The following is a 144,179-nucleotide window of genomic DNA, read 5'->3' as shown; positions in this document are numbered from 1 at the left end:
CCTGGATTTTTATTATGGGACCAGTTCAGTATCACTGTAGGATAAATGAGGTATGTTATATTCACTTAGAATCACATGTCCTTTATCATTCCATTCTGCAAAACATGTTACTACCCGAAGACTGTATCTAATGTCTTACATTGTAGAAACTATTGCTTTCTTGAAGATATTTTTTTTGTTTTTGAAAACAAGTCTGCAGATTAGAATTTTTCAGAAATTAATTTATATCATTTACATAATTTATTTTTAAAATTTTCATCTAAGTAAACATAGTATATAATGTATCCATGACTTTGCAGATTATCACAGTAATCTAGAATGATTTAATAGGAGCATCTTTTTCTTGATTTTGAGACCTAAATTATCCACATCAAATCCAATGAAAATTAATATCTCATTAGATTCTAATTGGCAAATTAATATCTCTTTTCAGTGCTTTATTTTGGAGCAGATGGGAGTGCCAAAGCAAAGGCTGAGGAAATCCTTTAAAACAAAAAATATGGTATGAAAACTTTGATACAGCCATTTAAGAATAAATAGAGAAAACTTCTCATCAGAAGGTCAGTGATATTTTCAATAAAGAAATTACTTTTCCTTTAAAAGTACAAATGGACAGGAATAAAGAAAAACCATACCTCTAATGCCATCCTTTTGAATGGCTGCAAGAGCTGCTTTTACTGAAACAGGCTACAGTGCCCTATGTATTCATTTCAAAGCTGTCATTTTTATTTTAAATATGATTATTTCCCTTTGTGGCCATAAATTAAGGGCAGCTACTATTAAATTTAATTACTTTCTGTAGCAGCATGCAGCTGGGGAATATTTTGCTCTCAGAAAGTATGATTACAAAGAGAGAACACTTCTAAACGTAGATCACGCTCTCTTGTTCATCTTCATTCATAGACTCAGGATTGCAAAGTGGAGCCATACAATACAAAGAGAAATCTGGTTAAAGAAAATAAAGGCCAAATTATACACAATACCTTGACAGAACTGCTGTTAGTAAATCTGAGTATTTTCTTTGTGCAAATAGACTTTGTGCAACAAGCAACAGTGACTATCATTCCCTGTCTACTGAATTGGAAAACAAATAACAGGATCTGTCTCAGTAATAACTATCATCTAAAAAATGATTATGACTTTTGGCATATTATTTTTTCAGCATATAGTTTATAGAAGTCTCACAAGAATTAATCAAAATGACCATGAACAATATTCATAGTACTCCTGAAGCAATGAGGTCATTTTTGTATCTATATTATAAAAATGAGAAACCATGTTTATGATGCTTTGGAATGTATATTCATAGTGATACAGCTATATACAAAAATATAAACCAAACTGAGTGATTTTCTCAACAAATGAAACCATCATTCCTGATCTTGTTCATAAAGTTGTGCTGAGAGTGATAAAAGTTTATTAAGAATTTACTAACTTCACTTCTATTTGAAATTACCTATTTTTTTTTCTACCTCAGACCACATCAAAGAAAGATTCTTTCATATCAAGACAGTATATAGAAAGGTAAAGACAGAAATTATGGTTACAGTATTAAAATATATCTAAGCATGTTGTGTTATATATGTAAACATAAAATAGCATTTAAGTTATTTATTTTAGCATTTAATAGAAAATACTAAGTTGAACCTTTTAAGATATAGTCCAGATCGAACTGAGCAAAAGAATCTTGATGGACAGAGAGAGAATGAGTTTCAAAATAATGATAATAATAACAGTAACAATAATAATAATAGATTAAAAGACAAAACTATAGAGACAGAAGGAAATGACTACACACTCCAGGATTCTTGCTTGAAGAATTCCATAGACAGAGAAACCTGGCAGGCTACAGCGCATGGGGTCACAAAGAGTCAGATGACAGCTACTACAACTTTCACTTTCATAGAGACAGATCTTTTCTTTCTTTTTTTTTTAAATTTTATTTTATTTTTAAACTTTACAATATTGTATTAGTTTTGCCAAATATCGAAATGAATCCGCCACAGGTATACCCGCGTTCCCCATCCTGAACCCTCCTCCCTCCTCCCTCCCCTACCCTCCCTCTGGGTCGTCCCAGTGCACCAGCCCCAAACATCCAGTACCGTGCATCAAACCTGGACTGGCGACTCGTTTCATACATGATATTATACATGTTTCAATACTATTCTCCCAAATCTCCCCACCCTCTCCCTCTCCCACAGAGTCCATAAGACTGATCTATACATCGGTGTCTCTTTTGCAGTCTCGTACACAGGGTTATTGTTACCATCTTTCTAAATTCCATATAGATGCGTTAGTATACTGTATTGGTGTTTTTCTTTCTGGCTTACTTCACTCTGTATAATAGGTTCCAGTTTCATCCATCTCATTAGAACTGATTCAAATGTATTCTTTTTAATGGCTGAGTAATACTCCATTGTGTATATGTACCACTGCTTTCTTATCCATTCATCTGCTGATGGGCATCTAGGTTGCTTCCATGTCCTGGCTATTATAAACAGTGCTGCAATGAACATTGGGGTACACATGTCTCTTTCCCTTCTGGTTTCCTCAGTGTGTATGCCCAGCAGTGGGATTGCTGGATCATAAGGCAGTTCTATTTCCAGTTTTTTAAGGAATCTCCACACTGTTCTCCATAGTGGCTGTACTAGTTTGCATTCCCACCAACAGTGTAAGAGAGTTCCCTTTTCTCCACACCCTCTCCAGCATTTATTGCTTGTAGACTTTTGGATCACAGCCATTCTGACTGGCGTGAAATGGTACCTCATAGTGGTTTTGATTTGCATTTCTCTGATAATGAGTGATGTTGAGCATCTTTTCATGTGTTTGTTAGCCATCTGTATGTCTTCTTTGGAGAAATGTCTATTTAGTTCTTTGGCCCATTTTTTGATTGGGTCATTTATTTTTCTGGAGTTGAGCTGTAGGAGTTGCTTGTATATTTTTGAGATTAGTTGTTTGTCTGTTGCTTCATTTGCTATTATTTTCTCCCATTCTGAAGGCTGCCTTTCCACCTTGCTGATAGTTTCCTTTGTTGTGCAGAAGCTTTTATGTTTAATTAGGTCCCATTTGTTTATTTTTGCTTTTATTTCCAATATTCTGGGAGGTGGGTCATAGAGGATCCTGCTGTGATGTATGTTGGAGAGTGTTTTGCCTATGTTCTCCTCTAGGAGTTTTATAGTTTCTGGTCTTACGTTTAGATCTTTAATCCATTTTGAGTTTATTTTTGTGTATGGTGTTAGAAAGTGTTCTAGTCTCATTCTTTTACAAATGGTTGACCAGTTTTCCCAGCACCACTTGTTAAAGAGATTGTCTTTAAACCATTGTATATTCTTGCCTCCTTTGTCAAAGATAAGGTGTCCATAGGTGCGTGGATTTATCTCTGGGCTTTCTATTTTGTTCCATTGATCAATATTTCTGTCTTTGTGCCAGTACCATACTGTCTTGATAACTGTGGCTTTGTAATAGAGCCTGAAGTCAGGTAGGTTGATTCCTCCAGTTCCATTCTTCTTTCTCAAGATAGCTTTGGCTATTCGAGGTTTTTTGTATTTCCATACAAATTGTGAAATTATTTGTTCTAGCTCTGTGAAGAATACCATTGGTAGCTTGATAAGGATTGCATTGAATCTATAAATTGCTTTGGGTAGTATACTCATTTTCACTATATTTATTCTTCCAATCCATGAACATGGTATATTTCTCCATCTATTAGTGTCCTCTTTGATTTCTTTCACCAGTGTTTTATAGTTTTCTATATATAGGTCTTTAGTTTCTTTAGGTAGATATATTCCTAAGTATTTTATTCTTTCTGTTGCAATGGTGAATGGAATTGTTTCCTTAATTTCTCTTTCAGTTTTCTCATTATTAGTGTATAGGAATGCAAGGGATTTCTGTGTGTTGATTTTATATCCTGCAACTTTACTATAGTCATTGATTAGTTCTAATAATTTTCTGGTGGAGTCTTTAGGGTTTTCTATGTAGAGGATCATGTCATCTGCAAACAGTGAGAGTTTTACTTCTTCTTTTCCGATTTGGATTCCTTTTATTTCTTTTTCTGCTCTGATTGCTGTGGCCAAAACTTCCAAAACTATGTTGAATAGTAATGGTGAAAGTGGGCACCCTTGTCTTGTTCCTGACTTTAGAGGAAATGCTTTAAATTTTTCACCATTGAGGATAATGTTTGCTGTGGGTTTGTCATATATAGCTTTTATTATGTTGAGGTATGTTCCTTCTATTCCTGCTTTCTGGAGAGTTCTTATCATAAATGGATGTTGTATTTTGTCAAAGGCTTTCTCTGCATTTATTGAGATAATCATATGGTTTTTGTTTTTCAATTTGTTAATGTGGTGTATAACATTGATTGATTTGCGGATATTGAAGAATCCTTGCATCCCTGGGATAAAGCCCACTTGGTCATGGTGTATGATCTTTTTAATGTGTTGTTGGATTCTGATTGCTAGAATTTTGTTAAGGATTTTTGCATCTATGTTCATCAGTGATATTGGCCTGTAGTTTTCTTTTTTTGTGGGATCTTTGTCAGGTTTTGGTATTAGGGTGATGGTGGCCTCATAGAATGAGTTTGGAAGTTTACCTTCCTCTGCAATTTTCTGGAAGAGTTTGAGCAGGATAGGTGTTAGATCTTCTCTAAATTTTTGGTAGAATTCAGCTGTGAAGCCGTCTGGACCTGGGCTTTTGTTTGCTGGAAGATTTTTGATTACAGTTTCAATTTCCGTGCTTGTGATGGGTCTGTTAAGATTTTCTATTTCTTCCTGGTCCAGTTTTGGAAAGTTGTACTTTTCTAAGAATTTGTCCATTTCTTCCACGTTGTCCATTTTATTGGCATATAATTGTTGATAGTAGTCTCTTATGATCCTTTGTATTTCTCTGTTGTCTGTTGTGATCTCTTTTTTTTTTAATAGTAAAAGTAAAGAAAATAGAGAAGATATTGAGAGGAAGGAACAAAGTTTTGTGCTTCTCTTCTAAGAAAGTAATGGACACCTCTGCATATGGATCAGTTTCCAAGTAATCCAGAAAGTGAACCATGGCTGAGAGCAAAGAGGCTCTGGAAAGCCTCACATCAGTCAGCAGACAAGCTGAGGAGACTATAGAACCTATGGAAAACCTCCAGAATCAGCACAAAAATGCTCTCATCAAAGCCCCTCGCTGCCTAGATGAGCCTGGAGTCTCCTCACTCTCACACTATAGTGGAGATGAAATATTTTTGAATAACTGATACCGGCTAACCCAATGGACCAGTTCCTTGTAATACTATTTTTAATTTGTTTTTAAAATTTAGTTAGGTAGCTCAATTAGAAATCAAGATACACAAGTGTTGCCTTCAAAACTGTCACACTGGTAGGTTATGTAGAGTGTTTAAAACTTCGCTGTCACTTATGAAAACAGTTGGAGAGCTGTTTGCTAATTTTCAAGAGAAAATAATTTCTTTTGAAATTATTTTCCAGGTCACTTTGAAGCTGCATTCTCACTGCCTTACTTCCAAAACAAATTGGAAGAGATAGATTTGTAGCACACTTCCTAGTAAAGGCAGAAATATCTTCAAAATTCATTTAAGCTACCTCTTGGAAGGAGCTTCTGTTCAAATGCTTTCACAATCAAAGTTTTGTCCATCTCCAAAAAACGTCCATTCAATTTTATGTGTAAGAGTTTTAACAGTCTAATCACATCCCCCACACTTTAGATACCAAGGACTTTGGGATATTTCCAGAACTCAAATTCATCTTAAAAGGATGGCTCTTTGCCACTACTTAGTAATGTCTGGTGAATTCACTTCTCCCCCACAAAAGTAGATAATAGTTTTTCAATATACTCACAAGATCATATAGGGAAAATATCTCTTATTGATAAACCCAAAATATTTTTACACCTCTGTTTAATTATACAGTTCTCAACACAAATATGGATATTCAAATTGTGAGTTACCAGAAAGAAAATTAATATTGCTATTTTACATACAAATAGTTTCAAATATTATTAGATGTTAGAAGTTAATAAATTGTCATAAAGTACAGTACAGTGTAAAGATATTTCTGAGTATTTCACCTACTTTAATGAAAACAATTCTAGTAACAACATAATTTTGAGGTAAAAATAGAAAAAATATTTTCATATCAATCTGATACATCATTGTTGAATTTTTTATATTCCCTACTAGTGCTTGTCTATATACATAAATAATTTTTATAGTGGCCTTTATCATTTAGATGTAACATAAATTATATTTTAACAAATACATTATTAACATTTTAAATCTAAGAACATGTGCAAGACACTTTAAAACAATACCTGTAATTAAGTGTGAATGAATCTAAGGTATCTCAAAGGCTTTAATTTCTGTAACATTAGCACCAACACCTTAAAGTAATTTAGAATTATCATCATAGCTAAACAAATTAACAAGAACAAGAGCTTTTGAGAGGTGTAACAATTATTCATAGCATTTTCTCTTTACTGATTCAATTACCTAATACCTGTATTTTTCTGTACAACTGCATTCTAACCAATATTTCTCACTAACAGTTCTTTGGAATTTTTTTTTCCAGATTGTTAATGACTATGTGTTCTAGTTTTCCTGCCCGCTTCCCCCCGCCCCCGCCCCACTCACTGGATTTTTATAGTCCTTTAAATACTTCTTTTATTTTTATAGTCAAATAGCAAATTAGTAGATATCTTTCTAATTTTTTTGTTTTATCTTTTCTTTGTCTGTCTCTGCTTTGATCATCAAAGAACAAAGCAACAACAACAACAAAAAGCACCACAACACAACAAAATCACCCATCTATTTGGCAGGGCAGAGAGAAGAGCGGGAACGTGGTGAATTATGATCTAGTGATGCACAGGTGCTGTTTATCCTGGATCAGTAATCTCATGGTTCAGTGGTAATTCCACAGGGATCAATGAACAAGGATGAAAGAAAACAAAACCACAGTATTCTTGTCATGAGACCATTTTATAAGCAACGTTTGAGAAACCTTGCTACTTTTAACTGCTCTTTGCTGTTCATAAACTGTAAAAGGATCCGTGTAATTTAATTATATTTATTATTATAAATTATTTAATATTATTATAAATTATTTAATTTATATTATTATAAAATTGTCTCCAGCATTACAGGGAGATTTTTATCAAATTTTTATCAAATCAATAAAGATTTCCAAACAAGTGTCTATAAAATATGTTACAGAGAAGTAGCTGAAACAAGGTCACTTTGTATGCATATATGTATACACGTAGAGATCAGGAGACCACGGTTCAATTCCTGGATTGGGAATATCCCCTGGAGAAGGGATGGGCTACCCACTCCAGTATTGTTTGGCTTCCCTAGTGGCTCAAATGGTAAAGTATCCACCTGCAGCATGGGAGATGTGGGTTCAATCCCTGGGTCGAGAAGATCCCTTGGAGGAGGGCATGGCAACCCACTCCAGTATTCCTGCCTGGAGAATTCCCATGGACAGAGGAGCCTAGCAGGCTACAATCTGTAGGATGAAAAAGAGACAGACATGACTGAACAATTAAGCATAGCACGGCACAGAGATGCATATCTCATTCCAGAAAGACTTAAGAGGGTTCATAAAATTACATGAAATGAAGCTGGATAAAGATGGATTCAAAGTACAAAAATGCATGAAAACATTTAAACAGAAAATAAAAATAAAAAAGGAAATTAGAGTTAAGGACTGAGGATGGTATAAAAGTCATATTTATAAATATATACATGACAGAGAAGTATTTTTCACTTCACCAAAGCTGATTTTAACCCCTTTTGTGTATTGCTATTCTTTTAGCTAATTTACAGTGGTGTAAAAAGTGAAGAACTAAAGAACCTCTTGATGAAAGTCAAAGAGAAGAGTGAAAAAGCTGGCTTAAAACTCAACATTCAAAAAACTAAGATCATAGCATACAGTCCCATCACTTCATGGCAAATAGATGGGGAAATGATGAAAACAGCAAGAGACTTTATTTTGGGGGGCTCCAAAATCACTGAAGATGGTGAATGCAGCCATGAAATTAAAAGATGCTTGCTCCTTGGAAGAAAAGCTATGACCAACCTCAATTCAGTTCAGTCACTAAGTCATGTCTGACTTTTTGTGACCTCATGGATGGCAGCACACTAGGCTTCCCGATCCATCACCAACTCCCGGACTTTACCCAAACTCATGTCCATTGAATTGGTGATCCCATCCAACCATCTCATCCTCTGTTGTCCCCTTCTCCTGCCTTCAATCTTTCCCAGTATCAGGGTCTTTTCAAATGAGTCAGCACTTTGCATCAGGTGGCCAAACTATTGGAGTTTCAAGCATCAGTCCTTCCAAAGAACACTCAAGACTGATCTCCTTTAGGATGGACTGACTGGATCTCCTTGCAGTCAAAGAGACTCTCAAGAGTCTTCTCCAACACCATAATTCAACAGCATCAATTCTTTGGTGCTCAGCTTTCTTCATAGTCCAACTCTCACATCCATACATGACTACTGGAAAACCCATAGCCTTGGCTATATGGACTTTTGTTGGCAAAGTAATATCTCTGCTGTCTAGGTTGGTCATAACTTTCCAAGGAGTAAGCATCTTTTAATCATCTGCAGTGATTTTGGAGCCCCCAAAAATGAAGTCTGACACTGTTTTCACCGTTTCCCCATCTGTTTGCCATGAAATGATGGGACTGGATGTCATGATCTTAGTTTTCTGAATGTTGAGCTTTAAGCCAACTTTTTGACTCTCTTTCACTTTCATCAAGAGGTTCTTTAGTTCTTCTTCGCTTTCTGCCATAAGGGTGGTGTCATCTGCATATCTGAGGTTATTGATAACTCTCCCAGCAATCTTAATTCCAGCTTGTGCTTCCTCCAGTCCAGCGTTTCTCATGATGTACTCTGCATAGAAGTTAAATAAGCACAGTGACAATATACAGCCTTTATGTACTCCTTTTCCTATTTGGAACCAGTCTATTGTTCCATGTCCAGTTCTAACTGTTGCTTCCTGCCCTGCACACAGATTTCTCAAGAGGCAGGTCAGGTCTGGTATTCCCATTTCTTTCAGAATTTTCCACAGTTGACTGTGATCCACACAGTCAAAGGCTTTGGCATAGTCAATAAAGCAGAAATAGATGTTTTTTTCGAACTCTCTTGCTTCTTCAGTGACCCAACAGATGTTGGCAATTTGATCTCTGGTTCCTTTGCCTTTTCTAAAATCAGCTTGAACATCTGGAAGTTCATGATTCATGTATTGTTCAAGCCTGGCTTGGAGAATTTTGAGCATTACTTTACTAGCGTGTGAGATGAGTGCAATTGTGCAGTAGTTGGAGCGTTCTTTGGCATTGCCTTTCTTAGGGATTGGAATGAAAACTGACCAATATGATAGCATATTAAAAAGCACAGACATTACTTTGCCAACAATGGTCCATCTAGTCAAAGCTGTGGTTTCTCCAGTAGTCATGTATGGATTGAGAGTTGGGCCTTAAAGAAAGCTGAATGCCAAAGAATTGATGCTTTTGAACTGTGGTGCTGGAGAAGACTCTTGAGAGTCTCTTGGACTGCAAGGAGATTCAACCAGTTCATCCTAAAGGAAATCAGTCCTGAATTGGAAGGACTGATGTTGAAGCTGAAACCCCAACACTTTGGCCACCTGATGCAAAGAACTGACTCATTGGAAAAGACCCTGGTGCTGGGAAAGATTGAAGGTGGGAGGAAAAGGAGATTATAGAGGATGAGATGGTTGGATGGCATCACCGACTCAATGGGCATGAGTTTGAGTAAGCTTTGTGAGTTGGTGATGGACAGGTAAGCCTAGTGTGTTGCAGTCAATGGGGTCACAAAGAGTCCAATATGACTGAACGACTGAACTGAACTGATCATAAAGAATGTTTACTTTCCAGTAAATGTGTAACAAGTTTATATTATTCTCTGACAAAAATCTTCCTTCATTGCTTTATGGCTTTTTAATATGAAATGAGAAAGTAATATTCAGAGCCCTTGCAGTCATTTTGTGGCCAAGAACAGCAGAGTTCAGTCTCATGCTTTGAAATCATAAAACTGTCAGAAAAATATCAATAATAATGTACCACAGCCCTGTTATGGGAGAAAAGCCATCTCTGCTTTTGAAAGTCATAACTGATCTAGTTTTTTGTTTCTTGTTGCTGATCACTTATTAATTTAAATAAAGTCTATTATGACTTGAGTGTGGCTGCATATTTGTCTTTAAGTATTTAACATTCAACATGACCAGCTATAATATACATTGTTTTAAAAACATTAATATTTTTCAGAGTTCTCATTAATGAACAAAATGAGCAAAATCTTTTTAAGCACAACGGCACTAAGGAGAAATCCAAGTACATTTTTGAGAATTTTGATTCTTGATAGAATCAGGTGAAAGGAATGGGTTTACAAGATTAATAGTTAGAGACTGTAAAGGAAAGCATAACTTACTACTTTCTCCACCATCACCTAAGAGAGTCATCATTCTTGCATGAAAGCCTTTAAAACACAAGAGTCATCAATCCATGACTCATGACTCATGGTGGCAGAGTTAATTGTTGTATCACAGTTGGAAGGGGAGACCCAATTTTGGCATAAATATCAAACACTGGCTCTACACAAAAACTCATACCATACAAGAAAGCAAAGAATTCATTTTCTTTTCTCTTTATTTTCACTGTCTGTGCTCTAGAAATTCAGAGAAGTGTATCTGAAAGAGGAACCTCTCATACATCATTTCTGTACCGTGACTGCAGACAGAGCAGACAACGAGATTAACCATTTTGTTTACAAGTATGCAGTCTGCATAAATTGTAGTAATCAAAAAGAAGTGATTCGTCAAAAAAACAAAAGTGTGTTTATGTAAATGATACTTTTTTAAATTAATATCTGAATGCCAATGGGAGATAAGTGGAAGTTCCATTCCTAGAAGGTTTGATATGGTACTGATACGGAAAAAAAATGAAGATACAGAACGTATTTGTAGATCTTTCCTTAGATCATCAATTCCCTCTTGAGGAACAAATAGTTGTAATATTGGCTGAAGAATTAGCCTGTGTGGATCACAATAAACTGTGGAAAATTCTGAAAGAGATGAGAATACCAGACCACTTGACCTGCCTCTTGAGAAACCTATACGCAGGTCAGGAAGCAACAGTTAGAACTGGACATGGAAAAACAGACTGGTCCCAAATAGGAAAAGGAGTACCTGAAGGCTGTATATTGTCACCCTGCTTATTTAACTTATATGCAGAGTACATCATGAGAAAGGCTGGGCTGGAAGAAGCATAAGCTGGAATCAAGATTGCTGGGAGAAATCTCAATAACCTCAGATATGCAGATGACACCACCCTTATGGCAGAAAGTGAAGAGGAACTAAAAAGCCTCTTGATGAAAATGAAAGTGGAGAGTGAAAAATTTGGCTTAAAACTCAACATTCATAAGATGAAGATCATGACATCTGGTCCCATCACTTCATGGGAAATAGATGGGGAAACAGTGGAAACAGTGTCAGACTTTATTTTTTTGGGCTCCAAAATCACTGCAGATGGTGACTGCAGCCATGAAATTAAAAGATGCTTACTCATTGGAAGGAAAGTTATGACCAACCTAGATAGCATATTCAAAAGCAGAGACATTACTTTGCCAACAAAGGTCCATCTAGTCAAGGCTATGGTTTTTCCAGTGGTCATGGAAGGATGTGAGAGTTGGACTGTGAAGAAAACTGAGCGCCGAAGAATTGATGCTTTTGAACTGTGGTGTTGGAGAAGACTCTTGAGAGTCCCTTGGACTGCAAGGAGATCCAACCAGTCCATTCTGAAGGAGATCAGCCCTGGGATTTCTTTGGAAGAACTGATGCTAAAGCTGAAACTCCAGTACTTTGGCCACCTCATGCGAAGAGTTGACTCATTGGAAAAGACTCTGATGCTGGGAGGATTGGGGGCAGGAGGAGAAGGGGACGACAGAGGATGAGATGGCTGGATGGCATCACTGACTTGATGGATGTGAGTCTGAGTGAACTCCGTGAGTTGGGGATGGACAGGGAGGCCTGGCGTGCTGTGATTCATGGCGTGGCAAAGAGTTGGACACGACTGAGCAACTGAACTGAACTGAACTGAAGGAAATCTTGTGAAAGAAGTAGTGCATAAAATATAATTGTCTTTTAAGTTATTCCTTTAATTAACAATTGGAAAAAACAAGAGACCATTGAAGATTCTGGGGTGTTAAAACTAGAGGGGATCAAATAAACCATCTAGTGCACCTTCAATGTATTTTAGACAATGAAGGATATGCTCACATAAAACTTATATAGCTGACGTTAGAAAATAAATTATGGTGGTTTAAATTAACTATCTTCATATACAGGCATATGTACACCTTCAAGACTAGAAAGGATGTTTTTATCAGTCAACAAAGTTGAATGTTTTCTAAAACACAGTATAATTGTATTTATATAATTTAATTTGAATTAGCTTGTTAACATCAACAAAAAATTAATCAACATTTTTAATTTTGTCAACAGTTGGGAAAAGCCAAAGCTAACTGATACTATTTTGAGACTGCTGTTGCTTTCTTCCTTTTAAGGAACTCTCCTTGACAAAATTTACTTGATATTGAATGCACTATTTCTAAGGCAATTAACTTCTTACATCTGTGATGCTTTAAATAAAAATTAAAAGATCACTAGATGGACTGTTACTTGTAAAAAGGAACTAACTCTAAACAAAGATATGAGCTGCCAGACAAGAATTAAGAGTCAATGATATATACAGCATTAAGAGAAGTGTGGGATAAGTTTGAATAGTTTCTTTACAAGTATAAAATTACTTAAGAATTTGATATTCCTCCTTTACTCCAAGATGCTTTCTTTGAAGAGCAGAGATTTAGAGTTTATTTTCCTTTGTTGTTGCTTGTTTGTTTCTGTACTACTCTTTCCACTGTTTACTTATTGATTTGTGAACTCAGTTAAGTACAAATAACTAGACTTTCTTCCCTCACATTTTCCTTATAAACTCAGTGTAAAAGTTCTTCCCACACCTCTAAGCATATTATAACTGGCTCTTGAATCAGTTCCAAACACTAATTCTGTACCTATTATATATCTTTAGTGTCTAGGACTCTGTTTTCCCCCCATTTTCTAATAAATATCTTGGCTGTATAAGTACATATAAGAATGTATTTATACATTTTATACCAACAAGAAAAAGTCACAATCTCTCAATCTAATTCCTCTCTCTGTTTTACATCTTTATACTTTTCCCACTTCACTCTTACTCAATTGATTCAGGTCTTGCCTATTTAGCCAAACAAACCTTTTATTAAATTTGTTTCCTACCTAAATATATACATATATATATATAGTTTCCTTTAACTTTCATGCCAACTTGTTTTAGTCTTCAACAAGAAAAAAAATGTTTTTAAAGAAAGAGCCACCCTTTTAGTTCCCCATTTCCTATTCTTTGTTTCAAAGAACTAAATAAAATGTCTCTGCTTGAAATTAACACAGTTTTGGCTTTGTCTGTCTTGTCTGTGACTTCTTGAAATGTTAATTACATCCCCTTTATCACTCAATGGTTTTCTATCATTTATTTTATTGTTTTCCAACTTCTCTAACTCTTATCTATCTCTTCAACATCTTATTGAATACTTATTCAGTTCCTTCTCATTCTAGACATAGAACTTATAACCTTAACAACTTTCTCATTCTGCCATTCAGTGTAGATTTCCCCCACATCCTATTCTTAGCTCTTTTCCTTTTCTTCTTTACCATGCTGTTTTTAAATTTCCTATTTCCTTCTATGCCTTCAAAATAGCATCTCCATGAGAATTATTTCTGCATTCTTACAGAGAACCTCAGCTAGATACCATACGTTTTCCTTAGGCATTTTATGGTGCACTTTAAATTCACCTGTCTGGAATTGAACCTCTAATCAATGATTCTGCTCTATCACATAGCATACAGCAGCTCCAGAGATAAAGCTGAGCTCTGCACCCAAGCATACCTGGGCATACCACCTTTGCCACTAGTGAGTGGTAGAATGTTGGGCAAGATTCTTATGTATGGGATATTGGATGTTTTTACCTTTCCTAAGACTTATTTTCCCCAGTAATATGATGGGTGTAAGAGCAGTACTAGTTCAAGTTTGTCTTAAAGACTAAAAGAAGGAGAGTTCAGAAAGGTAGAAAATGAATCAGGAAGTGCAGAGGAATAAAAGCAAATTGAGCAGAATGTCTCAAGATACGGGTGGTTCACAAAGACGAAAGTGAGATGAGGACCTTGGAAAAGCAATTACATCTGACAAATGAGTTGGCAACCTTTAAAAGTTAGTTCTTCTTTTATCTGTATTTGGTAGGAGTGTGTCTGCCATTTGCAAGAAGTCTTTATTTTGGCTCATATCCCAGCCACGTATTTTATTCATCTTTCTTAATACAGTAATTCAAAGATGAAAACAAAAGAGGAAAGTAGTTCACTCTCATAATGTCCCCAGGTTTGCATGTATATACCAAAGTCATTATTTCATGTAGAAAAGCAAGGCAATACTTCAGATTCAGAGATGTATTTGTGCTACATATATATATATATTTGTAATATACAGTATTCTGTGATTGTATATTTTAACCCAGTTTGTTTGTATTTCTTATTCCTCTGAAACTGGAAATTATTTTGACTAAAAGTTTAGAAAATGAAAACAAATTAATTTAGTGAATTGATATGCTCTAAAGACCAGCATTTTCTTGGGAAATATTCTTAGACTATTATAATTGAATGAGAACAAAAAGAGTCACATTCGTTCTATACAGATATGAATTATTTATGAAGTTAAAAATTCTATCAGATACATAAAGTTCTGATGGAAATCATTCTGTAATTCAACTCTTTCTCTGTAAATCTTTGATATCTATAAGTGCACATACCATATATATACAGTATAAAATGATATACAGTATATGGCATACATCAGTTGTGTCTGACTGTTTGCAACCCCATGGACTATACACTCCATGGAATTCTCCAGGCAAGAATACAGAAGTGAGCAGCTGTTCCCTTCTCCAGGGGATCTTCTAAGCACAGGGATTGAAACCAGGTCTCCCACATAGAAGGGGGATTCTTACCAGCTGAGCCAACAGGGAAGCTCAATATATTTAGACAATTCCATTAAACATAAACATAATATATATAAAGTTGCTTTCAACTTCTAGCAACATATCAGATCAGATCAGTCGCTCAGTCGTGTCCGACTCTTTGCGACCCCATGAAACGCAGCACGCCAGGCCTCTCTGTCCATCACCAACTCAAGGACTTCACTCAGACTCACGTCCATCGAGTCAGTGATGCCATCCAGCCATCTCATCCTCTGTCATCCCCTTCTCCTCCTGCCCCCAATCCCTCCCAGCATCAGAGTCTTTTCCAATGAGTCAACTCTTCGCATGAGGTGGCCAAAGTACTGGAGTTTCAGCTTTAGCATCATTCCTTCCAAAGAAATCCCAGGGCTGATCTCCTTCAAAATGGACTGATTGGATCTCCTTGCAGTCCAACAGACTCTCAAGAGTCTTCTCCAACACCGCAGTTCAAAAGCATCAATTCTTCGGTGCTCAGCCTTCTTCACAGTCCAACTCTCACATCCATACATGACCACTGGGAAAACCATAGCCTTGAGTAGATGGACCTTTGTTGGCAAAGTAATGTCTCTGCTTTTGAATATGCTATCTAGGTTGGTCATAACTTTCCTTCCAATGAGTAAGCGTCTTTTAATTTCATGGCTGCAGTCACCATCTGCAGTGATTAAAGAGGAGAGTGAAAAAGTTGGCTTAAAGCTCAACATTTAGAAAACTAAGATCATGGTATCCAGTCTCATCACGTCATGGCAAATAGATGGGGAAACAATGGAAACAGTGAGAGACTTTATTTTGGGGGGGCTTCAAAATCACTGCAGATGGTGACTGCAGCCATGAAATTAAAAGATGCTTGCTCCTTGGAAGAAAAGCTATGACCAAACTAGACAGTACATTAAAAAGCAGAGACATTACTTTGCCACCGATGGTCCATCTAGTAAAAGCCATGGTTTTTCCAGTAATCTTGTATGGATGTGAGAGCTGGACTGTAAAGAAAGCTGAGAGCCAAAGAATTGATGCTTTTGAACTGTGGTGTTGGAAAAGACTCTTGAGAGACCTTTGGACTGCAAGGAAATCAACCAATCTATCCTAAAGGAAATCAGTCCTGAATATTCATTGGAAGGACTGATGCTGAAGCTGAAACTCCAATACTTTGGCCACCTGATTGGAAGAGCTGACTCATTGGAAAAGACCCTGATACTGGGAAAGATTGGAGGCAGGAGGAGAAAGGGAAAACAGAGGATGAGATGGCATCACTGTCTCAATGGATATGAGTTTGAGTAAACTCCGGGAGTTGGTGATGGACATGGAAGCCTGGTGTGCTGCAGTCCACAGGGTCACAAATAGTCAGACAGGACTGAGTGACTGAACTGAACTGAACTGAACTGAATGTAGAATGGCTTAGTACCCAAAGGGTATCTATTGTACTGACTCATAAATTTAGCAACTTAGCGTTGTTATTAAGGATCTGGTTTTTAGACTTTGTCTTTAGGATAAAAACTTTAACCTCTTTTGGGGGTCCTTCATGGCTGCACAATGCCTCAAAGATGGATAACCATGGCCAAATTCTTCCTCAATGATATCCAAAGACAGGGTGCAGGGAGAGAAATTTCTGGTAGTTCTCTTGAAGACAAAACGAGCTACTTTCTAAACATATTATCACTTCAATGGAAACATTTGCCTCTTCCTTGATTGAATTAATTACTGTGGGAGAAGGATGGACTTTGTGAATGACTTAAATCAATCTGTGTCCACCTTTCATGTTGAAGTGAGGTCATGCACTGTACACATTGAGAATGGGAATATTGGCAATATTTGGCAAAAAAAGGAAACACTTTGGAGTGAGATAGGCGCCCGGTGGGCTTCCTCAGTGTCTCAGTGGTATAGAATCTGCCTACCAAGTAGGAGACTCAGGTTCAGTCCTTGGGTCAGTAAGATCCCCTGAAGGAGGAAATGGAAATCGACTACAGTATTCTTGCCTGGAAAATCCCCATGGACAGAGGAGCCCAGAGGGCTACAGTGCATAGAGTCACAAAGAATTGGACATGACAGTGACTGAGCAGAGCACAGCATGCAGGAGGTATCTAACAAGCATAGAAGAAATGAATAGGTTTGAGTGAAAATTTTCCCCAAAGATGTACTTCTGTTAAATCCTTAGTCTACCCTTTACTGTGCTTGCTTCTCTTCTGTAGAATGGCTATATAGCTTAGCGGTTAAAAGCTGATCTGAAACCCTGGTGTGAGTTCAAAGCCTGGATCCATTGCTTACTAGCCACTTGACCTTGGGCAAATTATTTCACTGTGCTTTAGCTTCTTCAACTTATATTGTATATAATAATAGTAGCTACCCACTATCATTACTATGCAGCCTTTATGAGTTAATTTGTATAAATTATTTAAAGTAGTGCTGACTGTATAATTATTATTAAATTAAACCTAGTTGCCTTAGGAGCTGGATTTTGACATGTGGTGTATATATATATATATATATATATATATATATATATATATATATATGTGTGTGTGTGTGTGTGTGTGTGTGTGTGTGTGTGTGTGTATTTATCTTCCCTGGTAGCTTAGCTGGTAAAGAATCTGCCTGTGATTCAGGAGACCCCGTTTCAATTCCTCAGTTGGGAAGATCCTCTGGAGAAGGGATAAGCTACTTGCTCTAGTATTCTTGGGCTTCCCTGGTGGCTCAGATGATAAAGAATTCAGCTGCAATGCAGGAGACCTGGGTTTGATCCCTAAGTTGGGAAAATCCCCTGGAGAAAGGACTAGCTACCCACTCCAGTATTCTGTCTTGGAGAATTCCCTAGACAGGGGAACCTGGCAGGCTATACAGTCCATGAGGTCACAAAGAGTTGGACACAACTGAGTGACTTTCACATATATGCATGCATATATATGTATGCATATATAATACAGATTATGGAATATAAACTAACCTTCAAAGCATCTTTCAAGTAAAAATCTTGCTTTTTTCCTATCATCATTTTGTTTAAGTTTTTGTCTTTGTTTTAGTACCTTGACCCATCTAAACTATATTATATTGATATAAGATTATGAGTTCTTGATCACCCATCTTCCATTTCCAGCATCACTCAGGAATTAAACTCTGTTGACCTTTGTATGACTGCTAGCATAACTGACATAATCTTGGTCTGTTCAGTTCCTCCTGTCCCTCCACTGACCCTACCTAGTGCTGTGGTGTTGGTGGTGGTTTAGTCACTAAGTCATGTCCGACTCTTTGCAACCCCATGGACTGTAGTCTGCCAGGCTCCTCTGTCCATGGGATTCTCCAGGCAAGAATACTGGAGTGGGCAGCCATTTCCTTCTCCACCTAGGGCTACTGTGTGGTAAATCTCTTCTCTGTCATCATGGGCTTTGTTGTTTTGTTTAATGATCGTTAGGTCCAGTTAGTTGGCCTCTATGCTCTGTTAGTCTCCAAACAATGATGAAGGCCTTCCCTGACGTATTCCCAGCGCCTGTGGAACAAGTTACCCATTCATAAATCTTGACTTAGGAATGCACTTCCTGTTTCCAAGCACATACCTTAGGTTAACCGTAAAATTGTCCCAATGGCTCCTCAATGGTGAGGAGTAGAGCTGTGAATGCTTCCAAATTGCTGTCCACTGGACCTTGCCTTCTGATAAGTTACCCTATAATAAACAGATTCATTGACTATATGGACCTGCCTGCCTCATCAGTTGGTCTCAAGATTTCTTCTCAGTTGGGCGGACACTTTTCTTTTCCTCTGTCCTCCAATAAGCCAGTATTCAAGGTCTTTTGGAAAACCTCCATCTTCATATGTTCAAGTTAGACTAGCTGTCGGTCCCCAGAGTCACACATTTTCTGGACTCTAGGTCATTCTTATATTTTTTTCCTGTTTTTTGTATGTCTCTTTTCCCATCTTTATCCTTTTTCTAGATCTACCTTAAATAACACCTGCTCTGTAAAAGATTTCCAATTTCTGACAACCAGATGTATATTAGAAGTTATTTTAACAGATCTTCAGTGACAGAACTTAATTACTAATACTCTCCATGTGTGTATGTGTGCTAAGTAGCTTCAGTTGTGTCTGATTCTTTGCAACCCTGTGGACTGTACTCTGCCAGGCTTCTCGGTCCATGGGATTCTCTAGACAAGAATAATGGAGTGGGTTGACATTTCTGTCTCCAGGGGATCTTCCTGACCCAGGGACTGAACCATTATTTCTTATTTCTCCTGTACTGACAGGTGGGTTCTTTACCACTAGTGCCACCTGGGAAGCCCACTAATACACTCCATTCTCTCTCAAACATTCAACTACAGCCCATACAGCATCCAAGCCGGAAGTTTGCAGAGCTAGAGTATGTGTTTACTGAGTTCATTGTCTTTGTGCCCCAAAATACAGCAACTCCATTTGTCACAGTAATTATGACATTTAAATTTCTTTTTAGTTGATTAAATTTACAGGTAAAAATAAAGAACATTATATCTGAAAAAGCTAAATTGAGTTTTTGAAATACTAAAGTAAATAACTGAAAACACTACTATTGAGTTTGATGTTGAGGATGGAAGGAATTTAAAAACCCTGGAAAACAGAACAAAATCGAGAGGTGTTTTGCACTCATTATTTCACTGGTATTTTAAAAATTATTATAGGAAATAGTGATAAAAATTCTAGCTAGTGGCTTATGACTACTGTTTATACAAGGAAGACCTTATTAAAGAGAAATAGGACAGTTCTTCTCAGCGAAAGGCCTGAACTCTATGTTAAGATGTAGGCAAATTAGTTTTCCTTTCCATGTGTAAAACTGAATTTAAATATGTAAGGCGAATGTATATTTTAAATAACTGTTTGCTTTAAAAATATTAGTCAACTCCCTCTGCTAATCACCTCAGATGAATCACCAGAAATTACATTATTACATATATGCTATTTCAGCATACATTATTTCGTAAGTGTTCAGTTCAGTTCAGTTTAGTTGCTCAGTCGTGTCTGACTCTTTGCAACCTCATGAACTGCAGCAAGCCAGACCTCCCTGTCCATCACCAACCCCTGGAATTCACTCACACTCGTGTCCATCGAGTTGGTGATGCCATCCATCCATCTCATCCTCTGTCAGCCCCTTCTCCTCCTTCCCCCAATCCCTCCCAGCATCAGAGTCTTTTCCAATGAGTCAACTCTTCGCATCAGGTGGCCAAAGTATTGGAGTTTCAGCTTTAGCATCAGTCCTTCCAATGAACACTCAGGACTGATCTTTAGAATGGACTGGTTGGATCTCCTTGCAGTCCAAGGGACTTTCAAGTCTTCTCCAACACCACAGTTCAAAACAATCAATTCTTCAGCGCTCAGCTTTCTTCACAGTCCAACATTCACAGCCATACATGACCACTGGAAAAACTATAGCCTTGACTAGACAGACCTTTGTTGGCAAAGCGATGTCTCTGCTTTTCAATATGCTATCTAGGTTGTTCATAACTTTCCTTCCAAGGAGTAAGTGTCTTTTAATTTCATTGCTGCAATCACCATCTGCAGTGATTTTGGAGCCCCAAAAAAATAAAGTCTGACACTGTTTCCCCATCTATTCCCCATAAAGTGATGGGACCAGATGCCATGATCTTTGTTTTCTGAATGTTGAGCCAACTTTCTCACTCTCCTCTTTCACTTTCATCAAGAGGCTTTTTAGTTCCTCTTCACTTTCTGCCATAAGGGTGGTGTCATCTGCATATCTGAGGTTATTGATACTCATCTCACACCCTAGTAAAGTAATGCTCAAAATTCTCCAAGCCAGGCTTCAGCAATACATGAACCGTGAAATTCTAGATGTTCAAGCTGGTTTTAGAAAAGGCAGAGGAACCAGAGATCAAATTGCCAACATCCACTGGATCATCGAAAAAGCAAGAGAGTTCCAGGAAAACATCTGTTTCTGCTTTATTGACTATGTCACAGTCAAAGTCAAAGGCCAAAGCCTTTGACTGTGTGGATCACAATAAACTGTGGAAAATTCTGAAAGAGATGGGAATGCCAGACCACTTGATCTGCCTCTTGAGAAACCTGTATGCAGGTCAGGAAGCAACAGTTAAAACTGGACATCAAACAACAGACTGGTTCCAAATAGGAAAAGGAGTACATCAAGCCTGTATATTGTCACCCTGCTTATTTAACTTATATGCAGAGTGCATCATGAGAAATGCTGGGCTGGAAGAAATACAAGCTGGAATCAAGATTGCATAGCTGGGAATATCAAAACAGTAAAAAAAAAAACAAAAAAAAAAAACCTTTTTTAAATGAAATCAGATTCTACTGAAGAGGTAAGTATAAACATAGTTAAAAAATATTGGGGTAAATGCTAATGGAGACTATCATAAACTACTATTGCTCTATAAATATTAAACTCTCCTCTAAGGTTGAATTTACTGAAGACCAGCATGATTTTTACTTCATATTCTGTGAAATAAAAGTTGTTGAATGGATGAATTGAATCAATTTGGGATGAGTTAACTAAGTTGACAAAAGTTTATAATATCTAGAGTTTCAAAATGTGAAAATCATTTTGTACTGTGCATAGATAAAGAACATATTACCTTACTTAGCAAAACTTCATGCAGAAAATATGATTTAACAGTTCCTTGTGTTTCTTATATTGAATAATAATAATAGACATTGATTGAGTTCTCAAGATCCAAGCACTAGTCTAAATGCTTTACAAGTAGTAACTCAATTAACAATAAAACTCTATGAATTTAATTTTATTATTATCCTCACAAAAAGGCTGATTTGCCAAGGTATTAAAATCAGAGTGGCACCCCACTCCAGTACTCTTGCTTGGAAAATCCCATGGATGGAGGAGCCTGTTAGGCTGCAGTCCATGGGGTCGCTAAGAGTCGGACACGACTGAGCAACTTCACTTTCACTTTTCACTTTCAGGCATTGGAGAAGGAAATGGCAACCCACTCCAGTGTTCTTGCCTGGAGAATCCCAGGGACGGGGGAGCCTGGTGGGCTGCCGTCTATGGGGTCGCAGAGTTGGATGCGACTGAAGTGACTTAGCATAATATCAGAGTGAGTGCAAAATCAGGATTCAAATCCACACACTGAGGCTCCAGAGACCCTGCTCCCAATTTCCACTGAGTGTTTATTTGACCATTCAATGGGCAATCACAGAGGATATGTTTCTTGTCAATTACTGTGCTGGGTTTGGGGACAAAAGAATGAATAAAACATAATTTCTCTTTTCAGATAATTTGTTGTCTAATGAAGGGAGACAAAAAAAACCAAAAAACGTGATGTAAATTTTATTTCAGATATATTCACAAAAAGTGTAAAGCAAGGAATGCTAATCTATTGGGGAGTGTGACATCTAAATGGGGTTTCATATAAACTATTATGATTTTATTACATTCTTAGCTTCAAAGAAATGTTAGGAAATTCATCCATGATCATTGATTAAGATGAATAAAAATTTGGTGGAGAATATAGTTATAAATCTATATATGCATTTTCATTTCTTAATGTGGTAATATTGAACTCCTCTAATATATGGCTTTTAGAGATATGTAAAAATATTGATAGCTGCTTTATTATATGGACTAGTGCCACTAAAGAGAACACACTTCTGTGATGTGTAGTAAACAGATACTAATTTCCCTTATGCTGATTTATGGTGAATCAATTATAAATTTTGATCAGGGATTAGAAGGACCCATCTTCCTCTCTTAAAAGCATGCCAAAGCTAATACAAATTGCCAGAATTGGAGGGAAAAAGACTAACTTTAAAATTTGTTTATATTTCTAGTATTTTATTTCACAATAAAAGATGAATTTTATGGGGACTGCTATCAGGAAAGCAAAATACCAAAACATATGTGTTTTAAGTACTGCCAAAGGAAGTTTAAAAAAAAAAAAATGTGCTGTCATTAAGCTTAAAACTTTATTTAAAAACTATAGAGCTTATCATGCTGCTAGTGATTAATAATTATACAGGAAATAAAATAACAATCATAGCTTTCATCAGTTCAGTTCAGTCGCTCAGTCATGTCTGACTCTTTGCAACCCCATGAATTGCAGCACGCCAGGCTTCCCTGTCCATCACCAACTCCCGGAGTTTACCCAAACTCATGTCCATCGAGTCGGTGATGCCATCCAGCCATCTCATCCTCTGTCATTCCCTTCTCCTCCTGCCCCCAATCCCTCCCAGCATCAGAGTCTTTTCCAATGAGTCAACTCTTCACATGAGGTGGCCAAAGTACTGGAGTTTCAGCTTCAACATCAGTCCTTCCAATGAACACCCAGGACTGATCTCCTTTAGAATGGACTGGTTAGATCTCCTTGCAGTCAGGGGACTCTCAAGAGTCTTCTCCAACACCACAGTCAAAAGTATCAATTCTTCGGTGCTCAGCCTTCTTCACAGTCCAACTCTCACATCCATACATGACCACTGGAAAAACCATAGCCTTGACTAGCTGGACCTTTGTTGGCAAAGAAATGTCTCTGCTTTTTAATATGCTATCTAGGTTGTATCAGTTCAGTTCAGTTCAGTTGCTCAGTTGGGTCTGACTTTTGGTGACCCCATGAACTGCAGCACACCAGGCCTCCCTGTCCATCATCAACTCCTGAAGCGTACCCAAACTCATGTCCAATGCATCTGTGATGCCATCCTACCATATCATCCTCTGTCATCCCCTTCTCCTCCTGCCTTCCATCTTTCCCAGCATCAGGGTCTATTCAAGTGAGTCAGCTCTTCACATCAGGTGGCCAAAGTATTGGAGTTTCAGCTTCAACATCAGTCCTTCCAATGAACACCCAGGACTGATCTCCTTTGGGGATGGACTCAGTGGATCTCTTTGCAGTCCAAAGGACTCTCAAGAGTCTTCTCCAACACAACAGTTCAAAAGCATCAATTCTTCAGTGCTCAGCTTTCTTTATAGTCCAACTCTTACATACATACATGACTATTGGTAAAACCATAGCCTTGACTAGATGGACCTTTGTTGGCAAATAATGTCTCTGCTTTTTAATATGCTGTCTAGGTTGGACATAAGTAAGTGTCTTAATTTCATGGCTGCAGTCACCATCTGCAGTGATTTTGGAACCCCCCCAAAATAAAGTCAGCCACTGTTTCCACTGTTTACCCATCTATTTGTCATGAAGTGATGGGACCAGATGCCATGATCTTAGTTGTCTGAATATTGAGCTTTAAGCCAAGTTTTTCACTCTCCTCTTCAGTTCTTCTTCACTTTCTGCCATCAGGGTGTTGTCATCTGCATATCTGAGGTTATTGATATTTCTCCCAGCAATCTTGATTCCAGCTTGTGCTTCATCCAGCCCAGCATTTCTCTTGATGTACTCTGTATATAAGTTAAATAAGCAGGGTTGACAATATACAGCCTTTATGTACTCCTTTTCCTATTTGGAACCAGTCTGCTGTTCCATGTCTGGTTTAACTGTTGCTTCCTGACCTGCATATAGATTTCTCAAGTCGCAATTCAGGTGGTCTGATAGTCTCATTTCTTTCAGAATTTTATTGTGATCCACACAGTCAAAGGCTTTGGCATAGTCAATAATGCAGAAATAGATGTTTTTTCTGGAACTCTCTTGCTATTTCGATGATCCAGCATATGTTGGCAATTTGATCTCTGGTTCCTCTGCCTTTTCTAAAACCAGCTTGAACATCTGGAAGTCACAGTTCACATATTTCTGAGGCCTGGCTTGGAGAATTTTGAGCATTACTTTACTAGTGTGTGAGATGAGTGCATCTCCTGGTATCACTGACACAATGGACATGAGTCTGAGTAAACTCCAGGAGTTGGTGATGGACAGGGAGGCCTGATGTGCTGCAGTCCATGTGGTCTCAAAGAGTCGGAAATGACTGAGCAACTGAACTGAACTGAACTGAGATGAGTGCAGTTGTGTGGTAGTTTGAGCATTCTTTGGCATTGCCTTTCTTTGGAATTGGAATGAAAACTGACCTTTTCCAGTCCTGTGGCCACTGCTGAGTTTTCCAAATTTGCTGGCATATTGAATACAGCACTTTCACTGCATCATCTTTCAGGACTGAAATATCTCAACTGGAATTCCATCACCTCCACTAGCTTTATTCCCAGTGATGCTTCCTAAGGCCCACTTGACTTCACATTCCAGGATTTCTGACTCTAGGTGAATGACCACATCATAGTGATTATCTGGGTCATGAAGATCTTTTTTGTACAGTTCTTTTGTGTATTCTTGCCACCTCTTCTTAATATCTTCTGCTTCTGTTAGGTCCATACCATTTCTATGCTTTATTGAGCCCATTTTGCATGAAATGTTCCCTTGGTATCTCTAATTTTCTTGAAGAGATCTCTAGTCTTTCCCATTCTGTTGTTTTCCTCTATTTTTTTGCACTGATCACTGAGGAAGGCTTTCTTATCTCTCCATGCTATCCTTTGGAACTCTGCATTCAAATGGGTATATCTTTCCTTTTATCCTTTGCTTTTCACTTCTCTTTTTGCACCTATTTGTAAGGCTTCCTCAGACATCCATTTTGCTTTTTTGCATTTCTTTTTCTTGGGGATGGTCTTGATCCCTTCTTCTGTAGAATGTCGCGAACCTCTGTCCATAGTTCATCAGGCACTGTGTCTATCAGATCTAGTCCCTTAAATCTATTTATCACTTTCACTGTATAATCATAAGGGATTTGATATAGGTCATACCTAAATGGTGGAGAAGGCAATGGCACTCCATCCAGTACTCTTGCCTGGAAAATCCCATGGACGGAGGAGCCTGGTAGGCTGCAGTCCATGAGGTCGCTAAGAGTCAGACACGACTGAACGACTTCACTTTCATTTTTATGCATTGGAGAAAGAAATGGTAACTCCCTCCAGTGTTCTTGCCTGGAGAATCCCAGGGACGGGGGAGCTTGGTGGGCTTCCATCTATGGGGTCACAGAGTTGGACAGGACTGAAGAGACTTAGCAGCAGCAGCAGCAGCAGCAGCAGCATACCTAAACTGTCTAGTGGATTTCCCTAATTTCTTCAATTTAAGTCTGAATTTGACAGTAAGGAGTTCATGACCTGAGCTACAGTCAGCTCCTAATCTTGTTTTTGCTGACTGTATAAAGCTCCTCCATCTTTGGCTGCAAATAATATAATCAGTATGATTTCGGTGTTGGCCATCTGATGATGTCCATGTGTAGAGTCTTCTATTGTGTTGTTGGAAGAGGGGGTTTGCTATGACCAGTGCACTCTCTTGACAAAACTCTATTAGCCTTTGCCCTGCTTCATTCTGTACTCCAAGGCCTAATTTGCCTGTTACTTCAGGTGTTTCTTGAATTTCTACTTTTGCATTCCAGTCCCCTATAATAAAAAGGACATCTTTTTTGGGTGTTAATTCTAAAAGGTCTTGTAGGTCTTCATAGAACCATTCAACTTCAGCTTCTTCAGTGTTACTGGTCAGGACATAGACTTGGATTACCATGATATTGAATGGTTTGCCTTATAAATGAACAGAGATTATTCCGTCATTTTTGAGATTGCATCCAAGTACTGCATTTTGGACTCTTTTGTTGGCTACTCCATTTCTTCTAAGGGATTCTTGCCTATAGTCCAAGACACCCAGTAAATATCTGAAACTATGGAGTACTGAATCTTCTATAAATAGTATGTTTTTTCCTATGCACACATACCTATGACAGAGTTAAATTTACAAATTGGGCACAATAAGAAATTTGCAAAAAATAATGAGATATAACAATCGTAATAACCATATACTATAATAAAAGTTATGTGAATGTGGTCTCTGTCTTTCTCAAACTATCTTGCTGTACAACCCCAAAGCTTTTTCCATCTGACTAAGCACTTATCACTCAACTTTTGTAGTTTGAAGTGGCCTTGACATTTGCAGTCTGAAGTGGTGCAACAAAACTAGTATGAATTTTTTTCTCCTTCTTCACAGTTTCATGACTAGAAGATTCATTCTGACCACAGACTTTAGTAATTTCAGCATATGCCTTTTTTCTTTCCTTTCCTTGAGGACTTTTACTTTTTCAGTTTAAGGCTTCTCCTGAGCATATATGAATTGCCAGAATCACTATTTTGCGCTTTGGGTCATTATTAAGTAAAGCAAGTGTTACTTGAACACAAGCACTTCAGTACCATAATATTCCATCTCATAACTGAGACGGCTACTTAGTGAGTAAGTAGGATGGCGGGACACTCCAGACAAAGGGATGATTCATGACCCAGGTGGGACAGTGCTCAAGATTGAGAGTACTACTCAGAACAGCACACATTTTAAAACTTATGAATTGTTTATGTCTGGAATTTTCCACTTAATATTTCAGACCATGAAATCTTAGAAATGAAACATGGAAAAAGAGGGACTAATGTACAACTTATTGTCAAAGCAAGCCTACTATCCCCCAGGCTTCACAGAAGAATGTAATCCTCAGATATATTGTGTGTTTATTAGGGAGTGTAGTAGAATAATGGTCATGTATTTTCATTATTAGCAGAAACTGAGTTAGAATAAGGGTCATATAGATTAGGCATTGGTATTAATATAATACTTCTTGTATTAATCTTCTGTGGCTGCCATGGCAAAAATACCATATTTTGTGTGAGTTCAACAACAAAAATTTGCTTTCTGACAGTTCCAGAGGCAGAAAGTCGGTGATCAGGGTGCCAGCATGGTCCACTCCTGGTGAGAGGTCTCTTTGTGGCTTGCAGATTACTGCCTTTTCACTGTTTTTGCATAGGACAAAAGAGAAATATTCCTCTTTTATTTCTTACTAGACCACCAATCCTATTGGATTAGGCAAAAAATGGCCCAAGTGCTCTTTGCAACCCCATAGACTGTAGCCCATTAGGCTCCTCCATTCATATGATTTTTCAGGCAAGATTGTAGCCCATCAAGCTCCTCTGTCCATCTGATTCTTCAGGCCAGAATACTGGAGTAGGTAGCCATTTCCTCCTCCAGGGGATTTTCCCAACTCAGGGATCGAACCCACATCTCCTGTGTCTCCTACATTGGCAGGCCAACTCTTTACTGCTGAGCCATCTGGGTTAGGACCCTACCCTGATGGCCCCATTTAACCTTAATTGCCTCCTAAAAGCCCTATCAAGCCAGTACATTTATATTGGGGTTTAGAGCTTCAGCATGGGCTTCCCTGGTGGCTCAGTGGTAAAGAATTTGCCTGCAATTCAGGAGACACAGGTTTGACCTCTGGTCACAGAGTCAGGCGTGACTGAGAAGACTGAAGAGTGGGAGGAAGGGCACTGTTCAGTCCCTAACACCTTCCTTTTCCTATGTACCAACATTTGTATCCATTTTCATCTCTCCAAACAAAACCCATAGTGGACTGGAGGGTGAGATCATCAGACATTTCTCTGTTAAAGGAACTGATTGATCTCAAATGCGTGGTAATATAAACACATATAAGTTCATCTCAATTTCAAGCTTAAGAAAAAAAGGATTCCTATCTAGAGCAGGTCTGGACAGAATTTTTCAGTTCAAACACTGCAGGCTTTATCCCTTTGCCAAGGAAGGCTCTTCTTTTCTCAGAATCAGGCTGACAGGGATCAGAATCAATCAGTCTGATTTCTCAGAATCAACCTGTCAGGCTCACTGACAGGGAGCTAACAGAGGACGCCAGTCCTCTGAATGGGGGTGATGGTTAGTGCCCAGATTCCAGGTCAGTTACCTGACCAATGAAAGCTATGGCCTTACTAGTTACCCAAGAAGGAAGCCCATCTTACATGAGCAGGTCTCAGATGAAGAAACAATTTCTGTAAGTATGACTTTGATCATGCACTTTAAGAAAAATTGATTTCTAGAAGCATTTGACTTTTTCTTGGCCATGATTGCTGTACATAATCTCAGCTCTAATTATGTCTTCCTCATTTCAGTTAACTCCCCTGATAAGAAGGGTAATTACAGTCTAGTTTATTTTATCCCACTGGTGGCTAAGATTGACTTTCCTGTCTTTTCTTCTACCAGTATCCTTCTGAAATGTGCTTTCTGTTTTTATGCTCTGTTTTCTATTACATTTTGGTGATAGTTAAGATATCTATTCTGCACCATTTGCCAAAGAGAAAATTTCCTACTGGGGTGTGAGAAAATAATGAATTTCCCCATTATATATCAAAGTGACATTATTGTGTAATACAATTCAGCATTAACCTAGATGAGGCTACTTAGGAGACACTCTGATTTAACTATCCCTTGTCCCTGTCAAATAAACTACACCATCATCTGATTTCAAGGCATTATAAACTTTTGATGAGATTGTTTTAATTCCTTATTAAGACATTCCTGGCTTCTTTCCCATCATTTGTATATTGCTGTTCATTATCTTTTTAAAAGATAGCTTGATTGTGATCCTTGCCTACTCAAAAACATTCCATGAATCTCATCATCCTCATACGTAAATCTCTACTTTCAGTTTGAGATTCTGTATTTTCCACCAGCTAGCCCTTGAGTTTCCTAGCTTTAATTTTTATTGTGATGTAAGACCAAAGTTCCATTCTTTCCTAATATGAGCTGCTCATTCTTTCTAAATAGAGTTTCCATCATGATCCACCTTGTCTCCTTCCCTTCTTTTTCTCTACTTGGTCTTCCTCTTCTTTATCATCTTCTTTCTCTTCTTAGACAATGAAACATACATCCTGTTTCAATATATAGAAGCCTGTTGGTCTATGCAAGATTTTACTGTTACTTGATTTTATTTTTTCCTCATATCACACGCTTTCTCCCAGTATTCTTTCTTCTTATTCGAGATATGTCACCTTTATAAGTTCTTTACTCACCCTTACTGCCCCAGTCTCATAGCATCCTTTTGAACTTATTACTTTTCTTGATGTAGTGTGTCTTTGAAAACTCTTATCAAAGGGGATTTGTTAATGATAAACTTTCTCAGACATTTAGTGTGTTCCTGATAAAACATTTGCAGTGTTTCCAGGTTGATGTGTTGATTTAGCTTGCTATAAAATTGTGAATTTGAAGTTCTTTTTCTTCAACAGATGGAAAATATAATTTTATGTCTTCTTTCATCCAATAATGATGGTGAGAATATGATTTTGTTATTCCTTTGTAAGCTACCTTTAACATATAATAACTTTATGTGTTCAAAGATTTGAATTCACTATAATGTGTGATTCAAAGACGGATTTATCTTATTGGTCTATTCAGTCTTTCAGTCTGAAAAGTTAGATCTTTCTCTAATTCTAGAAAGCTATTGGTCATTTTTCAGATTTCCTTTTCATTTATTTATAATTTTTTCTCACCTTATAGGACATACATAAGATACATCTTGATAAATTTATTTTTATATCCCATATCTATTGTCTTCTCTTTTGAAAAAGGTGCCATGGAATCTTTTTCAGGTTTTGTTTTGTTTTATTTGTCAGCTGCATCACTGCAATTTATTCCACCTACTTTTTATTTTAACTTCTATACTTTGAAAATTATTCTTCATAATTTGCTGTTATGCTTCACATTTTAAATTTTCCATCCTTAATTTTTTGAGGATTTAAATATACTTATAATATCCTTTATTTCTGTCTGATTCATTAATTTTGTCATGCTGAGCCAGGTAGTATCTCCATGACAGAAATACAGCCATGAAACTAAAAGATGCTTGCTCCTTGGAAGGAAAGTTATGACCAACCTAGATAGCATATTCAAAAGCAGAGACATTACTTTGCCAACAAAGGTTCGTCTAGTCAAGGCTATGGTTTTTCCTGTGGTCATGTATGGATGTGAGAGATGGACCATAAAGAAGGTTGAGAGCCAAAGAATTGATGCTTTTGAACTGTGGTGTTGGAGAAGACTCTTGAGAAATCTTTGGACTGCAAGAAGATCAAACCAGTCAATCCTGAAGGAAATCAGTCCTGAATATTCATTGGAAGGACTGATGCTGGAGCCAAAGCTTCAATACTTTGGCCACCTGATGTGAAGAACTGACTCATTAGAAAAGACCCTGGTGCTGGTAAAGATTGAAGGCAGGAGGAGAAGGGGACAACAGAAGATGAGATGGTTAGATGGCATCACTGACTCAATGGACACGAGTTTGAGGAAACTCTGGGAGACCATGAAGCAAAGGGAAGCCTGGTGTTCTGCAGTCTATGGGGTTGCAGAGTCAGACATGACTGAGTGACTGAAAAACAATAACCATTACAGAATCCATAGACCTATTAGGTTGTCATTTTCCCTGTGAACTCAGAGACCCCTGGAGGCTTTAGTACCTCAACTGTTAATGTATGCTCAGGTGAGGGTTATAAAGCCTCTATTCTACCCCTGTGATAAATTTAGGATATCTATAAGAAGAAACAAATATGCCTCAGTGCAGAAATCTCATGTCTTTTAATATGTATACTTCAGCTGAGATTCATTTTCCCCCCAGGAACGTCTCCTTGAACTGTAATCATTTACTCCACTGGATGTGAAAAGGCATGCTGAAAGGAACACGTTGGTCAGGGTTGACTGGTCTACCTACACCTATTTTAGAATATTTCTGTCCCAGGCTATGAAATTTTCTCACTAAACAAGACAGCTTGCAGCGTTCCTATATGAAGGGCCTTCAAGGTGGCAAAGATGCAACCAGAGAAATGTGAGCAAGAGAAAGGTTACACTTAATTTTGCACCCAATAGTGCATTCAGGAACCCAGTGACTTCAGCAGTTCTACCTTCCATTTTCTGCTGCCCCAGAGATTTCTCCCCTGGGCCTATGTTAGTTTTATATATCCATTCAACTCTGGCTTTTGTGACGTCTCTAGCCTGGGTGAGTCCATCATCTTACCAAAACCCTGCTCATTGCTCAAGCCCTAGCTCAAGAATCATTCCCTAAAAGCCATAGTCAACCACTCTGAGCTATAGTGAATCTATAAATTAAACCAGATATTTAATTAATCATAATATTTAAAAATATGTATATCTTGGCTGAAGTTGTAATATATTAAGCAGTGTCCACGATCTCAGAAGTGACTAAAATGTTTATTCTTGCTGGATATCCCACTGTTATGTAAGGAAAGTGGTCTAGAGAGTATGTTTGGGCTTAGCCACATAATGAACCTCAAAATGAGAATTTGGGGATCAAGATACTTAGCAGACCTAAGGAGAAAGCCACTTTCCTGAAACATATATTAGTCCACTATCTGTCCTGGATACTGTAACAGAGATCATTATCACCTTTGAAATAGCTTGGTGAGATTCATTTCTCCAATTAATAGATGATTAAATTGATGGATGGAGAAATCAGTTAACCCAGAAAAACTCACAGAACCAGTAAATCACAGGGAAAGTATTTATATCTAGCTGCCTTGTCCCCTTTGCCGAGAAGTGTGAACATCCCTTACCAAATACTAGCTTTCTTAGAACTGATGTGGATCCCTGAGAGCCCAGGCTTGAGAAATTAACTCTTCTGGCCACTTAAAATGACCTTTCTTTCGTTACGGACTGTTTCAGGTCTGTAACAACTATGGTTAAAAGTGCACAGTCAGGACAATGGGGAAAACTTAGTTTCCTTACAGGCTCAGTTTTAGCTTCTAAGGCGGAAGCAGAGTTTTGCTTATTTGTCTGAGTCATGTGCATCTATTTAAGGAGGTTTGAATTTAGCTGAAGAGTAAAGCAGGATGCATGAGGAAGACAGAAACATCCATCCCTTTGTCTCCCTTTCAAAGAACATCAGTCTGCCTAGATCTGGTCTCTGAAGTTAGAAGGCTAGACAAAGAGAACAGCTAATCCAATTTTCAGCATTAGTTCATGTAACATAAACAATTTAGGGGCTTACCTGCTTGAAATTGAGATACACCATAGTAATGTGTATTTTGAGAATGAGTGGGGAAATTTTACATTACTTCCATTTCTGACTTTAAATATTTACTGTTAAAATTTTACTTTATCACAAAAGTCAATACTGTCTTGAATTCAATCTTCTATTGCCACTAAAATGAGTTTCTTTAATGAAGCTTCTGAATTCTATTACCTATAATAAAAACACGTTTGAAACAATTGTTTTAAAGATACCATAAATTAGGAACTATTTTGCATTTTAACTTTAAACATGAAATTTTTCACTACTTTTAAGAAACCCTCAACACATAGGCCCATATAATCAAGTTGTTAGGTAGTTAGAAAAGGGAAAAGAGTCCATAATGGCAGTGGCTAAAAGACAAAGAAGGAAAAAGCCCACGAAAATAGAACAAAGGAAGGTTCGAGGACCAGAATGAGAGCCTTGGGTAAAACAAACAGCCTTCCTGGCTAGCCCAATTTGCGTAGAGCAGGATCAGGGGGAGGAGAAAAAAACATATAAAAAGAGGAGCCAAAATTGAGCCATGGGCCTCTCTGCCCTGTTTTGGGTCGGAGCCTCTGTCTTCTCTTTGGGTCTTTTGGGTTGGCCTGTCCTCACACCTCAAGGATGCATTTTCCTTTGCTTGCCAACTAAAACTGAGCTGTAACACTGGTCTGTCCATTGCTTCAAATTCTTGCTGTGGTGAGACAGAATCAAGGAAATTACAAACTCCCCTGACAAACTGATGCCTACTCTTCCTCTGTAATCTCATTATAGAAGCTCATTGTTGTAAAATATATTGGTAGATATAAACTACAAACTCGGACGTTTTTGATAAATTAAAAATAACTTTATGTAATGTACAAATATATGTTGTGACTAACAGGCAGGATCTGGGTGTTGCTCTGTAATGAACGCATTTACTTTATCTCTTTATCTCTGATGTTGAGTGCTTCCATTAAGAAAAGAGACTTGATGGCGATCAAGTTCATAGGATCCTGATTCTCAATTGAGAAACTAGAATCTGTCGGGGTAATCAGAATTTACCTGGATTTCAAGTTCTAAATCGTAACTGATATATGTATCAAAATGCCAATAAAATGTGTACTTCAATACCTTGACAAGGATTTAATGCTCATGTACAATATTCATGCCATTCTCTTCTCGATGTCAGGATATCTGAAAAGAAATCCAGTAATCAAAACATAGCTTGGGTGCTCACAGTGAGAAGAGAGTTAAACTGCTCAGCATAGGAAATAAACAGAAATGTAAAAGGCATAAGTGTGGCAGAGCTAGGATGTTTAAGGAAGTTCAAGGTATTATGGTAATCGGTGGTGCTAATTGTATAAATTCTGTTATATTATTGATTACACAGATTTCCCAGACTACTATAAATATCTCTAACTTGCCTTCTTTTGTCTTACACATGAGGAAATGTGTTTGAATCTAACTAAGCAAAGAATCGGAGAAGGCAATGGCACCCCACTCCAATACTCTTGCCTGGAAAATCCCATGGACGGAGGAGCCTGGTGGGCTGCAGTCCATGGGGTCGCTAAGAGTCGGACACGACTGAGCGACTTCACTTTCACTTTTCATTTTCATGCATTGGAGAAGGAAATAGCAACCCACTCCAGTGTTCTCGCCTGGAGAATCCCAGGGACAGGGGAGCCTGGTAGGCTGCCATCTATGGGGTCGCACAGAGTCGGACACGACTGAAGTGACTTAGCAGCAGCAGCAGTAGCAGCAGCAAGCAAAGAATACAACAAATTTATACACTGTGGACTGTGTTTTTTGAGAGCTTCTGTTTTCCTTTGTTGACTTGGAATCCTGTGTCTTGTTTATTTTAATAATGAAACAAAATCACCCATATTTAAAATAAACTAAAAAAGAAATTGTTCTACTGGTTTTCATTTTTTTTTAAAGGGATCATCTTCCTTAATTCAGACCACATTACTGATCAGATTCTCTTCATTGCTCTTACCCTTCTTGCTTCCTATGGTTGTACAGATTTTCCCTTTTGTTTCTAACATAATTTGATTTAATCATGAATATTGCTAAAACACCTTTATTATGTAAAATTGATGCTAATTTCACTCATTTGGTCTAGAAATAGATCTAACTTAAAACCAAGCATGTGTGGTTTCCATGCCCAAACTGCCTTATTAGAGATAACTTATTTTCAGACTGACAGGATGCTGTACCAAATATGTTGTTTTCTCTATTGCTTAGCTTCAGTAAGCAGTAAAGAGCATCATCTCAGGCAGCTGGTGATATGAATGCAATGTTAACCACTCTCATGGCTATAAAAAAAGACAGATTAAGTTCATAGCTGTGGCCATAACCTTGGTCTAATAAAATAAAACAAAATAAGGCCCATTACGGTGTGTTTATTGCCATCTGTTACCAAATACTTCATTTAGATGATTCTGGAACAGCTTCATAGCCTTCACACTGGGCCAACTGCCTATGAAATGCAAAACTCAGAGGAATTAGAAAAACATTAAATGAAATCATGTAACAAATGCAAATACTCTATGTTCAGACATGCTACATTCTCAATTTATGAGCTCTAAATTTTCCCTGAATGTGATTTCTATCCTGGTGAGAAGCCAGCAAGAGTTTGTGGATGATTATTTGTTATATTCTACTTTTATATTGAGCCTGTGACCTTTACACAAACAATTTAAGCATAGCTGTTGTTCATCACTCATCTTCAGAGAAGCTCCCCTCCTCTAGTTTATGGAGGATAAAATTAAAACACAGGCAGTGTGCAATGGATTATAGCATTGATTTAGAAGAGACCAAAACAATGTATCTTTTGCGGTCCCAGGATTAATGGTTCACCAACGGGGCAAGAGTAGACTCAGCTACACTCCATTCACAGGCGAGCCTATAGACATTGCTGGGTAAGACACAAGACTGCTGAATTTTGTCCAGTCATTTGAAGAGTGGTATAAATGGAAAGAAGAAATGAGACTATAGAGAAAGATAGGAAAAAAAAAAAGATTAGAATGTAGATATATGTATAACTAAATCACTTGACTGTATACCTGAAACTAACACAGTATTGTAAATCAACTATACTTCAATTAAAAAAAAGAGACCAAATTCTTCCCACAGTGAATCTGAGTACTCTCTCCCCCTTGACATGGGCTCTTTGCAATAGACCTTGTCCATACTTCCCACACTGTATAATATGCAGGTAAAGTGAGCATATAATTTAATATCCAAGACAGGACACTTTCAAGAGTTAAAAGATAGGCACTATTGATAATTACAATGGGGTGACAAAACAGTGGGTGCCATAAATATGATATATGACATTCTATTTTAAATCACTTTAGATTCAATCTTCTTTATTTTAAGCATAATATTTATCCATTTTACCTCCTAGTCAGCTTCCATTTATCTTTCCTTTCTAAAAAGAAGCTTTGCTAATATACAGAATTTACTACTTTTGTTTTAAAGGATATTGCCTATTAAATGCTCAAGTATTGAAGAATAATGATAAAAGTGGGCATCATACTTTACTTAAATTTTCTGATTACAATAAATATGCATAATATGTGTATGTCTATGCATGTATGTATATATTGATAAGTACATAGATATGAGTACCCACACAATTTTTATCTCTTGTATAGATGTCATTGCTAACAAAATATATGTTTTCATTTGATAAATGGGTTCTACACTCAGTAGTAACCTTTTAAAAAATAATGCTCTCAAATGAAATAATTTACTTGAACTTAAGGAGTCAAGCTGGGATATCTTCACAGAAGGAAATATGAAATACTTGTTTGTTTTTTAATTAGAAGATATGATTTGACATGGGACAGAAAATATCCAATTACTAGCACTGGAATACTGAGAGGGAAAATAAGAAAAATAAAAACAGAAATCCTGCTAGAACTAGAAATACGGCAGAGAAAGAATAAGATAAAATTTAATTCAATTCTGAGTAGTCTGACTTTAAAAATTAATAATTCTTTAATTTCTTCTGATTAAGAGCATAGTCATTCCCCAAACCTAAGGTAGATCCATTTTCAAGTGTGAGTCAAGTGACTATAGCTTTGGGAGAGGGGATGCTATAGGGCCTGGTGATAACAAGGTTAGACTAATCATCTATTCTGCATTGTCAAATTTAAATATGCTTGCCAATTTTACATTATTTACATTTTTTGAAATTTATTTGTTATATTTAAGGTAATATAACTCTCTATATGAAATCCTTAGTATCAATTTATGTGTATATGCGTGTGTATATATATACATATATATATATAAACTACCATCTTTCAGTTCAGTTCAGTTCAATTTAGTCACTCAGTCCTGTCCAGCTCTTTGTGACCCCATGAATCCAGCACGCCAGGCCTCCCTGTCCATCACCAACTCCTGGAGTTCAATCAAACTCATGTACATCGAGTTGGTGAAGCCATCCAGCCATCTCATCCTCTGTTGTCCCCTTCTCCTCCTTCCCCCAATCCCTCCCAGCATCAGAGTAATTTCCAATGAGTATTGGAAGAAGTGGCAAGAATACACAGAAGAACTATACAAAAAAGATCTTCACGACCAAGATAATCACAATGGTGTGATCACTCACCTAGAGCCACACATCCTGGAATGTGAAGTCAAGTGGGCCTTAGAAAGCATCACTATGAACAAAGCTAGTGGAGGTGATGGAATTCAAGTTGAGCTATTTTATATCCTGGAAGATGATGCTGTGAAAGTTCTGCACTCAATATGCCAGAAAATTTGGAAAACTCAGCAGTGGCCACAGGACTAGAAAAGGTCAGCTTTCATTCCAATCCCAAAGAATGCTCAAACTACCACACAATTGCACTCATCTCACACACTAGTAAAGTAATGCACAAAATTCTCCAAGCCAGGCTTCAGCAGTACGTGAGCCATGAACTTCCAGATGTTCAAGCTGGTTTTAGAAAAGGCAGAGGAACCAGAGATGAAATTGCCAACATCTGCTGGATAATGAAAAAGTAATAGAGTTCCAGAAAAATATCTATTTCTGCTTTGTTGACTATGCCAAAGCCTTTGACTGTGTGGATCACAATAAACTGGAAAATTTTGAAAGAGATGGGAATACCAGACCACCTGACCCGCCTTTTGAGAAACCTATATGCAGGTCAGGAAGCAACAGTTAGAACTAGACATGGAACCACAGACTGGTTCCAAATAGGAAAAGGGGTACATCAAGGCTGTATATTGTCACTCTGCTTATTTAACTTATATGCAGAGTACATCATGAGAAACGCTGGACTGGAAGAAACACAAGCTGGAATCAAGATTACCAGGAGAAATATCAATAACCTCAGATATGCAGATGACACCACCCTTATGGCAGAAAGTGAAGAGGAGCTAAAGAGCCTCTTGACGAAAGTGAAAGAGGAGAGTGAAAATGTTGGCTTAAAGCTCAATATTCAGAAAAGTAAGATCATGGCATCTGGTTCCATTACTTCATAGAAAGTAGATGAGGAAACAATGGAAACAGTGTCAAACTTTATTTTTTTAGGCTCCAAAATCACTGCAGATGGTGATTACAGCCAGGAAATGAAAAGATGCTTACTCCTTGGAAGGCAAGTTATGACCAACCTAGATAGCATATTCAAAAGCAGCGACATTACTTTGCCAACAAAGGTCCAGCTAGTCAAGGCTATGGTTTTTCCAATGGTCATATATGGATGTGAGAGTTGGACTGTGAAGAAGGCTGAGTGCTGAAGAATTGATGCTTTTGAACTGTGGTGTTGGAGAAGACTCTTGAGAGTCCCTTGGACTGCAAGGAGATTCAATCAGTCCATTCCAAAGGAGATCAGTCCTGGGTGTTCACTGGAAAGACTGATGCTGAAGCTGAAACTCCAGTACTTTGGCCACCTGATGCGAAGAGTTGACACATTGGAAAAGACTCTGATGCTGGGAGGGATTGGGGGCAGGAGGAGAAGGGGACAACAGAGGATGAGATGACTGGATGGCATCATCAACTCGATGGACATGAGTGTGAGTGAACTCTGGGAGTTGGTGATGGACAGGGAGGCCTGGCATGCTGCAATTCATGGGGTCGCAAAGAGTCGGACATGACTGAGCAAGTGAACTGAACTGACTGGATCATAGAAAAAAGCAAGAAAGTTCCAGAAAAATTCTATTTCTGCTTTATTGACTGTGCCAAATAATTTGACTGTGTGGATCACAATAAACTGTGGAAAATTCTGAAAGAGATGGGAATACCCGACCACCTGACCTGCCTCTTGAGAAATCTGTATGCAGTCCCAGAAGCAACAGTTAGTACCTGACATGGAACAATGGACTGGTTCCAAATTGGGAAAGGATACATCAAGGCTATATATTGTCACACTGCTTATTTAACTTATATCAGAGTACATCATGCAAAATGCCAGGGTGGATGAATAACAAGCTGGAATCAAGATTGCCAGGAGGAATTGAAGAGCCTCTATTTGAAAGTGAAAGAAGAGAGTGAAAAAGTTGGCTTAAAACTCAACATTCAGAAAACTAAGATCATGGCATCTGGTCTCATCACTTTATGGCAAATAGAGGGGAAAACAATGGAAACAGTGAGAGACTTTATTTTCTTGGCCTCCAATATCTCTGCAGATGGTGACTGCAGCCATGAAATTAAAAGACACTTGTTCCTTGGAAGAAAAGCTATGACTAACATAGACAGCATATTAAAAAGCAGAGACATTATTTTGCCAACAATGTGCATCTAGTCAAAGCTATGGCTTTTCCAGTAGTTATGTATGGATGTGAGAGTTGGACTATAAATTTAATCCTCAAAGCTGAGTTTTGAAGAATTGATGCTTTTGAAGTGTAGTGTTGGAGAAGACTCTTGAGAGTCCTTTGGACTGCAAGGAGATTCAACCAGTCCATCCTAAAAGAAATCAGTCCTAAATATTCATTGGAAGGACTGATGCTGAAGTTGAAGCTTCAAAACTTTGGTCACCTGATGCAAAGAACTGACTCATTGGAAAAGACCCTGATGCTGGGGAAGTTTGATGGCAGTAGGAAAAGGGAACAACAAAGGATGAGATGGTTGGATGGCATCACATATTCAATGGACATGAGTTTGAGCAAGCTCTGGGATTTGGTGATGGACAGGGAAGCCTGGCATGCTGCAGTTCATGGGGTCACAAAGAGTCATCCATGACTGAGTGATTAAACTGAACTGAAACATTGAAAGATATCTAGAATGTGTTTATATTCTAGAACTTGATGGTGTCACCAAATAGTAAGTTCTGACAAATTTATGCTTCAAAGGTAAACACATATTCATAAAGTTGGTTGAGTTTAGTGTTGTTTTGAATACAACAGAATAAGGCATCAGACTCCAAAGAATATATGGTTGGCCATAATATTGTCTAGGTATCTACACAGATTATACTGACTATATCATAGATGTTTAAGGAGAGTCCAGATAAAATTAAGGAACATCTTATTACAAAAATGAGATTCAAGTGCTAATTACTTAAGTCCTCTATAAACAGAAGGACTTTGACTTGTGTGGTCTCTTCTGTCTCAAAGCTGTTATTATGCAGGGCACCAGCTCCTTGAATCACAGGATGGGGTCCATTTGAAAGAGTTTCTCAGTGGTTGAGCCTAATATTCAAAACATCACTTTCCTGCCTGGCTGAATGTAACAGGAAAACAGGTAGTAGCAACCAGGAATTGAAAGATACTCATGGAAGTGGGGGTCAGTGATAATTTGATGGCCCATCATACCGACAGCCTTTGAATACCTTTTTAAGGAATTTGAGTGCCCCTGAGAACAATGAAGGAAGACTAGGCTGCTGTCTTCTGATGGCCCTGGACAATTCAACGCTGACCCCAACTGGCAAGTCTTACACTAGCACTGCTCACTGGAAACATGGGGATCCTATTGGCAAGGGATATTAGTAAAGAAGCTCCAGGTTTTTCCTTTGCAATTTTTGGGAGCATTATTCCAATGGCTCTTGCAGAAGGGAATATAAATGAAAAACAAAAAAGCTGCAAATAGAAAATTTAAAGCAGCAAACGAAAAGCTCGTCTTTAACAGGATCTACCCTTGGTAGCAATCAAGTTATTGACCAAAAACCAGTCTCAAGCAATTCTTTGGGGGATCTGATCCTCTAACTGGAGGGGCTTGCCAAGCTTTCCTTTCCATTCTTGCTGCTACATTCGCCTCGGGAGGAGTTCTGGTAAATACAATTTGGTCTCAGAATACATCCTTCAAGATTGCTGCCTCAGGCATCTGCTTTATTGACCCACTCCTTAATCCACATCTGTTGACAGAAAATCGAAGCTGCTCGCAGAAATTAGGTTGAGGTGGAGAGAGAGAAAGAGAAAGGGCAGACATATGGTCTAATCACAGAATCAAGGATGCAGTGAAGTAGCAGGACTGGATTCCCGGAGGAAAAGTAGCAGCGAACAGTGCAGTAAAGAAACTTGACCTATTTGGCTAGAGATTCTGGGCAGCCTTTGAGGCAGAGCTCAGAGAAACTGATGGAAGACAAGGGGACCACTCCAGAGTGTTCAACCACAGTTGAATCTACTAATGGAAGCATCAGTTAACGGCATCACCTCTGACATGATGGACAGTGAAATAAACTTGAATTAACAGACACTGATCTTTCACCTGAAAGAGAGACTCATACACTTTTTGTTATCTTTTTTTTTTCTGCCAATAATTAACATATCATTAGAACGATTAAAAAAGAGAATATTAAAGGGAAGTCAGTTACTTCTATCCTGAGTGTTACTCATCTGGAGGAGCACTTTTGATGTAAATTCAAGTAATAATAGACTGTATCCATTGCAAAACAATCAACTTTTCAAAGTCATGCCTGTGATTCTAGTGGTGCTAAATTTTTCTAATGTTTAACTGGTCTAATCTTTTAAGTGCAATTGCGTTCATTCTTTCTCTCAGTATTCATTTCCAAAGTACCTTGAAACGTGACACTTTCTCATAGTACTTGAGCTTTGTAATTCCAGTTCTAAGTAGCAAAATCTGCCAGCAGTTTACAATTCTTGCAGTGACATATTTAGAAGATTAAGCTGTCAAACTTTTAATGCTTTCTTTTGATAGTCTTTTTTATTTTGTGAAACTTTAAATAGGAATTCAGATTTTGTTAAGAGAATTAATTTTAGCCCTTCAGTCAATGGAGGTACTATTGATAAATGTTTGTTCAGTAATAGTAACTCGACTTCTGTAATTTAGTTCTGAATAAAAGAATATGATAAGACAAGGCAGATTTTAAAGCATAAATAATGTTACAACATAAGGTAGGCTGTAAAAACAAATCAAGATATTAAGCTTTCTTTAATTAATGTACCTTACACTTCTCCATTCTAATGCCCCTTTCTCTTTTTCTCCAATTTTAGTTATTTTATTTTGCTAAATAAAATATTTTGGTTTGCTTTAAACTAAAATCTCTGTTTTTTGTCCACTGAATTTTGAAAGTTTTTATTATGTCTCTGTTAAATACAGTGAGGAAATTATTTGGCTCTACACTCAATTCTGTGTCACTATTCTTACATCATGGAAAATTAAATTATAAAATTTATATTCACATCTATAATCTTATTAAATCATCCATGTTTTATTTACAAATTCTAAAATTTGACAACTTTAAAACTGCATTTAAAATATTATGATTGTTGGAATATTAATCTTTACAGAGATTATATATCTCTGTATATATCATATGTTCTATGAAATCATCAATGAGGGCAACTTAATAAACAATGTAACAATAATGAGGTAAATAATGAATGATTTCCCTAAATTCCATCAATTATATAAAATAATTCCAATTTTTTGTTAGTTTCACAATTTGTTCATGATTTCTATACCATTTTTCCACCTTGAAATTTATAATCCTGTTCAGTTCTGTTGACAAGTATAGAATTAAGGTTATCCTTCTGTTCAGTGAAATCTGATTTTTTCTTGGGGTATAATCTTTGGAGCTTATTGAATTATTGTTCTAATTTTGATCAATTCTTTCTTGGATTATTACATGGCTATCATTCTGCAATCTTTTTTATTGCACTTACAGGTGGGGAATCACTCACTGTTTCTTGAAATTTGTGGTTTCTACTCAATTGTAACCTTTTAAAGTTCTTATTGTGTTCTACTGGAAATTATCCTCTAATAACTTTTTTAAAAAGGGGGTCAAAAAAGTAAACTTTCCCATTAACCATATGTATGAAAATATCTTTCATTTGCCCTTATACTGCCTAATAAATTTATTCTGTTTTGGCATCCTTTTTTTTGGGAGAGGAATATTGTTGCCAATTAGAATTCTGAAGTCATTCTTATGCTTTATCCTCAGTGCTGATCTTTTTTGTTTTTTGTTTGCTTTTTTCTTAATGCCTTCCTAATCTTGATGATTCTATGATTTTGTTTTTCAGAAAGTAGCTTTCTCAGCCATTGAATGAATATTCAGTGTGATATTCCTATCTTAAAGCTTATATTTCGCATTATTTTTCTAATAATTTTCAACTCCATTTTGTTTATTCTATCCAGGAATTTGCTCTAATAACTCTGCCAAAAAATACTCAACAGGAAATGAGAAGCACCTAAGTTATCATAAACACACTGTTAGTAGATCTTAAGATGGTGCTAGTGAAAGCTAAGATGGGCATGAGGAACACATTATTGGGAACTTGAGGTAATATTATCTAGTGTTGTACAGTGGCAGAAACTTTAACTGACTAGTGTTCTACATGATAAGTAAAGCATGATGAACTCAGAGATTTCAAAAAATAGAATTGAAAATTGGTTTCTTCTTGCTGCTTACAGTACAATGTGAGATGAAAGAGAAGGATTGAGCAAAAAACTGTTAAGCAAAGATGACCTAGGACTTGATGATTTAGGAAACTCACAGCCTTTCCAGACTGCTAAAATTAGAAGGATCACATGCTCCAGAGAAAAAGCCAATACTGGTCAACCTTCTGCTAGTATTTCAGAAGGATTAAAATTTCAGAGCATTCCTTCACACAGAGTGCTTTTTGAAAGATTAGGTATATGACTTATGGATTCCCCTCATTCATTTTAGCAGAAGTCAAAAATAGAGATGGGATTACACAGGAAAGATCTGTGGAGGAGCCTCTTGTCTAATGGAGTGAATCCAGAACACATACACTGGAGAGCTACAAGACTCCTGAGAATGTTTTCTCATAAGTAACACTTCCAGCTCAGACTGAAAAGCAAAGAGAGCAAACATAATAAAACAAGACTACCAGATTCCCACATTCTTCTTGAAGGAAACAAGCTAATAACTTGTTAAAGTGTGCTGCAAAATAAGGATAGCACACTGCAAAAGTGTGCTATCCTTCAAGAAAAAGGAAAAGTACATCCAAGGTCAGAGACGGGGGCTCAGATGGCAGAGACTTAAGACACAAATGATTACACTCAGGTCCGGAAACCTAAGGGAGTTTGTCCTGCTGGGGTTTGAAACTGTTTGGGACCAATGACTCCTTTTTTCCTTCCATTTTATCCTGTTAAGAATAGTAATGTCTATACTTGGTATCTTTGGAGAAGGCAAAGGCACCCCACTCCAGTACTCTTGCCTGGAAAATCCAATGGAAGGAGGAGCCTGGAAGGCTGCAGTCCATGGGGTCGCTGAGGGTCGGAAACGACTGAGCGACTTCACTTTCACTTTTCACTTTCATGCATTGGAGAAGGAAATGGCAACCCACTCCAGTGTTCTTGCCTGGAGAATCCCAGGGACGGGGGAGTCTGGTGGGCTGCCGACTATGGGTCGCACAGAGTTGGACACGACTGAAGTGACTTAGCAGCATACCTGGTATCTTAAGTCTGCCATATTTTATGGCAAAATACAATTGTGATTGTATTTTGAAAATAGATAACATATTCTATTTTGAACATCAATCATTTGTATTCTAGTTTCATAGTTCCACATATGGAAGTGAATTTAATCTCAGGATAGATATCATACTAAGTGAAGTATCACCCATATCTAATGTGGTTGATTTAGATGATATGACTTGGAATTTTTAAGCTGATGAGCCTTAAGTGAGATTTGAACTTGAGAATGATATCAAGTTAATAAACTTGGGTTAACCTTTTGTAGAGTTTGGGATACACTGAATATATTTTGCATTTGGGACAGATGTGAATCTTTGGGTACCAGAGAGCAGATTTGAGTAGGGTAAATAATGGTTGCCTTAAGATGTCCATATCATGTTCTCCAGAATCTCTGAATATGTCTGTTTAGGTCTTCTGCCCATTTTCTGAGTTTTTTTTTTTTTTTAATACCAAGCTGCATGAGCTACTTGTACATTCTGGTGATTAATCCCTTGCCAGTTGCTTAGTTTGCAAATATTTTCTCCCATTCTGAGGGTTGTCTTTTTCTTTTGTTTATGGCTTCCTTTGCTGTGCAAAAGTTTTTAAGTTTAATTGGATCTCATTTATTTTTGTTATTTTTTTCATTATTCTACAAAGTGGAATGAAAAATATCTTGGGGGTTATGTCATGGAGTGTTCTGCCTATGTTTTCCTCTAAGAGTTTTATAGTGTCCAGCTTTTTGACTTTTATAAAAGGCATCCTCATTTTAAAAATTACACTTGATACATTGAACATTTTATCTTTCAGATAGGGAATAAAACAAATATGTTCATCATTGCCACTTCAATTTAGTTAAGTTTATATTAGATGTCTAGACCAGTGTGTTAATATAAGAAAAAAATTGATATGTAAAATATTATAAAGAGAAAGCAATCTTTATATACACATATTCATGTAGGTAGAAGTTTCTAAGAATTTATGAATATATTTTCAGTTTAACTAGGTGAGAACTTAGAAAGATTTTGAGCAGAAAAATCACTATCTCTCTGAAAAATCTTTTGTATTTACATGCTAGAAATTTACAATTAAAAATCAAGTTTCACAAAAGATATGTTTAAAATAATCAAAAAATATTTCATAAGAAAAATCAAACAAATCATGCAACTTCTTTGTGAATAAATATAGTTAAAGTAGGAAATAAAAATATGACAAATGGAGATACATACAAAATTCATGGGCTGATTTGGGAGAATGGCATTGAAACATGTAAAATATCATGTGTGAAACGAGATGCCAGTCCAGGTTCGATGCACGATACTGGATGCTTGGGGCTAGTGCACTGGGACGACCCAGAGGGATGGTATGGGAAGGGAGGAGGGAGGAGGGTTCAGGATGGGGAGCACATGTATACCTGTGGCGGATTCATTTTGATATTAGGCAAAACTAATACAATTATGTAAAGTTTAAAAATAAAATAAAATTAAAAACATATATAAAATTTTTACAAGTAGATCTATAGTTTTTACATAATTCAATTCAAATTTTTGTATTTTTTCTTATTTTTTTTGAACTTGAAAAACCAATTCTAACATTATTTTGCAAATTTAAATGCTAAAACTATAATAGGGTCGACTAAAAGAAGACAAGAAAGTATTGAAATACTTGTTTCTAAATATAACAAAATTTATTTTAAAACTTTCATAATCATGCCTTGGTGTATCCCAATAGAAATGAAAGCAGATAGCCACATAAGGCTTTTTTACAAATGTTCACAAAAACAATATAATAGCTAAAATTTGAAATCAATCTTGTAGACTGTAGGTTGAATTGTATTCCCTCTAAATAAATATGGTGTAATCCCAACCCCAAGTAACTAAGAATATGACCTTACTTGGAAATAGAGTCATAATTATTTAAGATTAAGTCGTGCTGAAGAAGGGTGGGTCCTCTAATCAATATGACTGGTGTCCTTATTAAAAAAATAAAGGAATTTTGGACACAACACAAACATACCTGCATGGAGAATGTTATGCAAGCATGAAGACAGAGATTGGGGGGATGTGTTTACAAGCCAAGGAATGACAAAGATTGCCAGCAAACCAGACATAGAACAGATTTGCTTTCACAGCTTTAGAGGAGGACAATTTGCCAACACCTTGATTTTAGACTTCCAGCATCAAGAACAGTAAGACAACAAATTTCTGTTGCTTAAGCCACCCAGTTTGTGACACTTTGTCAAGGCAGCCCCAGCAAACTGATACAAAACCCATGTCAATTAACTGGTAAATAACTGAACATATCATGCTATATCCTTATATACAAGCAATGAAAAGAATGAAGTATTAATATCCAAGTATTAATATCAGATTACTTGGAGAAATCTGAAAAACATTAAGCTATGTGAAGGGGTGAACTGAAGTGAAGTGAAAATCGCTCAGTCGTGTCTGACCCTTTGTGACCCCATGAACTAAACAGTCCATGGAATTCTCTAGGCCAAAACACTGGAGTGGGTAGCCTTTCCCTTCTCCAGGGGATCTTCCCAACCCAGGGATCAAACCGAGGTCTTCTGCATTGCAGGCAGATTCTTTACCAGCTGAGCCACAAGGAGAGCCCTATATGAAGGAAGTATAACATAAAATACAATGTTCTGTAAGATACCATTTATATGAAACTCTCAATTTAGTTCAGTTTAGTCACTCAGTTGTGTCCAACTCTTTGAGACCCCATGGACTGCAGCACGCCTCTAAAAGGTTAGAATTCTAATAACTTGAAGCAAATGAACAGACATCTGAGATTGAGATTAAGGGAATGACAATAACTTCAAAGAGCTTGAAGAAATATTTTGTGGTGATATAAATGGCATGTATCTTGATTTTGGTCATAAGAACATGGTTAATGCAATTGTCCAATCTCATCAAACTGTATACTATTAATTTATAAATTTTATCACATTCATATTGTATTTCAATATAGCTGGGTATTTCAGCCAAGTAACTGACAATAAAAAACAGTTTTTTCCCCAAATAAACTCAGATATGCACAGATACTTAATAATGACTAAGTTATCACAGTAGAAAGGTGAAAAAAATGAATTGAGTTGTAAATAAATGACACTAGGTACATTGGGTATCCATATGGGAAAAAATTAAACCGGACCCTTTCAAAGACCATTGTATTTCATCAGATCAGATCAGATCAGTTGCTCAGTCATGTCCAAATCTTTGTGACCCCAGCATGCCAGGCCTCCCTGTCCATCACCAACTCCCGGAGTTCACTCAGACTCACGTCCATCGAGTCAGTGATGCCATCCAGCCATCTCATCCTCTGTCGTCCCCTTCTCCTCCTGCCCCCAATCCCTCCCAGCATCAGAGTCTTTTCCAATGAGTCAACTCTTTGCATGAGGTGGCCAAAGTACTGGAGTTTCAGCTTTAGCATCATTTCTTCCAAAGAAATCCCAGGGCTGATCTCCTTCAGAATGGACTGGTTGGATCTCCTTGCAGTCCAAGGGACTCTCAAGAGTCTTCTCCAACACCACAGTTCAAAAGCATCAATTCTTCGGCGCTCAGCCTTCACAGTCCAACTCTCACATCCATACATGACCACAGGAAAAACCATAGCCTATACCTATTCACAATTCTTTTACTCTCTAATCAGGTCATGGCTTCCATGTGGAGGTAATTTATATCTTTGCCTGAATGATTTTTGTCTTGGCCACATAGGTTGCTTTAACCAACAGAATGTGGGCTCTCTCTACCTGGGTGGTAGGATGAGGGTCACATGAAATAGACAAACCAAATCTTCAGCCTGGAATCAAGCCTAGCTAGGCCACTCCTAAACCACATATAGAAAGGATGAAAATGCTGACCTATAAATGAAAAACAAAAGTTGATATGCGAAGCAACTGAAATTATAAGGTTGTGTATTACTCAGAAAATTTTATTAATATAGACCCTTCCCTCACAGCACACAAAAACTTATCTACATGTGGATTATGGGTAAGGCAACCATATATTTTATTATCCAAATTGGGATATTATTAAGAAAGAAAAATGTATGATTAAGTACCCTGGACAATAAGCATTAAATAGAGATGTACAAGGGAAAAAAAGATGATCACCCTAATTACTGGCTCAAATTGTGCAATTCCAAGTTCTCCTTTAGAAAACTATGTGGGAGAATGTCTTCATGATTTCATAGTAGGAAATTTTTCTTAAGACATAAAAAGGTCTTAAACAGAGATAAAGAGGTAATTTTACTATAAAAAATGCAAATTCCCTTTGATCAACAGACACAAGTAAGAAAATATGGGGAAAAACAGTTTCATAACTGTGGGGACATAGGTGGCCTTTTGGAGGTGAATCTTAGTATTACGGTTGCCTACCTATGACTGGGTCTCCCTGAAGTTCTGAACTCTCAGAGTTGTCCACGCTGAGCCTCCAGCAATTTGTGAATATAGTTCAGGTTTTTGTTCCTGATAAGGTTTCTGCTTACAAATCTCTGCTCTGCTTATATTAGGAGAGAACAAGATGGTGGAGGAGTAGGTGGATGTGGAGTACAACTGTCCACAGATACATCAGAATACACCTTCAGACACAGGAGTGCAGAACACCAACTGAGAGTCGACAGGAGTAACTGACCAGCGGAAAAGGATACATCAGTTCAGTTCAGTTCAGTCGTTCAGTCGTGTCCGACTCTCTGCGACCCCATGAATCGCAGCACGCCAGGCCTCCCTGTCCATCACAAACTCCCAGAGTTCACTCAGACTCAAGTTCATCGAGTCAGTGATGCCATCCAGCCATCTCATCCTCTGGCGTCCCCTTCTCCTCCTGCCCCCAGTCCCTCCCAGCATCAGAGTCTTTTCCAATGAGTCAGCTCTTCACATAAGGTGGCCAAAGTACTGGAGTTTCAGCCTCAGCATCGTTCCCTCCAAAGAAATCCCAGGGCTGACCTCCTTCAGAATGGACTGGTTGGATCTCCTTGCAGTCCAAGGGACTCTCAAGAGTCTTCTCCAACACCACAGTTCAAAAGCATCAATTCTTCGGCACTCAGCCTTCTTCACAGTCTAACTCTCACATCCATACACGACCACAGGAAAAACCATAGCCTTGACTAGACAGACCTTTGTTGGCAAAGTAATGTCTCTGCTTTTGAATATGCTATCTAGGTTGGTCATAACTTTCCTTCATGCAAAACTGAAGATCAAGCCCTGAGCATTTGAAGTGGGAGCACTGACTCCAAGACCCTAGACTACCAGAGAACTAACCCTAGCGGGCATCAAATAGTGAGAACTCACACAAAGGAAACCACCAGAATATAAGAGCCGGCATCAGCCAACCACCTGTGCAGGATGTCACATCTAAACAACAAACAAAACAAAAATACAAACCCAGTCATCAGCAGACAGGATTACCACCTCACTCAGCCTTGCCCATCAGAGGAAAAACAAACAAACAAAAACTCAGCACATATCTCACCCTATAAGAAGCTTACACAAATCACTGGACCAACCTCAGGAGGGCAGAAACCAAAACAAAGAAATAATTCAACCTTGAAGCCTGGGAAAAGGAGACCTCAAACACAATAAGTTAAAAAAAAAAATAATGAAAAGACAAAGAAATACTACATAAATCAAGGAGCAAACTAGAAACACAGAAGTCCAAATAAATGAAAACGAAATAGGTACACTACCTGAAAAAGAATTCAGAAAAATGATAGTAAAGATGCTCAAAAACCTTGAAAACAAAATGGAGAAAATATAAGAATCAATTAACAAAGACCAAGAAGAATGAAAAAATAAACATGCAGAGACAAACAATTACTGAAATTAAAAATACTCTAGAAGGAATCAATAGCAGAATATCTAAAGCAGAAGAATGAATCAGTGAGCTGGAAGAGAAAATGGTGGGAATAACTTCTGAAGAGCAGAATAAAGTAAAAAGAATGAAAAGAACTGAGCATAGTCTCAGAAATCTTTGGGACAATATCAAATGTACCAACATTTGAATTATAGGGGTCCCAGAAGAAGAAGAGAAAAATAAAGGGTATGAGAAAATTCTTGAAGAAATTATAGTAGAACATTTCCCCAACATGGAAGAGGAAATAGTCAATCAAGTCCAAGAAGCACAGAGGGTCCCATACAGGATAAACCCAAGGAGAAACATGCCAAGACACATACTAACCAAATAATAAAGACTAAACACAAAGAAAGAATATTAAAAGCAGCAATGGAGAAGCAACAAGTAACATACAAGGGAAACCCCTTCTGCTTAACAGCTGATCTTTCAGCAGAAACTCTGCAGGCCAGAAGGGGATGGCAGGATGTATTTAAAGTACTGAAAGGAAAAAATCTACAACCAGGATTACTGTACCTGGCAAGGATCTCATTCAAAATTGATGGAGAAATAAAAAGCTTTTCAGGCAAGCAGAAGTCAAGAGAATTCAGTACCACCAAACCAGCTTTACAACAAATGTTAAACAGACTTATATAGTCAAGAAATATAAGAGAAGAAAAAGACCTACAAAATCGACTCCAAACAATTAAGAAAATGGCAATAGGAACATATATATTGATAATTACTTTAAATGTAAATGGATTAAATGCTCCACCCAAAAGACACAGAGGAGCTGAATGAATACAAAAACAAGACCCATATATATACTGTCTACAAGAAACCCACTTCAGACCTCAAGACACATATAGACTGAAAGTGAGAGGATGGAAAAATATATTCCATGCAAATGAGAAGCCAAAGAAAGCTGGAGTAGCAAAACTCATATCAGACAAGATAGAACTTAAAGAATATCAGAAGAGATAAAGAAGGACACTACATAGTGATCAAGGGATCAATCCAAGAGGAAGACAACAAAATTGTAAATATCTATGCACCCAACATAGATATTTACATAGATATTTGGAGAAGGAAATGGCAACCCACTTCAGTGTTCTTGCCTGGAGAATCCCAGGGATGGGGGAGCCTGGTGGGCTGCCATCTGTGGGGTCGCACAGAGTCAGACACGACTGAAGCAACTTAGCAGCAGCAGCAGCATGCACCCAACATAGGAGCGAATCAATACATAAGACAAACACTAACAGACATAAAAGAAGAAATTGACAGTAACACAGTAATAGTAGGAGACTTTAACACCCCACTTACACCAATGGACAGATCATCAAAACAGAAAATTAATAAGGAAACACAAGTCTTAAATGATACATTACATTAGATGGACCTCATTAATATCTTCAGGACATTCCATCCAAATGCAGAAGAATACACCTTCTTCTCAAGTACACATGGAATATTCTCCAGGTCACAAATTAAACCTCACAACATCTTGGGTCACAAATCAAACAGCAAATTTAAGAAAATTGAAATCATATCAAGCATCTTCTCCAACCACACTATGAGACTAGATATCAATTACAAGAAAAAACCTGTAAGAAAAACAAACACATGGAGATTAAACAACCTGTTTCTAAATAACCAACAGGTTACTGAAGAAATCAAAAGGGAAATAAAAAAATTTCTAGAAAGAAATGACAATTAAAACACAACAACTCAAAACTTATGGCATGCAGCAAAAGCAATCCTAAGAGGGAAGTTTCTAGCAATATAATCCTACCTCAGGAAATAAGAAAAACATTGAATAGACAACCTAACTTTACTTATAAAACAACTGGAAAAAGAGTTAAAAAAAAAAACAAAATTAGTAGAAGGAAAGAAATCATAAAGATCAAAGAAGAAATAAATGAAAAAGAAAGAAACAATAGTAAAGATTAATAAAACTAAAAGCTGTTTCTTTGAGAAGGTAAACAAAATTGACAAAACTATGGTCAGACTCATCAGGAAAAAAAGAGAAGAGAATCAAAATTAGATATGAAAAAGGAGAGGTTACAATAGACAATGCAGAAATACAAAGGATTATAAGAGAATATTATGAAAAACTATATGGCAATAAAATGGATATCCTGGAAGAAATGGACAGATTCTTAGAAAAGTTCATTCTTCCAAGACTGAACCAGGAAGAAATAGAAATTATAACAACCCAATCACAAACACGGAAATTGAAGCTGTGATCAAAAATCTCCCCCAAAACAAAAGCCCAGGACCAGATGGCTTCACAGGAGAATTCTACCAAACATTTAAAGAGCTAATGCCCATTCTTCTAAAACTCTTTCAAAAAATTGCAGAGGAAGGAACACTTCCAAACTCATTCCACAAGGCCACCATCACCCTGATACCAAAACCAGACAAAGACAAACACACACAAAAAAGAAAATATCAATGATATTTTACAGGCCAATATCAATGATGAACGTAGATGCAAAAATCCTCAAAAAAATTTTAGCAAACAGAATTCAGCACCACATCAAAAAGCTCATACATCATGATCAAGTTGGGTTTATTCCAGGAATGCAAGATTTCTTCAATATATGCATATCAATCAATGTGATACCCCATAATAACAATTTGAAAGATAAAAACGATATGATAATCATAACAGATGCAGAAAAAGCCTTTGACAAAATTCAGCAACTATTTATGATTAAAACTCTTCAAAAATGAGCATAGAAGGAACCAACCCCAACATCAGTTCATTTCAATTCAGTTCAATCACTCAGTCGTGTCTGACTCTTCGTGACCCCATGGACTGCAGCAGGCCAGGCCTCCCTGTCCATCACCAGCTCACTAGGTTTACTCAAACTCATATCCATTGAGACAGTGATGCCATCTAACCATCTCATTATCTGTCATCCACTTCTCCTCATACCTTCAATCTTTCCCAGCATCAGGTCTTTTCCAATGAGTCAGTTTTTCACATCAGATGGCCAAAGTATTGAAGTTTCAGCTTCAGCATCACTCCTTTCAATGAATATTCAGGACTGACTTCCTTTAGGATGGACTGGTTGGATCTTCTCACTGTCCAAGGGACTCTCAAGAGTCTTCTACTCTTTTGAACACTGCAGTTCAAAAGCATCAATTCTTCAGTGCTCAGCTTTCTTTATAGTCCAACTCTCACATCCATACATGACTACTGGGAAAACCATAGCCTTGACTAAATGGACCATTGTTGGCAAAGTAATGTCTCTGCTTTTTAATATTCTGTCTAGGTAGGTCATAACTATTCTTCTAAGGAGCAAGCATCTTTTAATTTCATGATTGCAGTCACCGTCTGCAATGATTTTACAGCCCAAGAGAATAAAGTTTCTCACTCTTTCCATTGTTTCCCCATCTATTTCCCATGAAGTGATGGGACCGGATGCCATGATCTTAGTTTTCTGAATGTTGAGCTTTAAGCCAACTTTTTCACTCTCCTCTTTCACGTTCATCAAGAAGCTATTTAGTTCTTCTTCGCTTTCTGCCATAAGGGTGGTGTCATCTGCATATCTTAGGTCATTGATATTTCTCCTGGGAATTTTGATTCCAGCTTGTGCTTCATCCAGTCCAGCATTTCTCATGATGTACTCTGCATATAAGTTAAATAAGCAGGGTGACAATATACAGCCTTGATGTATTCCTTTCCCGATTTGGAACCAGACTGTTGTTCTATGTCCAGTTCTAACTGTTGCTTCTTGACCTGCATATAGATTTCTCATGATGCAGGTCAGGTGGTCTGGTATTCCCATCTCTTTCAGAATTTTCCACAGCTTATTGTGATCCACACAGTCAAAGGTTTTGGCATTGTCAATAAAGCAGAAGTAGGTGTTTTTTTTGAGCTCTCTTGCTTTCTCGATGATCCAATGGATGTTGACAATTTGATTTCCTGTTCCTCTGCCTTTTCTAAATCCAGCTGGAACATATGAAAGTTCACAGTTCATGTACTGTTGATGCCTGGCTGGAAGAATTTTGAGCATTACTTTGCTAGTGTGTGAGATGAGTGCTATTGTGCAGTAGTTTGAGCATTCCTTGGCATTGCCTTTTTTTGGGACTGGACTGAAAACTGACCTTTTCCAGTCCTGTGTCCACTGTTTAGTTTTCCAAATTTTCTGACATATTGAGTGCAGCACTTTCACAGCATCATCTTTTAGGATTTGAATTCCGACCAAACGTGGTCCCCTGCAGAAGGGAATGGGAAACCACTTCAGTATTCTTGCCTTAAGAACCCCATGAACCACATGAAGAGGTAAAAAGATAGGACACTGAAAGATGAACTCCCCAGGTCAGTAGGTGCCCAATATGCTACCGGAGATCAGTGGAGAAATAACTCCAGAAAGAATAAAGAGACGGAGCCAAAGCAAAAACAACACCCAGTTTTGGATGTGATTGGTGTTGTAAGTAAAGTCTGATGCTATAAAGAGCAATATTACATAGGAACCTGGGATGTTAGGTCCATGAATCAAGGCAAATTGGAAGTGGTCAAACAGGAGATGGCAAGAATGAACATCAACATTTTAGGAATTAGCAAACTAAAATGGACTGGAATGGGCTAATTTAACTCAGATGGCCATTATATCTACTACTGTAGGCAGGAATCCCTTAGAAGAAATGGAGTAGCCATCATCGTCAACAGAAGAGTCTGAAATGCAGTACTTCGATCCAATCTCAAAAATGACAGAATGATCTCTGTTTGTTTCCAAGGCAACCCATTCAATATCACAGTAATCCAAGTCTATGCCCCAACCACTAATGCTGAAGAAGCTGAAATTTAACAGTTCTGTGAAGACCTACAAGACCTTCTAGAACTCATACCCCCAAAAGATGTCCTTTTCATTATAGGAGACTCTAATGCAAAAGTAGGAAGTCAAGAAATACCAGAGTAATGGGAAAATTTGGCCTTGGAGTAACTCAACATAGTAAAGGCCATTTATGATAAGCCTACAGCAAACATTATTCTCAGTGGTGAAACTAAAAGCATCCCCCCTAAGATCAGGAAGAAGACAAGGATATCCACTTTTGTCACTATTATTCAACATAGTTCTGGAAGTCCTAGCTACAGCCAAGAAAAATAAATAAAAGGAATCCAATTTGGAAAAGAAGAAGTAAATCTCTCACTGTTTGCAGATGACATGATACTGTACATAGAAAAACCCTAAAGATAGGACCAGAAATTACTAGAGCCTATCAGTGAATTTATCAAAGTTGCAGGATACAAAATCAATACACAGAAATCACTTGCATTTCTATATACCAACAATGAAATATCAGAAAGAGAAATTAAGGAAGCAATCTCATTCACCATTGCAACAAAAAGAATTAAATATCTGGGAATAAACTTACCTAAGGAGACAAAAGAACTGTACACAGAAAATTATAAGACATTAGTGAAAGAAGTCATCTCATAAAAAGATGGAGAGATATTCCATGTTCATGGGTAGGAAGAATCATTATTGTGAAAATGACTATACTACCAAATGTAATCTACAGATTCAATGTGATCCCTATTAAATTACCAATGGCATTTTTTCACAGAACTAGAACAAAAAATTTCACAGTTCATTTGGAGACACAAAAGACCATGAATAGCGAAAGCAGTCTTAAGAAAGAAGAATGGAACTGGAGAAATCAAACTTCCTGACCTCAGATTATACTACAAAGCTACAGTTATCAAGACAGTATGGTACTGGCACAAAAACAGAAATATAGACCAATGGAACAAGACATAAAGCCCAGAAATAAACCCGTGCACCTATGGCTACCTTATTTTTGACAAAGGAAGTATGAATATACAATGGGTCAAAGACAGCCTTTTCATTAAATGGTGCTAAGAAAATTGGACAGCTACATGTAAAAGAATTAAATTAGAACACTTTCTAATACCATACACAAAAATAAACTCAAAGTGGATTAAAGACCTAAATGTAAGACCAGAAGCTGTAAAACTTAGAGGAAAACATAGGCAGAACATTTGATGACATAAATCAAATCAAGATCCTCTATGATCCTCCTCCTAGAGTAATGGAAATAAAAACAAAAGTAAACAAGTCGGACATTAAACTTGGGAGAGGGTGGGAAGATTTGGGAGAATGGCATTGAAACATGTAAAATATCATGTATGAAACGAGATGCCAGTCCAGGTTCGATGCACGATACTGGATGCTTGGGGCTAGTGCACTGGGACGACCCAGAGGGATGGTATGGGGAGGGAGGAGGGAGGAGGGTTCAGGATGGGGAGCACATGTATATCTGTGGTGGATTCATTTGGATATTTGGCAAAACTAATACAATTATGTAAAGTTTAAAAAAAAAACAAAAAACCATAAAAGAGGCCATCTAGAAATAAAAAATAAAAAAAAAAAAAGCTTTTGCACAGCAAAGGAAACTATAAGCAAGGTGAAAATACCACCCTCAGAATGGGAGAAAATAAGAGCAAATGAAACAACTGACAAAGGATTAATTTCCAAAATATACAAGCAGCTCATACGACTCAATGCTAGAAAAACAAAGAAACCAATCAAAAAGTGTAAAAGACCTAAAAGACCCATCAAAAGGGTAAAAGACCTAAAAAGACATTTCTCCAAAGAAGATATACAGATGGTTAACAAACACATGAAAAGATGCTCAACATTACATTATTAGAGAAATACAAATCAAAACCACAATGAGATATCACCTCACACTGGTCAGAATGGCTATCCTCAAAAAGTCTACAAACAATAAATGCTGCAGACGGTATGGAGCAAAGGGAATGCTCTTGCACTGTTGGTGGGAATGTAAATTGATAGAGCCACTATGGAAGAGGGTATGGAGATTCCTTTAAAAAATAGGAATAAAACCACCATATGACCCAGCAATCCCACTTCTAGGCAAATATCCTAAGGAAACCAAAATTGAAAAAGATACATGTATCCTGTTGTTCATTGCAGCACTATTTACAATAGCTAGAACATGGAAGCAACCTAGATGTCCATCAATAGATGAATGGATAAAGAAGTTGTGGTACATATACACAATTGAATATTACTCAGCCATAAAGAGGAACACATTTGAGTCAGTTCTGATGAGGTGGATGAACCTAGAACCTATTATACACAGTGAAGTGAGCCAGAAAGAGAAAGATAAATATTGTGTTCTAACACACATGTACAGAATCTAAAAAATGGCACTGAAGAATTTATTTACAGGGAAGCAGTGGAGAAACAGACATAAAGAATAGACTTATGGACATGGGGAGAGGGGAGAAGAGAGTGAGATGTATGGAAAAAGTAACACGTAAACTTACGCTACCATATGTAAAATAGATAGCCAACAGGAATTTGCTATATGGCTCAGGAAACTTAAACAGGGGCTCTGTAACAACCGAGAGGGTTGGGATGAAGAGGGAGGTGGGAGAGAGGTTCAAAAAGGAGGGGACATATGTATACTTATGGCTGATTCATGTTGAGGTTTGACAGAAAATTCTGTAAAGCAAGTATTCTTCTGTAAAGCATTTATCCCTCAATTTAAAAAAAAAAAGGGAAAAAAAGACCAACTATAGAAAAATCAAAAGATTTGAATAAGCACTTCACAAAGGAGGAAATATGTAACCACAGAAGATATACAACATCATGTACCTTCAGTAGAAATAAGAGGACACCATGAGATGTCTATATACCTGTACCAGACTGGCACAGAGTGTTGTCAAGTATGTAGATCAAAAGAACTCACAAGTACATTTGGCAGCATGACTTGGTATAACCTTGGAAAAGAGTTTAGTAAACTTGGGTCCTATTTTTTGATCTAGCAATTCAACGTATGAGGATCTGTCATAGACAGATACGTGTACATTAGGTTCAGTTGAGTTCGGTCACTCAGTCATGTCATCCAACCATGTCATCCTCTGTCATCCCCTTCTCCTACTGCCCTCAATCTTTCCCAGCATCAGATCAGATGAGATCAGTCACTCAGTCATGTCTGACTCTTTGGGACCCCATGCATCGCAGCATGCCAGGCCTCCCTGTCCATCACCAACTCCCAGAGTTCACTCAGACTCACGTCCATTGAGTCAGTGATGCCATCCAGCCATATCATCCTCTGTCATCCCCTTCTCCTCCTGCCCCCAATCCTTCCCAGCATCATAGTCTTTTCCAATGAGTCAACTCTTCACATGAGGTGGCCAAAGTATTGGAGTTATAGCTTTGGCATCATTCCTTCCAAAGAAATCCCAGGCTGATCTCCTTCAGAATGGACTGGTTGGATCTCCTTGCAGTCCAAGGGACTCTCAAGAGTCTTCTCCAACACCACAGTTCAAAAGCATCAGGGTCTTTTAAAATGAGTCAGCTCTTCGCATCAGGTGGCAAAGTACTGGAGTTTCAGCTTCAACATCAGTCCTTCCAATGAACACCCAGGACTGATCTCCTTTAGGATGGACAGGTTGGATTTCCTTGCGGTCCAAGGGACTCTCAAGAGTCTTCTCCAACACCATAGTTCAAAAGCATCAATTCTTCGGTGCTCAGCCTTCTTCACAGTCCAACTCTCACATCCATACATGATCACTGGAAAAACCATAGCCTTGACTAGATGGACCTTTCTGGTAAAGTAATGTCTCTGCTTTTTAATATGTTGTCTAGGTTGGTCATAACATTCCTCCCAAGGAGTAAGTGTCTTTTAATTTCCTGGCTGCAATCACCATCTGCAGTGATTTTGGAGCCCAGAAAAATAAAGTCAGCCACTGTTTCCACTATTTCCCCATCTATTTGCCATGAAGTGATGGGACCAGATGCCATGATCTTAGTTTTCTGAATGTTGAGCTTTAAGTCAACTTTTTCACTCTCCTCTTTCATCTTCATCAAGAGGCTCTTTAGTTCTTCTTCATTTTCTGCCATAAGGGTGGTGTCATCTGAATATCTGAGGTTATTGATATTTCTCCCAGCATTCTTGATTCCAGCTTGTGCCTCCTCCAGCCCAGCATTTCTCATGATGTACTCTGCATATAAGTTAAATAAGCAGGGTGACAACATACAGCCTTGACATACTCCTTTTCCTATTTGGAACTAGTCTATTGTTTCATGTCTAGTTCTAACTGTTGCTTCCTGGCCTGCATATAGGTTTCTCAAGAGGCAGGTCAGGTGGTCTGCTATTCCCATCTCTTTCAGAATTTTCCACAGTTTATTGTGATCCACACAGTTAAAGGCTTTGGCATAGTCAATAAAGCAGAAATAGATGTTTTTTCTGGAACTCTCTTGCTTTTGCAATGATACAGCAGATGTTGGCAATTTGATCTCTTGTTCCTCTGCCTTTTCTAAAACTAGCTTGAATATCTGGAAGTTCATGGTTCATGTATTGCTGAAGCCTGGCTTGGAGAATTTTAAGCATTACATTAGGTGGTACTGATTAAAAATCTAAATACTCCAATAAACATGCAGATTCTATTCACTGAGGTTGTACACAAAAGTAGTATGTATAGTAATGTATAGTAGAATAATATAATATGCATAGTAGGATACAGGTATTTTAAAAGTCCTATCTATTTCTAAATGTGAAATTAAGATGAAGAAAATAATCAACCATGAAATTGCTTATTGTTCAAAAAGATGCACCAAACATTAAGTAGATATAGTTTTGTATGGACATTTAATAGAACGTCTTCCCTGGTGGCTCAGATGGTAAAGCGTCTGCCTGCAATGCGGGAGACCGGGGTTCGATCCCTGGGTTGGGAAGATCTCCTGGAGAAGGAAATGGCACCCCACTCCAGTACTCTTGACTGGAGAATCCCACAGACGGAGGAGCCAGGTGGGCTACAGTCCATGGGGTCGCCAAGAGTCCAACACGACTGAGCAACTTCACTTTCACTTTTCTACATGCCTAAGATTCTGTTCCATTTCTTCAATTTATGATCACATGGACCAAGTGATGTAGGCTATGTCTTGTTCACTCTCATAAAGTGAGAGATGAGTGTTATTTGTAGCTTCTAATGTCACAATCACAAGCAATATGCTTAGAATAGTGGTACACAATAGCTCCTGACATTTCTTTAACAGAATTACAAGCTGAAGAGACCTTAGTGTACTAAGTCCTAAAACAAAACACTCAATATAAATACGAATATGAGTACTTTTAGACACACAAAGGTACAAGTTCTTTGTAATGACTTGGGGACACATTTTAGAACTTAACCACGAAGACAATCTTCTGTACTAATTTCTGAAAGATTCGCTATGGAATCTAAAGTCCAATATAATTAACTGCATTCTGTACCAGCATGAAGGACATCTATTCAGGTCCACCTTCTGTATTTTAAATAGAATGATTTTCCAGGTTTAATAACCCTCTCAGTAGGTTAGGTTAAAGATGATAACTTGCCTCTTAAAAATTCAAGTTAAGGATGATAGAGAAACTGGTTGAGATTCCGTGTAGCTAGAAAATACCTCATGTGTGTGTGTAAAGAGTGCAGGGCCAAGAGTTAATGAAACAGTGTGAGTCTGTTTCAAATTATTCATAAAAGATTTATTGCTATTATTGATACTTTAATAATGTTTTGGAGAGAACATGTTTTTGTTGTTGACACTGGGTCACTTGTTACGGTATGCAGGCAAGTTTTTTGATTTATGCCTCTAATTTCAATATTCAGTTATAAATATATATCATTTATTTGCTAATAAAATGAAGTTACATGGATAGTGATAATATGCTCTGATGCATGAAGTTATTATGCTGCTATATGTATATGTTTATGTTTTGTGTACTTATATTTTGTGGATATAGTTAATAGCTTTGAAGACTTCATAAAAAAGATAAAAACTAAAGCATATTAACAGCATATGTGGGAAAATAAGACACTGGAAGATTAAACTGTCATAAAACAAAGAAAATACCATAAAACAAAAATACCAAGAACTGTATGATTATAATTTAAAAAAATTTTTCCAAAAGAAGAAATTTTTCTTTAGTTCAATGATTACTTTAAATATTTAGAGCAAGTGCTTCATAAATTCTGACTGCAAGTTTTATTTCCTCGTCTGTAATATGAAATCAGGAGGGCCTAGAGGAGCTATCCCACGTTGAAGGTCAGGAAGGGTGGCGGTGAGCAGATACCCCTCATCTAAGGTAAGGAGCAGCAGCTGTGCTTTGCTGGAGCAGCCGTGAAGAGATACCCCACGCCCAAGGTAAGAGAAACCCAAGTAAGATGGTAGGTGTTGCAAGAGGGCATCAGAGGACAGACACACTGAAACCATACTCACAGAAAACTAGTCAATCTAATCACACTAGGACCACAGCCTTGTCTAACTCAATAAAACTAAGCCATGCCCGAGGGGCAACCCAAGACGGGCGGGTCATGGTGGAGAGATCTGACAGAATGTGGTCCACTGGAGAAGGGAATGGCAAACCACTTCGGTATTCTTGCCTTGAGAACCCCATGAACAGTATGAAAAGGCAAAATGATAGGATACTGAAAGAGGAACTCCCCAGGTCAGTAGGTGCCCTATATGCTACTGGAGATCAGTGGAGAAAGAACTCCAGAAAGAATGAAGGGATGGAGCCAAAGCAAAAACAATACCCAGCTGTGGATGTGACTGGTGATAGACGCAAGGTCCGATGCTGTAAAGAGCAATATTGCATAGGAACCTGGAATGTCAGGTCCATGAATCAAGGCAAATTGGAAGTGGTCAAACAAGAGATGGCAAGAGTGAATATAGACATTCTAGGAATCAGTGAACTGAAATGGACTGGAATGGGTGAATTTAACTCAGATGACCATTATATCTACTACTGCAGGCAGGAATCCCTCAGAAGAAATGGAGTAGCCATCATGGTCAACAAAAGAGTCTGAAATGCAGTACTTGGATGCAATCTCAAAAACGACAGAATGATCTCTGTTCATTTCCAAGGCAAACCATTCAATATCACAGTAATCCAAGTCTATGCTCCAACCAGTAACACTGAAGAAGCTGAAGCTGAACAGTTCTATGAGGACCTTCAAGACCTTTTAGAACTAACACCCAAAAAAGATGTCCTTTTCATTATAGGGGACTGGAATGCAAAAGTAGGAAGTCAAGGAACACCTGGAGTAACAGGCAAATTTGGCCTTGGAATACGGAATGAAGCAGGGCAAAGACTAATAGAATTTTGCCAAGAAAATGCACTGGCCATAGCAAACACCCTCTTCCAACAACCCAAGAGAAGACTCTACACATGGACATCACCAGATGGTCAACACAAAAATCAGATTGATTATATTTTTTGCAATCAAAGATGGAGAAGCTCTATACAGTCAACAAAAACAAGACTGGGAGCTGACTGTGGCTCAGATCATGAACTTCTTATTACCAAATTCAGACTTAAATTGAAGAAAGTAGGGAAAACCACTAGACCATTCATGTATGACCTAAATCAAATCCCTTATGATTATACAGTGGAAGTGAGAAATAGATTTAAGGGCCTAGATCTGATAGATAGAGTGCCTGATCAACTATGGAATGAGGTTCGTGACATTGTACAGGAGACAGGGATCAAGACCATTCCTACAGAAAAGAAATGCAAAAAAGCAAAATGGCTGTCTGGGGAGGCCTTACAAATAGCTGTGAAAAGAAGAGAAGTGAAAAGCAAAGGAGAAAAGGAAAGATATAAGCATCTGAATGCAGAGTTCCAAAGAATAGCAAGAAGAGATAAAGCCTTCCTCAGCGATCAATGCAAAGAAATAGAGGAAAACAACAGAATGGGAAAGACTAGAGATCTCTTCAAGAAAATTAGAGATACCAAGGGAACATTTCATGCAAAGATGGGCTCGATACAGGACAGAAATGGTATGGACCTAACAGAAACAGAAGATATTAAGAAGAGATGGCAAGAATACACAGATCAGATCAGATCAGATCAGTCGCTCAGTCATGTCCGACTCTTTGCGACCCCATGAATTGCAGCATGACAGGCCTCCCTGTCCATCACCAACTCCCAGAGTTCACTCAGAATCACATCCATCGAGTCAGTGATGCCATCCAGCCATCTCATCCTCTGGCGTTCCCTTCTCCTCCTGCCCCCAATCCCTCCCAGCATCAGTCTTTTCCAATGAGTCAACCCTTCACATGAGGTGGCCAAAGTACTGGAGTTTCAGCTTTAGCATCATTCCTTCCAAAGACATCCCAGGGCTGATCTCCTTCAGAATGGACTGGTTGGATCTCCTTGCAGTCCAAGGGACTCTCAAGAGTCTTCTCCAACACCACAGTTCAAAAGCATCAATTCTTCGGTGCTCAGCTTTCTTCACAGTCCAACTCTCACATCCATACATGACCACAGGAAAAACCACAGCCTTGACTAGCCGGACCTTTGTTGGCAAAGTAATGTCTCTGCTTTTGAATATGCTATCTAGGTTGGTCATGACTTTCCTTCCAAGGAGTAAGTGTCTTTTAATTTCATGGCTGCAGTCACCATCTGTAGTGATTTTGGAGCCCAGAAAAATTAAGTCTGACACTGTTTCCACTGTTTCCCCATCTATTTCCCATGAAGTGGTGGGACCGGATGCCATGAACTTCGTTTTCTGAATGTTGAGCTTTAAGCCAACTTTTTCACTCTCCTCTTTCACTTTCATCAAGAGGCTTTTTAGTTCCTCTTCACTTTCTGCCATAAGGGTGGTGTCATCTGCATATTTGAGGGTATTGATATTTCTCCCGGCAATCTTGACTCCACAGAAGAACTGTCCAAAAAAGATCTTCATGACCCAGATAATCATGATGGTGTGATCACTGACTTAGAGCCAGACATCTTGGAATGTGAAGTCAAGTGGGCCTTAGAAAGCATCACTGCGAACAAAGCTAGTGGAGGTGATGGAATTCCAGTGGAGCTATTCCAAATCCTGAAAGATGATGCTGTGAAAGTGCTGCACTCAATATGCCAGCAAATTTGGAAAACACAGCAATGGCCACAGGACTGGAAAAGGTCAGTTTTCATTCGAGTCCCAAAGAAAGGCAATGCCAAAGAATGCTCAAACTACCGCACAATTGCATTCATCTCACATGCTAGTAAAGTAATGCTCAAAATGCTCCAAGCCAGGCTTCAGCAATACATCAACCATGAACTTCCTGATGTTCAAGCTGGTTTTAGAAAAGGGAGAGGAACCAGAGATCAAATTGCCAACATCCACTGGATCATGGAAAAAGCAAGAGAGTTCCAGAAAAACATCTTTTTCTGCTTTATTGACTATGCCAAAGCCTTTGACTGTGTGGATCACAAGAAACTGTGGGAAATTCTGAAAGAGATGGGAATACCAGGCCACCCGACCTGCCTCTTGAGAAATCTGTATGCAGGTCAGGAAGCAACAGTTAGAACTGGACATGGAACAACAGACTGGTTCCAAATAGGAAAAGAATTTTGTCAAGGCTATGTATTGTCACCCTGCTTATTTAACTTATATGCAGAGTACATCATGAGAAACTCTGGACTGGAAGAAACACAAGCTGGAATCAAGATTGCCGGGAGAAATATCAATAACCTCAGATATGAAGATGACACCACCCTTATGGCAGAAAGTGAAGAGGAACTGAAAAGCCTCTTGATGAAAGTGAAAGTAGAGAGTGAAAAAGTTGGCTTAAAACTCAACATTCAGAAAACGAAGATCATGGCATCGGGTCCCATCACTTCATGGCAAATAGATGGGGAAACAGAGGAAACAGTGTCAGACTTTATTTTTGGGGGCTCCAAAATCACTGCAGATGGTGACTGCAGCCATGAAATTAAAAGATGCTTACTCCTGGAAGGAAAGTTATGACCAACCTAGATAGCATATTCAAAGCAGAAACATTACTTTGCCAACAAAGGTCCGTCTAGTCAAGCCTATGGTTTTTCCTGTGGTCATGTATGGATGTGAGAGTTGGACTGTGAAGAAGGCTGAGCCCCGAAGAATTGATGCTTTTGAACTGTGGTGTTGGAGAAGACTCTTGAGAGTCCCTTGGACTGCAAGGAGATCCAACCAGTCCATTCTAAAGAAGGTCAGCCCTGGGATTTCTTTGGTAGGACTGATGCTAAAGCTGAAACTCTAGTTCTTTGGCCACCTCATGCGAAGAGTTGACTCATTGGAAAAGACTTTGATGCTGGGAGGAATTAGGGGCAGGAGGAGAAGGGGACGCCAGAGGATGACACGGCTGGATGTCATCACTGACTCAATGGATGTGAGTCTGAGTGAACTCCGGGAGTTGGTGATGGACAGGGAGGCCTGGCGTGCTGCGATTCATGGGGTTGCAAAGAGTCGGACATGACTGAGCGACTGAACTGAACTGAACTGAACTGATATGAAATCAAAATAATTGTTCCTTACTTATTTTATGTAATCGAATTCTACTTTTTAAAATTCTGTTATTTTTGTGTATGATATGTATGAAAAAACAACTACTGAAATTAGAGAAGTCTAGATTTTTCTTAAAAATGCCAGGCTATGAAGAAACAAAAATTATATTTAGGATGAAAATATCTATAGTATTAGGTGTGCCCTTCCCTAGGCAATCCACACACATTGTATTTTTGCAATAATATGCTTAGTAAGCATTCGAAAATAGTTTGAAAATTTTTCAGTATTTTGACAATTTTTAGAAGGATTACATATCTTACTAGGGAAACTCCATTACAAAGGAGTAGTAAAAAGTATTCAGTAGGCAGAGTTTGGGGGATGAATCTGATGTAGAATTGAATCCTGGCCTCTCCTTTTTCTAACTGAATTGGGACAAGTAACTTGACCTTTCCAAATCTCAGTTGCTTCACCTGAAAAATGAATTATACAGTAAAATATGTAAATTTTGCAGACCACTTCTTGGCCCATAGCAGGCACTTGGAAACTGGTAGTATTATTCTTGAAATTGAAGGAAAAGAATATCCTTTTGCAGTTTACAGATATATCCTTTAAAAGTACATATCAATAGATGGGTATAATAGAAAGATATTGAAATTTCTCATTAGCTAATCTGAAGCAACTTTTTTTTTCCAGAGTTAATAGATTTGGGAGAATGGCATTGAAACATGTGAAATGTCATGTATGAAACGAGATGCCAGTCTAGGTTCAATGTACGATGCTGGATGCTTGGGGCTGGTGCACTGGGACGACCCAGAGGGATGGTGTGGGGAGGGAGAAGGGAGGAGGGTTCAGGATGGGGAACACATGTATACTAATTAAATAATTTTCTATTAAAGAAAAAAAATTTAAAAAAAAGATATTTGAACATGATAGTTAATATTTTAAGAGTTGTCCATTGTCACCTAAGTAAAATTTATATTTTTAGTATTTCTATGATGGTGAAATAGGAAGTACATCTTAAAATATAAGTAAAATACAAATATGAACATATCATTCTGCATTTGTAGGAATTTTTCCAACCTCACAATAACTTCAGAAACTAGAAATTAAGATCTTTTCTTGAGAAAGTCATTGTTATTCACTTATGGAGCTAAAATACAGCCAGAATTGTGATATCTAGAAGTCAACCCTGAGAAAAACTTTCTACATTTATATTTTATGATAGCATTCTGGCTATTAGAGGAAAATATATTATTATGAAAAATATTTATCTATAAAGCTTCATACAGTGATGCAGTTTACATTAGATTTTTATGGAATAGTGCAAATACAAAGTATTCATCAAAACACCTCAGCAAGAGTTAGGCATCTGCTTGCCTAAGGGTTAGTGTTGGATGATGCAGTTATAATCTACACCAAGGCAGTGCTGGCAGATCAGGTCCCACTCCTGTGGATGGCATTATCTTTTCCTCCTTTGGGTTTCAGGGGAAATAAGAAATGAGGCAAAAGCACTTTTTAGCCTACCCCATGGACTGCAGCCTTCCAGGCTCCTCCATCCATGGGACTTTCCAGGCAGGAGTACTGGAGTGGGCTGCCATTGCCTTCTCCGATTCTGCACATATGCTATGCTATGCTAAGTCACTTCAGTTGTGTCTGACTCTGTGTGACCCCATAGACGTTAGCCTACCAGGCTCCCCCATCCCTGGGACTCTCCAGGCAAGAACACTGGAGTGGGTTGCCACCTCCTTCTCCAATGCATGAACGTGAAGAGTGAAAGTGAAGTCGCTCAGTCGTGTCCGACTGTTAGCGACCCCATGGACTGCAGCCTACCAGGCTCCTCCCTCCATGGGATTTTCCAGGCAAGAGTACTGGAGTGGGGTGCCATTGCCTTCTGTGATTGTGCACATAGTGGATCCTAATTATGTCATCCTTGACTATCATTTAGTAACCATATACATTACGAAGAACAGAGACTGAATTTTAAAAATGATTTTAAAGTGCATAGTATGTTGGTAGAAATGGATTAATCTTTATTTAACTCCTTGGAAGGAAGGTTATGACCAACCTAGATAGCATATTAAAAAGCAGAGACATTACTTTGCCAACAAAGGTCCATCTACTCAAGGCTATGGTTTTCCCAGTGGTCATGTATGGATGTGAGAGTTGGACTGTGAAGAAAGCTGAGCACCGAAGAATTGATGCTTTTGAACTGTGGTGTTGGAGAAGACTCTTGACAGTTCCTTGGACTGCAAGGAGATCCAACCAGTCCATTCTAAAGGAGATCAGTCCTGGGTGTTCACTGGAAGGACTGATGCTGAAGCTGAAACTCCAATACTTTGGCTACCTCATGCAAAGAGTTGACTCATTGGAAAAGACCATGATGCTGGGAGGGATTGAGGGCAGGAGGAGAAGGGAACGACAGAGGATGAGATGGCTGGATGGCATCACCGACTCAATGGACATGAGTTTGGGTAAACCCCAGGAGCTGGTGATGAACAAGAAGGCCTGGCGTGCTGTGATTCTTAGGGTCATAAAGAGTCGGACACGACTGAGCAACTGAACAGAACTGAAAATTGGGAATCAAACTGACAACACACAGTTTTTACAGCCACCCCCTCCCCACCCATGAACTCCATGCTTCATGGAGTTCTGTCAAAACTTACTTTGCTCTTTGATTCAGCAGCTAAGTAAATGCATTCCTTTCCCTAGACTGGTTGGAAAAGGTTTAAACGATGATCTGTCTTGAAGACCTGATCTATGCAGGAAGGGTTTATAAGTTGTTTTATGCCATATGACTTTGCTACCATAGATCAAAAATAAATTTTTTTTCAGTTTGTCTATAATACCAAGGTCAAAGCATTTCTAGTCCATTGATTTTATAACAGTAGTTCAAGGAACTATTGTATGACAAGCAAAAAAGATGCATAGGATAAAAGGGTGAATAGTACAATTGTGTAACCTGATTACCTATCGAAGTGTGAATGTAAACAAAATACAAAGCACATGCTTTTAATAATAATACTTTATGACCCTTTGCTCAAGGTTTCCTTTTCTCCCTCTAATCATTGAACAGTTATTATTGACAAATGGCAACTAAAAAAAGAAAAGCAGTTGTCTTTAACGGCTGATCTATTATATTTTTCAAACTGTTGTGGCCTTGTTTCAAGGAAGATGATTAATAGAGTCTTCTTCTTATTACTGAACCTTCTTCTTACTGAAACAAAGGGCATTTCAGAGTTGAAATAGAATGTAACAATAAGGGAAATTTAGAGATGAAATAAGATATAACAATAAATGCTTACATATTTTTCAAACATTTGTCATGTGTTATCAAATAAATATGACAAATTAAAAGCTTATTTTTCACTTTAGTCAAGTTTAAAGTTTTCTAAAGAAAAAATCAGTCATAACCAAAAATCTCCTTGTCATGAGATGGATAATAAAATTGTTTTCTTAACAGACTCTTAGGTCATTATTAGTTATCATGTGAAATTGCTAAAAATAAAGACACTCTATGTCATTAGACTATCCATTGCAATGGAATATATAGTATTCATAATTAGAGATGTATGTGGTTTTATATGTAGCACAGATTTGCTTGTAGAGTGCTTACTTTTCTTATTATATGTAAATAAAATGTATTTACATAGTATTATATGTAAATAAAAATGATAGTAATAATTGTTTTGAGTACCTTTGTCTTTATTGCATTAAGATTTTCTAACATGGTTGTTTTCTTATTTCATTCCAATTTATGTGCCTTTCTCTACTGGTTGCTTTCCCTCTGTCCTTCCCTGGGATATGTGTGCCTGCTACAGGTATTTTAACAGTGAGTCAGAAGGGCCTAAAGATCCCAATTTAATCTCCATGTTTCTAGTCTCATCTTTCATCTCCATCTTCTGGCTGACCTCTGAATCAAAAGTAAATTTTCTCTCAATTTGTCCCACCCTCTTGGCACTGACGTATATACACTACCATGTATAGAATAAATTGCTAGTGGGAAGCTGTAGTTTAGCACAGAGTTCAGCTTGGAGCTCTGGGATGACTTGGTGGGGTAGGGTGGGGAGGGGGTGGGAGGGAGGTCCAAGAGGGAGGGGATATATGCATGTATAGCTGATTCACTTTGCTGTACATCAGAAACTAACACAATATTGTAAAGCAATTATAGTCTGATTAAAAAAAAAACTTTTTCTTGCTAGTTTTTCCACTTCCACTCTGAAGGTGCTTAGGTAACAACTATTTCCATTTTGCTAAGTATTAATAATTTACCAATTCTCCCACACTATCTGTATTTCAAAGCTTTATTAAAATCTCTTGTGTCATTTCATTTTCTCTTTGTCCTTGTGGGTTTACACCTTTTTTATTTCATCACTCTCCCTTTATGAGCTTTTGAGGAGAAGTGATCATTTTTGTAGTAAATCTGCCACACTTACCTGATTTCTATTAGAACTTTGGGGCAACTAATTTAACTGCAAAACACTTCATGCTTTTCAGATCCTAAGTATTTAATAATATCTTTGAACCTGTATATAAATGTGAATTAGCAAGATTCTAGGGCTAGACTTGGAGCAGAAAGATGAAGAATGGTATGCTGTACTCCTTGCTATCAAGAGACCATTCAGTGGTATTTTAATGATCGGTCTGACCTTGTGAATACCTTACAGGCACTCAGGTCACACACTCATCTATTTACCTCCTATCTGTAGGGTATCATTGGGATAATTTCTGCCTGCTAATGAGACTGGAAAGGCATCTTCAAATAAATTAGCTGAAGATAGGGGCAATTATATTTTCAATTTAGTTTTATAAGCTAAGGAAGCCTTACTGAAAAAGCAAGTATACTTATTTTGAGTAAATCTATTTTGCTAAAAAAAAGAAAACAAAAAGAATGAGTGTACTAGCCATTTAAAGAAAGAAAAAGCGAGGCGCCTATCTTCTTGGTTGTTTGTGTGTTTCTTTACCTTTAAAGGGCAGATAAGATCAGAAGTGAAATAGAATGGCTGCTTTTGTTATGACAGTAATGAGCTAAAATGGGACTAGATAAAAAAGACTGTAGGTATGGGGTCACAGAGCGGTGAGACTTCATGAATTTATTCATTGAAATGTGGCCGTGTCCCCATAAAGTAAGATGTCATCATTACAAGTGTGGGTTGCTTTGTGGCACAGTACTGCTATCTTACTGCTATGACGGAGGCATCCAACACTGGCTTCTGTATTTAAGGAAAATAGAAAAATTATTAAAATTTCAAAGAGAAAAAGCACAGGGTCACTGCTTAGAAGGGTTAGCATTTTGCTATTTGATAACATTGTAATAACAAAAATGTATGTTTCTGAAAAAGAAATATGAAATGAGATCTTTTTTGTGGATAAAATGTTAAATTGAGTTATTCCAAGAGAAACAAATGAGATGTATGTTCTAAATCTGAAGAGAATTATGTTCAGTGGAACTTTAAGTCTGTCTGTTTCAGACAGAAATACTTCTAAAGTGACTTTTTTTGATGTCTTGAGGTATATGTTATTTTTATTAATCCATTCATTCCGTTGGCAATCTCTAGCACCTTCCGTTTCTTATTTTCTACAGTTCAACCTCATAGTTCACCAATGAAAACAGTAATTACTGCTAAAATTTTTTAAAAACAGATTGGAAATGCATGAAAATTAATTTTTATAAATACTCTAAAAACACACACACACAATACATTTGAAGTCTATTATGATGTTAAAGTGAAAGTGAAATTGTTCAGTCGTGTCCAACTCTTTGCAAATCCATGGACTGTAGCTTGCCAGGCTCCTCTGTCCATGGGATTCTCAGGGAAGAATACTGGAGTGGGTTGCCATTTCCTTCTCCAGGGGATCTTCCCGACCCAGGGATTGAACCCTGGTTTTCTGCACTGCAGGCAGATTCTTTACCATCTGAGCCATCATTATGATGTTAGAATACCCTTCTTTCTGTGGCTTTACTCTATTCCTCTGAAAAGATATTATTTAGACTTTCTCTTCTATTTTTAACTTATAATATTTCCCATGAGACAGAACTAAAGTACAAACGTGTTTTTGAAATACATAGGAACACTGTAAAAACTATATATTCTATTGTATTTCTTTAAAAATATATGTACATAATTTGTGTTATGCCTATTTAAATCATACAGGAAAGTACAGGGAATTATTTAATAAATATTTATAAACACATTTTCTTTAGGCAATCAAAGAAAAGTACAGATGTAGTCAAAGCCTACTTACTGTCATGTCCTAATATAATTCTCCTATATAACTCCACAGAAATAATCAAGAATCTGATGTTGCTTGTATTCTGGTTGACAGTACTTTAAAAGATATAGCTACTTCTTATCTTTTTCCTATTTATTTTCTATTTTAATAAATGCTATTCTTATCTTTATTACATATTTAGCTTTTTTCAGGTGTATTATATTAGTTTTATTTTTATTGGCTGGTTAGTTTTTTAACTTTCTAATAATTAATCTATTTACTTTCAATATTTATTAAAAACACATTTAAAACAAACAAACAAAAAAGAATTGCCACTTTCACCATTACTATTCAACAATGTATCAGATGTTCAACCAAAGCAATAACACAAGAAAAAGGAAATAAAAGGCATTCAAATTGGATAGTAAACTCTTTTGATTGATTGTCTTTAAATGCCCTTATCTCCTTTTAAAAGATGGCTTAACTGAGTATAGAAATATAATTTAAAATCTTTCCTTTGAGCTTTCAAAATATATTGGCCTTATTGTTACTATGAAGAAATCTGTTGTCAATCTAATTGTCCATCTAGAAATCTTTACCCTTTAAACATAGTTAATGAGTTTTCCCTTACTACAGTTTGCTAGTTTCACTAGGATGAGTCTAGGTAAGAAAAAAAAAATCTTAATGCTCAAAAATCATGATGTATTTTTCAGTAGGAAAACAGAGTTCTGGAAAATTTTTAGCTACTATCCCTTGAGTTTTACTTTTCTGCCATCTCTCCATTGTATTTTGAAGTATTTACAATTACTCTTTCTTTATTAACTCTTCAGTGTTTCTTAGATCTTTGTCTCTGCTCTTTGCTAGGTTCATTTCTCTATTGGCTCTTTCAAGTCATTGTTCTTTTTACTCTGTGGAAACTCTACTTCATTACAGAGTTAATTTTCTTTATAAATTATTTTCAATTTCAGTGACAATCTTTAAAAATATATATTTTAAATGTATGTTTTGTCTTATTTTGTTTTGCTTTTCAGGACTCAGTATCTCAGTATTAGCAGCTTCATTCCTAAGCATTTATTTTTTTGCTACTTGGAACTAAGTGTTTTGAGTATAATAAAGGTTTTTAATGTTTTCTCTTTTGTATTTTACACATCATTTTTATTTGTTCAGGTGAAGGAACAGCACTTTCAAAGTGTGAATGTATGATGCAATCTTTACTGGAAGTGTGAACAATTTTTTTTTTTTAAGATTGTATAGGGAGACATAAAAAAGGTGAAATTATGGAAAGCTTAAAAAAATTCAGTAAAATTTTCAGATTTTTCTTTATTTTGAGACAATAAACATTGTTTAATTTATTAAACACTTTGATAAACAATTGTTTACTAGTGTATCATGTACATTATGTTGTAATGCTATGAACTTCTTGACTCAGTTTTTCATAACATTTTATAAACATAATATGTTTAGAAAATTAGTGGAGACAATGATCACTGTTTGGTAAAAAGTCCTTGTGAACTGCAGACTTTCCTTGGTTACTCTCCACAGGTGACATTTCTGCTTGGAGGACACAGAACAAAGGCTCATGTATTTCTTTTAGCTGTGAAGTGACTGACTCTACTAAATGTTGTGATCAACATGTATTCTCCTTTTGCTAGAAGTACTGAGTCAATAGTTATGATTTAGAATAGATTATGAACTACTAAGTGAAGATTGCTTTTTTATTCTTCTTTCTCTATGAGTGAAACTTTGTACATGTAACATTAAATTTTGTTTCAAATCATAAATGATGATTTATTTAGTTATGCATGTAAAATTCTAGGCAATTTCAACTCCATTATAAAGTTATTTGAAAAAATACAACATTGATGAATATGATATTGTCAGGTACTCTTATCTATATATTAGAGTTTCAAGATAAAGAGCACTAAAAATATCCAGTGTCTTATTTACAGATTTTACAGCCACATAGTCAAACCATGATTTCTGGAACAATGCTCCAGCATTGTGAGAAGAATGTGGGAGAATGAGAGAAAATGTGACTTTCCTCTGTGAATCAGCTGGATCCAGACTTCAAGTAATTTAATCTTCCCTATTTTCTCACATTTTCCATTATGGTCTTTCTCAAAGAACTATTGATGTTGTCAATCTTTCCACTAAAATTGTATAAGAAAGACTTGCTTTTCTTAATCAACTGGGGGTGGGGGGAATAAGAATCTTTGCTTTTATCACACATGGAAGCATTTACTGTTCAGCTAGCTGACACTGAGAGGTCGATTTCTCAAAAGATTTAGTCAAATGCTCCCAGAATGAGAACTCTTGTACACCAGCATGCAAGAAAGGAGGATACTTGATACTACATTAGTGTTCTTTTGATTTTTATTACTCCCACTCAAAAATAACTCACAGAATTTGAAAATCCACTAGAAACTCATTCAAAGGGATACTTGAAGATGAATTCACAAGGAAGGCAAAAGCTTCTGCATGAAGTAAAAAGAGAAACATATTCTTTGTTATGTTTTCTGACAGAATGATTCAAATCCAGGGTAAGAATGACCAAATGGGAATTGTTTTTGGTGGCAAATTAATTAAAGTCACTTCTAATAGTTCACTTTCATGATACACTTCATATATGGCTTAATTGGCCTATAACAGTTTCTTTCTGGAAAATTTTTTTCTGAGGCATTCTGGACTACATAATAAAATAGAAGTAATTATGGCTACGTTTTAAAATGAGCTCTCTTTAGACAAAGCTTTCCACATGAAGATTACTCAGTAAAGTGACATCTGTTTCAGATAGAGGTCTTTAAGCATCAGTCCTCAACAGCTACATGGATAATAAGCAAACTCAAAGACCTCCAGGGTTTCTGATTGCCTGCCACAACTGGCTTCAGGCAAAATGACTGTTCTTCATATTTTGCAGAACGCATTCTATTTAGCTAAAAGTCAAATGCTACTGAAAATCAGTTTCAATTGGGATACCCATCCAATGTTATAAAAAGGGAAAGGATCTTTTCAATCAGAATAAATGTTTCTCAAATATCTAAAGTCATCCAAAATAAAGATTTGTTCTGAGCCAGTTGCCCACACTGTTGGTGGATGGTGGATGGTTATCACTGTGCTTGCTTCTCAGTTTGTATACTTCAAAGCAACCAGAGGACTGGACTCCTGGGATTTTTAAATGATGCCATACAACATGGATAGAAGTTCCTTAAGGTCAAAGGAACTGTTTTGTTTACATGCTCAGTGTCTTTTTAAGTGTTCTACACTAAAGTGAATGAATTATAATTACCTGGCTTTCTTGAAGTACCATGTCATTTGGAAAAATTCTATAGTTCTGTTACCTATGTATGTATGTATGTGACTCTATGAATGGTAAAGGGGGGATTCTTCTTCTTATTAGATAAGCTAGTAAGATTAATCTCTTTCTTTTACAGTTTTCTTCCTCTCCCTAATGGCACTCATCACTATCTTTATCTGTCCCACTCCCATCAAGAATTCAAGCTTCATACAGGCCTAGGTTTTGTTTGTTTGATATATCCCCAGAGTCTAGACAAATTGTGCACAGCTTATAGTTGACATTCAATAAACAGTCATTGAGTAAATAAATTAGCAACCATCCCACAGTTTTGGAGGGGTTGTCAGTAGGTCAGTTGAAAGGATCCTGAGGAGCAGAGGCACAGATGCACAGGGAGACCTCAATAAGTATTAGCAGTTATCAGTGTCAGGTGTTTATGACCCTCACTTTTGCTGATAAAAGATCACTTAAGAATCTTAATCTCAAAAAGATATAAGGGGGATATATTCCACCTAATAAAAATTATAATGGAAAATATGCTCAAATGTTATTTCTTTCAGAAGGGTCCATTTATTTTTATCAAATATTTGAAGTCCTTGAAAGAAAACAATTATTGTACCATCTCAGTTACAAGCAACAAGAAGATACACAGATGGATAGCTATGCATTTTCATCCATGCAATGGCATATCTATATATCCCTATTAAAATATATATCTATATATGTCTATATGTATATATGTGTGTGTACATGTTATATGCATTTTCACCATTTATTTTAAAAATCTGATAATTTTAAATGAATCCTTAAGAGAATGAGGAATACAATACCTACCTCAACTCATAGATTTACTCTGAGAAAGCTAATATGAAATCTTACCTAGCTGATTTGCTTGCATTTTATTTTACACTCTTCCTATAACTAGTGTTCCTTTTCATTTTAATCACTAAATTTAGCAACAAGTTATTCTTTGATCTTTAGTCAATCATTTTAAGCCAACAATGAATATTTCCATTGTGTTTATTTAATCAAAATGTTTTTAAATACATTTTCACTTTGGGATAAAGTAATTTGATCTCTGGTTCCTCTGCCTTTTCTAAAACCAGCTTGAACATCTGGAAGTTCATGGTTCACATATTGTTGAAGCCTGGCTTGGAGAATTTTGAACATTATTTTACTAGCATGTGAGATGAGTGCAATTGTGTGGTAGTTAGAGCATTCTTTGGCATTGCCTTGGGATTGGAATGAAAACTGACCTTTTCCAGTCCTGTGGCCACTGGTGAGTTTTCCAAACTTGCTGGCATATTGAGTGCAGCACTTTTGCAGCATCATCTTTTAGGATTTGAAATAGCTCAACTGGAATTCCATCACCTTCACTAGCTTTATTCATAGTGATGCTTCCAAAGGCCCACTTGAGTTTGCACTGCAAGATGTCTGACTTTAGGTGAGTGATCACACCATCATGACTCTCTGGGTCATTAAGATCTTTTTTGTATAGTTCTTCTGTTGCCACCTCTTCTTAACATCTTCTGCTTTTGTTAGGTCTATACCATTTCTGTCCTTTATTGAGCCCATCTTTGCATGAAATGTTCCCTTGGTATCTCTAATTTTCTTGAAGAGATCTCTAGACTTTCCATTCTACTGTTTTCCTCTATTTCTTTGCATTGATCGCTGAGGAAGGCTTTCTTTAGTAGATGATGTCAATAGTGAGTATTGCTATTGAGCAATACTAGCACTAGCACTTTGAGATAAGACTTGCTTTGCATTTCACCTATAAAACCAATTATGTTTTGTTTTAATTTTAGCCATTCTGGAGATTGTGTAGTGATAAGTTGTTGTTCAGTCGCTAAGTCGTGTCTGACTCTTTGCAACCCCATGCACTGAAGCATGGTAGGCTTCCCTGTCCTTCTCCATCTCCTGGAGGTTGCTCATATAATGTCCATTGAGTTGGTGATGCTATCTAACCACTCATCCTCCACTGCTCCCTTCTTCTTTTGCCTTCAGCCTTTCCCAGTATCAGGGTCTTCTCCAATGAGTCAGGTGGGCAAAGTACTGAAGCTCCAGCTTCAACATCAATCCTTCCAGTGAATATTCAGAGTTGATTTTCTTTAGTATTGACTGGTTTGATCTCATTGCAATCCAAGGGACTCTCAAGAGTCTTCTCCAACACCACAGTTCAAAAGCATCAATTATTTGGCACTCAGGGCTTCTCTGGTGGCTCAGACAGTAAAGCGTCTGCCTGCAGTGCAGGAAACCTGGGTTCAGTCCCTGGGTTGGGAAGATCCCCTGGAGAAGGAAATAGCAACCCACTCCAGTACTCTTGCCTGCAAAATTCCATGGACTGAGGAGCCTGGTGGGCTACAGTCCATGGGGTCACAAAGAGTCAGACATGACTGAGCGACTTCACTTTCACTTTCACTTTCAGCCTTCTTTATGGTCTCACATCTGTATATGACTACTGGAAAAACCATAGCTTTGACTATATAGACCTTTGGTGGCAAAGTGATGTCTCTGCTTTTTAACATGCTGTCTAGGTTTGTCATAGCTTTCCTTCCAAGGAGCAAGTGTTTTTCATTTCAAGACTGCAGCCACCATCCACAGTGATTTTGGAGCTCAAGAAAATAAAATCTATCACTCTTTCTAATTTTCTCCTTTGTTTTCCATGAAGTGATGGGACTGGATGCCATGATCTTAGTTTTTTAAATGTTGAATTTTAGCCAGCTTTTTCACTCCTGTCTGTCACCCTCATCAAGGGGCTCTTTAGTTCCTCTTTGCTTCCTGACATAAGGGTGGTGTCATCTGCATATCGGAGGTTATTGGTATTTCTCCTAGCAATCTTGATTCCAGCTTGTGATTCATCCAGCCTGGCATTTTGTGTGATGTATAGTGATATATAATCATTTTATTTTCCATTTCCTGAGGAATGATGAAAATGATCATTTTCAATGATCATTCATCATTTTCACTTCTTTATTTGCTTCATGGCCATTTGTACATAATCTTTGTATACATCAGTTTATATCTTGCTTAGTTTCAATTGGTTGTCTACCTTTTTCTTATTGTTTTATAGCAGCTTTTATTATATGCTTTGATACAAATTCTGCATGAAATGTATGTTGACAAATTTCTCCCACTTTGTCTTAGCTTTAACTTTCTTAATGATGTGTTGATAAACAAAGATTATTTTTTCTTAATTGAGATATAGCTGACTTACAATATTAAATTAGTTTCAAGTGTGCAACACAGTGGCACAAAATTTTTATGGATTATACTCCATTTATAGTTATTATAAAATACTGTTTATATTCCTGTGCTATACAATAGACCCCTGTAGCTTTTGGTTTTCTGCACAGTAGTCTGTACTTCTTATTTCCCTACCCTTATCTGGCCCCTCCCACCTTCCCCGGTAACCACTTACTTGTTCTCTACATCTCTGAGTCTGCTTCTTTTTTTGTTATGTTTCATTAGTTTGTTTTCTTTTTTAGATTCAACATATAAGTGATAATATAGAGTATTTCTCTTTCTCTGTCTGACTTATTTCACTAAGTATAATACCCTTCAGGTCCATCCATGGTAAAATCTCATTCTTTTTTTTTTTAATAGCTGAGTATTATCCCATTATATGTATGTATGTATGTGTGTGTGTATATATATATATATATATATATATATATACCAGATCTTCTGCATTCTTTCATCAGTTGATGAGCACTTTAGTTGCTTCCATATCTTGGCTATTATAAATAATGTTGCTATGAATATTGAGGAGCATGTATCTTTTCAAATTAGTGTTCTCATTTTCTCCAGATATATCTCCAGGAGTGGAATGGTTGGGTCATATGGTAGTTATATTTTTAGCTTTTTGAGAAAGCTCCCATGTACCCTTTTAATTTACAGTAGTATAATAAAGATAATGTCTCCTTTCAGGGAAAAGTTTCAACAAGTTTGCTTTCAGCACATTATAAAATATTAGTTCTCTAAACTTGTCATTATTTGGCTAGTTTGCTTTCTGGAAATCCAATTAAATTTCTTAGACTTTTTATTTTGTCACTCATGGGTCTCATATAATATTTTCTTTTTTTCTTCATAACACATATCTAGTCTGCATATATTCTGATCCAACATGAAACTCATTAATACTCTTACTTGCTGAGTCTAATCTGCTGCAATCTATTTGTTGAATTCTTCATTCGTTGTTGACTCTTTGCTCTATTTCTGTGCATTTCTTTTTCAGATCTCATTTTGTCATATATTATCTTGAATATATTATTCACAACTATTTTAGCATCTAGAAATTTAAAATCCAGATAACCTGTGGGTCTTTTAAAAATACCTAATTTTCCTCTTGTCTATTATTTTTATTGAATATAGATTTTACTGAATGCTGAAAATTATGTATGGAATAACTCATCCTTGACCTTTAAATCTATAATAACTTTTTTTCTGATAAGGTTTTGAAGTTCCATTTTGACAATTAAATCATAATGGCCTGATATTATACAATTATGACTCCATCTTTCTTTAAGGATTCTTCAAGCCAAATAATATATATTTCAAATACCAGCATAATTCTATATTCAAAGAAACAGGTGAAATTAAGGCATTTTCATGAAGAAAAATTGAGAGAATTTCTTGGTATTAGATTTCTTCTAAAAGAATTACTAAAGGAACTTTTTCAGACAGAAGGAAATCATAGCAGAAGCAAACTTGGAATGTCAGGAATGATAATATTAAGCACTGGCAAAAATTTGCCGCAGCTAGAACTCCTGAACATTGCTGATGGAAGTGCAAAATGGTCCAGGTATTCTGGAAAAAGGGTTGGCAATTTCTTACAAAGTTACACATACACTTTCCATATGGCCCAGAAACACTATTCCTGGGTTATGTCCACAAAAAGACCTGTCCATGAATATTTACTGCAGCTTTATTCATAACTGCCAAGAGTTGGAAACAACCCAAATGTCCTTTGATGGGTGGATGGATTAACAAACTCTGATATATCTATATCTGCATAATGGAATGCCAATTAGAAATATAAAGAGGCAAGCTTCCCCTTTTCACCTTGATTGTGGTAGACTTTAAGCCCATTTATAGATATATTAAAATATCAAGCCAGTTTTAAACTCACATTCTTTGTGAGTGACTGTAAAGGAAACTCAGGGAATTATTGTGGAGGTGTTGAAGCTCTATAATGAAAATCTATCAAGACCAAGTAGCATGGTTTCTGCTATTGGACCTCATTTGTTGATGTCTAATTAAAAGAATCATTTGCATTTGTTAATGAATCTGTTTAGCTCCTAGTCAAAAAGTTATTGAACAAGCATGTGATTTAATTTTAATCTCAATTCTCCAGTGGCTCACTTTCTATGCCTACTTAAACATTACCCTTCAAAATGAGTGTTATTAATGTGGTTGGCACTTACGCCTTGCCTTTTCATCATTTATTTTATTGGTTTTTTCTCCCCTTCTTCTTTCACCCTGTTTCCAGCATTTATTTAGCACACTAACTCTGATGAGCTTATATTCTGGAAAGAAATGCATCAAATTCCACAGAGACAAACCTTATTTTTCCAAACATTGGGTGAGCTCCCAGAAGACATTTAATGCTTCATAGTTTTATAGTTTAAGCAATAAAGGAGAGGAAACTAATTCTCTCTCCATTCTCATACCCTCCCTCAAAATATAATTGAGACAGAGCCTTCTGTACTCTTGCTGATTTGTTTTGACATCCATGAACAATCTTGCTGAGATGCATTTTGTATTCTTTCCTCTGCTATGTCCATTATTAATTTTTTATTAAACTTCCATTCCATATTATAAAGCATAAATAGGAAGTTATGCAACTATAAGGCCAAATCAACAACTATTCAAATGAGAAGCAAGGTAATTAATAACCAAGAGTGTAAAGTATTCCTGTGAATAAGCAGCTTTTATAAGAATATAATGCTTCTCACTTTTAAATCATTTTATCTTCCTGATGTGGAAATTTTGTCTGAACAAAATGTAAGGCTGTAATTTTCCATACCAGAAAAATCCATGTTACTGACCAAAAATGATCAGGAACATAGCAATATATTTTACCGGATTATTTCTGAAATCTGTTTTTCAAATTGCTATTAAGGGTGGAAAATGACTCACTTTTTTTGATATTTATTGCCTTTGGGGGTTCAGTTTGTATTTCTATGCAATTAATGGTTCATTATATAGAATAATCTTAATAAAATTATACATTTGGGTAAGGAATATGGCATGTGTCAATAATGAGTACACCAATAATGATTTTTACAGACTTTAGCTTGGGCTCGGCTACTACAAATTTTTCCCATTAATTTTATTTCACTCCATGAAAGTTGGAAAATATGCAGTGTAAAGCAAGATGCACAATTCCCAGACCCAAGAAAAGAAAAAGCATTTAAATTTCATTTTCATAATACTTTTGTATTACTATCGCTACTTCATTTTTCTCCCAGAATCAATTTATGATTACTTGGAAATTACAAATGGAAATATTCAAATGATTAATTCTTTTCCTTAATTTGTAAGAACAAGAGAGAAATCACAGTAACCACATTTAAAATAAGAACTTTTAAAAGACAGCTCTAGATTATACGATTTTTACGGATTAATTTTGCCCTTTTTACCTTCTGGATTAACCACCTCCTATAGAATTTGATTATAGTATCTGGGAAATGTCTTAGAAGTCACCAAGTACATCATGTTGCTATTTTCCTTTGTTGAGATGCTTCAAAGTACTAAAAAAGCAAGAGAAGTTAAATTAAATTTAGTAAATAGCATTTCAACAAAATAAACTAAATAAATTATGTAATTTTAAAGGTTTTAAGTTACACACTTTTATAGTTTATTTTATACAAATATGATGCATGTTGATGGGGGAAATCTTGAAGATCCAGAAGAGGATAAAGAAGGGAAAATTATTTATTCTTTGCTATCCACACATAGTTCTGATTGTATATTATTGCTTAATACTTCTGCTCTTTATATATTCATTTAATCAATTGCTATTTACTGAGCACCTGATTCGTGCAAACACTGTTCTAGACAGTCAACCTTCTGATTTTGAAGCCTACATTGTGGCAGAAAGGAAACTAAAAATAAAAAAAGGACAACAAAAAATCTGATAATTATAATCATCAGAAACACACACACACACACACACAACATGATAACATAAAGAAACCACGACAGGGAAAAGACAAAGGGTGTATAATTCAGTGAGTAGTCAGGAGAGGAGGATCTGACATTTGAAATATGGCCTGAGTAATGAGATAGAACCATTCATGGGTTGCATTAAGAAACTATATAAACCCCTAAAGAGGGAATAAACTTAAATGTAATGGAAAAGAAAAATTAAAATGTCAGAATTTGTGGGAAATATTGAGCAAGGACTTCCCTGGTGGCTCAGACAGTAAAGAATCTGCCTGCAATGCAGACCTGGGTTTGATCCCTGGGTTGGGAAGATCCCCTGGAGAAGGAAATGGCAACTCACTCTAGTTCTTTGCCTGGAGAATTCCATGGACAGAGGAGCCTGGTGGACTACAGTTCATTGGGTCACAAAGAGTCAAACACCACTGAGCGACTAACATTTTCACTTTCACTATTGAGCAAATAAGAGTTTGATAATAAGGTGAAAACGGAAAAGCTGTTATGCCAGATTATGGAAGTCAATGGTCAGAAGTTCAGTTCAGTTTAGTTCAGTTGCTCAGTCATGTCCAACTCTGAGAGCCCATGGACTGCATCACGCCAGGCTTCCCTGTCCATCACCAACTCCCAGGGCTTACTCACACTCATGCCCATGGAGTTGGTGATACCATCCAACTATCTCATCCTTCATCATCCCCTTCTCTTCTCACCTTCAATCTTTCCCAGCATCAGGGTCTTTTCAAATGAGTCAGCTCTTTGCATCAGGTGGCCAAAGTATTGGAGTTGCAGCTTCAGCATCGTCCTTCCAATGAATATCCAGGACTGATTCCCTTTAGGATGGACTGGTTGGATCTCCTTGCAGTCCAAGGGACTCTCAAGAGTCTTCTCCAACACCACAGTTCAAAAGCATCAGTTCTTCAGGGCTCAGCTTTCTTTATAGTCCAACTCTCACATTCATATGTGACTACTGGAAAAACCATAGCTTTTACTAGCTGGGCCTTTGTTGGCAAAGAAATGTCTCTACTTTTTAATATGCTGTCTAGGTTTGTCATAGAGTTTCTTCCAAGGAGCAAGCATCTTTTAAGTTCATGGCTGCAGTCACCATCTGTAGTGATTTTGGTTATAAGTTCAGATTTTATTAATTTTTTAAATTATGGAAAGAACAGTTAACATGGGCTCTATCCTCTTAACAAAATTTTAAGAGTTTAATACATTACCGTGCTGTACAGTAGATCTCTAGAAATTATTCATCTCACATCACTGAAACTTTATACCCACTGAACAGCAATTCTCCACTTCCGTCCATACCTGGCAACTAACATTCCACTCTGTTTCTATGAGTATGGTTATTTTAGATATGTTATATAAGTGGAATCAGGCAGTCTTTGTTTTCTGTGTCTGGCTTATTTCACTCAACATGTTTTCCAGGTTTATTACATTGTCGTATGTAGCAAGATTTCCTTCTTGTTATGACTAATATTCCACTGTATGTATATACCAAGTTTTCTTTATCCATTATTCTGTTGTTAGTCATTTAGGCTGTTTACATGTGTTGGCTATTGTGATAGTGTTACTGTGAACTGGGAGGTGCACTTATCTCTTAGAGATGTTGGTTTCAATTGTTGTGGGTACATACCCAGAAGTGGGATTGTAGAAGATGATGTGGCTTACTTTTCATTTAAGTTAAAACAAAATCCAACCTCAACAATTTTTTAACTTACATAAAAGATAATGTTTAAAGCAGAAGAGTGCTATGTTTGATTTTCTTTAAAAATAAGGAACCTCTAGGTGGAGAATGGAACACTGTGTGCTGGGAGAGGAGCAGAGGCAGAGAGTTGAAATGTGGGCTATGCTTTAGTCCAGATTAAAGAAGGAGGTGGCCTGGCTTGGGAAAAATATATTTCCAGCATCATTGTAATGACTACTGCTGCTACTGCTGCTGCTGCTGCTAAGTTGCTTCAGTCATGTCCGACTCTGTGCGACCCCAGAGATGGCAGCCCGCCAGGCTCCCCTGTCCCTGGGATTCTCCAGGCAAGAACACTGGAGTGGGTTGCCATTTCCTTCTCCAATGTAGGAAAGTGAAAAGTAAAAGTGAAGTCGCTCAGTCGTGTCCGACTCTTAGCGACCCCGTGGACTGCAGCCCACCAGGCTCCTCCGTCCATGGGATTTTCCAGGCATGAGTACTGGAGTGGGGTGCCATTGCCTTCTCCAATTGTCATGACTACATAGATGTAAATTATGTAAATGTGGCATCATTTATATGCAATCATTTGTGAAATGGTCTATGTGTAATTGTTCCTATGTTCCTAGATTTTAATTATTTACACTCTATGGTGGTCATTCTTCAAGGTAAATAATTATGCATCTCTATTTTACTTCCCTGAACAAATTTTTTTTAATGCAACTGCCAGATCAAAGAATTTCCACACTTTTAAAGATTTTGACACTTAGTTCCAACACTGTTTCATCACAACATTCATCAATGGTTCACAAAACTGCCATTTCTCAGAATGACCAACTAATCTTTTGATAAATATTTTTAAAATCTGTGGCATTTGCCAGAGGAAGAAGGTGATATCTGACTTGTAGTCTTCAAAAAATGTTTTCTTGATGCTATTGTGAATTTTTTTTTAACAAGTATTTAGCCATTTCGTAAATTAGCTGTATATATATATAGTCTTCAACTATTTTTCCTCAGTAAGTTTTACCTTTAGCATATTCATTAGTTAGAAATTTTTGTTGTTATTAACATTTCTATAAATATGAAAATATGCCTATACTTTAATTTTATTCATTTTAAGTACGGAGGGTTTTCATGTTTGTTGAATATTATAAAACTATGCATCAGTGATTTCCTCCTTATGACCTCTGTGTTTGAATGAACACTTGATGTAATAAAAATTTGACTCCACTTTTTGGTGTTTGGGCTTCCCTGGTGGCTCAGACGGTAAAGCGTCTGCCTGCAATGCAGGAGACCCGGGTTCGATCCCTGGGTCGGGAAAATCCTCTGGAGAAAGAAATGGCAACCCACTCCAGTACTCTTGCCTGGAAAATGCCATGGACGGAGGAGCCTGGTAGGCTACAGTCTACGGGGTCGCAAAGAGTCGGAAACGACTGAGGGACTTCACTTTCTTACTTTCTTTGGTGTTTGACTTCTGACAACTTTCAAGCTTCAGATCTCACTTCTCTCCTTCTGCTCCACATCTGGGCAAGCTGATAAGAAAGCCTGGGCACTCCCTCCTTTGCTGCCAAGCAGGGGAGACTTATACCATGCAACCTCCTCCTCACCCATGGGAAAACTCATCTAAAGGCCACTCCTAACCACAAATCAAAACCCTACTCCAGTCTCCTTTCTTTGCTCTCAAGCGTTATTTTCAGAGCAGCCTTGGAAGCTTGTCCCACCCCTTCCCCAAAGCCTCATTATGTGAGTAAGAAAGGTTTTCATGTCCTCTTGGTATGTGTGTGGCATCATCTGTCCTGACATCTGAACTAGATCATAGCTGAGGTACTATTCTGTTTCTGCAGAGTAACCACAACACTAAGAAAGGACTGTTGCATCCACAAGTCAGGTAATTATTTGCCAATATTTTCTTGCATTTCTTAAATATGTTTAAAAATTTAATTCCCTTAAAGATTAAATTATTTTAGATTTTGATGTAAGGTAAGGATGCATATTTTTTTAAACGCTAACCCTGTTTCAATACTATTATAGAAACTACTAGGAGGAAGACAGAGGAAGTAGAAGGAAGAATAACACTTACTTTAATATCCCTTTAGATTTTTAAAGACATGACCATTATTTTAAGAACTTTATGAAATTTTAGAAAAATCTTAAATATAATTCTGATGGTCACTTTAATGTTGAAAACTTAATGGCAATGTAATTTGATCAAGTATTATCTTGTTATCTTACACAGTTAAAATGAAAACTGTTCAGATTAAAAGGAATCTTGGCAACATTAAATGTGGTGAACACATTCTTAATTTACAGCATTGCTAATAGAGTGAAGTTGTAGAGAAGTTCCAAGATTAAAAATGTGAAAGACAAATGACAGTTTTCAAAGGCAATCAAGAAGGCTTTTATCTACTATGCCACTTCTGACCTAATGCAATTGGGTAGACATTTTTGATTACTTGCTATGGGCCTGAAACTACACTATGTATTTTATTCAATTACCTCATTTAATACTTAGATCTTGGTAGAAAACAGTATATGTAATATATATATGTGTGAAAAAGTATATGCTCCCTCTTTACAGATGAGGAAACCAAAGCTTAGAAAGATTACATAAATGGAATAAAGTCAGATTTGTAAGTTGTAGGAGTAGCTTAGAACTCAATCTATTTAAGTGGAGACATTCCAAAAATGTATTTCCTTGAAATTATTTCTATGCACTTTCTCTGTAAAATCTATTATTTAGCTCAGGCAGCTAAAATGTTAGTCAGTCACGTCCAACTCTTGGTGATCCCATGGACTGTAGCTCGCCAGGCTCATCTGTCCATGGAATTCTCCATGCAAGAATGCTAGAGTGGGTAGCCATTCCCTTCTCTGGGGGATCTTCCTGACCCAGGGATTGAACCTGAGTCTCCCACATTGTAGGAAAATTCATTACCAACTGAGCTACTAGGGAAGCCCTCAGGCAGCTAAAGGAAATGCCAATCAATGTCATCACTGGCGGTTATATTACTTTAATCTCTGAGTTTGAAGTATTATAATTTTAACCAATAATTAAGTTTTTATAGAAATCAAGATTGTCCAATACTATCTTCTCATTTCTATTCTCAAAAATCTTTGTTTGGCAGAAACATGTTGAAGGTATTTGTTACAGTTACGTAGGAAATTCCCAGGTGGCACTAGAGGTAAAGAACCTGCCTGCCATTGCAGGAGACAAAAGAGATGCCAGTTCAATCCCTGGGTAGAGAAGATCCCCTGGAGGGGGCATGGCAACCTACTCCAGTATTCTTGCCTGGAGAATCTCATGGATAGAGAAGCCTGGCAAGCCACAGTCCATAGGGTGGCAAAGAGTCAGACAAAACTGAAGTGACTTAGCACGCACACACAGGAACATATTGACTTCTCTTATAAAGAGAAGGAACCAATTAAAGAAAGGAAACAATTCAAGACAAATAAAAGTTATTTTCAAATATCAGCTATGCATCTGTTACTTGAAGAACAGAAGTAAGCCTGGGCATACCTGAAATGGCTAGTTCTATGAATCAAAGTAAGCATGGAACAGGTCAGTCAAAAATTGTCAGATGAGATACCTAATGGTAACCCCCTGCTTTAAGTGCCACATCTTTTGTCGTCATATGTCATTACACTTACTGTCACATATCACAGTGGTTCCTTTAGACAAGTTTCCAAGCTTTGGTTTTCTACTTCATACTTTAATGAATGAATAAATTTCCTAGACATCAATGTGATCCTTTAACTAGTATCCAATGAGAAGTATATCATCTACAAATGCATTATTTGGCATTTTATTGCCTGAAAAAATATCTCATGTAGATAGTTAGTCAACTTCAAACAGGATGCTCAATGATTTCTTTATTTTCTTATCCGAAAATGAAATTATAAAAGAAAATTTGTGTATGTATTTAACACCTCATTTCAAGTACACTCTAGATAAGAATTATTTTTTCAGATAAGTGTTCACAGTAATACATTTTCTGAACTAGAAAAGAGAAATGTATCTCACCCTATTAAGAGGTTCTGTTTATTTATTTATTGTAGGTTAGTCTGACCGGTAGGCTTTCCTGGTCTCAGCAGGGAAGCTCATTCATATACCAAAGGAATCTGATGGGATTGACTAATCTATTAATTAAAAAATAGCCCATGCATAAACATATTATTTAATTAACCCCTCCTTTTTATTGAATGTTTAGTTTAGTTTCTAATTGTTTGCTATTATTAGCAGAGCTATAACTGATATTCCTAAGAGAAATCTGTTTTGCATATGTTTGAACCACAAGTTCTTTAGCATAGAGTCTTTACTTGGAATCACTGCAGCAACATGAAGGCAAATTTTGATAATTTATGTATTCTGCCAAATTTCCCTCAAAAAGATTATGTCAATCATTCTTCCACAAATACAGCATGAAAAAAAATTCCCTTTCCCGTTGTTAAGACTCAGTGTTATCAAGTTTGAGTATTTTGGCCCAAGTAATCAGTTCAAAATTTATCCCATTTTTTGTTTTATCAGATTTTATTGCCAAAACATTTGAGTCATTTGTCTTTTTCAAGTTGATTTGTAGGAGTTTCAAATGTTCTTTTAATCTGTGGCTCTATTTGGATATTGATTACAATGTATATTGATATGCACAAGATTTTGTTTTTATTCAGGTAAGTTTTTCTTAAGAGCTCTTTTTTCCCCATTTGGAAGGTCCTTCACATACAAAGTGTATCTTTAAAGATAGATTTATTTTTTCTTTTGAAAATTTTTCACCATACAAAGAGTGAAGTCATCTTTCTTATTATATTGCTATTTATGCCATTAGTATATTTTTCATTGAAATCTTAGATTTACCAAGAATTTATTGTTATGCATGGATATAAACTGGAAATGTAATTACTTTTGTTCCGAGTATAGAAACAAGACTTATGGCAAATATTCATTTATACATAAGAATGATTCTGAACTTTCTATTCCATATAATATATAATTAAAAATAGTAGGCTCAATGCAATCTTGCAAGAATCTTAGTTTCATTAGAATTGATCAGTCTAACCTACCATCTTTATTTACATTATCTGAAATTCCTTTTCCTTCTCATTGAATAATGGCTTCCTTCCACATTTTCCAATTTGGTAATGATTTATTTAATTTTTATGGCTTTTTTTTCATTCAGTGAGATTTTGAAAAAGGGAGATTAAAAAAAAACTTGCATTTGTTCACCCACTGTGAAATAAAAATGAATAGTTTATATTTTACATTTGGGCTTTAAAATGTTCATATTTTACTTTATATATTCATAAATTATTTTTAAAAGCAAATAATCAAGCCATAATCTACTTTTATAAAATTATTTGTGCAGTTACTAAATATCTATGGAATATCTGGAATTATTAAATACATATCAATAACCAAAATGATCTTACAAAGCATTTATTAGCTTTATAGAAAATTATGTGTGTGCTTTTGTTATTCATCCAAAAGCCATCTCCAAATACCTACTTTCTTAAAAAGAGAATTCTAATTTCCTTTGCCCTATTTTAAGTGAACACAAATGGTTTAAAATCTTCCGAGATTCAGGGCATAAATCTTTTTTGTTTGAGTCTTTCATTCTCTTTGCCTTATAAATTGTGTGGCTCTGAGACTATACCCTACTTCCAAGCTCACAAGTTAACCACTGTGGCTCCATAGTTTCTGGTAGAAGACATATTCTTCAGATGGGTCAGATGAAGTACAGTTTAGTATCCACTACAGATAAAGTTACTATTAAATAAAGAGATCTAGAACTTATATATAATATTTATATTGATATTTAATTTTGTCTTTTTATTATTAATACATATGATTTTTCTTCAGTCTAACAAAGTTTACACAATTGTGTCTGAATTCTATAATGATCCTTGAGATTTCAGGGGTTGTATACTCACACAAATGCATTAAGTAGTTTCATATATTGGCTCCAAACTTTTCTGTGACCCTTCGTTTCCTGTGTCACAAGTGCAAATGCGCAGGGCTCTCAACAATCACCCGCCAAACTTGACTACAAAAACTTTAAGCTATATTTTGCATTACATTTTGCATATATTCAACATTAAACTCTTTGTACTTTAATAATGCTTATTTTGAATAAAATTTCTTTAGAACTGTTTAACTGTCTTCCTATGAAAATTAAATTCCAAGGGGCCCAGTATTCCCACAGTTGTTGACAGTAGTCATGTATTTTTCTGAAAAAATATTCCACATATAATTTATAATAGATGCTCTCTATGAAGGCCATTAAGTGCAAACATGTTTATCTTTGTGCCTGAGAGAGGTTTTTTTTTTTTTTCCATTAAAACTGCTGAAAGATGTAACACTTTCATACTTGGAACCCACTGTCCTCACTACTACAACAGCTCTCAATGAATAACTGTCAGGAGTTGGTATATGAATAGCCTGATTCTCTTATTCTTTGGATAGAATACTTTTCAGATACATGGTTTTCATCTTTTCCCAGAATTTTATGATACTTTAGATCCATATTAAATAGCTTTGAAACACATTTAATACCTAACCACTATTGGCAGCTTTCCCTTTTCTGTATTATTTCCTATATAAGCCCCCACTTCAGAGTATTAAGTTCTTTGCACTTCCAAGAAGTTATTTGACCTCTAATTCTTTGAATCTGCTACTGAAAGAACCCACACTAAGACTCATTTAAAGTGGTCCCCAAATGCAGTTCCTGAATCGCTGAAGTCAAGTGACAAGAAGCCTGTACCAGGGAATATAACCTCTAGAATGCTATAGTATCACAATTATTAAGCCTCATCTGTAGTAAACTGGGGTGAAGTCGCTCAGTCGTGTCCTACTCTTTGTGACCCCATGGACTGTTGCTTACCAGGTTCTTCCATCTATCAGATTTTCCAGGCAAGAGTTCTGGAGTGGGTTGCCATTTCCTTCTCCATAGCATCTTCCCAACCCAGGGATCTAACCCGGGTCTCCTACATTGTAGGCAGATACTTTACCATCTGAGCCACCAGGGAAGTAGTAAACTGGGGTAGGATAGAGATAAAGAAGGAGGTACAGACTGTATGATTTTTCAAGAATTTGGATCATATGATAATAGTGGGAAATTTCAGAATGATGGAGCTGGTTGGCTCTAACTAAGTGCCACTGATACAGTAAAGAAAGGTAAGCCAGCTGCCAATTCAGATCCTAATGTTACAGCCAGAATTTCTTTATGTCAAAGTCCCTCATTTCCTGTAGCTGGTGGGCTACAGGACTAAAAGCAAGGCTGAGGACCAGACTGTGAGTGAAGCAAAATTGCAGCATTTATTTAGCTTCCCCCCACCCACCCCCACCCGTGACTAATCCTAGGAAGTCTTTGCTGCTAAAGTAAGGACTATGATACAGAAGTCCAGGGACCTTGACATTTAGATAGGAACATCTGTGTGAATGTACTTAACAACCTTGAACCTCCAGATTCCATGAATGACCTGGGACTGTAGAAGTGGCTCGTTGCCCCTCAAGGGTAGAAAACTACCCTGTCTGGAGACCATGCAGAGATTTCACAGGAGGCAGAAGCTTCAAAAACCAATAACTGCCCTTTTTGAGATTTGACCCCATCTCCCCTTGTATATTCTAAGCAAATAATTAACAGCATGTTTCAGTATGGCCCAGGGGAAGTATTTTTTCTTCTTCAGAAGAAAACTATTTATCACTAACAGAACTGCATGCAATGGCTAACTTCTATCTACTGCCAGAAAACATTAGGAAGCTTCCTGGGAACAGATCATAAGAATGATTGACTAGGATGCCTTGATAGAGTACTGAAGGATGCCTTGATAGAGTACTGAGGAAGGCACCAAGTGGAAGAGTGAAAAGGTTTATTCCCAAAGATTTATATGACACAGCAGCAAATTCTATTCCCTAATAATGACCAGAAACACCTACTTTACTGTAACAGTAATAAGGGTGAAGAGGATGCTACTGATATTAAGCAGCTCACTGTTTACTATTTTTGTTGTAAGTCAGGATTGAGAGTTGGGTAAACCTCTATGGTATTGAGTTCTCTAGGGTCAGTGAAGACAATACAGTTATGGAATAGTACCAGTCATGTAGCAGCACTTAACTGGCAGGAGCAAAGTGGACATTATCTGAGGGAACCCAACTTGCAGAAATCTATGGTAATAGTTAACACAGCATAATGTTCCAAAAGGTGAGATAGAATAAAAAGTGACAAGCTTTTTTATTGACTTATACAACTGGAAAAGATCAAGAATCAGACAACTGAAGGCTAACAGCAGTGGCCACAATGGAAAACCAGTTTCTGTATGCAGCAGGCTCGTGACCCCTAGCTCATTGTTGAAAGTGGAGGCCAGTTCATCTTGCAAAAGAAACCAAAAAGCCATAACAATTATATTTAGTAGTTATTTCCACAAATATTCCCCAAAGGAAAATTTAGTCATTTATCAGAATATTTATGCAGTGGGAAAACATACAACTTATTAGGATATTTGAATATACAATCTAAGATGATGATGATACTTGAAGACTCAAAACACCACTGTGACCAACTGTTAGAATGGGGACATATGGTAAATGGGAACATGGCCACACCCTATCTCACAGTGTGTCTGTTGGTTCTCCAGGTCTGCCAAGGGCTTCCCCAGGATGTATATACTTCATAGCTGGCTTGATTCACACATCAGTTTCTTGTCTTCTAGAGTAAAAGTCATAATAGTAGGAATAGCTTAGATGAACCTTTCACACTATTTTCTTTTCTCTGACCAATGTATAAATTGGAAGTAATGCTATTTTCTGGGTAGAATGATAAAGATTAGTGCCACTCTTAATAACTTAAAGGACCTAAGGGTCACAGTTCCACTTAATATCTCTGTTTATTTTACTAGTCTAGTCCCTAAAAACAGTCACATAGATCACAGCGATCACAGACTACCATAAATATTCAAGTGACAGTCCTAATCACAATTATTGTATTGTATGTGGTGTGTTTACTAGAAGATTTTATGTAAACTTTGGGAGTTGGTATATTGACAGAAAAAATACATTCTTTCAGTCCCTGTCATAAAGAATCAGAATCATTTATATTCACCGGGAATAAATGGCAGCATAGATTCAGATTCATCACAGAATAATACTAACTCTCGCTCTTGGTCACAAAGTCAGAAGGGACCTAGATCATCTGGACGTTTCACATTATTTCCCACCGACCTACTATACTGAGGGCACCATGTTCATCTGACCTAGAAAAGGTAAATGGCAAGTGTACTGGCAGCCCTAGTAAAACCATGTATATCTTAGAACATTAATATAAATCATAAAAAGGTCCAGAGTATGTCACACAAGTATAGTTGATAAGTGTCCAGACATTGGACATATGTCAATATATCTCCTCCACAATAAAGGACAAGCAAAGGCACTGTGCCCCCCTTACCACTAAGAAAAAGGCACAGCGCTTGGCAGGCTTCTTCACATTTTGAAGACAGCACATATCACATTTGAAAATACAGCTTCATTCCCAAGTGTTAGATGATTTGGAAAGTTGTCAATTTAAAGTTATTTGGCACATTAAATTGCTGTGCTAAAATATTTGGCCAAATCGAAATAAAAGTATCCTAACAAAGATCCAGACAAAGGGAGGGTGGTGAGGTGTCACGGCAAGGACACACCAACTACACGAAAGAAGAACTCACTGTTTTAAAAGCAGGTCCTGACTTTCTCTTCGGCCCTACCTCATGCTGGGCAACTGAGCATGAGGTATTAAGTGACTTTGTAACCAGAGCTGCCCATCCTGAGCCAGATATTACAAAACCACCAAGTCACAGAGGTGCAAATGCAACTTCATCACACAATTGAAATGGAATATTATGAGTCAGACCCAATTAGATTAGAGAATAGAAGTAACTTACAGTGCAGGTGACCATATTATCTATTTCTGTCTTATGGATGCCTCTCCCACAGCTTCTACCTATGGTCTCTTAGGCTCCCTGTAGCCAGCTATTGGAAAAGAGAAAAACTAAGGTTTAATTCATAATGGTTGGGTAGATATATTGGCACAAGCTTACAATGCACTGCTGCTACATGAAAATCCCAGTAAAGTGTGTTTCTGAAATTCATGAGGAGAGAAATATGTCTCAGTGGGTTGAGCTTCAGATAAATTTGTGCAGAGGGAGAAGGCAATGGCACCCCACTCCAGTACTCTTGCCTGGAAAATCCCATGGACGGAGGAGACTGGTGGGCTGCAGTCCATGGGGTCTCGAAGAGTCGCAAAAGAGTTGACTGAGCAACTTCACTTTCACTTTTCACTTTCATGCATTGGAGAAGGAAATGGCAACCCACTCCAGTGTTCTTGCCTGGAGAATCCCAGGGACAGGGGAGCCTGGTGGGCTGCTGCCTATGGGGTCGCACAGAGTCGGACACGACTGAAGCAACTTAGCAGCAGCAGCAGAGCTGACCTCAGATAAATATGTTCACTAAATCCTGAGCAGTAGCAAATGGCTTAGCTGGTTGGCCAGGGACCTGAAATAACATTTAAATATGAAACAAACTGTTCTTGGAGGAAAATGTGTGGATGTACCTACAGCATTAGGCACAGATGATGAACCTCTGTGTCTCTCACCAATATTCACTAAAGAGGATCCACCGCACAGGAAGCATTTTAGGGCAAACTAGAGAAGATGAATTATCTAGTAGAGATCACAGCATTACTAAGTGTAGCATACTGAAGAGAAAGGTACAGCTACATCTGATTGGCCAGTAGACCACAGGCAAAGAAGTTCTTATGCCAGAATAGGGAATTGACCCTGGTTATTAGGAGGAGGCAAAATTACTACTGTATAATGTGGAAAAGAGAGTCATCTGGACAACATTTTATGCTTCTATGCCTAGTAATAATTGGAGCTGGTCACCTGTACTGACTTCAGCCTAACAAGGACATGAAAGCAAAGGCCTCTGACTCCTCAGGTAAGAGGTCTGCATTATACCATCAGGCAAGCATACTAGAACATACGTGCTAGGTGAGAATACGAGTCATCTGGAATGAGTGGTAAAGGAAGAAGACATCAGTTGCAGTAATGAAGACTATAATTTGTCCAACTCAAACTTGAGAGTCTCCAGTGTGGTCATTTCTGCAGAAAGTCTGCTCTTGTGGAAAATGTAAAAAGCAAAACTTCTGCTCCCTTAGATAGCTGATTAGGCAAAGATCCCTTTGCATTTGTTCTTCTTGAGCCAATGCAATTGCCACTCAAACAGAAGTTAGTTTCCTTCTGCTACTTCTGAAGAGAGGTTAATGGATTTCTTTTGCATGCTTTTTATGAGCACGGTGCTGGAAAATGAAATTCCCAATTCCACAGTTCATCACCCTCATACCTGATTGCAGAAATTAGTGATTAGAAATGGGAATATAAAATGAAAGAAATATAATTTCCTTCCATTTTTGAAACTGCTTTGAGATGGGAAACATTTTGCTATTTCACAATATAATGTCTTCTCATATAATATGCTGTCAGCAGTAACGAGTTGAGTGAAAGTAATATTTTTTGCTCATATAAAAAAGTGATGTGAAATATTCACAGGGTAAAAATTACCCTCAAAACAAATTATATATTTCAATATTCTTGAAGATTAATGTACCAGATATCTAAAATTCTTTTTTTCTCCTTTCTAGACTTATAAAAAAAGTATAGTTTTCTCCAGGGACTTGTGACTCACAACTAGTTATTTTTTTCCTAGTATGTAGGGGACTACATGACACTGCTTATAGAAGGATTTGTTCTTTCACAAATGGTCTGGCTGGTCTGGTACAAAATGATTGTGTATAATGTTTCAGTGTCTATTTTTAGGTGAATAAAAGAATGATCCAATTAAGATTATTAAATAGCACACTAGCCACATGCAAATCAAGATTCTGTAAATAAAGATAAAGACAGAAAGTTATTTATGCCTTACTTTCTATTATAAAAGAAGCAATACTGAAAGACGAAAATAATCATGGTTTCTCTCATATTTAGTAGTTCCAGGGAGCCTATAAAGTCACTGGGAAAAGTTATTTGTATATGAAGGCCCAGGGACTATAATGTTCTTTTCTACTTTTGAGCTATGAGACTTCTATTATTGAATTCTTATGGTCTTAGCAACATATTAAATATTTATGAAAAATGAAGTCTTCAGGAATTGGATCTGTGCATAATTGAGCTTTAGATGTTTATATGTTTCTTCAAAACACTTTCTAAAGCATTTGGCATTTATATATTTTGTGATGTTTTCCATAAAATATTTTTGTGTATGATAAGTTGAAAGAATGAACGTGAAGAACATAAGTAAAAATATCTTTACAGAGATAAGACATTCAACTAAGAAAAAAATTAGAGGTTAGGTGAGTATATGTAGCGAATATATAGTTCTTGACATATGCAAAAAAATGCTCAAAGCAAAAAATGCTCGGTAACTCACATGCATTCAATGTCTCTAAATATATGTTGGTTTCAAGCAAAAAGAACTATGAGAAAATAATTACTCATAGAATGAAAGTTCAAAGTACACAGTAGCCAAATAGGAATATAAAAACAAAATTTTAGGCAGTTCTATTTCAGTATCATAAAACATTTAACACAAAACCCTTACCTTATATTGCTAAGATTATTTTTTCTCAGTAGGTAGGATTAAATATGTTAATAACAATAAATAATGCTAACAAAAGTAATTTTCAGTTGCACACAATCTGTGATCTTTCTATGTACTTCACAGAACCTGCTGCATTAGCATCATGGCACTCTAAACATGAGGTGGATATAATTAAGAGATGGCAGACTCCCAGCAGGCTTTGGAATGTCACTGACACCATGAGGTGGCTGAGACCTGGCATCTCCTAACACTGACCATGTCTTGTCTATAGTATGGTATATTAATGTATTAAATGTAATAGAAAACGAAGGATACCAGTTTGAACACTGGTACATATAACATATAGAAACAATTGTTCTACAAGAATATGATATGCCACCAATAGTAATGGGACACAGGAACCTAATCTCTAAAAGAGGCTTACATTCTAAGAGAGCAAGAACTGCATATCTCAATGAAGGGCACAGTGCTATGGTTAGTGCTCAATAAATACTAATGAAACAGTGAAAAGAAGTAACAGTAGTCTTGTGACCATTAGTCCATGCACACTATTCCTTTCTAAAGTATTTTGTTTATTTCTAAATAAACCTAGGTACTGTCTTTCAGAGCAAAAATAAAAGTAAATATGATGTATGTTGCTGTTCAGTTGCCAAGCCATGTCTAATTCTTTGCAACCCCACAGACTGCAGCACACCAGGCTCCCCGTCCCTCACCATCTCTGAGTTTGCCCAAATTAATGTCCATTGAATTGGCGATGCCATCCAAACATCTCATCCTCTATCACCCCTTCATGGATCACTGCCTTGTCATGGTGAAGGGGTTTGCATAATTCAATGAAGCTATGAGCCGTGTCTTGTAGAGTCACCCAAAATGGGTGGGTCATAGTGGAGAATTCTGACAAAATGTGATCCTCTGGTGGAGAGAATGGCAAACCACCCCAGTATACTAGCTACAAGAATCCCATGAACTGTATTAAAATGAAAAAAAAAAAAAAATGATGTATAACACACATGAATAGATAGAATGATAGAATGGAATGATTTGCTCAACAGTTATCAAAAGAGTCTATATTTGTGTTTACGAAATGGTTTCTTTATGACTTATGAGCATTGTATAGAGTTATGATTTCTAAGCTCAGACTACCACTTTCAAAGTTGGCAGCCTTACCAAACACTGCTGTGTGACTGGGCAAATCTATTAACTTCTACATGCCTTAATTTCCTTACCTGTAAAATAGGGACAAAGACAATAGCTACTCATAAATAAGTTGTGAGAATTCAATGAATTATCTCATGTAAGTGCTTAGAAAATTGCTTGGCACATCACTAGTGCATATTCATGTTAGCTGTATATGTGTGTTCAGCTGCTCCATCATGTCCAAGTTTTTGTGACTCCATGCATTGTAGCCCGCCAACCTCCTCTGTCCGTGGGATTTCCCAGGCAAGAATACTGGAGCAGGTTGCCATTTCCTATACCAGGGCATCTTTCCAACCCAGGGATCAAATCTGTGTCTCTTGTGTGTCTTACATTGGCAGACAGATTCTTTACCATTGCACCACCTGGGAAGCCCCACATTAGCTATTATTACTTATTAAATCATAGGAAATGGAAATATCATCATACATTTACGTTATCTTGCCAGAACAACTATAGTGTTCTCCCCATCTCCAATCTTTCCCTTTCTATACATATCATCGTATATACATTCCATTCAGGAAAATATTTTAAAATCATGGTCTTGTTCATATTAGTCCCACAAATTAAAAATGTCTACTGCCCCCAAATATGTATATAATTCTTAGGCTGGCATTTAAGACCTCTCCTAACTTAATTTCACAATCTTAATTTCAGCTGCTCCCTTTCATTCATCTCTCACATAAATTAAGTTAAATTACCCATTTTATGAAATAACCCTGAACTTCTCCTTTAACAACTGGCTGTCCTGGCCTTTCTTTTTGCTTATAATGTTGATATTTCATCTTCCCATGAATATTTAAGCAAGTCCTATAGTTTAAATTAGCATATTATACTGATAGATAAGGGTATTAAAAAGTTATGTACAGGCGTGTGAATAGACTCTTCAATGTTATGAAAACTACTCATTCTTTAATTTTGTGCATCAGAGAAGGACTAGAGCTTAGAGTATGCATTTTTAAAACTAATATTTCTTGGCTTACTCATTTCTCTTCCTGGACTTACGAATGAGAAATTCTATTTTATCACCTTGGAAACGTTATGCCATTGCTACTCTTTGTTTACACTACCTGCAAGGTGACATCTTACATTATTAAACAGTCTTGCTGAGGGATATCTTGTCTTTGATAACCACCTAAGACCAGAATGCAAGATTCATTTTGTGTAGTGGTTCATTCAGTCTTAACTCAGTTTTGTTAATCATAATTAGCTGTGTGATCATGGGAGGCTAATTTTGATAAAATGCTTCCTGTGTTGTGCTTGTGTGCTCAGACATTTCCAACCTCCTGGGCTGTAGCCCGCCAGACTCCTCTGTCCATGGGAATTTCCAGACAAGAATATTGGAGTGCGTTGCCATTTTCTTCTCTGGGGATATTCCCAACCCAGGGATCAAACCCACGTCTCCTGTGTGCCCTGCATTGCAGGTGGATTCTTTCCCCACTGAGCCACTTCATAACATTACGGAGCCATCCTGTGTGCTAAAAATGGTGAGAAAAGAGGAAGATACAAGTGAATTCTATCAGAATGAGAGAAAAGAAGTGGATTTTTAATCAGATTATGCACGAGGAGTAGAGTTTTAATTAGAAGCTGCAGATTTGGGTTCTTGTTTGTAGTATTAGGTGGTTAACTGACATTTTACTTCATAACTTCTTTGTTTGTTAAGTGGGGATACGGGTGCCTGGGTAGCCTACTAATAAAGTTATTGTGAGGAGCAAATGAGACCTTACACTTCTAAAGACTTTGAAATTTTGTGCTACACAAATGGAAGGGGTTATTACTGAAGGAATAAACTGGGATAATTTCTAAGCATTTTTGTATGGTTTAATACAATGAAATTGTGACTTTGGTTAAAACCTTATGTGCAGTAGTCTTAATGCTTATTCACCTAATAATTACAATATGAACATAGATAATCCATGATCAATTTGCTATCTTCTGCTCTCAGCCCCCCACCCCCCACCACTGACCTGGGTTTATTATAAATATGGAAGAAGAAAAGTCCTTGCCTTGGAGGTGGGAGGACCACTGGTGAGGAAGGTGGTATGAACACATGGCCCCCAAACCCATTTCTAGGGTTCAGAAGTAGGTTGGTACCAAGGAGATACATACTGGTTTTATACTGATGCTGTAACAAATTACCACAAACCATGTGGCTCCAAGAAACTCAAATTTATTCTCTTACAGTTCCTGAAATATGTCTCATGGGGCTAAAGTCACAGTGTTGGCAGGGTGTCCTGCTGAAGGTTGTAGAGAAGAATACATTTCCTTACTTTTTCCAGCTCCTAGAAGCAGCCTGCCTCACTTAGCATCATATCACCAGCATCACATCACCTCTTTTCCTCCAGCTTCTGTTATCACTTCACCATCACCTTTGACCACCTTGCCTCCCTCTTATAAGGACTCTTGTGATTACGTTGAGCTCACATGGATAATTCAGGCTACTCACGCAAGACCCTTAATCACATCTGTAACACCCCTTTCTTATATAGGGTAACAATCACGGGTTCCAGAAATTAGGATGTGGCTAGCTTTGAGGGGAAAGAGTGGGACCTTTTCAGCCTGTACCACAGAAGGGCAGCATGCCACCCTCAAATGGCTTATATATTACTGACAACTTCTACCCCACTAAATTACTGAATTTTATTGCTTCCGGACACTCACTGCTAATTAAAACCGGGGGAAAATATGAATTGAAGATAGAAATTGCTTTTCTACTTTCCATGCTTTTCTCCTATGTTTTGCAACTAGAGAATTACTAATTAAAGCAAACTTAAGTAGGATGACCAGACCTTCCTTATCAGAATATTCTGATTGACTTTGTTATAAGCTCAGTCCTTACTTTGAGTGAAACTGCTTTTGATGATCTTACCTTCTGTCCTAATAGCCACTTAGATGAAATTAGTTTGAATCAGAGCATCATTGATTGAAAGCTTTCAGCTGGGAACGCTGAAATGGGATCAAGTGATAGCAGTAAGTCTCTATTACAATGTTGCCTAGCAACATAGTTGCAGGTTTCCATTATAAGAAATGATACTATTATATAAAGGCATCTTAGAAAAGATATGAATGACAGGAAGTTCTAAGCTTACAAAGAGGCTATCATTTCAGACTTAGGAGAACAAAGTCAGTGAGCCATCCAGTGAAGGCCAGAGGATTAGAAGGATAAATTATGAGTTAAGGCTTTTAAAATTCTAAAGTTGGTGTCTCATTTCATACGACTTGTGTTCCATTGCTTTTCAGCTCTGTAGAGCCTTGAAAAGGCAAAAAACAAAATAATTAAAGAATATAAGAGTAAACACACAAGTATCATGACATGCTATTACCAAAAGCTGCAGTAATACTGAAGTCTTTTGTAAACATTTTGACATTTTATTTGTGTGAACTTCATAACAGTACAATTTTTTGCATCAATAAATATAATTAAGTACTACTAAATGCTCACTTTAAATTGGATGAAATGGAGACAATAATAGGGGCTCTTTGGTCTAAGACAGACTCTAAGATCTAAAATTACAACATTTAATGGCTTACTACTCAACATTAAAAAAAACTAAGACTGTGGCATCCAGTCCCATCACTTCATGGCAAATAGATGGGGAAACAGTGGAAACAGTGAGAGACTTTATTTTGGGGGGCTCCAAAATCACTGCACATGGTGACTGCAGCCATGAAATTAAAAGAAGCTTGCTCCTTGGAAGAAAATTTATGACCAACCTAGACAGCGCATTAAAAAAGCAGAGACATTACTTTGCCAACAAAGGCCCATCTAGTCAAAGCTATGGTTTCTCCAGTAGTCATGTATGGATGTGAGAGTTGGACTATAAAGAAAGCTGAGCACCGAAGAATTGATGCTTTTGAACTGTGGTGTTGGAGAAGACTCTTGAGAGTCCCTTGGACTGCAAAGAGATCCAACCAGTCCAACCTAAAGGAAATCAGTCCTGAATATTCATTGGAATGTCTGATGGTGAAGCTGAAACTCCAATACTTTGGCCACCTGATGTGAAGAACTGACTCATTTGAAAATACCCTGATTCTGATAAAGATTGAAGGCAGGAGGAGAAGGGGATGATGGAGGATCAGATGGTTGGATGGCATCATTGACTTGATGGACATGAGTTGTTTTTTTTTTTTTTTTTGACATGAGTTTGAGCAAGCTCCGGGTAATGGACAGGGAAGCCTGGCGAGCTGCAGTCCATGGGGTCGCAAATAGTCAGACATGACTGAGTGACTGAACTGACTGAATGTCTGAATATTTGAGAATATAAAAGTATTATTATGGGAAAAATTATATTTTAGAAAGATGCCATCATAAAAGTAACAAATAGAACTGAAAGCTGATAAATATTAAAAATATAAAAAGAGCAAATAAAATTCCTGTAACTCCTCCAACCAGATAAAGCCTTTGTTAATATTTGGTTGTGAGAGTTTTGTTCTTTCTTCTTAACAACTTATGTGCTTGTCACTCAATATTATAGAAACAATCTAATAAAGCAAACAAAATAGTATTTATTACTTTTGTTGTTGGAAAATCTTAAAGCAAACATGACAGAGACAAATCTAAATTTTCCACAATTATTTTTATTTGTTTTTATTTGCATTTGTCTCTTTCAAGGCCTTGAAAATGTTACTCAAACACTGGGGTTTATGTCTCTTTCAAAATATGCAGAAATACTATTAAGATGATGAATATTTTATAGCCTTTTAGAGTTCACAAAGCACTCCAAAAATTTATTTCTCATACATAATCTCAATGGCACCTATGACATTTAAATGTTATCTACACAGTCCTTACCAAGGCCAAGCCTAACATAAGGTCTTACAGCTTTTGTGTTGTGACAGCTCTTTACCAAGAAAATAGAATAGCTTCTAATTAGGCTGACTGGCCATGATTCCAACAGTCTGATCTTATTTGCTGTAATATGTGAATCACATATGGAATTTCACCTTAATATCATGCAATGGCACCTGTTTCTAATTTTATACCATTGGCTTGTGGCTAGGGGTTATTGTAATTTTCATCCCTCCAAGGTTGTTGGAAGATGTACGTTTTAGAGGACACTCTTAGATTCAAAGGTGGTTCAGTTTCTTCTTACTAAAGTGAAAGACTAGTGGTAGTCTTTTATTAGTCTAAGAAAACTAAAACAGAGACCTCGAAAGAACACTATTTCCAGCTACCCTACTGTGGAGACTAGTGGCTCTGTCTCGTGGATCACCCTGGAAGATCTCTATGGGTTGTCTAAGCCTGCCTGACAAACCCAATAGCTCATGAGTCTGGAGCACGATTCGTTCTCCAGACGCTGGGCAGCTGGCTTTTATTTCCCAATATTCTCCTAGAGTGTTGGCACCAAAATTCAGTCTTCTTGGTTCTTGTCCCTCCAACATTTACCACCTCCCTCACAAATCCATTCTTGGCTGTGCACAAAAGGGAAATTCACAGGAGACTGGAATCCCTCTACTACAGAGTGCCCAAAGGAACCCCTTTGGGTAGTGCCAAGCGTGCTTCTCTGCAGGATGGTGGGTTACCAGGGGCCGCTCACTGCTGTGCCATCTGTCTGTGATTTCCAAATTGTGGAACTGATACCCCAAGCCTCTATAAGCACTTCTATCAATGCAAGGCCTTGCATGGGATTGGAGCCAAGAAAAAAATAAAGTTTGAATGAATTATAGTGCATGAAGAGAAGGCAAAGCCAGAATAGGAAAATAGAGGAAACGGACACTAAAGACACTATACTAAACTGCCATGTTTTTCAGCATCAAATAAATAGATACATGGCAATCTTCAATTTTTTTCCTTGTCTTTGGAAGACATTTTAAAATAATATATTTACCATTTAACGGGTGCTGGCTAGGCAGAAACTATGTGTTAAGAACATATATTGTCGTCAACCATTATCATAGCCCCTTTTGGTAGACATTGCTATACATACCATCATTTTACAGAAAACTGGGGCTACAGAGTTTAATAACATAACAGCTTAACATAATGGCTGAGTCAGGATTGAACCTCATATCTGGCTCCCAAGTCCCAGAAAATTCGAGTCCATCACTCTGACTTTCCCTGTGTCTGTTTACTGGGGGGAAGCGGGTAAGTATTTTAACACTGAAGCTGCTCATAGGAAATTGAGAAATTTATTTTCAATGGTATTATTTATATAGGAAATCTATGCAAATTTGAAGGAATGACTAATATGTCAGAGCATATTTGATTAGAAGGGATATATTTACTTTTTTTTTCCCATTAGTATTTGTTTTCTGTTCCTCGATCCAGTCCTGGATATCACATTTCACTTAGTTTCTTGAATTAAAAGATTTTTATTTATTTATGGCTGTGCTGAGCCTTTGCAGCCGCGTGGGCTTTTCTCTAGCTGTGGAGCAGGGGCTACCCTCTAATTGCAGGGGCAGGCTTCCCATTGCAGTGGCTTATCTTGTTGGGGAGCACAGGCTCCAGGCTGCGTGGGCTTCAGTAGCTGCAGCTCCTGGGCTCTAGAGCACAGGCTCAATATCTATGGCACACGAGCTTAGTTGCTCTGCGGCATGTGGGATCTCCCCGAATCAGGGATTGAAGCCATGCCTTCTGCATTGGCAGGGGGATTCTCCACCACTGAGCCACCAAGGAAGCCTGAGATATATTTACTTTTAAGCACTATCTTAGCCAGCTGGGGCTTCCCTGGTGGCTCAGATGGTAAAGTGTCTGTCTGCAATGCGGGAGACCCGGTTCGATTCCTAGGTCGGGAAGATCCCCTGGAGAAGGAAATGGCAATCCACTCCAGCACTCTTGGCCGGAAAATCCCCATGGACGGAGGAGCCTGATAGGCTACAGTCCATGGGGTTGCAAAGAGTCGGACACGACTGAGCGACTTCACTTTCACTTTCTTTAGCCAGCTGAGGCTTCCTGGGTGGCTTGGTGGTAAAGAATCCACCTGCCAATGCAGGAAACACAGGAGATGTGAGTTCGATTTCTGGGTTGGGAAGATCCCCTGAAGGTGGAAATGGCAACCCATTCCAGTTTCTTGCCTGGAAAATTCCATGGACAGAGGAGCCTTGTGGGCTACAGTCCATGGGGTCACAAAGAGTAGGATGCTGCTGCTGCTAAGTCGCTTCAGTCGTGTCCAACTCTGTGTGACCCCATAGACAGCAGCCCACTAGGCACCCCTGTCCCTGGGATTCTCTAGGCAAGAACACTGGAGTGGGTTGCCATTTCCTTCTCCAGTGCATGAAAGTGAAAAGTGAAAGTGAAGTCGCTCAGTCGTGTCCAACTCTTAGCGACCCCATGGACTGCAGCCTACCAGGCTCCTCCCTCCATGGGATTTTCCAGGCAAGAGTACTGGAGTGGGTCGCCACTGCCTTCTCCAAAGAGTAGGATAGGACTGAGCAATTGAGCACAAACAACTGGGCTAATAGGGTTGCTTGAGGTGGTTCTACAACTGGTTAGCTAGTTGAGGGAGCTACATATGGAAATACTTATAAACACAGCAGAGAATTCCAGCTTATACATACATCTTATAAACTATAGGTTGCCATTTTAAAATATGTATTATCTTATTCCACTAGGCTCCTCTGTTCATGGAATTCTCCAGGCAAGAATACTGGAGTGGGTTGCTATTCCCTTCTCCAGGGGACCTCTCCAACCCAGGAACTGAACCTGGATCTCCTGCATTGCAGGAAGATTCTTTACCAATTTAGCCACCAAGGAAGCCCATAAACTACAGATTGCCATTTTAAAATATGGATCATCTTACAAAATCACTAGAAAATTGCTACTAATTCAGTGTAAAGTGCTCTTTAGTACCAATCATTATGGCAAGTAAGTTTATTTTCACTATTTTGTCAAAATGCAGTATCAGGCAAAGTCAAAATAAAAGCTAATCCTCAAAAAAAATGGACCTTTTTATAATTAATTTTGCATTTGTTAAAACTCTACAGTTTTGGAAAAAACTGTAGAGTACAATCTACAATGTATCAATTTTCAAAAACATTGTTTCTACTGAAATATTGTTGAGCAGTGGTCAAATTTCCTCATCCTTTCTGACTTGAGGTAAAAAGAATTAGGTCCAGAGGTTGCCACGAATCATCAAATGAGGTACCCTGTTTCAAAATAATCTCTTTCTTCATTTCGCATCTTTCCTCTGAATTATCTTCTCACCTTATAGCCTTGGACTTCATTATATTGATATTACAAATGTGAAAATTATATTGATATTACATATTATATTGATAGCCCATATTATATGTGGAAATATAGATATTTATGTTTAATACTAGATCTAGGTTTTTGATAAACAGTTTAAAATCATCACAGTAACAACATGTCTTTTACTATATGGTCTTATTTCTTTTTCTGGCCCTATTTTTCTTTCAAAATACTTTCATCGTTTCTTTCGTTTTTGAGAAGGAAAGGTTATTTAAGAAGATGCATCCCCCATGGACAGAGGAGCCTGGCAGGCTACAGTCCATGGGGTTGCAAAAAGTCAGACACGACTGAGCAACGAAAACATAACATGACATTATCAAGTGTTTTTTATAACTCTATTGAGATAATGATTTCCTCCATGCTTTCTATGAATGTGATGAGCTACATTAGTTGGTTTTCTAAAATGAAACCAACTCTGTATTCCTGGGATATAATCAACTTTGTTATAATATTTTATGCTCATTTTATACTGCAGAATCACTTTTCTAATGGTTTAAGATTCTACTTTAACATGAAAGAAATAATTCCAAAATATTTTTTCTCTAAAAAAAAAAAAAAAAGAAGATGCAGAGCAACTTCATAATTGAAACTCGTTCACCTCTAATCATGCCAAGTGATTGTTGTCTCTAGAACTGGACAGAATTACAATGTTGCACAGTATTTACTGCCTTAGTGCCATTATGGACTCTGAGGGGACTTAAAATGAAGAATTAAGCTTAATACAAATTATTGTTACCACCAAAATACATATACTAGCCATGAAGACAAAGAGGCACCAAGATTTACATGTGTAGGATGCTATGTCTCTCAAAAGGTTCTTCATGTATTTTCTGGTTTTATGTTTTGTGGCAGTTCACATACAGAAACAAATATAATGAAACCATAAAAAGAAAAAAAAATCCTCCAGGTCTGACCATAAAGGCACTCATATTTCATTCTTGCTTTTGTGAAGTTACCAATCAGCATTTGCTCCTATTTCTTTAAATACTCTGGATTGTTTAAACAATTCAATGCTCTCTAATTCTTAACACATCTGGAGGATTGTTTTTATTTCTCTTTCCATGGCTTAGACCATATAATTCAAGTAATGTGTTAACTTTCTATGAGTTCTGCTAAAAACCTTGCTTCAAATATTTACTTGGAAGTGTTCTGAATTATCTTTGTGATGACTGTTTTAAACCAGTCTCAGTACAGTGCCTTAACTTTGAATGCTGACAATGGAAAAATATAACAAAATAAAGCTGAAGGATTTGGTAATAAAAAAATGTGGTGAATGCATAGGAAAATGACTACAGGGAAGTCATTATTTCCCATCTCATGTAAAATCCATCATCAATATTTCTAACATCAATGCACTTCTATCATCTATGTTAAACTATAATAAAGAGTACAGATGGGCCCTATACTCTTTATTATAACTTAATTGCTCTGTCCCTGATTATGTCCAGTTTTAACTCCACTGAATTGTTGCTGTGTTTCTAATTATGCAAGTGCTTTATTGGAGACATGTGGTTTAAAACTAAGATACTTTTTCATAGTTTTTTGTTATTTTATAAAGGAATCATTGATGCTTATGCATAAAACATTAAAGTTTTAAAATAACAAACTGGCTTTAGGTTAGCTTTTTAATGTGTATTTGTTGTCATTCTGTTCTGAACTAAACATTTTCTACGTAAATTTTAAAAGATATAAGATTTAAGATAAGGTGAAAGAGAGAAGTGAGACATAGAAAACTTGGATAAGCAAATTAAATACGGCCTTTAAATTTGTCAGGTCTTTTTGGGGTCGCAAAGAGTCAGACATGACTGAGCGACTGAACTGAACTGAACTAAACTTCACTTAAGTATTCTCGTATTTAAAATAATTAATATATTCTGAACAAAATAATCTTGAGTTTAGCAGAATAACACGAAATAAAACAGCTTTTTACTTCATGCCTGAATTGAAGCACCAATATTCAATTTGAGCTATTTAAAATTTCTGAGATAACAGAAATCAGGTCACCATTTTATAATCTTTTATTTCTTATTTGAAATAACACACATCTGAAATTTTGTGTAATTATTTTTGAGAATCAAAGAAAATCAAAAAAAGGTAGTGATATTGCCTTGTCTAAAAATTTTAGTTGTTTAACTACCAGGTCAATAGGTTTTATAGTATAACTAATTATAAAGTAAGTTTTTTATTTGATGTTATAGATTGCAAAACCTACTGACATTTTGGAAGACCTCCCTCTTAAAGGTCTATAGGGCAAAAAGAAGGTGCTTAAGTTTCCCTTTCTAAATGAGTTAAGAATACAGACATTTTGCTTTTTAACTAAATTTCAAATAATGAAATTATGTGTAAATATTCAGAATGTCACTGAATTATTTTATTGGTATTGTTATCCATAATCCTCAGTTTCCTTCACTCTTGCCAGCTCTTTACTGTATGCTTATGAGCATTATTCATTCCTTTATATGTTTTCACAGACCTGGGAGACTCTTTGCTGAAAATTTGCTGTTCATCATCTTCAAAACTTCTTCTAGATAAGTGAAAGACTTGCCTAAAATTCATTGGGAAGTCATAATTTCTAGTATTATTGTTTCTTTTTAGGTCCCACATAGATGATCTCTTTTTACTTCCAGACTTAAAAATCAGTAGAATGAAGCTCTACTGATATAAGCTCCCTAGGTCAAGGTAGCTTATACATGAAAAAAAATTGCAGAATTTTACAAATGTCTATCAGCATAAATCTAGGAAATGTAATATGAATGGATTCTAAAGGTTTAAGATCAAGGAAGAAGGAATGTAACATTAGATCAAGCCATGCTTGGCAACATAGAAACACCTCACCATACAGTCATAATGCCGTATTAGTTCAAACTTCTAGGAGTGACAGTAATAGCTCAAAATCTGGACACCATAATCACCTACATTAAAGGAAGGTAAGATGCCAGAAATCCTTTTGCATTATCTAGACCAAGGAATCCAAAAACTAGAGAGATAGGTGTATAAATATGGATTAATGATGGTGAATTGCTTACCCAATTATTTCCCCGGGAGGGTCCAATAAACTGTACTATAGCATTATGTGGATTGACCTAGAGACTGTCAAACAGTAAAGTAAGTCAGAAAGAGAAAAACAAGTATCACATATCAAAGCATATATATGAAATCTACAAAAATGGCATAGATTAACCTATTTGCAAAGCAGAAATAGAGACACAGATATAGAGAACAAATGTCTGCACACAAACAGGGAAGAAGAGGGGGTATGAACTGGTAGATTGAGATTAACATGTACACAATACGGTGTATAAAACAGATACCTGATGAGAAGCTACTTACATAGCACAGAGACTCTATTCAGTGCTCTGTGGTGAACTTAATGGGAAAGAAATCCAAACAAGAGGGATCAGATGTATATATATACATATATGATTCACTTTGCTGTACAGCAAAAATTAACAACATTATAAAGAAACTATACCCAAATAAAAACTTTAAAAAAAAGAACATTGGTGATAGAACATCCTTTAAAACCTCTGATATTGTTCTCAGAAAGCAGGAATGAAGGTGAGAAATGTGAGCATGGATACAGTCTTGCTGATATTTTTGTTAAAAGTAAGATTTTAAAATGGCAGAGGCCGAGTGCCATAGGTTAACTACAAATGACACAATAAGCATGATAGCTGTCATGAAAAGCAGGGTGAGGTAAAATCAGTAAGTTTGGCAAGCTGCGATATTTGGCCATGGCTAATCAATCATGAGGTTCATGAAATTGAAATAGATAGGCATGCTATTAAATTCTTCCTTAATTCAGATAATAGAAAAATAATCTCTTGGTTGGTGGATATACCTGATTGAGTTAGTATAATGGAAAGTCATAAGTTTTCAGCTAATTCTAGACTGGAGGCAAATTACAGTCCTATATTCCTTGAAAGAAGAGAATGATGGAAATGTCTAAAGAAGGACCAGAGACACTGCCAAGCAGAGGTACTCTAAAGCTTCCTTCTATTTCTACTAAAGTGTTCCTGTGTCCATTTTAGAGGATGGCTGTGGTCTAAAAAGAAGAAAATTTCCAGGATTTTGAAGAATTAATAAACTCTGAAGTAAAACTAATCTTTAAAGATCAAAAAATCACCCTCTGGACCATGAATCAGAGAGGGGATTGTGGCAGTCTGGTGATAAATGGAGTTTTGGAAGGAGTGTATGTTAAAGTGAGCTCAGTGTGTCTGTGGGTTTTTCCACAATGTTTTCTCCTTATTTGGAAATTCACAGAATTTTTCCTTTGGCTAGTTGTACCTTGCTTCAACATCTATCATATTAGAAAGAATCAAGTGTAAGTTCTGGAACTGGTCTCCCCTCTACCACTAATTTCTGTTTTAGTAAAATGAAAAACAGAAACCAGTATGACATGTCTAGAGGAATGACGGAATTTAGTGCTACCATGAAAGACTTAAAAGATGAATGAACGTTGATTTGTGGTAGGTCTTCTTTTAAGTCATCTATTTGGTGTGTTTAAATACGATGAAAAGAAGGATGGAGAGCATCATAAATACAATTAATTGATGACCTCAGTATAAGCTATTGTACCAGATGTGGCTCCTTTCCTGAAGCAACCCACAGAATGCTTTTACCCTGATATGTGGCACTTGATCCAAAGTCAATGCTGTTCAGACAAGAAATAAAGGTCACAGATTTCAGCAGGCAACAGAAGAGAGCTTCTCTTGGAGGTAGTGTATGAATAACTTCCTCTGAATCACTCATTTTGCTGCTCCAGGAAATTGAAATCATTGGTAGCCATTTCCTGTGATTTCTTCCCTCTCTGATACCTTGAAGCTGCTAGTAGCTTTCTCTGATTCTCTGAGCTCTTCCAGAGGTTTTGTTCCCTTCTAATTCTCCATATTAAATCTCATCCTCATGATTTCCTGCATGTTGTAAAATGGTATCTGAATTTTGACTAATTTAACCTACAGCTTTGTTCTCTCCAAGTTTTCTGAGGCTCTGTAACAAGACCTTCATTTATCCAACAGTTCAAGTCAAAGGGCGTACATTTACTCTTGACATGACCATTCCCACCATTCTTCCAACATATCCTTCTCGTTGTCCTTGACCTTGAATTCAGTGTTTTCATACCAAAGGGCATTTGTAGGCATTCTCCTTTCTAGAACTTTCTCCTCAGTCTTCTCATATCTCACTCCCTCACTTCATTTAAAACTTGGCTCAAATCTCACCTACTCAGAAAAGACTTTCCTGACTACTGTTCCTACTTTTTTTTATTTGTTTGTTTACTATTGGCTTCACAACATATATTGATTTTGAGTTTTACGATATATTAATTTACTCTCCTCTCAACTAGAAGAAAAACTTCAAGAAAGTAAAAGGTTAATCTCTTCCATGGTAAAGACTCAGATGGTAAAGAATCTGCCTGCAGTGCAGGAGACCAGGATTTGATACTTAGGTCAGGAAGATCCCCTGGAGAAGGGAATGACTACTCACTCCATTATTCTTGCCTGGAAAATTCCATGGACAGAGGAGCCCGGTGGACTACAGTCCAAGTTGGACATGACTGAGTAACTAACACTTTTTTTTCCACATCACCAAAATAGGTTACACAATTAGTAGGATTTCAATACATTTTTATTAATATAAAAATAAATCTCACATATAGATTGTGTATCTATGAATCATTACTTTAAATTTCAGTATAAAATATAACATGTTACATTGGTGTAAGTTATGATAAGACAGGATTATGGGAGGCAGTATTGAATTCAATGAATATTCTTACAGTTGTCCTCAAGCATATAAAACTTCCAGGTAAAAGTCAACTTATTACCACAGCAGTCTGTGGATTTTCCTGCTTACCTGGCCTGACTTTGTCTGCTCTGTGTATGTGAAAACTTATTGCATTATCAAGAAAATGTCTTACACAGTTCGTATCTCAAACCTTCCATGAAGGGATTATTTAGCTCATCTTTTATGAAAACAATGAAATAGTCTCTTTTAAGGCTGGATTCAAATTATGAAATGGAAAATATGTACTTTATACAATCTTAGTCACAACAATTGAAAAATATATAAACTATACACAGTCTTTTTTCTTAACTGAGCAGCCAGTAAAGCTTATAATCAGAGGCTGATGTAATTACTCTGTCTATTGATGTCAAAATTCCTCCTCTTCTCTCTTCATACACGTTCTGCTGTTTCTTTTCTGATGACACATAATATTCCCATTTCAGTTTGGTCTGCCCTGGTTGTCACTTTCTTGTAACAGGAGAGATTGCTCAGGCTGTGCTGTTGCACTTTGCTATTAGATTTTAAAGAAAAGGAGTAACAATTGAATTGTTCAAAAAACTGCATCTCTCCAATATGCTGTGAAAAATGCCTACCCTTAATTTTGGGTACCATGGAATGATGTTTCTCTCAATTTCTGATGTGCTGGTATATTTGGTGCCTTTTACATTCTTTGTCACACTGTAGTGATAGGAGTGTTTATTATATTTTATTTTGTATAGTAGAGGAAGTAATTCTTGATGGGATCTGAGTTATAAATCAGATCCTTCACTGGACAGAAATAATATAATTCAATCTTTTATATTTGGTACCATTAAACAATATCCTTCTGGCTTCAGAAGACATTTCTTTTATCAATCCTCACTATCATTTTTTTACACTCACAAATCCTGACCATCAAAAGTACACTTCATGTAAGGCATTAAAGCAGGAGAGTCGTTAATAGGAAGTTACATTATCTAATACCAGACATTTCTCCTTTCAGATTTCTCAACTTTCTGACCCTCTTCTACTCAAGATATTCACATAATCTCTTCAGTTGTTGTGCACGTAACCTTTAGACTCTCAACTCTCTGTATCTTAGTACAAAACCTCTACCTATCCCAGGTGCCCAGAATAACCATACATGCAAAAGCTTTCAAGCAAGTACATCTGTACTATATCTAGAATATATGTGGAAGCTCAGGCAAAGAAAATCTTGAGGGGAACATCAGTGGATCAGTAGTTGAAACTAGGGGAGTGACCAAGGAGTTCATGCTTTCTGGTAAATCACAAGCGACACCAAAAATGCAAGCATGAACCATGGAAGAGGTGTCCACAGAGATGAAAAGATGTGAAAATGACCAGTAAAGTCTGTGATATGGAAACTAAAGGGATATAGAATTTTAAGGAGGATGACGTGAACAACTCTGTCCCGTGGAACAGTGACTTTACAGTGTGATAAGTACACAAATTATCCTTGGAATCTGGCATAGGGAGATTGTTGGTGACACTAATGAGAATGTTCTCAGTACATAAAGTTATAGGACATGTTCCAGTGGTGAGTCAGGAAGTGAAGACAAAGTATGTAGTTCACACGTTTAAGAAATCTGAGTGGCAAGATTATGAAGCAAATAATATCAAATGGCCTAAATGTTTTCAAGATATGAGAATGAGCAGGCAGATGATGCTCTGAAATAGTCATTTGAGGGGCTAAGAGGGTTTTGAACAAGGACTAGTGAAAGTTAGTAATAAAGATTCACTTGTCACAATTTATATGACAAGCCTTCATTAGACTTTCATGAGCCTGGGAGTCATAAGGCTTTCTTATCAAAGTTAAGTGAGGTACTGAACTAGAGAAGGTATTTTGTAATGTAAATTTACAGTTGGGTTTTCTCGGGTAACTATATTAGAAACACACAGTAAAGAAAGACTATATAAATAAGTAAAAATGAAGGGACAATACTGTTTATGTTTCTGATGGGAATATAGTTTATATGATCAAGCAAATGCTTTTACTAATTGTAATAGAAGAACATATTACATACAGTGTGCCAGTGCTCATCATAGAATCTTCCTTTACACTCACTTATGAAACCTCACTTACACCTCACTTATGAGGAAACCAAGGCACAGAGAAGGGAAATCACATCCAAGTTTAAATAGCTAACAAGTAGTACAGCTAAGATTTGAACCAAAGAGTCCAAATCTAGACTCAGTACTCTTAAACACCAGCAAATGAATGCTTCCATAGTGGGTATAATTAACTGAAATAAATTTTGACTAGTTTAATCAGAGGTGGAATTTGTCACGGTTGGATCAGAATATAGGGCTGGAAGCTACGCCAAACAGAAGAGCAGCCAGAACCACCCTGCACAGCAGTCCAGGGAGGTGTACAGGTGCCTTTCCAGGGCACAAATAACACAGACAACATCACCGGTAACAAGGACTAACACAGATCAAGCACAAGCTGGAATCAAGATAACCAGGAGAAATATTAATAACCTCGGATACTCAGATGACACCACTCTCACGGTAGAAAGTGAAGAGGAACAAAAGGGCCTCTTGATGAAGGTGAAAGAGGAGAGTGAAAAGGCTGGCTTCACACTCAAAATTCAAAAAATGAAGATTATGGCATCTGGTTCCATCACTTCATGGCAAATAGGTGGGGAAACAATGGAAACAGTGAGAGACTTATTTTCTTGGGCTCCAAAATCACTGGACCATCAAAAAAGCAAGAGAGTTCCAGAAAAAACATCTATTTCTGCTTTATTGACTATGCCAAAGCCTTTGACTCTGTGGACTACAATAAAGTGAGGAAAATTCTGAAAGAGATGGGAACGCCAGATCACCTGACCAGCCTCTTGAGAAACCTATATTCAGGTCAGGAAGCAACTGGACATGGAACAACAGACTGGTTCCAAATAGGAAAAGGAGTACCTCAAGGCTGTATATTGTCACCCTGCTTATTTAACTCCTATGCAGAGTACATCATGACAAACACTGGGCTGGAAGAAGCACAAGCTGGAATCAAGATTGCCAGGAGAAATATCAATAACCTCAGATATGCAGATGACACCATCCTTATGGCAGAAAGTGAAGAGGAACTAAAAAGCCTCTTGATGAAAGTGAAAGAGGAGAGACTTAAGTTGGCTTAAAACTCAACATTCAGAAAACGAAGATCATGGCATCCGGTCCCATCACTTCATGGGAAATAGATGGGGAAACAGTGGAAACAGTGAGAGACTTTATTTTGGGGGGCTCCAAAATCACTGCAGATGGTGATTGCAGCCATGAAACTAAAAGAGGCTTACTCCTTGGAAGGAAAGTTATGATCAACCTAGACAGCATATTCAAAAGCAGAGACATTACTTTGCCAACAAAGGTCCGTCTAGTCAAGGCTATGGTTTTTCCAGTGGTCATGTATGGATGTGAGAGTTGGACTATAAAGAAGGCTGAGCAACGAAGAACTGATGCTTTTGAACTGTGGTGTTGGAGAAGACTCTTGAGAGTCCCCTAGACTACAAGGAGATCCAACCAGTCCATCCTAAAGGAGATCAGTCCTGGGTGTTCATTGGAAGGAATGATGCTAAAGCTGAAACTCCAGTACTTTGGCCACCTGATGCAAAGAGTTGACTCATTGGAAAAGACTCTGATGCTGGGAGGGATTGGGGGCAGGAGGAGAAGAGTACTGAGGTGGCTGGATGGCATCACCAACTCGATGGATGTGAGTTTGAGTGAACTCTGGGAGTTGGTGATGGACAGCGAGGCCTGGTGTGCTGTGATTCATGGGGTCGCAAAGAGTCAGACACGACTGAGCGACTGAACTGAACTGATCCTACTATTCTCCCCCAAGCTAAGATTGTATATGGCCTGATTTCAAGGAAAAGTTGAAAACCCACTATATGGCTGAACTTCAGGAATTCCCACCATTCTTCATTTTTCACTTCTTTATCTTTTCATTCATTCATTCACATATTCATTCTAGCCAATAGATAAAGAGAATATTTACGATGAGCTAGTGCTGTGCAAGGCACTGAATACCCACTATGGTCAGATACATTAATATACTTTACATAAAGGAAACTTATAGTACTAGGAGAGGAGGTAAAAGAAAGACATAATTTAGATATAAAGGTCAGGTGAGGATCTCCCTGAGAAACAGTGGTTCAGCTGAAACAAGAGGAAGAGACTTTCAGGTGGAGAAAGCATCATGTGCAAAGGCCTTTAAGTGGAAAAAAGAATGACTTTTTTGAGAAATTAAAAGTTCAGTAACTGAAGTGTTTATGTTTCTGTTTTCCCTAACTCATTGATTATGTATAAGTATCTTATGACCAGAGACCACATATTACATGTAATGGGAAGATTTAGAATCATAGTCTTTCTGTCCTGAAGATGCCCTGTAATTTCCTAAATCGGCAAAAAAGGGTGTATTCTATACACCTTTAATATAAATATATTACTTGTATAATTATATAATATATGTATTTATAAAGGTTAACCCTGGTGGCTCAATGGCAAAGAATCTGTCTTCCAAGCAGGAGATGTGGGTTAGATCCCTGGGTTCGGAAGGCCCCCTGGAGAAGGAAATGACAACTCACTCAAGTATTCTTGCTTGGGAAATCCCATGGACAGAGGATCCTGGCAGGTTACAGCTGGAGTTGCAAAGAGTTGGACACAACTCAGTGATGGAGCACACAGGCATTATAAAGGTTAAACTGATGTAATACCATATACATGCGTGTGCATATTTTGTATCTATATCTGTATCTATGATCTGTTTTGATGGGTCAGGCTATTTCCCTCAACTTAAAAGGCAGCACCCTCCTTTTGTAAGTCATGAGGAAATCTATATGCTGATATGAAGAAGGAGATCTCTCCACACATCAATTAATGATTAAGTCCCCCAAAGCCAGCATTTATGTACCATCATTTTGTTGTGTGTGTGAAAGGTAGGCAGATGTGAAAACATGATATGAAGCACTCTGATGAGACAGGGGAAAAAAATGAATCAGAGAGAATGCAAGTGCAAAGGAACAACAATTCAATCTAGGTGAGAGGGCTCTGAAAATGTAAGCGAAGCACAGTCTGCGTAATTGAAAGTTCATGCAGAAAACCTCTTCGGACATCAAAGCTCAGCATTAAGTTACTCTGAGCAGTGGAGTTCTGAAGAGTTTCACTTCAGAAGTAGATTTTAAAGGCAATGAATCTTGATTGTTTGGAAGAAATGCCATCCACAACTTTTATTTGCTATTTTAAAATATGTTTAGCATTGTTTTCTCCCATCTATTTAATCTTACTTCCATACTTTCTAAATTCACAGTAATAATAGTTTTTGAAAGGCAGCAAGGGAATTGTGTCCTTTTTTCCTATTCAAATGAAATAATCCTTTGGGCATTAATATTTCAAAGCATTTATATTTTATATTGCATTATAAAGTAAATAGATTTTTTTGGTGCATTGATCTTGATGGAGGGAAGAATCGATAGATGAGACATGACATTGAATGAAGGTAAAGAAAGTTGATACTCATTAAAGAAATGGCCCATGATACCAACATCCAGGACAGCAAGGACATATTTTACAATTTCTGAAGTGTCTTATCAGTGAAATGATAAAAACAGTTATAAATGGGTGATTATTATGTTCTTTACCTGCTTATGGAATACATATTTTGTTGCTTGCCTCTGTAATTCCCTTTTGTAGATGTTGAAAATTGAATATCGTGAAAACCATGACTCATTATTTTGGGTCACATATTGCCAGCTCATATTTTTAATATAAACACAGCATATCAGCCCAAGCCATCAGCCATTGATTATCTGATTAAGGTGTATTGTTAGAAAACCATAATAACACTATTTTCTAAAGAGAACTTAATCTTATTTGTTTTGGTTAGAATGTTTTGTTTGTAAAACAGAAATCTAGTGACAAGCAAAAGAGGAACTTATATAAAAAATAAACATAGGGCCTGAAAACAGGAATGTATTTGGATTGTAAGAAATATCTGAAAGTAGAAAGTTAAATGCCTTCTAGGTCCTTCTATTTCTTTCATCTCTGCTTCTGCCTCAGTATCCATTTACATTTCAAAACATCCACAGATCTTTTTAGTTCTCAGGCTCAGATACTAGGGAAGGAAACCCTTGATGCTTTTATATTAGAAATCATCCTGGGCCCATTAACTATGGCCAGAGGAGTCTTGTAATAAGTGCTAGAAGCAGCTCTTGCATCACTCACATAAACAGAAAATCCTACAGAAGTATTAAGGGGAACCACCCAACAAGTTTCCAATATATGCTTTGGTGGAACCATGACGTGAACTAACATTTTTCAGCATTTAATACTGACCAAGCACTACATGGATAGTCTCTTTTAAAACTTAGTAGAACTCACTAAGTATGTGTAGTTATGTATAGATGAAGAAGCTAAGCTAAAGGAAATGTGAAACGAAGTCCAAGATTACACACTTACACATTTAATTGAAGTAAATTAAGATGCAGTTATTGTACTTACATTTTGCTAAGGAGTGTTCTAAGGTTTCAGGATTCCAAATTCTCAGATATGATCAGTCCATGAGCTTGGAGAGCTCATGGCCAATTGGAAAAGAGAAGAGCAACACAGTAGTTAAGTTTTATATTTTAAGGAACCAATGATGTTTCAGAGGTTTATGTGCAGGGCATCAGACTCTTTGTGACCCAGGCCAGTGGAAAAAATTTTGAGGGAAAAGGACATTTGAATTTAAAAGATGGATTAAGATTAGCTGGATGAAGAAAAAAGATAAGTGAATCCGGGGCAAAAGAGCAGGTGTGTGAAAATGAGGTCATTTAAAACACAGTATATTGGTGGTGTATAGGCATTGAAACATAGGCAATTTGGTGGAGATAAAATATAGGGGGAAAAAAAGAGGCAGAGAACATCAGATAGTGAGAATGAAGACAGAGAAGGTTAGATTTTGATTAGCATTGAATCGGTTTAGGATTTCATTGTTATGAGAAGGCAATGAGAAGGTGTGAAAACTTTTTAAAAGTTACATGAATTGACATTGAAAAACAAATTATTCTGAAAATATTAATAATTAACAGGTTGGAAGATGGGAAGACTACATGCTAGAAACTAAAAAAGGATCCAGTGGCAGAAAACTATACGAAAGATAATGAAGTTCTATCTGAAAGAAACTGAGACAGTTGGTGAAGCTAAAATTCTAATAACAGTGTGGGTTTTTAATACCATAGAATCCCCTCCATTGTGGAAAGTGGGGAGAAATGCAACAGAGATTGAATTCAACTTGGAAAATTAGGAAATTTTACCTGCTCCCCCTCAACTACCAATGAAAAAAAAATTTTTACAATGCCAGTAATTTATTTTAAAATAATTCAGCATGGACAGTAATTGAAACGTGAATATTCATTTCTTAAGCTACATTCAGGCAATAGGCATCTGACTTAGTGAGGAATTCCCTCTCAAGAGGTAGTGATAAACATCATAGGTAAGTATACTTTGTGATAACTTGAACAGAAAATTTTTTCCATCCAGAACATTGGATGGGGTCAAAAATATGATTTTAAGCAAACAATAGTTTTCCATTAGAATTCTTTATATTTCTTACCCAGTTTAACAGTATGAAAGTTATCAAATGTTTCCCACATAATTTAACATATCAAATAATCCTAGTTACTTTAATATTTCTTCTGAGATGCCTAGGGACTTTTTAGAGGATTCCCTGGTGGCTCAGTAGTAAACAGTCTGTCTGCCAATGCAGGAGAGGTGGGATCAATCCCTGAGTTGGGAAGATCCCCTGGAGAAGGGCATGGTAACCCACTCTAGTATTCCTGCCTGGAAAATCCCACAGACAGAGGAGCCTGGCAGGCTATAGTCCATGGGGTCACAAATTGTCTGACATGACTAAGCACAGCGCATTAGCATTGGGGGCTCTTTGGTAACGATAGCTAGAGAAAGAAACTTACAGTTTGTTATCAAAAGCAGTTCAATATTTCAGGAAAAATTTGTTTTCTTAACAGGGAGTAAGACAACCAAATTTCAGTCTTGTATCAGCTTACTATTGACAACAAAGTTCATTTAACTAAATTTAAATATTAAGTGGATTTAATTAAATCCAGTCTAATCTTAATCACTCCTGAAAACAGAAAATTCTTTTTTTTCAAAGTTCCCTTTTTTCCACAAACTTTTTTTTTTTTATTACTTTTTGTATCCACATGAATTGTCCCTTAATTTTCCCTATCCAGAAACAAACAGCTCTAGGACAAAATTATTATCATCATTTTTCCCCCCAAAAAAATTTTAAAAACTCCTTTCTTTATACCTTCTCTTGCTGACAGCACATATTCTTCTTGCTTTACACAATGAAATGCTTTCTTTGTCATTTTTAGTAGTTTTAATTACATATTACAATTGTTAAACGTTAAAGGTCTTAAAAACCCAAGAAACAAATAATTGAACTGTTATACTATTATTTACTGATTGGCAAACTTAAGAACACATTCCATAACCCCTAAAAACATATATTTTCCTCATAGCATAATTTCTCTTTAATGTGGTATGAGATGTGTGTTTAATAAACCCAAACATCTTTAGTGCTTTTTCTCTCATAAGAAGGCAAAATTAGGTAAACATAAATTTGTTCAGTAATGTATCAGTATTTTACCTTAAAAATGATTTAGACATTCAATTAATTTTCATCAGAAAACTTAATTTAGAAAAACACTAAAATTTAAAGTTACCAAAAATCTGGAAAAAACTATTTAGATAAACATCCCTGAAACACAATTTTTTCAAAGACTTTATCTGAAAGCCTTTAAAACCATTCATGACAATATCACATATAGACACATGATATTCAGACAGAGATCTCAAATTTTATATTTCAATATAGAACTTATCAGCTCATGAATAACAGTTGGAATAATTTGAATTTACTCACTTGAGTTTAAAAGGCTTCTCTCCTTCCCTACCAACTCCTTTTATCCCCCCTTGGCTTGAAGTTCTAATTAACCCAAGGCTAAAGTCTCAGGCAAAGTGAGCTGTGTTTGTATTTCAAGGACATGATAAGAGTTAATTTCAAGCTTTCTCTTAGGCATATTTTTTTTTCTCTCTCTCTCAGGGTTAGAATTTTGAAAACAGCATTTATCAAGCTAGCTTTCTCTAACTGCATTTGCAAAAACAAAAAAGTTTTGGAATTTCAAGAGTTTCATCGTAACCAATTTTCTCTGGAGTCTGAGGAATACTGTCAGCAACACAGTTTTTAAAAAATTATCTTTCTTTTTCTTTAGTCATAGTTTCATTGCTTAAAGTTTTCTAATGAGTTGAACCTGAATTTCCCATTTTACAAAAGGCAACGAGAGTACAAGTCACATATGGAATGCACACTCACACACCAGAAGACAGAACTGTCACATGTCCTCTGAGAGGATCACCACTGACCAAGAATCCCAGATAAATACTTCTCTAACACAAATGGTCCCCCAGAGCAGACGCATGTCAGAACCATGGGCAAAATGCCCAAATAGCAGTTCATGCTCAAAAGAGAAGTTTGCCCAGTGCACACCAGTGGACTTACTCAGTCTTGAAACTCATCACCTTCTCCTAATGCGTGTTTCCCTTTCACCAAGGAAAAGCATTAAGTTGGCAGCCAGCAGTAAGCAGAGGGGAAACGGGGAGGATCCCAGGAACAAATGATTTCAGCAACTTCTTAGAATGCCCCCCAAAGCCTCCCTCTCAGGGCCAGCTAGCCAAGATCTGTGGGCTCCTCACAGCCATTCTGGTGCAGTGTCATGGCTGTGGCTCTCCTGGGGGAAATCCTGGGGAGCCAGATGTCGTGAGAACACAACCGCCCCATATAGGGCTCCAAAAGTGTTACTGAAAGTGGGGTCTGGATGCTCCTGACTCAGAAGCCAATAAAGAGGCGAGGTTGCTGGAAAGGAATGTTTGTTTTATTTTGGAGGGTGGCAACCAGGGGATTCTCCTCCAAATGCAACTCTCCTCACTGACAATCAGTGGGCAAAACAATGCAGGGAGGTGCCACAAGCAGAAATGGTAGTCAGCTCTGATAGTCATCTTGAAATTTGTCATGTGGTGGTCTCATGAGCCTCATCTTGATTGTTTTAAGTACAGATAGTCTTTAGTTTCAGGGTTAGTTTGTTCCCATTTCTTTGAGGCCAGTTCTTGGAATCGTGGCAGCTTATGTCATGACTAGTCTGGTCATCATGTAGTTATCATTTTCCACCTGCTGGGAGTTTCAGTGTCTAGAAGACAGCTGAAAGGTCATGGCACAGAATCTTATCAATTGCCCTTGAAGGGGAACTAAAGTCCTTGACTATGATTAATGGCTAAACTATTATTATTCAGTCTTGTTGGACCATTTTCCTTTGTTTTAGCATTTTTCATTTCTCTGATTAAACTTACTCCTTGGCTAAAGTTTTTTCAGGGACAAAGGGCAGGCTGAGGATATGGGGGGCAAGGACCACAGGTTCCTGCTCTATTTCAAGAGGTCATTTCTTTATTATCTATTCCTTATTATGGGTTTTTCTCATAAAATATAAAATCTAGCTAGAATTTTGATAATGTGTGTAAAATTAATATTAGGTGCACCAAAACCAGCTTAGAAGAGAACAGCATAAACGTTTTAAATTCTTTTGTGAAGACTGCCTAAATCCTATCCAAATTAATCAAACAAAAATCACATATATCTATTGGTTAGCTATGTTAACGGAACTGTAGAAGGATTTTGTTTGATCCTGGCCTCATTTTTTCAGTTAGAGACAACCTTGTCAAATTCTTTTTATTGACCTTATATTGTTTTCCTCCAAGACTTCTATCTTGCATGTCAACACTAAATAGTTTGTTAGAATTTTTATGACTCTTTAAAAAGGGCTCAAAACACTTTATAGTAATGAATATTGAGCCAATTTTGACAACCCTGAAGAGATGAGGCAAAATACTAAAGTGTACTTGCACTTTTACAAACTTATTTAAATGCTGAAAGACTGTTGGACCACAGAACACTGATTCAAAATAATTCATTCTGTCATTGATACATTTACATGTATGTATGAACATTCATGCTCAGTTACTCAGTCATGTCTGACTCTTTGTGACTCCATGGATGGTAGCCCATCAGGTTCCTCTGACAATGGGATTCTCCAGGCAAGAAAACTGGAGAAGTTTGCCATTTCCTCCTCCAGGGGATCTTCTGGACCCAGGGATCAAATCCGAGTCTCCTGCATTGCAGGTGGATTCTCTACCACTGAACCATTTGAGAAGCCCCATTTACATGCATATCTTACTGCTCATTTTCTTTTAACTCATATTTCAATATATTGTGTTTTTATAAAATTATTCTTGTTTTTATAAAGATCTCAGAGTTGCAGACAATAGTAATTTGCACTGACTGTATATAAAATACTTATAACTAATTAGGTTATATCCTTGTGTGAATTTTATTCCTATCATCATTTTTAACACAGAAGTGTCATATACTTAACACATGCCTCAAATAATATGGATACAGGTTATTCGATATTCATCAAACATATTTAATCTGTGATTCTTGTGTCTTTCATTCTAACAAGTTATTAAAGGAAGTGTGATTCATCATTAATCAAAGTTTTTTTCCAGTTTCTTATTACTAAAATAACACATAATAGTTGTGAAGAATTTGATAAATATTACAGAAACTCTCTTACTGAATTCTGCTTAACTGATTACCAAGGTTAACTTTTTCTGTTCTGAGATCAATCTCCAGTGTGAGTGGTGAGAGGGTTCCCCACAACACCAAGCAAATCTCCTACACCAGCTGGATTTCCAACAGCTCAACCCAGTTCTGTCATCTACCCAGTGGTAACCTCAGATTCCACTGGTTAAGGGTTCAGTCCTGCAAGACCATCCCCTGCTCCTCCAGATGTCTCTGGCAAGCCCAGGTTGTTACTTAGGCTTCTGATCAACTGGCTATGTATCAGAGGTTCCCAAGGATTTCTCCTTGGGTTTGATTATATTGCAAGAGCAGGTAAATAGTTTACATACTAGATTGCTGGTTTATTATAAAAGAATGTATCTTAAGAACAGTCAGATGCAAGGAGTACATAGAACAAGGTATGTGGGAAAGATCTTGGAGGTTTCATGCCATCTCCAGGCACATTACTCTCTGCAAATTTCCACATGATCATCAACCCAGAAGCTCTCCAAATTCAGTTCTTTGGGGGCTTTACGGAGGCTTCACTGCACAGGCACCATTAGTTAAATCATTGGTCATCGGTATCTCATTCACCCTCCAGCCCCTCTCCCCTCCCTAGAAATCAGGATGTGGGACTGAAAATTCCAAGCTTCTATTCTTGGTGATTTTCCCTAGCAACCAACCACCATCCTTAGCACTGGCCCAAAATCCATCATTAATAGAAACCCAGTTGTGGTGGAAAGGGTCTTGTTATGAATAACAAGACATTATTTTACCTTTATGACTCTGAAGGTTTCCACTGAAGACAGGAGACCAAATTTTATGGCAAAATTGGTCTACTGTTATGCTCAGGAAATTTCAATTTTGGACTATTTCAATATGGACTATGATTCAAGAACTATGAAGGAAGACCAGAAGACTGGTTTTCTAAGTGGCCAAATATATTTTTTCTTATAAATCATACTATCACAATAACCAAGTTTCCACTGCCTCTACAAAGTGCTGAACACTCAAGGCAAGTAGGCTTTAAGCCATTGGAAATATTTGCTTACTAGAGTTTGCTGAATATAAGTTCATTCTCTAACACATGTGTGCCAGGGTTATTTAATGCAATTATGTAATGTAATTCAATAAAACAGTGCTGCCAGAAGAGAATTATTTTAATAAAAATTAAAGAAAACTATGAAAATAATAAATAATAGAAATTTTCTTGAAAATTAATTGCCAATAAAATGGGTATGGGTGAGACCACGATAAAATATTGGCAGGGAAATTATAAAAATTTCTAAGGAGTCTCAATTCAGATTGCTATACAGATGTCTACAGTCCTCACTACCCATATAAGAAAGCAAAACTTGGGATCATAAATATAAAACAAGTTTGGGAATGTCAAATTAGTTGTTGTTGGTGGATTTTGTAATATATTGTTTTATTTTCTTCTTTTCCCTGGCAATAACCAATCTGAAAAAAGACAACACATAGATATAATGAGAATAGAAAAAATTTTTTTAATGTTGAAACACTAATCTTACTTAAATGTTTATCAAAATAGTTAAAAAGAATTTTATAATTTATAAATATAAATTTTATAATTTATAAATATAATTTATAAATTTTATAATTTATAAATATAAAATTTATAATTTTAATGTTGTAATAGCAATAGTTGACCATCTGGTGATGTCCATGTGTAGATTCTTCTCTTGTGTTGTGGGAAGAGGGTGTTTGCTATGACCAATGCGTTCTCTTGGCAAAACTCTATTACCCTTTGCCCTGCTTCATTCCATATAACAAGGCCAAATTTGCCTGTTACCCCAGGTGTTCCTTGACTTTCTACTTTTGCATTCTAGTCCCCTATAATGAAAAGGACATCTATTTTGGGTGTTAGTTCTAAAAGGTCTTGTAGGTCTTCAAAGAACCGTTCAACTTCAGCTTCTTCAGCATTACTGGTTGGGGCAGAGACTTGGATTACTGTGATATTGAATGGTTTCCCTTGGAAACCAAGAGAGATCATTCTGTCGTTTTTGAGATTGCATCCAAGTACTGCATTTCAGACTCTTTTGTTGACCATGATGCCTATTCCATTTCTTCTAAGGGATTCCTGCCTGCAAATTCAACCATTCCAGTCCACTTTAGTTTGCTGATTCCTAAAATATCGACATTACCTCTTGCCATCTCCTGTTTCACTACTTCCAATTTGCCTTGATTCATGAACATAACATTCCAGGTTCCCATGCAATATTGCTCTTTACAGCATCGGACCTTGCTTCTATCACCAGTCACATCCACAACTGGGTATTCTTTTTGCTTTGGCGCCATCCCTTGACTCTTTCTGGAGTTATTTCTCCACTGATCTCCAGTAGCACATTGGGCACCTACCGACCTGGGAAAAACAACAAGACCAGGAGCTAACTGTGGCTCAGATCATGAGCTCCTTATTGCCAAATTCAGACTTAAATTGAAGAAAGTAGGGAAAACCACTAGACCATTCAGGTATGGCCTAAATAAAATTCCTTATATTTATACAGTGGAAGTGAGAAGTAGATTTAAGGGATTAGATCTGGTATACAGAGTGCCTGATGAACTATGGATGGAGGTTTGTGACATTGTACAGGAGACAGGGATCAAGACCATCCCCAAGGAAAAGAAATGCAAAAAAGCAAAATGGCTGTCTGGGGAGGCCTTACAAATAGCTGTGAAAAGAAGGGAAGCGAAAAGCAAAGGAGAAAAGGAAAGATATAAACATCTGAATGCAGAGTTCCAAAGAATAGCAAGGAGAGATAAGAAAGCCTTCCTCAGTGATCAGTGCAAAGAAATAGAGGAAAACAACAGAATGGGAAAGACTAGAGATCTCTTCAAGAAAATTAGAGATACCAAGGGAACATTTCATGCAAAGACGGGCTCGATAAAGGACAGAAATGGTATGGACCTAACAGAAGCAGAAGATATTAAGAAGAGGTGGCAAGAATACACAGAAGAACTGTACAAAAAAGATCTTCACGACCCAGATAATAATGATGGTGTGATCACTCACCTAGAGCTAGACATCAGGAATGCGCAGTCAAGTGGGCCTTAGAAAGCACCACAATGAAAAAAGCTAGTGGAGGTGATGGATTCCAGTTGAGCTATTTCAAATCCTGAAAGATGATGCTGTGAAAGTGCTGCACTCAATATGCTAGCAAATTTGGAAAACTCAGCAGTGGCCACAGGACTGGAAAAGGTCAGTTTTTATTCCAATCCGAAAAAAAGGCAATGCCAAAGAATGCTAACTACTGCACAATTGCACTCATCTCACATGCTAGTAAAGTAATGCTTAAAATGCTCCAAGCCAGGCCTCAGCAATACGTGAACCATGAACTTCCTGATGTTCAAGCTGGTTTTAGAAAAGGCAGAGGAACCAGAGATCAAATTGCCAACATCTGCTGGATCATGGACAAGAAAGAGAGTTCCAGAAAAACATCTATTTCTGCTTTATTGACTATGCCAAAGCCTTTGACTGTGTGAATCACAATAAACTGTGGAAAATTTTGAAAGGGATGGGAATACCAGACCACCTGACCTGTCTCTTGAGAAACCTATATACAGGTCAGGAAGCAACAGTTAGAACTGGACATGGAACAACAGACTGGTTCCAAATAGGAAAAGGAGTATGTCAAGAGGGAGATACCAATAACCTCAGATATGCAGATGACACCACCCTTATGGCAGAAACTGAAAAGGAACTAAAAATCCTCTTCAGTTCAGTTCAGTTCGGTTCAGTCGCTCAGTCATGACCGACTCTTTGCGACCAGATGAATCGCAGCATGTCAGGCCTCCCTGTCCATCACCAACTCCCGGAGTTCACTCAGACTCCTGTCCATCCAGTCAATGATGCCATCCAGCCATCTCATCCTCTGTCGTCCCCTTCTCCTCCTGCCCCCAATCCCTCCCAGCATCAGAGTCTTTTCCAATGAGTCAACTCTTCGCATGAGGTGGGCAAAGTACTGGAGTTTCAGCTTTAGCATCATTCCTTCCAAAGAAATCCCAGGGCTGATATCCTTCAGAATGGACTTGTTGGATCTCCTTACAGTCCAAGGGACTCTCAAGAGTCTTCTCCAACACCACAGTTCAAAAGCATCAATTCTTCGGCGCTCAGCCTTCTTCACAGTCCAACTCTCATATCCATATATGACCACAGCAAAAACCATAGCCTTGACTAGACGGACCTTTGATGGCAAAGTAATGTCTCTGCTTTTTAATATGCTATCTAGGTTGGTCATAACTTTCCTTCCAAGGAGTAAGCGTCCTTTAATTTCATGGCTGCAGTCACCATCTGCAGTGATTTTGGAGCCCAGAAAAATAAAGTCTGACACTGTTTCCCCTGTTCCCCATCTATTTCCCATGAAGTGATGGGACCGTATGCCATGATCTTCGTTTTCTGAATGTAGAGCTTTAAGCCAACTTTTTCACTCTCCACTTTCACTTTCATCAAGAGGCTTTTTAGTTCCTCTTCACTTTCTGCCATAAGGGTGGTGTCATCTGCATATCTGAGGCTATTGATATTTCTCCCGGCAATCTTGATTCCAGCTTGTACTTCTTCTAGCCCAGCGTTTCTCTTGATGTACTCTGCATAGAAGTTAAATAAGCAGGGTGACAGTATACAGCCTAGACGTACTCCTTTTCCTATTTGGAACCAGTCTGTTGTTCCATGTCCAGTTCTAACTGTTGCTTCCTGACCTGCATTCAGATTTCTCAAGAGCCAGGTCAGGTGGTCTGGTATTCCCATCCCTTTCAGAATTTTCCACAGATTATTGTGATCCACACAGTCAAAGGCTTTGGCATAGTCAATAAAGCAGAAATAGATGTTTTTCTGGAACTCTCTTGCTTTTTCCATGATCCAGCGGATATTGGCAATTTGATCTCTGGTTCCTCTGCCTTTTCTAAAACCAGCTTGAACATCAGGAAGTTCATGGTTCATGTATTGGTGAGGCCTGGCTTGGAGCATTTTGAGCATTACTTTACTAGCATGTGAGATGAGTGCAATTGTGCGATAGTTTGAGCATTCTTTGGCATTGCCTTTTTTCGGATTGGAATGAAAACTGACCTTTTCCAGTCCTGTGGCCACTGCTGTGTTTTCCAAATTTGCTGGCATATTGAGTGCAGCACTTTCACAGCATCATCTTTCAGGATTTGAAATAGCTCAACTGGAATTCCATCACCTCCACTAGCTTTGTTCGTAGTGATGCTTTCTAAGGCCCACTTGACTTCACGTTCCAGAAAGTCTGGCTCTAGATGAGTGATCACACCATCGTGATTATCTGGGTGATGAAGATCTTTTTTGTACAGTTCTTTTGTGTGTTCTTGCCACCTCTTCTTAATATCTTTTGCTTCTGTTAGGTCCATACCATTTCTGTCCTTTATCAAGCCCGTCTTTGCATGAAATATTCCCTTGGTATCTCTAATTTTCTTGAAGAGATCTCTAGTCTTTCCCATTTTGTTGTTTTCCTCTATTTCTTTGCAATGATTGCTGAGGAAGGCTTTCTTATCTCTTCTTGCTGTTCTTTGGAACTCTGCATTCAGATGTTTATATCTTTCCTTTTCTCCTTTGCTTTTCGCTTCCCTTCTTTTCACAGCTATTTGTAAGGCCTCCCCAGACAGCCATTTTGCTTTTTTGCATTTCTTTTCCTTGGGGATGGTCTTGATCCCTGTCTCCTGTACAATGTCACAAACCTCATTCCATAGTTCATCAGGCACTCTATCTGTCAGATCTAGGCCCTTAAGTCTATTTCTCACTTCCACTGTATAATCATAAATGGTTTGATTTAGGCCATACCTGAATGGTCTAGTGGTTTTCCCTACTTTCTTCAATTTAAGTCTGAATTTAGCAATAAGGAGTTCATGATCTGAGCCACAGTCAGCTCCTGGTCTTGTTTTTGCTGACTGTATAGAGCTTCTCCATCTTTGGCTGCAAAGAATAAAATCAATCTGATTTCGGTGTTGACCATCTAGTGATGTCCATGTGTAGAGCCTTCTCTTGTGTTGTTGGAAGAGGGTGTTTGCTATGACCAGTGCATTTTCTTGGCAAAACTCTATTAGTCTTTGCCCTGCTTCATTCCGTATTCCAAGGCCAAATTTGCCTGTTACTCCAGGAGTTTCTTGACTTCCTACTTTTGCATTCCAGTCCCCTATAATGAAAAAGACATGTTTTTTGGGTGTTAGTTCTAAAAGGTCTTGTAGATCTTCATAGAACCGTTCAACTTCAGCTTCTTCAGCATTATTGGTTGAGGCATAGACTTGGAGTACTGTGATATTGAATGGCTTGCCTTGGAAATGAACAGAGATCATTCTGTCATTTTTGAGATTGCATCCAAGTACTGCAAAAAAGCCTCTTGATGAAAGTCAAAGAGGAGAGTGAAAAAATTGGCTTAAAGCTCAACATTCAGAAACGAAGATCATGGCATCCAGTCCCATCACTTCATGGGAAATAGATGGGGAAACAGTGGAAACAGTGAGAGACTTTATTTTGGGGGGCTCCAAAATCACTGCAGATGGTGATTGCAGCCATGAAATTTAAAAAGACGCTTACTCCTTGGAAGGAAAGTTATGACCAACCTAGACAGCATATTCAAAAGCAGCGACAACAAAGGTTTTGCCAACAAAGGTCCATCTAGTCAAGGCTATTATTTTTCCAGTGGTCATGTATGGATGTGGAAGTTGGACTGTGAAGAAAGGTGAGCACTGAAGAATTGATGCTTTTGAACTGTGGTGTTGGAGAAGACTCTTGAGAGTCCCTTGGACCAGAGATCCAACCAGTCTATCCAAAAGGAGATCAGTCCTGGGTATTCTTTGGAAGGAATGATGCTAAAACTGAAACTCCAGTACTTTGGCCACCTGATGCAAAGAGTTGACTCATTAGAAAAGACTCTGATGCTGGGAGGGATTGGGGGCAGGAAGAGAAGGGGACGTCAGAGGATGAGCTGGCTGGATGGCATCACCAACTTGATGGACATGAGTTTGGGTGAACTCTGGGAGTTGGTGATGGATAGGGAGGGCTGGCATGCTGCAATTCATGGGGTCGCAGAGAGTCGGACACGACTGAGTGACTGAACTGAACTGAATAGCAATAGTAATTTAGGTGATGAAAGTTGATGTCACTGAATGGTTGCAAAAGTATCTGTCTTAGTTTTATTGTGTTCACTTCTCTGACTCTTGGAAATTGGCCTCTCTGATGACTCTGTGGGTAAAGACTTTGCCTGCAATGAAGGAGTACTGGGTTTGATCCCTGGGTCAGGAAGATCCCTTGGAGATGGAAATGGCAACCACTCCAGTAACTTTGCCTGGGAAATCCCATGGACAGAGGATCCTGTGGCACCACAGTCCATGGGCTCACAAGAGTCAGACATGACTTAGCAACTAAACTACCTAAGATGGCCACTGTCTTTAATATACATGTTACTTGCACTTAATTATAGCTTATAAAGTATAGTACTCCAAATAGGGCATTTTACAAAAACACATTATCAAAAGGATGGAATCAGGTGCTTCTGCCGAAGTATACAGGTCTTCACTTCTCATATTAATGAAGTAAATTAGAATTTAAAAAATTCTCTGGTCAGCAATGTATGAGTACATGGCATTCCAGAAGATATAAGCTCTATGTAAGCTATCTCTGCACTAGAACATTTGTTTGCCAAACATTCACTGAGTACAGTGTGTCTACCGGGCTCTGCTTAAAGAACTAGTAACAAAATAATTGATGACATGGTAAATTGATGCCCTTGAGACGTCACTGACATTGTAGGTCAGTTAAAAAATGCCACTGATGCTTGCATGTGTAAATGAGATTCGGTAATAAAGATATCAAAGAGAAAGCAGGAAAAGCAAACAACATGACGAAAACAGAGTTCAACTCTCAAACCTACCAATTTATCATCAGTGATTTGCACACTGAAAAAAAATCCAAAAGATATATTCATATATTACCACTAAAGAATACTGTTCTCAGTTACTACCTTTAGCTGATTTTCTTTGAAATCTTTGTAATTATTGCACTCTTGAAACCCTGGCCAAAGCCTAGTTCTGTCTTATTTTGTTTTCAATATATAAGAAATAACCAAATATCTATTTTTTTCATTACATTCTATGGAAAGCTATGGAATATACCATATTCTTTTTTCTGTCTGTGTTGAAGCAGATGCTCTCTTTTCAAAATTTTTGCTCTTTATTTAATCCAAGTCTATGCCCCAACAGTAACGCTGAAGAAGCTGAAGTTGAACGGTTCTATGAAGATCTACAAGACCTTTTAGAACTAACACTCAAAAAAGATGTCCTTTTCATTATAGTGGACTGGAATGCAAAAGTAGGAAGTCAAGAAACACCTGGAGTAACAGGCAAATTTGGCCTTGGAATACGGAATGAAGCAGGGCAAAGACTAATAGAGTTTTGCTAAGAAAATACACTGGTCATAACAAACACCCTCTTCCAACAACACAAGAGAAGGCTCTATACATGGACATCACTAGATGGTCAACACCGAAATCAGATTGATTTTATTCTTTACAGCCAAAGATGGAGAAGCTCTATACAGTCAGCAAAAACAAGACCAGGAGCTGACTGTGGCTCAGACCATGAACTCCTTATTGCTAAATTCAGACTTAAATTGAAGAAAGTAGGGAAAACCACTAGACCATTCAGGTATGACCTAAATCAAATCCCTTATGATTATACAGTGGAAGTGAGAAATAGATTTAAGGGCCTAGATCTGATAGATAGACTGCCTGATGAACTATGAAATGAGGTTCGTGACATTGTACAGGAGACAGGGATCAAGACCATCCCCATGGAAAAGAAATGCAAAAAAGCAAAATGGCTGTCTGGGGAGGCCTTACAAATAGCTGTGAAAAGAAGAGAGGCAAAAAACAAAGGAGAAAAGGAAAGATATAAACATCTGAATGCAGAGTTCCAAAGAACAGCAAGAAGAGATAAGAAAGCCTTCTTCAGCGATCAATACGAAGAAATAGAGGAAAACAACAGAATGGGAAAGACTAAGGATCTCTTCAAGAAAACTAGAGATACCAAATGAACATTTCATGCAAAGACGGGCTCGATAAAGGACAGAAATGGTATGGACCTAACAGAAGCAGATGATGTTAAGAAGAGATGGCAAGAATACACAGAAGAACTGTACAAAAAAAGATCTTCACGACCCAGATAATCACAATGGTGTGATCACTCACCTAGAGCCAGACATCCTGGAATATGAAGTCAAGTGGGCCTTAGAAAGCATCACTACGAACAAAGCTAGTGGAGGTGATGGAATTCCAGTTGAGCTATTTCAAATCCTGAAAGATGATGCTGTGAAAGTGCTGCACTCAATATGCCAGCAAATTTGGAAAACTCAGCAGTGGCCACAGGACTGGAAAAGGTCGGTTTTCATTCCAATCCCAAAGAAAGGCAATGCCAAAGAATGCTCAGACTACCACACAATTGCACTCATCTCACACACTAGTAAAGTAACACTCAAAATTCTCCAAGCCAGACTTCAGCAATATGTGAACCGTGAACTTCCTGATGTTCAAGCTGGTTTTAGAAAAGGCAGAGGAACCAGAAATCAAATTGCCACAGTCCACTGGATCATGGAAAAAGCAAGAAAGTTCCAGAAAAGCATCTATTTCTGCTTTATTGACTATGCCAAAGCCTTTGACTGTGTGGATCACAATAAACTGTGGAAAATTCTTCAGGAGATGGGAATACCAGACCACCTGATCCGCCTCTTGAGAAATTTGTATGCAGGTCAGGAAGCAACAGTTAGAACTGGACATGGACCAACAGACTGGTTCCAAATAGGAAAAGGAGTTCGTCAAGGCTGTATATTGTCACCCTGTTTATTTAACTTATATGCAGAGTACATCATGAGAAACGCTGGACTGGAGGAAACACAAGCTGGAATCAAGATTGCCGAGAGAAATATCAATAACCTCAGATATGCAGATGACACCACACTTATGGCAGAAAGTGCTGCTGCTGCTGCTGCTAAGTCCCTTCAGGCGTGTCTGACTCTGTGCAACCCCATAGACGGCAGCTCACCAGGCTCCCCCGTCCCTGGGATTCTCCAGGCAAGAACACTGGAGTGGGTTGCCATTTCCTTCTCCAATGCAGGAAAGTGAAAAGTGAAAGTGAAGTCGCTCAGTCATGTCCGACTCCTAGCGACCCCATGGACTGCAGCCTACCAGGCTCCCCCATCCGCAGGATTTTCCAGGCAAGAGTACTAGAGTGGAGTGCCATTGCCTTCTCCTGGCAGTATGTGTAGAGGAACTAAAAAGCCTCTTGATGAAAGTGAAATTGGAGAGTGAAAAAGTTGGCTTAAAGCTCAACATTCAGAAAACGAAGATCATGGCATCTGCTCCCATCACTTCATGGGAAATAGATGGGGAAACAGTGGAAACAGTGTCAGTCTTTGTTTTTCTGGGCTCCAAAATCACTATAGATGGTGACTGCAGCCATGAAATTAAAAGACGCTTACTCCTTGGAAGGAAAGTTATGACCAACCTAGATAACCTATTCAAAAGCAGAGACATTACTTTGCCAACAAAGGTTCGTCTAGTCAAGGCTATGGTTTTTCCTGTGGTCATATATGGATGTGAGAGTTGGACTGTGAAGAAGGCTGAGCACCGAAGAATTGATGCTTTTGAACTATGGTGTTGGAGAAGACTCTTGAGAGTCCCCTAGACTACAAGGAGATCCAACCAGTCCATTCTGAAGGAGATCAGCCCTGGGATTTCTTTGGAAGGAATGATGCTAAAGCTGAAACTCCAGTACTTTGGCTACCTCATGCTAAGAGTTGACTCATTGGAAAAGACTCTGATGCTGGGAGGGATTGGGGGCAAGAGGAGAAGGGGACAACAGAGGATGAGATGGCTGGATGGTATCGCTGACTCGACGGATGTGAGTCTCGGTGAACTCCGGGAGTTGGTGATGGACAGGGAGGCCTGGTGTGCTGCGATTCATGGGGTCGCAAAGAGTCAGACACGACTGAGTGACTGATCTGATCTGATACTCTTAAAAGTTATTTATTGATTTATCATTCAAAGCACTTAGATCTAGCCAGGCAAATATGTTTCTGTAATTATTCAGTAATTTTCTATCATCATTTGCTAGGAATTCTGGCAAATAAATCAGAGTTAGCAGCACATGTTTCTAATGGTGGAGGCAACAGGTAGGATCTCTCAGTATAGAACTTCTCACCTTCCCCTTCTGCTCTGAACTGAATTGGCTACATGGCCTAGCTGGGTCTCTGTATTTATGTTTCATGTTTAACATGCAGATTGAAAGAATCAGGTGAACATATCATATTTATCTAATAAAATGTCAGAATAGTTTTCTATACATAGATAACTAGCCCAGTGCTTCCTGTGAGAGACCCAGAGAACAATGGGAAAGGCCATTGGAAAAATGCTGCCCTCACAGTGGAGAAGAGGGGGTTCCCGGAGGTGTTTTCTAATTCACAAATGCTTCAGACTATGTAGCTATAATAAAATCATGATGCATTAAGAGTGTTTGAACATGCCAAGGTTAGTTTCCTCAAAAATATTTCACATGATAATTTTGAGCAAATGATTTAGATTTCCCTTCCCAGGAGTAAAACTTTATGAACAATTTACTTGTTAATGAAATACAACATATTGTGTAAGATACTATTTGAGGCTTTTACTGTGGAGAAATATCTCTTTAGTAATACGTACATTTTAAAATTATGATATAGTTATCTAATAAAAAGCTTGAAAAACAGTTTTCATTTATAAGCCAGCAGAATAACTTAACTATTAAGAAATGTTAACATTAAGCTTTCATTAATTATATCCCTCAATCTTAGGCAGTAGTCAAAATATTTTAAACATAATTATCAAACTGTTTTTATTAGCAAGATCCTTAATCTTATAAATGACAAAATTCATCACTTGGATGGAAACAAGTATTTTATTACACATAAACAGCTACAGAAAGTAAAGATCAAAAGATAAAGTACCACAGTTCCTATATTAGAGCTAAATATAGAAAAAAATATAAAATGATATTAAATAAAATGTCTTAATATTTTATTTCTCTTTGGTGGCTATTTAAAACACATTGGTGCAGGAAATGTTATAATACGACAGTGGGTATGGTATAGATGTGTGTGTATGTTTTGAAAATTCTTGTTCATTTGGAAGGTTTAAATTTTTCATTGTGCTATGATGTTGCTGTTGTTTTTTTTTCCTTTGGATTTCTTGTATTCAGTATCTGGTATTAATAAATTATTTATTTTCATTTTCTGAATGGAGAATCAGCCCATTCTATATTATGCTAGCAAGAAAAAAATATGATACACTTGATTTTCTGTTTCCTTCTTAGAGCTGAGCCCTCTTTTTCTGTCCTCTAATAATCACTCTTCCAAACCAAACTCATTTCTTTTTCAATTTACGTTCTTTCCAACCTCTCTGTATAGCTTCCTCGACTTATTTTCATGCCGAATTTATCATTGCTTGCTACATTTCAAAAGTTCTTCATATAAAAGACTGAAAAATATAGAAAATATTAGTATATGCAGTTTTGGATATGGTATATTCCTTATCTGGGGTTTAATCTCTTAAAATATATTTATTTTGGGGAAAGACAATGGAAACATACAAGAAAATATTTTCTGATTTCTCTTACAGTGGTCTCAAGAGTGCCACTGAACATTCACCAGAGGCTTTCATTCCTGAACACCCCTGTTTTCAAGTGGTTGGTAGTATTTGGAATGATCATTACTCAACTCTTTTTCAGTGAAAGTTTCACAAATAGTATATAATTTTTCTCAGGAATTTATTTTACCCAAGGAGGGATCTGAATCTAACTTGGTGTTAGTATTCTATAGGCCATCATTTTTTAAAAGTGTTTAAAGTATGTATTGTTACCTTTCCTACTCACTTTTGACAACTGATTTATTTTCTTTTATGTTCCTATGCCTTTCACAATTCCAAGTAAAGGCTGTCCATTTCAAACTTGATGTTAATGGCACTCACTAGAGTTGTACAGGGCATCATGTGTCATCTTCAGGCCATCAGAGCTGACCCAAGTTCTAGTCTGATCATAAAAGGCTTTTTCATTTACACTTTTGATTATTAGTTCTGGTAATTAATTTTTATTTAATTTTTCCTGTTCTTCAATCACATCTTATATTGCTATGGTTAATTTTCTATGTTTCTAATTTACTCAAAATTTTCATTCCTGCTTTTTTTTTTTAGTCTACTTTATTATTGTTAATTTGAATTTATTCAGTATAAATATGCTGTTTATCCTTCCCAGTGAACATTATACTTGGCAATCATTTCTTATTGAATTTCATACTTTTCCTATCCAGGCCTGCCTTTGTTTAACAGAACTAAAGCTTTCTTTTATATTACTAAGAATAAGAAACAAATGTGTTTTACATTTTTTGTGTGTGTCATGAACTAAACTCATTTCAGGGCAGGATTTTCTTCTGAGTCATTACCGTTTTACTTCTCTCCTTATATCTCATAATGCCTTCTTATATACCAGTTGACATTTTCTGTTAATTCCTGTTGGAACTTGATTTGGTAATATTTGTTCATGCCACAAGGATGGCTGATGCATCTTATTTTAATGTCCTTCCCCTGGATCTTATTGCAAAAGAAGGAAATGATTCATACCCAGTGTTGGGAGAAAGTAAGGATGTGAGTTTTCCATACTTGTTCCACAGTAGTTTCCTGGATGCTGGCAGAAGCCCCTGGTTGGTTTTAAACCAGAAGACCAAGCGTCATGTAATGTAGGTAGCACACTAGTGTCCATATCATGGCATTTAGCAAATGTTAGTTTCCTTAGTAACGCTGTGGGCTTTTCAAATTGTTCAATAAATGCAAAGAAACCTGACTGCCAATGCAAGAGACATAAGAGATGTGGGTTTAGTCTCTGGGTCTAGAAGATCCCCTGGAGGATCCACTCCACTCCAGTATCTTTGCCTGGAGAATCCCATAGACAGAGGAGTCTGGTGGGCTACGGTCCATAGCATTGCAGAGTCGGACATGACTGAAATGACATAGCATGCTCTCAAAAATAGGTGAAAAATAAATTTCTGTTGACTTATAGTCATGGTTCAGAGAACAATGAGAAGTAAGCCAGAGATTATTGATGCTGCTCCCAGGTGTATACCTCACAGGACTTATAGCTGTGACTAAAAGGCTTAAAGGCAAGAAAAGCACAAAGTACTGGAGATTTTTCACTATTTGGCTTCCCATGTCAGTGTTAGCCAGAGGCAGTTAAGGTCACAAGCCTGGAGAATTAGTTGTGCAGACTTTCATGGCCAGAGGCCAATGTACAGACTGTCAGCGGAAGCTGGTAATGACTATTCCTAGTATATTTTGGTTAAGAGAAATGTCAAATAAGTAAAAGAATGGGTGATTTTAAATTCTAACTGATCTATATAAATATTAAATATGTAGACAAATCTGAAATATTTTCACTTATTTCTCATTGCAAAGATATTAACTTGCCTTTCATTTCCAAATAGAATAACGACTGCTTTATTTACAAATATAACAAAATGAAAAACCAAGAACAACTTTTCCTGCCAGTTCTACTTACTCTTCTATCTTTCCTTGCAGAGGTAAAGCATGCAGAAAATGTCTATCTCCCAGTTAATACCTTGGAGCTCCTCCTCCACAAACTACATCAAAAAGCCAAGGGTGTGGACTACAGAAAAACAAAGATTACATTTGAAGTTCTAGCTAGAAGGAACAAAAGCTGCCCTGGGGAGAAGAGTGAGTGCACATTGAAGAGTTTAAAAGCCATGGGACCTGAAGGAGGTGAAAGGACACTGTTAAGCCTGAAGTAGCTCCAGGACTTCCCCAGGTGGTCCAGGGGTTAACACTTCACTTTTCAGTGCAGGGGTGTGAGTTCCATCCCTGGCTGGGAAGCTCAGACCCCACATGTCACATGACCAAAACAACAGAATGCAGACAACAGAAGTAATATTGTAACAAATTCAATAAAGGCTTTTACAAATGGTCCTGCTGCTGCTGCTGCTGCTAAGTCGCTTCAGTCGTGTCCGACTCTGTGCGACACCATAGACGGCAGCCCACCAGGCTTCCCGTCCCTGGGATTCTCCAGGCAAGAACACTGGAGTGGGTTGCCATTTCCTTCTCCAATGCATGAAAGTGAAAAGTAAAGTGAAGTCACTCAGTCGTGTCCGACTCTAGCGACCCCATGGACTGCAGCCTACCAGGCTCCTCCGTCCATGGGATTTTTAGGCAAGAGTACTGGAGTGGGGTGCCATTGCCTTCTCCAAAAAATGGTCCACATCAAAAATAATAAATGCAATAAATTTTCTTAAGGGAAAAAAAAAACCCAAAAAACTGAAGTAGTTTCTAAATTACACAAGCACTCTTCCATGAACCCAGGGTGACCAATTAAAAGGAGTCTGACAGCATAAGGGCTTCATCAGTTAGACACTGAGCTCTTCTACACAAAGACAGACAAAAGTGTGCCCCAGAGATCCAGAGATTTCCTCTATGGTACTCATAGAGGTGAGGGTACACAGAAGATTGACCAACCTAGAAACTCATAGATCCTGGCAAGGAACATGTAGTTTAGATGTGCCCTAAATAGGTTGCAGGTTCAACTCCAAACAAAAGACAAATCATGAGGTGGGGTCAAGAGGAATATTTAGGATTTGGTGGGAAAGCCTAGAAACTGAATGGAAAAAAAGTCAAACACAGGTCTGAAGGTGCAGCTAAAAACCAAGAAATATTTAACCAGAGACAGAAAACCACCATGGAGTAAAACGTACATAATTCTAAGCTAATTTTCATAGTCCACTTATGCATGCAATGGTTTGGGCTCCATGACATCTTAGCAATGACACACAAGATATTGATCACTTTGTCTAGATTTATCTCTGATGGGATCATCAAAAGAATATGAGAAATTTTAATAGGCATGAAGAAAATTCTCCTAAGCATTTAAACAACCTTTCGACAAGGCATGTGTATGCATGTGTGTGTATATAGAATTCAACTCACTCAAAAGGATAAGTTAGAGGCATACCTTAGTCCCAAATATTGTGTGGTAGCACTAAAATGTCACAACTTGTACAGTGAGGATACACTTGTACAATGCGTACAACTTAAGGATACACATGTATAATTTGTACAACTTGAAAATAGTACCCGAATAAAATATAATTATGTAATGCATGAATGCATGCTCAGTCACGTTTGATTCTTTCTGACCCCATGGACTATAGCCCACTAGGTTCCTCTGTCCATGGAATTTTCCAGGCTGGAATACTGGAGTGTGTTGCCATTTCCTCCTCCAGGGGATCTTTCCTGACAAAGGGATCCAACCTGCATCTCTTGTGTCTCCTGCATTGGCAGGCAGTTTATTTACCACTGTGGCACCTGGGAAGCCCAATAATGTCATGGATACATGATTAATAATAGTACTTACTGCATACATTCAGGATACCAAGCTTTGTAACAGGCATTTTATAAGCATTTTATATCAGGTTTCTAATGATTTTTTTTTAATAGTTATTATTACTCCTGTTTTACCCATGAGGAAAATGAGATTCATAGAGGAGATGTGATTGCTCCATATAATGAAGATTGTAAGTAATAGAGCTGGGATTTTACACAGGCCTTTCTGAATCTGAAACCCATGATTTCTTTACTACATTATAGCAGCATATCTAAGGAGTCACCTTAGTCCTCCAGACCTGTGGTAAGACATAAAATCTGTCCACAGTTTTTTGCACTTCAAATATTTATCCAGGGTACTCAAGAACACAATGGAAACTTGGAGAGAAGAAGCAGCATCTTAGGGGAGCTAGGAAAATTGTAAACACCCCTCACATCACACATCAAAAATAAAATGTTTTTTCAATTCAACCATTGGAGAACAGTTTGGCAATTCCTTCAGGGCCATACTTGGCAAAGTTCCCTCTAGGAATTCTTTCCCATGCTGTATTCGCTTGAGAGAAATGGATAGATATTCATGGTGATGACGCTATTTTTGAGTTGAATCTGAGCTGACCACAGAGGTAACAGAGAATGTGTGGGAAAAGCTTTGTGTGATTAGGGCAGGAGGAGTCATCATATTTGCACTGGAAGCCACTTGTCTGTTTGTTGCTGACACTGCAGTAAAAGCAGAAATAGGCTTTATTTCTTAAGGAAGAAATCTTCTAACATATAGAGCTGGACGAAAGCAAGCAAATAACGAAGGAGAAGGACACACATCTTCGAGAACACAGGAGGGAAAATTCTCACAATAGATTTCAGCAGCTCCTTACAGTCCATCTATAGGCAAAGATATCTCAGAGGAGGGATATAGAATCACTTGTGAGCAAAACAGTAGCCATGCAAGTCTCATTTCTACCAATGTCACCTTCTGTTGCTATGACAGTACTTTGACTCCAATTCAGCTTCACATCAGCCAAGAAGCTAATGAAAGCAGAGATGCCTACAGCTCCATTTTCTGACTAGACTTTTTTTTTTTCCAACTTAATTCACTGAATATTTTCTATTTAACCCACTGTTAATTCACAGTCTCACACTTTAACAAACACTTCCTGGGCAGAATCGACTAGTGAAGTAGAATCTAGATTCTTCCCTCACCTCCAAGGTACTGAGTAGACAAATGAAATTCATTAAATTATGACATGAATTAACAAATGTATCTATTACCTTAATTAGAGTAACTTGAGGACTACAACAATAAAGTACCTTTTTTTTGGTCTCCAACTGTTCATTTGATTTTTTTTATTAGGGTTAGTTTTCTGTCTGTGGATGAAAACTCAATATGATCTATGCCATTTCTGATCACTCATAAGCAGTATAATTTCTTTTTCTCAGTTCTGCTTATAAAATATGTATAAATTCAGTATTTAAAAGATTCAGACTTGAGAACTCCAGTTTCACGACAGTGATATAGAGCTTGAAAGAACATTATTTCTATCCTTACAAAAGGAAAAAAAGCTGAAAGAATTCTGCAAATATTAACAAGTAACAAGAAATGAAGTTTTAGGGAATCAGTTTGCAATCTGGAGAAAGACAAAAGCTTGCAGTGGGAAACAGAACCTGATCTTGAATATAGTGAAGCTTGTGCAAATATAATATTTGGCAATAAAATATCCACAAGTTCCTTTTAAAAATTCTCTTATTGATAAATTGACAAATCTATTACAAGTGAACAAATTTAATCAAGATTTAATGGATTTCATTGCTCCTTTTCAAATTCATTATTTACATGTATAATAAACCTAGACAAATAAAAATTACTTTCTGCTACTTACAACTTTATAAACCTATTAAAGTTTTGATTTTAACTATCTTACTTCTCATGCAGCCTGGTCATTTACTAATTTTGTAGACTCAATAATCTTGATAAATAAAACACATACTATTGTCTTAGATACATACTCAAACATTTCTTCTACTATTACTTCCACCTTAGTTTTAATTATCCATATTAACTATAATTTGTATTCAAAATAACTACTTGCACTTTACAGAGAAAATTGGGACATAAGTATTTGATAATTGTCATACAAAGCATCTTGGTAAACCAGTAAGACTCAAAAGCACACACAATATGTTGACCTACCTACATCCACATCATTTTAAAGTGGCAACCATGAAAATATTCAATAACATGATCCATGGGAATAAGCACTCTGAAACATCACAAAGTAAAAAAGCAAATATACACACACACACATAAGAACATAATCAACTAATTACTTGGTGATCAAGGTTTTACTATTCTATATCACTTGGGAAGTTTCTGATTATTAAAACAACACCCATGAATTATCTTCATTTAATATTAGTTTAGAATCTTAAATTAACTAAGGGTCTTGGAAATTACATTTAATCCCATATGCTTCTAAATCACTCTTTATATACACTATTTGTATAATTATAAATAAATTTAGTTCAATGAAATTTAATAATATTCAAAATCATGTCATAAACATTATGTAGAAATTATCTTAACTGATAGTAAGCCAATATACTAAATTTAACAACTCAACAGGTTAACTAGTCTCTTAGTGAAAATACAAACCTGATTTTCAAAAAATTTTATGTTGTACTCTATATAGCTAAGGGCTTCCATGATAGCTCAGTTGGTAAAAAATCTGCTTGCAATGCAGGAGACCCCAGTTTGATTCCTGGCTTAGGAAGATCCACTGGAGAAGGGATAGGCTATTCACTCCAGTATCCTTGGGCTTCCCTTGTGACTCAGTTGGTAAAGAATTTGCCTGCAATGCAGGAGACCTGGGTTTGATCCCTGGGTTGTGAAGATCTCCTGGAGAAGGGAAAGGCTACCCACTCTAGTATTCTGGCCTGGAGAATTCCATGGACTGTATAGTCCTTGGGGTTGTTGCCAAGAGTCAGACATGACTGAGAGACTTTCACTTTCACTATATAGTTAAATATTATATTAAATCAGTATAAATATTAAAGATTTATTAAATGTTAACCCAATATGATTTGTTCAAAGTTTTAACCTTTCATATCGATTTGTATTCTTACATACAACTTCTGAGCTAGTATATTTTATAAAATGCAATCTCTTTTCAAAAGGCTATCACATTTAAAGATTTAGATGTTTATTTTCTAGGTATTTGGTAGGGATTATTAGATTTGTCAATGTACATAATAAAGTCTATGTCCTAGTTAGAATATAGCTTGTTTTTTAGTAATAATAACAACATTTAATAATATGTATAGAAGTGGAAAAATATTTCACACACACACAAAAGAGTGAAGGTTTTTCTGACTTATAGACATATAAAGAATTCTTAGAGTTACATTTTGTCCAAACTCAGACATGGACCAAAAATAAACACTGAACACAAAATTAACTGGATTAGCTTGCAAAAAGCTGTTCTCATTTGTAGTTGACAGGAAATATTTTCTTAATCAATTTGACTTCACAAATAAAGAAAATAGACAAAATAAGCAAAAATACATTAACAAATGATTCTCTCTCTTGTCCCTCATCCAACAGAAAATCAGTGCAGTTCAATTCAGTCACTCAGTCATGTCCGACTCTTTGCAACCCCATGGACTGCAGCACGCGAGGCCTCCCTGTCCATCACCAACTCCCGGAGTTTACTGAAACTCATGTCCATTGAGTTGTGATGCCATCCAACCATCTCATCTCAATAGGCATCTATTATCCTAATAGACACCACCAAAATATTCAGACAATAAAACCAGATTTCCAACCCTTGCTGCCAGTCATGGGGAATAACATACTGGTTATTAAGTAAGGTGCTTAATAAGGTGCTCTCTATATATGGTTGAGACCAACTCAATATTCTGAGACAAGACACAGATTCATTAAGTCTCTGTTGTAGAAAGAGGCATAGCAATGACCATGACTAAGGCAAGAGAGGGAAGGAATAATAAACTTATATATCAACAAAAACAAAATATTAGAATATCAATAACAACAAAACAATAACTAAATAAATGAAATGTCAACAAAAGTAAAGGGCTAATCCTACCTGGGAGTCAGCTCTGAAAGTCAAGAAAACATACCTGAGCAATAGCTGCTGTGAGGTGCATACAGT

The 144,179-nt window shown here is 37.3% G+C and overlaps 2 long non-coding RNA genes across 2 annotated transcripts; both read right to left on the bottom strand.

Annotated features, from left to right (window-relative positions):
- Positions 1-53,036: 53,036 nt before the first annotated feature.
- Positions 53,037-123,216, bottom strand: LOC139176703 (uncharacterized). The gene is made up of 2 exons (XR_011561115.1): positions 120,836-123,216; positions 53,037-54,715 (listed from the first exon to the last, which is right to left on the bottom strand). It is a non-coding gene; the product is annotated as an uncharacterized lncRNA (long non-coding RNA).
- On the bottom strand, positions 81,605-84,660 carry LOC139176704 (uncharacterized). Its single transcript, XR_011561116.1, has 2 exons — positions 83,166-84,660; positions 81,605-82,046 (listed from the first exon to the last, which is right to left on the bottom strand). It is a non-coding gene; the product is annotated as an uncharacterized lncRNA (long non-coding RNA).
- Positions 123,217-144,179: the final 20,963 nt, after the last annotated feature.

This window comes from Bos indicus, chromosome 17, assembly GCF_029378745.1.
Source record: "Bos indicus isolate NIAB-ARS_2022 breed Sahiwal x Tharparkar chromosome 17, NIAB-ARS_B.indTharparkar_mat_pri_1.0, whole genome shotgun sequence".
In the NCBI taxonomy this organism is placed as follows: domain Eukaryota; kingdom Metazoa; phylum Chordata; class Mammalia; order Artiodactyla; family Bovidae; genus Bos; species Bos indicus.
The sequence above is the reverse complement of the archived record's forward strand: the minus strand, read 5'-3'. Positions and strand labels throughout refer to the sequence as shown.